Genomic DNA, 136,959 nt, shown 5'->3' with positions numbered 1-136,959 from the left:
GTTTTCAACTTTATTTTTTAAATATTTCTTAATAACTAAATGTAATTTATTAACTTATTATTCGTTTTGAGAATAATAAATTCAAAAAAACATGTAATGTCACAATTTGTGAACCACTTATGCATATGAATGTATAAACTATTAACTTTTTTCAGAAATAATAGATTTTTCAAAATTAAGATATGCAAAGAATAATTTTAAAAAGAAAAATTGCTTTTCTCAGTTAATACAAGTGTTTAAAAGTTACATGCATTCATTTTAACGTTTCTGCATTTGAAAGATGTCAATGAAGTATTTTAATTTAATTTTTATAAACATCTAGCGCGTTCGCACAAAATCTCGCAACACCATTTTACAAGATTTAAGAAGAAAAAAAAAAACAATTTAGACCGAGAAATGTTTTTGAAACGTGACCTTGTTCAATTTTTTGTTTGCAATGCAGTATTGTTGGGATGTTTTTCTTACGTTTGAAAAATTTCGAGGATCTTGGACATCGATGAAGGTATGTATTGGTTTAAGCATTTTTATTCAACCCCATTTCATTCTATTTTTTAATTATAAGTAAACCATTACATTAACGCTATGGTGCAATTAATGCTTTTAAAATCTCATAATGTTTTGAATGCTTCACAATTATGATACACTTCTCAGAAAATTTAAAAAAAAATTTGACATGCTCGTGAAGGTTTGTATGTTTCAAATATGTAATAAAATTTGTATACCTTTCTTCCAATGATAAGTAAGTCGTAAGAAAACAATCCATACAGCTGAGGCAAAAAGTTTGGACCAACAAGTGCACGTGAAAACAAAATTTTTATCTAATCTTTTCAATATTAGTCAAAGCATTAGAGAAAAGTTATTAGACAATTAAAGAAGATTATTAGATTTATTATTAGAGAAATTGAGACTCTCTGGAACATTTTTTATTCGATTTTAAATATTCAATTTAATGACTATTTTTTGTATTACTGATTTAAAATTATATACATGTATATCAACTACTATAACGTATAGTTAAGTTATAGTTAATAAAAGTATCTCAGACTCATAGTGGTATTCAGATCTCATAGTGAGTTATAATTAATAAAAGTATCTCAGACTCATAGTGGTATTCAGATCTCATAGTGAGTTATAGTTAATAAAAGTATCTCAGACTCATAGTGGTACTCAGACCTCATAGTGAGTTATAGTTAATAAAAGTATCTCAGACACATTATTCTTAAGTATCTCAGACACAGTCTATTAAGTAAGGTTAAATAATCTAAATTCTTCGACCCATTATCATATTTTTTTTCGATTTCAAACATATCTGGTTTAATGATTACTTTTTGTATAGTTGATTTAAAATAATCTATGTATCAGCCACTATAACGTACAGTTAACCTTCAGCAAAAGTATCTCAGACACGTTAGAACTTCATTCACTGATCCAGGAAAAGAATAAAGAATCTTGGATCTTTTCCAAAAGAAAACGATCGTGGCTTTCAAATCGTGCGATTTATTTGATGAACGAGGGTAGGGCACCACCGCAGATGGCCCACCAAGTCCCGGGAAACACTCTTCGCATTCTAGCCACCACCCGGACCAGTTTATAACGAGAAAAAAAAAATCTTAAAATTAACCTTATGAAAGAGAGTACATCGTGATAACATCTTGACAAGATTGTATTGCCGTGCGGGGCTGTTTGCACATCGTGCGGGATGGTAACGTTGGTGATTTCCATGCGAGAAACATGTAAATGTTATGCTTTTGTTCCATTCCGCAATAATGGATATAGAATCTATTGCGGCTATTGGTATTAACAATGATTAAACACATAGATACTGATACCATAATAAGAAACTGTGTTTAATCTTTTAACCTTGGTTGTTGTAGGCAATCTTCTTATTTTTTTATTTGAAGATTGCGTCTTGAATTTGCATGATCAACAATAAATCATATTAAAATAGATTGCACTCAATTTATCATGTGTTGCTTTTTTGTTATTTTTTTTGTAGTTTGAAGATATAATTCAATTTTGACTAATTGGTGTGGTTGACTAAATGATCGCAACATGATAATGCAGAAGTAGCACCTTTTAGAAATATTAACTCTTTGGAATCTATTATTCAAGGACACATAATTTCTAATTAAATGTTCATTGAGTTTTTTTTTTCTTAGACGACATTAGGTACAATAAAATATTGTTTTATTCCATATTTAAAAGTAATAACTATATCGTTTTTAAATTCTATGAAGTTTTTTTTTCTGTGTCCTTTAATTTATGATATGAATAGTGTCTTAAATTCTATCAACCACATGCATTTTTGGCACATCTTTTAATTGCTAGTTGATAATCACATAAATTTAAAATGTAATATAAATTTAAAAAAATTAAAAACTATTAAATTTTCATCGTTTAAATATTTTTTTTTCAATTTTTCTTTACGCCAATAATAAGTAAGCATTGATAGTTAACCATCAAGAAATATTGGTAATTTATGTTTATGGAATACATGATAAATCATTGCTTCGTATACATGAAGAAAAAACTATTGAATTGGCAGCGAAAAAAATTTTTCAGTCTTCATCGCCATAAATTATGTTAATTCTTTTATACAAAGTACAAAGGCATATTAGTGATTATTAAGATGACAGTGGTGCATTAAGTGAAAAAGGTTTTCGTAAATTGTTTGATACTATAGGGGATTTAAGATTACCAAAGGAAGTGATAATAAAGACAACCTAAAACATATATAATATTATCTTCAAAAGTTAACATTAAGCACAAGGAAAGATTGATATTTTATGCTTATAGAATCCATAATAAACCCACGCTTCTTGCAGATAAATAAAGAGCTCTTACATTGGCAGCAAAAACGTTCTTTTATATCTCTCCACCACCATAAATTGTGAAAACTGCTTGATACAACGTTTAATGTTTCCCCGTGCATATGTTTGTAGATTTCAATACAGTGGGAGCGATTTTTTTTCTTTTTATTTATTTTCTTATTTTTAGTATTGAAGCAGTGAATTAATTGCATTTATTCTTGAATTTTCTTTCTATTCGTTTTTTTGTTGTTGCTGTTTTTAATATTGAAACATTGAATTGCATTTATACTTGAAATAGAAAAACTTTGGCAAAAACTGTAAGCAGGAAAATATGATTTAACACTAGATTGCCTAAGGAAGTCATTTTGACTGCTTTTAATTTTAATTAGAAGAACAATGATGTATATAATGATACAATTTCCTAGAATTTTGTACAACACATAATTTTTTTATTGTTGATCTTTACTAATAATTTGCTATATAACAGTAAATAATATAAAAAATATTTAAAATTAATTTTAAACAAATTTCTTTGCGCATTATTTATTCTTTTACAATCCAGTCATTTTGATTGCTTTTGGGCAATATAAGAATATACTAAGTTTCAGTCTTTCTAGTGTTAAGCAAAATTGGTGTTGATAAATCAAAGATAAACAGCATGTTAAAAATAGGCTTTGATGAGTTGTTTGATACTATAAAGGTCTTGGGCTTTCAAAAATAAAGAGAATATAAAAGCAATCAAATCTGCTTAAGATATAAATTTCCACGGTTTACTACAGAGAAATACTAGTAGTTTCTAGAACCCATGATAAACCCACGCTTTTTGCAGACTTAAGAAAAAGCTCTTAAATCGACAGCATAAAAAAAAAAGTTTTTTCTCTCTCTCTACATAGTCATAAATTGTGCAAACTGCTTGATACAACGTTTAATGTTTCCCAGTGTAGAGAATTGTGCAACGAATTCAGTAGGAGTGCTCATTATTGGCAAGCAAAATACACACTGTTATTGCGACCTCATTGCCCTATTATGGATATCACATCCATAAGACGTCCTTGTCATCCTACTAAACCGGGCGGTCGTCTCTCTCTCTTTCTTGACTTTCCCTTTTAAGAAAGAAATGTGAACTGTTGAAGAATTAAGGTAATAAAATGATTAATTACTTTTTTCTTGAGAACATGCTGGGAGGAACACTTTCTCTTCAAAGGAAATACGTAATATAGGTTAAGAAAGGGATTATAGAGTGTTAATTAAGAAAGGAAAAAAAAGGAAATTGTTATATCCAAAAACTTTTGTCTTTCAAAACACACATTTTAATTAAATATTTTTTTAAAATAATCATTAACCTTAAATCACTGCAATTGTATGTTTTACGTGCAAATTTGTCAGCAAACATCCTAAATACTGCTGTTATGTAACAAGTGTAACTTCAAAATGTAAAAATCGGAGAAGCAGCTTATGTTAGGCGTTTGGTACGAAATCATATATTTTTTAAAAAAAAGCATTCTGCAGAATCTCGGCATCTTTAATGAAAGCATTTCGATTTGGATAAACTTTGTGATTTTTTTAAAGAACTGAAATTAATCTTTCTTTCTTAAATGCTTTCACCATCAAAACAGATTTAATTTTTACATAACAGAAAAATATTTTTAATTTAGCTGTTTTTAACGCGCAAGTGATTAAATTTTGTTAAATTTTGCGGAAAACTGACTTAAGTTCGGATTTGTGGGCTTAAGCTGCATTTCTACAATATAATAAATGCTAAAATACATTTCTTTTCAAGGTTTACTATAGAAAAAATTTACTAAAAGCATTTGTAAAAGTTTTTTTAGTATTTCTATTTATTTAGTTTTTTGAAATATTTTTTAAAGATAAGAAACTATTAATCAGAGACGTTGTGGCTCAGGGGATCGAATCATAGGTTAGAGTCCCTTTGCCATGAGGCTAACTGTAGGAAGTTTTCGTGTTTTTTCTCTTCATGCTACGCAAGTGCGGGTTAGTTCCCTCAAAAAGTCTTCCACGAAGGCAAAATTTCTCCCCGAAACTTGATTCAGTAGTTCCCTTGTCTTCCAGATTAGATTTTGATTCAAAACTACAAGGCTACAGACATGAACATTAGTAGTCGTAAACCCAAAATTGGGTCGACTGTTCAACAACGCTGATATATTTTTTAAAAAAACTATTATTTAAAAAAATAAGAGGAGATGATCAGAATCTTTCAAATAAGCATGAAGAGTCAAAATCACTTTTTAAATATCTGGTAGAAAGATATTTAAAAAAGAAAGGAATAAGATTTTAAGAAGAAGGTCCAAGGTTAGGCGTAATAAGACTCATTAAAAACGAATGTAGAGAATTAAATTTTAAGTTCAATTGTTTGTAATAAATTTAATTAAACTGACTTTGCCAGTTTTACACAGATATTATTGTTTGCAAAATGCAAAACATATAAATGCATATTATCTGTACAAATTATTATGATTTATTTGAGTGAAGGACTGTAAGTTTTATTCAAATTTACTGAATATTGAAAAAGGAATAAATTCATCTTGAGATGTGTTTGAGAGATACTAATTGGAAGACCGAACACTCATAAATTAATGACCTATAAATTTTTTTTTTACAGATTTGTAAATTTTTTAACAAATTTGTCAAAACTTCTTCATTATGATGGGATATGTTTCAGAGGATATATATGTTTTGACATATACAATCAAACTCTGATCCTGAAATCTATTGATAGAGATTCATTAGTGGGGCTTTAAATAAGTGCCATGATTTCTCTATATTTTAATTCTAATTCTATCTATCTCTATCTATCTATCTCGATATGTATTCTATCTCTATATTTTATGATTCCTCCATATTTTAAATAATAGTAGCTTAGATGCAGGTTGACTATTAAATAACTCCAGTTGTTAAACTAGAAATCTCATCAATTATTGTCAAAGAAAAAAAAATAATATTGACATATCACAACAGATATCTCAGGTGTTAATGACAGACCATGTGAAACAAATACTTTTTAAAAAAATATTTTTAAAAATAAAAATAACTAATAAATGCTATTTTATAATTTTTGAATGGAGATTTTAAGCATTTTTAATTTTACTGCGAAACAAAAAAAAACTTTTTTATGTTTATTATCGAAATCAAAACTTCTTTTGAATCGGAACAAACTTTAAAAGAAAACTTCAGAGTGTACCTTTTTTTTCTTTTTACGAAAGTTATAACTATTACAATCAAGCTTTCTGAGTTACATCAAGCTTCTGAATTATGTGACATGTTACGTTATTGATTTTAAACAAATTTGATCAACAAATTTTCACCAGTAATAAGCCAAGAGTTCCCCCTCCCAAAAAAAAAAAGGATTAGAGAGATTTTATTTGGACGGAGGGCATAAGGCAATGTAATGATAAGCCACATTTTAAAACTGTCCAGAGGTACTTTTATCATATAAAAAATTATAGAGTTGTAGATAATTAGACATTTCTTTGTATTGTAATGTTATAGAGTGAAGAAGCTGGGAAAATGCACATCTGAAAAGTTCTCAAGAACATATTGACTTAAAAAAATCACTTTAGTATAAACGTGGCTTTCCTCTATATAACCCCAAGCCCTTCACGTTTTATAGATTTTTTTAAGAGGACTGAACTATAATTCGAAGAACAAGAATTTGTTTTTCCCTATAAGAAGACACACGTCTCCTTCCTCTATAGTTTCCATTATTTCTAAAAAGACTTCAAAAACTTGAGTTTATTTTGCAATCAAAACTATGATTATACGCTTTGTATTCAAAAATAATCTGTGATAAAAACATTTTAATAAACGATGTCTTTTTGAATACGTTTTCTTACTTGAAACTTCTGATTTTGAAAAACAAAAGACGCATTAAGATATTGTTTTGAATAATTCTACAACAATGGATGAAACACATTTGATATATTTAGCGTAGTAAATATGAAAGAAGAATTTTTCCACGTTTTTAATATTTAAAAAAATAAATAAATTTAAGTGTGTTAAATCATGAACCCGAGATATTATATGACTCAGATTTGAATTTTAAAAAAAAAAATTTACTTTGAAAACAATTAATGTATCCCAATCCATACAGACTTTTCCGTAATGAGCATTTTTTTGGTGAAAAATGAAGACACGCGTCTAACACGGGAAGGGAACACGGGAGCGACCACGATCGTGAACTTAATACAGCTCTCACGATCAGCACTCAAAAAGTACGGTGATCTTAATACAGCTCACTCGGCTTCTCACAAAACAGTGATGAATCAACTAGTGTTATCCCTTCATCGAATTCTGTCACAATTATAATTCTGGAGGGGGAGTACTGTAGTGTATCTACCACTGCAAACATATAATTCCAATTCACTTACATATAAGACATGTTTACTCGATTCTATGGTGGAGTGCCTTTTCATAGATGAAGGTTGACTTTGTCGATAACAACTCTTTTCCCTACAGATGTTCTTACACTGTTGAACTCTCTTGTAATTCGACAAATTTCCATGGTGTTTTTATTTTTCTTCGATCAAATACATATACTTTTTGTCCTGTATATTAAAAACACGTTTCGCTTATAATAAATATAAGAGCCGTGGTGGCTCAGGAAAGAGAGCGTTCGCATTCCAATGAGGTGAACCGGGTTCGAATCCCAGCGATATCTCGTCGATACGAATCTGCATCCGGCTTGCACCGATCAAAGTGCTGACGTGAAATATACTCAGTGGTAGACGGATCATGTGTTAGAGTTCCTTTGTTATCAGGTTAAACGTGAGAGATTTTCGTGGATTTCCTCTCCATGTAACGCAAATGAGGGTTAGTTCCATCAAGAACTCCATCACGAAGGGAAATTACTCTTAATACTTGATTCAGGAGTACCCTTGTCTTCTGGATTGAATTCAAAATTACAAGGTTGCGGAGTTGAACATTAGAAGTCGTAAACCCAAAAAATTGGGTCAGCTGTTCAAAGATGGTTATAAAATGCAAAATAATAAATAAAAGACCGGTGAGGGCAGGGGCGTTCACCTCCCAATAAGGTGCCCCAGGTTCGATTCAAAGCGGTGACTGGTTAATAGAAATTCAACTCCGGGCTCGCACCAAACACAGTGCTGACGTAAAATATCATTAGTGGTAGACGGATAATGGGTTAAAATTGGCTAACCGGGCTAACTTGTGGTGCTAACCGGGGAAGATTTTCGTGGTTTTTCTCTCCATTTAACACAAATGCGCGTTAGTTCCATCACAAAGTTCACCATGAAGCCTATATTGTCCCACTACTTGATCCAAGAGTTCCTTTGTCTTCTGTGTTGGGTTCAAAATTACAAAGCAAAAATTAAAATTTCTTTCAGAATCATTCATTTATTTGCTCAGATTATTATTTATCTTTGTTTTTATTTATGTAAATGGGAAAATGAGGTATTCATACGATTCCATTTTCTGTGGTTCCGAAATTAAAACTATAGTTAAATGTAGCTCAGAATACCCGTTTTTGAATTCGCAAGCATGCCTCAAAACTCATCGACAAGAATACATCCTTTCGAATATTTACTCTTACTCAACTTGGCGAACAAGTTGCACTACTTTTTTATAATCTGTTGCATGACACTTTGATAATGAGATTAATGAGTTCATTTTTATAATTAGGTTCTAAACAAGATTCCTTAACCGTCAACTCGTCTGAATCTTATACAGCGGGTGTGCATATTTTATAGGATGCACTTCGAAACCTTCTACAAATTAAAGATTTATGCATCGAGCTCTATTAGATTTTTAAAAGTTTTAAGTTTTTAAGGCAGAAAATAGAAACACTTTTACTATTTAAAATCATGAAAATACACTGAGAAAAAAAAGTGCGATCAAAACTACCAGAAAATGGTAACATTTGTCGAGTTTCTGCTGGGTCTATGGGAACATCAAAAAACTGAGCAATTTTTATCAAAATGCTTTGGTAATGATTTTTGGAAAAATTAATGATAAAATATGGACTTATAATATGTTTTAAAATTTATTAAAAGTGATTAAATTGTTGGTTATTAGAGCATGGCATTAAAACCCTTTGTTCAGTTAAATTTACTCTTCAGCTCTCCATGTTTCAGTCAATGCGTGGTTATAAGTACTATCATTTTGAAAATCAGAATTTCAGGTAAACCGTTGCCATATGTGCTGAAAAACTACCAAAGGACTGGTCAAAATGCCGGATACTTTGATTTTATTAAACAGAATTGTTTTTTTTTCAATTACCGGAAGTGTTATTACCATACTGTCTGGTAATTTTACCAGAATTTTTTTCTACGTGTAATAATTTGAAAAAGTTTTCTTTTTTTAATATGATAGCAAATTAGGAATAACATTATTATTTAAGTATTTGCTTGGTTTCTTTTTACGACAGAATTTTTTTGTTTTTTTTATCTTCAGAAATTACCTTCATATATAATTAGGCGAATGGAAATAATAAGAAGAAAAAAGTAAGTCAAATACAGTTTTTTTTCTCCATTATATCTAATTACTTCATAAATACTAAGCATAAACTGATTGATCAAAAATAATGATCTCGAGTAAAGAAAATAACAATAATTAGTTTATTTATGAAAAGTAAATATAGGTGAGCAAAAGTTTTGACAGATTAATAAAAACTGACTTCTGTTCCTACATTATCCAGTCAGATATCATTTTAACAAATTTAATTACACTAAATGGATCATTTATGCGCTTTCATTTTATTTAAAAGTAAAAATATTGCATTAAGAAATTTGCCAAAAAAGATAATAGCACTAATAAAATAATAGAATTAGTGAAACAACTAGTAAAAGAAAAGTAATTGTAAAATAATTGGTAATAGTAGAGGAGAAGGTGTAAAAATGGGCACAGGTGTAAATATGGGCACCCCTCCCTAGTAGCTATGGGAGGTACTGAAGACTGGCGGCAAGGACTGTACATGGCGCCAGTTGCTAATATAAGATTGTACAGAGCAGTTGAAACCATTTTTTCAAGTAGTGTGGATGCAGCGTGAGTTATTGTGCAAATTGGTGTTTATTCTGGACTGCAAACTTTTGAGAGGTATGTGAAATCGTTTTCTTTTCATGTACTTATGTTCGGTTAAAAATAATTTGACAGTGATATCCGGAAAGCGGAGATCTTAAGCTATTTTTTGAAGAACACCTTTAGTCACCCACGCTTTTAGGTTACTTATGATAGTGGCCATCCTTCTTAGGTGGGGTTGGTGCAAATATGGGCCCCCATTTAAAGGGTGCCCATAATTACACCAACTTTTTTTAGTGCAGTTTAGCACATCAGGCTCTAGTTATGCCAATTGATAAGGCAGCTGAAATACCTCAATGTTCCCCGGGAACTTCAAGTGCAATTTCTCCGTTCGACATATCTCCTGTTCCCAACATTAAGAAGATAACCACTACTCGTGGACGCAAAGCAGCAAGGTCCAGCCTCATCACCGGATTACCATACAAGGATCAGTTGACCAAGACGCTTGACAAGTGCTCTCAAGAAGACGTCCTTGAGTTTTCCCGGGGTAAGAGACCGGCCAGAGGGCAGGGTGGGAAGATGAAAGGCCTTCAAAAAAAGAAAATTCGGCCCACGCAACGATACGATTCATCATCGGACTCATCAGACTCGATGACCCTCCTCTTATCTACAGCGATGATGATACGAATCTAATAAATGTCAACGGTGGGGATAAACGAGACTCAAGCGATGCAACTTGCAGTTTTTGTGATGGAAAGTTCTCTGAAGACACTCGAGGAGAGGTGCGGGTAAGATGCGCTATGTGCCAAATGTGGACACTGTGCCGGGGGTGAAAGAGCCAGTTATGTTTGCGATTTCTGTAAATAATTTTTTTTCCTGCAATAAATAAATTCTCTACCATTTTGTATTGTTTTATCCTGTTTTTAAACTATTTTTGGTGGCTTTTTTGAAGAGGGCCCATATTTACACCCCATTTTTTCTGGTGCTTTTTTAAAAGATTTTTGAAAATCGTCGTTTATGAAATGAAATAATTGATGTTAATCATTGTTTTGCCTTCTCGCATTTAGGAAACTTGTTATAGTTGTTAATGAAAGATAAAAATCTAGAAATTTTCAAACTGAAAGTAACTTTATCCAAAAAACAAAAGAGGGTGCCCATATTTACACCTTTTCCTCTAATAAAAGCCTACTACTTTAATTTTGAAAAGTAGGTCCGGTCATAACTACTTTGGAAAATGGATGTCTTTCTGAAAAAAAATTTTTTTTTCTTTCCAAGACAAAAGTTAAATAAAAAATAATAATAATGAAAAAATAAAATAACATTAAAGTAAATAAATAAATAAAAATTGCTTATTTCTTCTGCAAACTAAAGTAAAACTTTTATCTGGACAATTTAAAAAGAATAAAAATAACCAGTAATATTTTCTGGAATTCGTAAATCGTAAACAATTCATTCAAATTATGTTTTTATTTTTTGCAGATATAAGGAATAAAATGAGAATCGATTTTTTTATAGACTTAAAAGTAAACTTTTACAATAAATAAATAAAAAAAATATGAGCAACCTTTACGGAAATGAAAAAGAGACTGCTATAGCGCTATAATACAAAAATAAAGTTTATGCGGTTCTTTTTATATTTTATTTACTTCATTTCCTGTTATTTTCAGAGCATTTAGTCTTTCTTATTCTTAGCATCATAATAGCTTTTTCTTATTTTTAATTCTAAAAATTAATTAGTAGAAAAATATTATAGTAAATTGAAAATCTTAAAGAGTGTGAACCACGTTACTTTTAACAAGACTAAAAGCCACCAGCATTTGTATACAATTCACTATTTGCAATTTTGATAACATATTTTCTGTTCTGTATCTCGTTTCCCGCAATCCACAATCACGTCCGATTCTCAACTAAACGATTCAGAAATCAAAACACTGAGTATGAAAAAATAACTGAAACAAGCGAAAATTCATTTGGCAATATTACCTTGATTTGATTCTGACACATAGCGCCCTCTTTTGAACACAGAGAAAATCTGCTTTTTCGCTTTAGAAAAATTTTTTTAGAAGTTAAGAGCTTTCGAAGCTCAACAAACGGTTTTTGAGGAGAAAAAGAAAAGAAGCTGGTAGGAAATCATTAAAAACATACTTTGATACGTTTAAACTTTAAAATGTTTTAACATTTCAAAGAAATATATCTAGATTTAATCGTGAATATTTTAACTGAAATGAGAAAGTTGTGTGAGATAAGCTTCACAACTTCGTAGAAGTTCCCTTCCCACTGCTTTTTAGATTTTTAAAAAATGATGAGAACACTATTTTTTAGTATAAAACGAGCATATCACGTGAACCTGTAAATTTTGCAATTAAAATAAAATTGTTTTGAAAAATTAAATAAAACTACAGCGTAAAACAACTATTTTATATTGTTTCTTTTTTAAAAAAGTATTATGCGGAAGAGAGTAATAATCGTATCACAATTCAAGAGTTGTAAATTAATCTTTAAATAATACATAACAATACATACAATACATATATTAAATAATACATAACAATACATTAATAATACATTGATAAATTATTTAATACAACATTATTTATTACAATTATTTTTATATAAATGCTGCACCTGATTAGGAAAAGCTGAGACCCTACTCAAAATACTGTTTAAGAGGAGCCAACATTTTCCCTGAGTAAAAAATTCATTAATTTTAATAAAAATTTCCAAATTCTCCACCAGTGAGTCACGGTAGTGTAGGGGATAGAGCGTTCGCCTCCTAATAAGGTTACCAAGGTTTGAATCCCAGCGGTAGCTAATTGAAACAAATTCTGCTCCCGGTTCACACCGACCACAGTATTGACGTAAAATGCCCTCAGTGGTAGACGGATCATGGGTTAGAATCCAATTGTCGTCGGACTAACCGCTGGAGGTTTTCGTGGTTTAGTTCCATCAAATAAAGTCTTCTACGTTTCTTTGTCCCAATGCTTGATCCAAGAGTTCCCTTGCCTTCAGAATTGGGTCAAAATTACAAGGCTACGTAATTTTATCGTACGGAGTAAATATTGATAATCGTAAGCATCGGGTCGGCTGTTCAACGCCAGTTATATAATTAAAAAGAAATCATCGCCAGGACGCACATGATGATGCACCCATCAAGTTTTAAATTTGTCAGATAAACCTCTCAACGATTGAGAATCTGGTGCATCGCATCTACACATATGATGCAAAACGCACTTGACACACTAGTGGGAATGCAGCCTAAATTTGTTTGTTTTTTGATGAACAAAATACGTTTTAGCTAGATACTTTTTCATAATAATGAAAATAGGCATTGGCACATATGAAAACAAATTTAAATAGTATTTTTGGTGAAATATTAGACAATTGTTTGAGTATAATTGACATTGCACAGTCTAATATAGAGTAAAATTAAAATAGTAATTTGAAATATTTGAAGCGTTAATATTTAGGGCACATATTAAGTACTGAGGCATAGGAAAGTGCTGCATCTGCCCATGTCATAATTAGACCCTGCATAAAGTAGACTACATGCTGTTTTCTGATCTGGACGCAATTCTTTTGCGATTATTGCGTGTTTAGTCGCTAAAGCCATGCATTTCATAGATGAAATTCTTGGTCAGACCATTTCAGCATCCAGTATTTAAATTGAACACGTCGCGAAGTTCTGTTCGTCTCGAAGACGATGAGCACTGTTGACTGCATAGAATTACTTACATTAAAACTCTTTTCTTCTTTATCAAAAGCTTTAATTATTGAGAAATCTAAAACTAAATAATTAAATTTAAAATTTTGCATTTAAATTCTATTCTTCTGAATAACAAATTTCAAAGTGAAAGCGTTATATTTTCTATATTAGAATTATTACAAGAAATCATTTTAAATTAAATTTTTTTTAATATTTTATTAAATTCATTTTTTCAACCACATTCGTTATTGCTCAGTTGGTGTCATTTTTATCCAAAATAACATTTTTACTAATTTATTTTACCACAACCAACTAGAATATGCAAACAATATTAAAATATATTTTGTATTTAAGTTGTTACACGATCATGATTTAAAGATTAAATTCTTATCAAACTATTTTACCTGTGCACTTTTAATTAAATTTAAAAATAATTATTTTAAAATTATTACATTATGTTCAATCGTTTTAAAGTTATACTACCCACATCTCGATTAAAGTCTGGAAGTGGTCGTTATTTGCATCAAAAACCTGGTCAGTGAACTTTCGACCAGATGGGGGAAAATCAGACACCTTGAACGAATAATGAAATGAAAGAAAGATGTTCCACAGCAACTTTTCCACCTCCACAAAAATACATCGTCCAACGCAGGTGCAATTTACTTTTTAGATGTTCGAAATCCTAGCCATGATTCTTTTTTTTCCCTAGTTATTTTCCCCCCTATCTCTTTTTATGAAATCGTCTGCTTCAAAGAACATTCAACTCAACTCGACTCTGAGGGACCGCTGTTTTATCATTTAGTTTAAGTGTTCCTCACACAATTATGTTTCAAGATAGAGAACAGAAATATAATCTTTTGTGGTCTTCGTAATTTGCCTAATGGGAGTGGAACACCAGGATCCGGAAGTATAAGTAAAGCACTACATGTTGTTTTCTGATCTGAGTACAAACGGTTAATAACACTAAAAGCATAAGTATTAGTCAACCATGAACTATTTAGTTATTTTTATATTCATTCCTCGTTTCTTGAAGCGGAAGTGCTATCATCATTTATTTCTGAAATCGAAGCATTCAGCAGTTTCGATAATGTGCATTCAAAATGAAGTAAAAACTAATGTAATAATTTTCCACTGTAAAGGCGACAATATGCTTACAAATTACAGTTTCGCGAAAATTGTTTTATAATTTTTTTTGTAATTATTTTATAAGAAAAAAAAGAGTAATTCCAATATATGAGAGATGCTTTTAGTTTTTTGTTTATTTCCCAATTTTAAGAAAAAGACCAATAAAAATATTTTCAGTTTGTCAATTTAAGAAATTTTTATTTTTTTATTTTATTTATTTTTTTGAAATGTTAAAAACTAGTTTTAGATATTTCTTTATTTTAAATATTTGAAAGATAATACTTAAGGATAATACTCAATAAAATTCATGCAATAATTTTCCGCTGTAAGGGTTACAATTTGCACACAAATACGAGTTTTTAGAAATTGTTTTATAATTTTTTTTTACAATTAACTAAAAAAAAGAGTAATTCCACTGGATGAGAGATGCTTATAAGTATTTAGTTTTTCCCCAGTTTTAAGACAATAACAAATAGAGATATTTTCAGTTTGTACGATTTTTTTATTTGTTTTTTTAAATGTTAAAAACCAGTTTTAGATATTTGTTACTGTGAACGAAAATACTTAACACATAGTTAAAACGGCATCTATCACATGACGTGCAACTTGAGCAGAAAATAACAATGTCTTTTACTGCTTATACAGAGTGTTTGTTTATTTACGCGAGATTTGATCAACTACAAAATTCTGGCATTTCCGGAATTCCTTTAGAAAATTGTTAAAGCTTTCATTACACTTATTTCCGGTCATTCTGTAAAAGTGGGATATCATTTATTTAATATTTCATTAAATAGGTGACTTTGTTAGAAAAAACTATCTATTTTTGTTTCCAAAAGCTACAGCATTGTAAAATTGTAACCTATTTAAAGTTTACATGGCACTACCTTTCTAAAAAAAATTCAGTATTCATGTAAAATTACGTATCATTTCTAAAATGGTATCGCCAAGCAAAGTGTTTAATATTTTGCCAAAAGGCGAACTCATATACGTTTGGCCGCGTTTTGGTTGAGTGGTTATATTTTCATCTATACTTTGTTTAGCACAAAACTTATGGTAATTATCTTAAACACGAGATTAAATTAATTTAAGCAAACTCACTAAAAAGAGAACATTGTATCATTTTTTCTAGATTAAATTTTAGTGCGTGTTCTTATAATTTTTAAATATAGATCTACCAAATAAATTGTATCTTGCTGTACTTAGAATGTAGTTCAGCTTCCTTTGTAGATAACTGTAACTGTATGTTAGTAAATAAACAGTTTTTATTATGTAACAGATGAATGACTAAACGCTATAATTTAAATCAAGATTAAATTCTTTTTAAATATTTTTATGCAAGAGATTCGCTGGGAAATCTATTTCAAAAGATTTAGAACTTCTTGGCTCTGAGGCGCTTTTTGAAGGTGGAGATATTTCATTTTCTTTAGATGAGCGACCTGATTTGCCTAATACAAAAGCAGGTGTACAACAACTCAACTTGTCTTTTGAGCTTGCCAGAGAATGAAGGGCGTTTTTTTAATTCATGGAAAACTTAATCAGGCAATAAAAGCTGGCTGACATTGAAGATGAATATCGTCAATATCAGCAAGTTAATTACAGAGTGTATTTTTAGCCATTGAATGAGAATGATCAATTTGAGAGGGAAAATTTGATTTTATCGATTCAAATTGATGTATAGTGGTGATGATGACATACTTTTATGATATGAATAGACCCTGTAATACATACAATTAGAATATAAATTAGAGTTTTATATTAGAAATGACAGCTTAATATTGTCTGCAGCAGATTATAGTTGTATCAAGCGATTAAATTATTTTTGGTTCATAAAAATGTGTATTTATACTTTTAAAAAAATAACAATAACATGTTTCCTTACCTTTATTACTAGGCATTTGTAGAGTCTATTAAATAACAGGTTATTATGTAAATCGCATCAAAAATATATACTATTAAATACTTTAATTAAACAAGCATGTAGATAAGAACTTCGCTTTCCAATGTAAAATATGGGTTATTAAATTAATATAAACTATTTCAGACAACGTTATTTTACTATTCAAATAATTTATGAAAGCTATGAATGATTATTCATAATCCTCAAAATATGCTTAAATTTATCAACTTGCTGAGTTTCAGGTCTGGTTCTTTCAAAATGAAGAAACCATTGGTTTTGATAGTAAATTTCGTATGTTTCGGAACTCTAATCATGCAAACTTTTCAGTTCATAATCAATTAATATGAACTTAAAGATTTTTCGAACACTATGAGTTTAAACCAGAGCTGGGCAGATTATAGCCCACGAGGCAACTTCGGCTCACCTGAAGGTTTCAATAAAGTGTTTTTAAATAATTTAAATTGTAAGTCTTACAAACCTTTAATGAAATCAAGATTCTTTAATTAAATATCTAACTCCAAATTCTATGTTTGCTTCATCTGACATAAGCTGTGAGCTAATAAGAAAATCCGTCTCTTTTCAATAATTTGTTAGGTTTATCTTTATTTTATAACCATCGTTGAATATCCGACGCAATGTTTTGGGTTTACGACTACCAATGTTCATCTCCGTAGCCTTGTAATTTTGAACCCAATCCAGAAGACAAGGGAACTCGTGAATCCAGTATTGGGAGAAATTTGCTTTCGCTGAGAACTTTTTAATGGAACTAGCCCGCATTTACGTTACATGAAGAGGAAAACAACGAAAATCTCCCACGATTAGCTTGACGGCTGGGAGACTCTAACCCATGATCCTTCTACCACTGAATACATTTCGCGTAAGCACTATAACTAATAATAATAATTTTAAATTTAATTTCCTTTTTCTCTTTCTTTTTCTTTAATTTTCTTTTTATATTTTTTATTTTTTTATTTTCTTTTGACACTTCCTTCTTTTTGAAAAGAAAAAAAAACTTATTTGCTCTTACTCCTTCATTAAAAAGAAAAATAAATAAATGATAATTATTATAATTTCTCTATCTTAGTAAAATATTTCTCTCCATCTTTTTTTAAACTAATGGACTTTCTTGTTTTGTATTCAATTTTAGGCTTTTGATGAACTTCATATTCGAAAAATTATATTTAAAAAAAAAAAAAGAAGAAAAAAAAGAGGAAAAAAAAAGAAGAAAAAAAAAAGAAAAAAAAACTTTTTTTTTTTTTTATTTTATTTTTTTTTATTATTATTTTTTTAAAAAAAAAGGAAAAAAAGAAAAGAAAAAAAAAGAGAATAATAATTCTCCATTATAGTCTAGAATTTTTCTTTTCTTTTCCAAATTTCCCTTTTGATTTTCTTAAGTGTTTGAATGCTTTCTACTTTCATAATTTTTTATTCTTACCTTAAAAATTTCGACGTTGTTTTCAGCTTCATTTTCTATTCTCTGTATAAGCCATTTATTCATGTTGTAATTTTATGTGTTTTACTTATGTTTTATGTATGTTTTGTCTGTAGAATGTTTGTTCTACTCTCGTGTGCCCTGAATAGGGCGGGACGAGGTATAAATAAACAATTTCGCGTAAGCACTGTAGTCAGGGCAAGCCGGATGCAAATTCGCATCGACCAGCTATCGCTGGGATTCGAACCCAGTTCATCTCATTGGAAGGCGACCTCTCTATCCCCTGAGTCATCACTTATTGAAGTGAGCCTTGCTATTTAGACTATTTATATTGCTTAAACATTGCTATTTAGACAAATGAAGTACTGTTTCCAATAAATGCTCTGCCAAATGTTGACCCTAATAAAACTATTCCCAAGCTGATTGGGTTAATAATTTAGTAGTTCTTAAGGTTTTAGTGTTAAAAGTAATAATTTTGTACTTATAACTATTTACGTAAAATGTATAATTTAAAATTATAATTTTTGGCTTATACTTTTTCACGTATAAAACCTTTGTAGCTATGAAAGTATTAGTTTCATCGACTTACTTGCTATTTTAATAAATTTGACGTAAAAAATAAAGAAAGAATGCTTTACTAGTCTAAATAGCAATTTCATGTGTGTTGATAGGAATAAATGCCTAGATAGCAATGATAAATACGTAAATAGGTATTTTTAGAAAACTATTTTTTTCTGAACATAAATCATAATAATTTATAAACTATGAGTTTGGACTGGTTCAACGTGATAAGTTATTGAAGACTATAGTTGTTTGGATAGAAGAAATTGGTCCCAATTACTCAAAAGTTCGTTTTTTTTTAATTTTGAAATTATAATAGTGAAATCTACTACAACTGTAATACAAATAATTAGTAACATTTCTCAGATTCAATCGCAGTTCGATCTTAAAGAGCTCTGGGAATTGCAGCTTGATTCACTATATGTATTTGTACCTAGTTTGATTAATTGTCGAACTATCGTCATTAATTAGAAAATTTAATTAGTCTTATTTTCATGCTCATACAAGTCATTTCTATCTTATTTTAAAATTAATACACCTGCAACATTATCACGGAAAGGTTTGTAACCAATAGAGTATTTATAAAGTATCGTATGGATTTTAAATTAAAAACTAAATGTTTAATATTGAAAATTAGGAAACGATTCCATTAATTTTATTTGAATTATCGTTTGCTTAAAGAGTTGTGTTCTTTTTCTTATCATAAGAATAATTTTTTTGATTACAATAGCACAAAATATGATATTTTTTTCGGCAACAAAAAATTCTTCAGCAGAAGTTCATAACACTATTCAATATTGCTTACTAACCATAAATGCTGCTTTTTAAAAATTATAATTATTTTAATATCAACAAATCTGCTGAGTTAATTTAGGGGATAAGTTGAATGTAACAGAATGGAAAAATATTTATAACTGAACAGAAAAATATTTATAATGGAACGGAAAATTATTTATGATGTAACGGAAAAATATTTAAATTTAATAATGAATTATTTTAAAAATATAATTATCAATTTAAACATTGCATTGAGAATTACGTAAATTTAGAATAATACATTTTAATATATAATAAATAAAATTAGATTCAAACCGCATCTTTATTTTAATATTAATTAACTAAAACTGTGCAAATATGAATTGTTCCATGAATAATAAATATATAAATTCAAATTAAACTTTTCTAGTTGAACTTTTTACATTTTGTCCTTTATCATTCCTTAAAATGCTTAGCTATGCCAAATGCATTATATTTTTTAAATGTCTCAATCCGCTAGCGGAAATGCTGACATTTATAATCTTTCTTAATGGATACATTAAAAAGGATTAAGTGATCCAACATGAACTAGCAGTTTCAGCGTTCCTACTTTTATTAACATGTTTATGGACTGACAAAAATTGAAAGGATTATCGATGAAATATTGCTATTTAAGTACTATATGCTTCAATTAGGGGATTTGAAACACACAGTGTTCTCTATTTTACGAAAACACTATATTAAAAATAAAATATGTTATAAAATAGAATAATTTTTTTTTAAAAAAAGAATATTCAAAACGTTATTTATTCAAATTGTTATTCAAAAATCACTGATATTTCTTCGGGTTTTTTTTTCATCTCTCATTCTCTCTTTTTCTAAAACAAAATAATAAGAGAATCTTGCAACACATTTTAAGAAAAATAACTGAAATAATGTCAGGCAAATAACTAAAATAATGTCAGGCAAATTATACGAGACTATATAAATTCGATTTTTATAAGTCACACGCTATATTTTATTTATTACTTTTTCATTCAGATCTATAGAAAAGTTGCTTTTTTTTAAAAAATTTTTACATTATTTTATTTCAAGCCTTTTTGTCTTATTTTATTTTATACCTTTTGATTAATAACGTCTTTAAAAATATTACACCTTATTTTATCCTAGAAACACGTTTTAATAGCACAACTATAGACAAAATAAATATAAATACGTGGTTTTAGATAGCTTTAGAAATGCTAATTCGGTGACGTAGTACCGATCCATATGCCATTTACGTTGATGACTGAAATTGTAAAAATAATTAAACTTTAAGGAACGTGTCATAAAATCTTAAGCAGGTTAAATTTATAGCAAAAACTAATGTTAAACTAAGCAAAAAAAAATTTTAAGCATTTTTCAGAATGGAATAATTAAAATTATTAAGGGATTTTCCGGATCGAGGATTAAAATTGCCTCTCGTACTCGACTGTGAAATTTCAAAACCCTAGCTCTAACGGTTCCGGAGTTATAATAATTTGAAAATAGCGTGAAAGGATCAACAAAATGCCAAGTGAACACTAAAGAAAAGTTGAAAAAAATCAGTGACTTATTATTAACAAAAAGACTGGTCGAAATTATATAGCTGAGCTACATATTTCACAGTTAATATTTACAGATAACGTTTTTTTGATGCTTGCAACTCAAGGCTTCTTTTTCTCTATCATATTGTTCTAAAAAGAGTGTTTTATAAAATCAGATTCAAAATTAGATAAATTCTATCAGTTCAAAATCAGAAATCATTGCGTACGTTAAAAGTATTTAATTTTTCAATTTAACTTTTTTCATTGATTTTCTTGTTGTTGTTTCTAAAGACACTTGGACAAGCCAAACAGTACGGAACAGAAATTACAGTACGGTAATTTGCCAGATTTTTTCTTCCCTCCGTCTTAGGCGGAGAAAACGTTCTTGAAGACGTTGTATTCCGACAGTATCACGTAGCTTTATGAAAACGAGATTTCGTTTAAGTGAAATTTTGTATTAGTGAAATTTTGATTATTGTGATAAATTTGAAACAACTAAACAAAATTGCTATTTAGATTTTCAGAGATTATATATGAAGATAAATGTAAAAAATCTTTGTAAGTTAGCATGAAGTTTTATTAATATTTTATTATATTATTAATTTGTAGAATGAATTTTTCATTAAATTAACCCATTTAGTGTCTAAATAAGCAGCTTATCCCATGTTTTGGGCGTTCTTTGGCTTAAAATAATAGTTTATTTGGCATAAATAATATTTATAAAATGACAAAACTTTCTTTTTAAATGTTTTTCTTTTTAAAAAATTTATCAATTATTAATGAAGAACACAATGTAACGAAATTGTGGTGGAATTTTTAAAAGAATAAATTTTTTCTAAATTAAAAGCTGATTAATATATCATTATACTTTCACTCAAAAATTTTAATATTTAATTAATATGAGCCTTTTAAAAACCAGAAAACAGAATTTTTAAAGCCAGAGCATTTCAGAAACCAGTTAGCCCAGTTTATGAAATTTCAGTTTTATAGATATTAGCCAGACAAAAGTTTTGCTCAGCATTGTTTTCCCTGAAAATATGAACAATTTTTAAAATGTTAACAGGTGTAGTATAATCTTTTTGGTGTCCAAAACCGTAAAAGAATATAAAAATTCAAATATCAAAAGACACTTTTGGCAAAATAATAATGATATTAGCTTAAAATGAGATTCCTGTAAGGTTTTAATATCATCTACCTCTCGTTAAAAGTTATTAAAATCAAAAAAATATCAAAAAATTAAAAAAAAATCAGAAAAATAATTTCTCAATTGCAGCTTTATTATCAAACTCTGTAACCGCAGATTCTGTTATTTTCGAATTAAGCTCTGTTATGCTTGAAACACTCTGTTACGCTTTGTCACTTACTCGCTATCCCTAAATATTCTGGAAATTTAGCACTCTGAATTAGCTATTTAGTTTAAGAAAGCAACTAGCTATTAGCTATATGTTATCGTATAAGAAAAAAAGATCTAAAATACGTATTTTTTTTACATTCTAAACTATTATTATCTGTTTCATAATTATTAAAAGTTTCCATAACCAACTCAAAGAATAGAATATTAATAAAATAATTGTAGAATAAATATAATACTAGTTATTAGCTATATGTCATATAAGAATAAACGATCTAAAATACGCAATTTTTTTAACATTCTAAACTATTATTATCTGTTTCATAATTATTAAAAGTTTCCATAACCTACGCAAAGAATAGAAAATAAGTAAAATAATTGTAGAATAAATAGAATTTATCACTTTGAAGAAAAAAAGTTACAATTAGAGAATTTATTCACGTCCAATTCATTTCATTTCCTTATCATCATTTTCTTTAATTTATTCATATTATTATAAAACGATTCTTTTTCAAAAGACTCTCAAATATTTCTTGAACAAAAAAAAAGACACATCATTAAGAAAAGAGGCTTTCTTATTATTTAAATACTACACGTAGTAAAAAAAATAATAAATGTAAGAAATGATCAATTAATTTAAACCTTTCAATAATCTTTATCAATTTTAATTTATAATTTAAACCATAATAATTTTATCTTTTCTAAGTTTAAAATAATTAAAATATTAACAGGGTAGATAGTTTTATTTTAGATATTTGGAGAGAATAAAATTTTTGCGAAATAAATAACAAAAAAAAACATTTATTATTTTCTGTAATTAAGTAACAAAATTTGTAAAAACAATAAAAACTAAAAAAATTTTTTATTAACTTTCTGTAATTTAGTAACAAAATTTGTAAACAAAATGAACTAAAAATAATTCTAATTAACCGTTATATACAGCTTCACTTGTAAAATCTTACACTTAAATAATAGTTTACAAACAATATTATTGTTAAGCGTTTAACCGATATATCAACCTAATCGTCATGACGTCATGCCATTACCATGGCAACGCAACAAATGACAACAGACTCAATATTGCTCCTTTCGCGTTCTCGAGCAAGAATGCAAATGATCTGATAGGATTGAGTTAATTGTTTGTCCACAGGTTACTATGGTAACTTAATTTTTCGGAGAGAAGCCGTGAAGCATTTTGGAGGAACTTTTTTCTGAATCGTATCACTAAAAGAACGGAAACTTAAATTTTGCTAAAAAATGTTTTTATTTCCCCCTATTGAAAAAAGTACAGGGAATAATTAGTTGCATATTAAGAAATATAATAATAAAATCTTATTATGAAGCACTTAAAAAAATTGGAATGATATGTTTATGATAGATATTATAAATATTTATGTTACACACGGAGGAAAAAAAAATGCTGGTAAAATTACCGTACTGTATTGTGTTGTCATATCTGGAAAACAAAACAAAAAATATATAATTTTGGGTAATAAAACCAAAATATACGGTATTTAAACCAATCATTTGGTAATTTTTCCGTTCATATGGTAACGTTTTGCTGGATATTCTGGTTTTAATAATTATAGTTTTTATTACCACATATTTTGCAAAAAATACAAAACTGAAAAATAAATTTAGCATAATAAATTATTTTAATGCTGAATCATGATAAAATAACCAAATTTTATCATGTACCATACTGTATTATTAATTTATCCATAAAATAAAACCAATTATAATAAAACCATACTGTATTATTAATTTTAGGAAAATCCTTACCAAAGTGCTTCGGAAAAATTTACGGAGCTTTTAGGTGTTCCTTTAGAGACTTAAACACGAGAGAGAAATTTTACTATAAACCGGCAGTTTTGAACAAATTTTTTCCCTCAGTGGGCGTTTTATCAGACTTCAAGTCTTTTCAGACCAGTAAAAAAAAGTATTCTGCTTTTTCAATGTTGACCTACAGAGAATTATATGAACGTAATAATCTTATTCTTGATGGAACTAATATTTTTGTATATTTTTTTTGTTTCATTTTTTTATTGGAATATTGTCCATTAAATTTAATCTCGAAGCTTAAAATTTTAATGTTGAAAGTATTTTTAAAATTTGAACTTAGAAAAGGATTATAAAGATTTGATTTCAAAATTTTAATTCTAGATTCAACAAAGCACACTTCAATGAACAAAATGATACAAAAAGTATATAAAAATATTAATGAATTAGCGAATGAATCAAGGTTAACATGCAAAAAGTTGAATCTCTTATCTGTTTGGAAGGAATTCCTAAAATATAAAATTGGATTTCGATTAGATTTAATTCAATAAGAATAGATTATTCTTTTAAAACATTGATAATAATTTATGAACAGGTTGAGATTATGTAATAAATTAATCCAACTCGTTCTAATTTCTTTTTATCTAAGACTGTAAAACATCGACATTTTTGATCCTCTTTCTCATTCATTGCTGATTTACTACACCCCAACTGTAAAATGACTCGTGATTTGAATTTATATAATATGTAGCCAAAATAGCCTGGTTGGAGGTTGTGGATTCGATTCCCGCTGACCAAAGACTTCCCCCTCCCCGAGTAGTAAACTGTGTGACTGGTGTATGTTAAATCTTTCGGGTCATAAAGTCCTCCAAGTTAACAAAACATCTCAATACCTCTGGGGGTACTGAATTGGAGATTGATCGTTCTCTGGTTCAGGTCAAAATTACAATCTTTGAGTGAATAAATGGATGTATGAATGGGTTCCCCCTCTAAACCGAGCTGTAACATGTGTGTGACTGAAATCGTAGTCTTGGCCATAGATGGCGCCATTGAAAAACAAGAAATGCACCCTCTGCCTTAAAATCGCTTGATTTCATTAAGCAGACTTGCTGGCATTATCACGTGACATTAGTATACAGTGTCATGACATGATATAGTGTTAGACTTATGAGGACTTTTTGAGACTTTTATAAGTCTATATTCTGTAAAACTAAATTCATTAGTTAAATTTTACATTAAATAGGATTTAACAGCTTCAAATTAATGTAACTCGACAACGTAAAAACATAATTTTAAAAATAATAAATCAGCATGCAAAGCAAATTACAATAATAATACACATCCTATTCAATTTTCAGGTAAGTGGGATGAAATTTTGAATTAGTTATTGGATCCGTAATTAGCAATGGAAATTGAGGAGGGGTATTTAAAAGATAAGAAATTTTATTCTGAATTTTATTTTTAATTATATTTTGAAAATTTGGGGGGGGGGACAAATAATAAGTATCTTGATTAATATCGTCTGGTTCGAGGCATCAAATACAAAAGATTGTGAAAACTGTCAGAAACGATTATTTAATTTTATGCTGTTGCAATAAAGCAATTAAATTATCATTTTCCCAACGCATTTTTTTTTGCAGAAATAATTGTTTTAGACACATAATATTGTAAGAAATATCTTTTTTCTTTTAAGGTATATAAATGTATTTCTCAATTAATTTTTTTTACTGTATTTAAAAATTAAGAAACACTTCTTTCATTTTTTTTTCAATTTTCCCCACATTATATATTAAAAAAATAGAAAAAAGTTTAGCAACAGCTGTAATTTTTTTTTTAAATTTCAATATTTTTGAAATTATTGGATTTAAGGAAATATTGCTTGAATATGAGTTGTGTTTACATTGCTGTTAATATAAGCTTCATAGTAAAAATTAAAATTAGTGATTTCTCAACTAACTTTAACAAGATAGAAAATTTAAAAACACATTGATCCAGCTATTCTAAAAGAAAATAGAGGACAATTTAAACTTAAAGAATCTATTTCATAGAAAAAAATATCATTTATAGTATTAAGATAAAGTGATTTCAGTATTTATAATTGTTAACATTAACTTAAATTTGTATTCCACCTGAAGAATTTATGTCTGATATCAAAAAAGTTTACTTCTGACATCAAAGTAAAAACACATCATACTTTTTATTATTCATATCGTATTTCTCACATTTAGAATTGCCTAGAATTCTTTATACAAATGTCAGCTTTCAAATTCAGTCAATTTTACATTTAAAGTACAAACAACTTCAGAGTTTAGACAGTTTGTAAATGAGTAACCATTTTTTCGCTTTTGTGTTACCTACGTCCGAGCCCAACAATTAAACCCATTTAATTTGAACTTATTATTATTAGTTTTAATAAAAACTAATTGTTTTTTGATAGACAAAGTATTTGGTTTAGAATTTGATCATTTTAAACTTAACTTATATATTATGAGATAACTTTTCTAAGAAATTTATGTTAATTTTTTTACGTCCGACACCACAAGTTTTATCTCAATCATTAGGCGGCATATGCAAATAAAATAACTAATACAAAATAACAATTTGAAACTGTAAAGCAATATTATAATTAATTGCTTGCTAAATAATCTCTTCGGCTAAAAATACTTAACGAATTTACATAGTTACCAAAAACTATAAATACGAATTTGAAAATCAAGTTCGTGAACTATGCAGCAATCACAGAGCAAATGAATTAGATTTAAACTTTATCTCAATAGAACCAGTAAACTTAAAGACTTAATGAACGAAGGGTGTTCGTTTAGTATAATATAAAGTTATCCCATGATGTTATGTAATCAATCAGTATTAATACAATAAAAAATGAGATTTTTCGGTTAGATAAATTTTATATAACGGTCTACTTATTGTCAGGGCTCGAAAAAACGTCCATCCGCCCGTCCTCGGCGGTCAAAAATTTCCCGCGGACAACGAATTTCTGGAATCAGACGTCCGAGCTGGCGGTCATTTTCCCGTTAATGTTCGTGATACACTTTCAATTTTTGTTATCTTACAAGAGTCTAGCGCCTCACTTCTAAAATGACCCTCTAATCTAGAAATCCCGTACAGCAACATACTGCTCATGGTGTATTGATGTTTTTTCTGTCTGGGAGTACTGCAGCAGTTGAAAGGGGCTTTTCAGCAATGAACTTACAAAAAAAAAAAAAACACATTACGTAAGCGTTAAACACTATTATGAACATCCACCTAATTGGAAAACCCCTTTCAGATTTCTGTGCAGAAACCTCTGTAAATCATAGGCTTGATTGTGGAACTGGCAAACGTCATATTTGATTCATTTAAAAAACGCAGTACCCTCGGATAAATTGACATTCCAGATAACTTGACCTTTGTCAATTAAATTATTTCATAAAAGAAATAAATTATTTCATAAGAGAAATACTAGGTTTTACTATTAGTAACCTAGTATTTCTTTTATTACTGTATAATGTAATCCTAGTAGCTACTAATTCATCGTGTAATTTATATAAATGCTTGTAATAAATAAGAAAAAATAATATTTTTATTTATTTAGATGCGACGGGTTAGTTTCAAAGGAGGACGGGCACATTGTTGGACAAGCCGTTCTCGGGGACGGGTAAAATTTCTGAGTTTTTTCGAGCCCTGCTTATTGTCAATGTTGTCGAGTATTGATACGTGCAACCTAGAAGGGGTGAAGCCTCCTTACCTTTTTTTTACCAGTTTTTACAAGTTAGAAAATTAAACTTATTTCTACAAGTAAAGCAATGCATAAAATTACTTTAAAACGTGTAATACATTTTAAAAGCGATCGTGTTGAAATCAATAAAATTCGTTATAATTTAAAATTTTATAAAGATTCATTTTATCATCAAAATTACTTATAGCTTAACTTCAAGATAAGATAAAAGGTATTCTCTTAAGCGTGATAAATTTTAAATATGTGCTATCTTGACTTCTAAAAGCAGAGTATCATACTGTTGCTTTATCGAAAAATGTTATCAGGCTACTTATCGTAAAAACGTATTTACCAGTTGTATTAAAATGGATAACTGCATTTAAAAACACTTCAAATTTTCAATTTCAACTCATATTTATTTTTCTTTGTTTCCATCAGCTTCAAGCACCTTTTTTTCCACCCAGCATTAAGTCCAAGTTTAAAATATTTTTGTGCACCAGTTAAGCAAAATTTGTTTCGAAAAGTGGTAAATGAAATTATAAAATTTTTATTTATTAAAATTTTGATTTAATGGTAAATTTTTATTTTATAACTGTTATAAACGGTCGATATTTATAAAAGCATGTATCGTTGGATTAATGTTTAAAAAATTGATCAACAATTCAAATCAAGAAGATAAAAATAATGATATTTCAATAAAACAAAACAAAAAATTACATTTAGCCATAAATTTACATTAAAGTTAATTTTCCTACTTTCTTAGTTTCATAACAACGCTATTTGCATTGTTCGATGATTTTTTTAATTTTTTTTTCTCTCATTATGTGAGAAAACAAAATTTCAAAATAAAATAATATAAAATTTGCATCCCACCTCTGAGTTTAGTTCCTAACTATGTTAGTTATGATTTAAATGGAAATTCGAAATAATTTTTATAATTACCATAAATTATTTGGACACAAGGTTTCTCATAAACTACTGAATTAAAAACAATGACGAATGCAATTTAAGAATTCAATTTGTTTTTGTACAGTGTATGAATTATTAGCGTAGAGTGTAGAAATTCTAAATATCATTATGACGTGAGAATTATATATAGTTTTAACTTATTACTCACTAAATAAAATAAATAAAATAATGGTTTCTTCAATTTATAGCCAGTCTGTGTTCCTTAATGATTTTTTAATTTATGATTTCCTTATGATTACGAATAGTTTGCTTATAATTTGATAATTTATTTTTCTAATATGACAATAGTAATTTTGATAGTTTTATAGGTAAGCATTTGGTTTAAATATAACAACTATGCAATTTATAACTTTATAGCTTATATTACGTTTTATTAAAGGGTAACAATCCCGCAAGTCCATTGAAAAAGTTGGTTTTATTTCGTTAAGAAAAAAGTGTTGTAATTTTGGGGCAGTGACAAATTTTTAAAACCTGATGGCAACATAAGTATTATTTTCATCGGAGTGTCTATTACAACACCAAATAAAACTTTCATTTTGCCTCTGTGTCGAAACAAATTTAGACCAATTACAAAGAGCGTTCTGTTCACGTGACTTTTTTCTATTAAATGCCACTGCCCGGTATGCCCTACGTGATGTTTTACTAAGGTTTCATGATCAGATTCGTTCCTACTAAGAGGTGCTGTTATCAAAAGTCAGCACAATAACGGTGCGGATATTTTACCGAAGATCAGTGCAGTACCCATTGCCTATTTTCATACATATCTGTAATCTTAATCAATTGATGACATTACGTTAAAAAGCATTCGACGCATTGATTTAATGGAGAGATTTTACAAATAGTTACGGTTCCCCTTAAGTTTAACGTTAATGCTATGTTTATAGAGCATGCACGAAAATTTCCCTACTAATAGCTATGAAGCTAGGCTGAAAATAAACGCAAGACAAAACGTAAAACTATGCAAAATCTCTCTAATACCTCTCTAATGAAACATCAAAAATATGCAAGCTAGGTATTTCGAAGAAATCTGAAAACATTTCAAGTTCATTGTTTTCAGATGTCATTATCAGTTTGAAAAGAGTTTAGTTTCACATATTTATTTATTATTATTATTACTGTTGGATAATGTAAAAATGCACATAACTTTTCATTTGATATATAATTCAAAAATTCCCTCGGAAAAGCATAAATTTTTTCTTAAAAAAATAAACTAATTTCTCTTTTTAAGAAACAGGAAAATTTTGGCACCAAATTATTTAAAGTCAGAAAAAAGCACACATAAGTTAGTATACTGAGAAAAAATATTGTCATAACTACCAGAATGTGGTAAAATTTGCCATATTTCTGGCTCTGAGGGAAAACAGAATATTTTGGTACTTTCTAAAGAAGCACTTTAGTAATGATTTTGGTAAAATTAACCATAAAATATTGTTTTGAAATATTAGAGCCTGGTATGAAAACAATTTATTCGGTTAAATTTACTTTTCAGTTTCGTATTTTTTATTAAATGTATGGTAATAAGAGCTATAATTTTGAAAATCAGAATATACGGCAAATTGTTACCATATGATCAGAAAAATTTCAAAATAAATAATTTAAATATTGGTTTTTATTAATCAGAATTATGGCATCTTAACAAGAAATGTCCTTACCATACAGAGTTGTAATTTTATCAGAATTTTTTTCTTCGTCTAGAAAGTGAACACAAACTAAAATTTAATTAAAATCGTATTTATGTTAAAGTTTTTAAGTGTTTGAAACCCTTTCTTAGTTCAAAAACTAATTTAAAACCTTATCTGACTATATACTTGAAAAAATTGATATTAATTAAGCATACAAAATAGTTTATGTCTATAAAAAATTTATATATATTTTGAGAAAATTATATGAAATTTTTACCAATTGCATTTAAAATTTCATTTATAAGTTTTACAAGAATAAAAAATAATGATAAATGTAATAATAAAAAATTATTAATTAAAAAGTAAGGAGATAAAATAGGCAAATCACTAAATAAAATAAGCAAATCAATAAATAAATAAGTAAAAGAAAAGTTGGTGTTGATCAAATGTAAAAAAATGTCCAAATCTTAGATATACAAAGTCTTAGAAAATTATGAATGACCAAAATGAAAACAAAAAAGGTTTTTATAGAAATGAACTTTAAGTTATCATTAGCCTGGAATGTAATACAAAAACAACATAGATTACTATTAATTAACTTAATATTTCGAGTAAACTTTCAAGATTTTTGCTAATGTGGAAAAAATAAAATTACTTAATTGTTAAGAAATTATTTCTCAATATATTTTCAAATATTAACATAGCCCTTAAAATTTGTTTGAAATCTAACACAAGCAATTCTAAAACACGACTAATGACAGTTGTGTCCTCTTGGTCAACGACCCTCAAATATTTTAAAGTCAATATTAGATATTATTCACTTTAAAACATCACATCACTAGCCAGAACTTTAAATGGCGTGTTGTTTCAAACCAAGTGTATTTCTTTAATGCGTACTAAGTGAAACAAATCTAAAGAAATTAATACTACACGAAAATCACCTAGAAGAAGATTGTTTTTTCAAGTTAAGTGTTAAGTCCTAGTAAAATTACAAGTGTGGAGAAACTGGAACTAGTAACGCCCCCTAGTGAGAAACTAGATAAAAAACTCAGAGACAGAGAGTGAGAGAGTGGTAGTGAACGAACGGTAGAAAGCCTGCCATGCAGTGCTCCTTATATTTTTCTTCTTCATATATGATTTATATGTTATGTTATGTTTGTGATTGTGTTGAGTGCTAACTATAGTAATGTTTAAAATAAAATAAAAGTTAGCTAGCCGTTGTTTTTATTCCCCCCCTAAGCACCTCACGTCACACAAGGAAATAAAAGTAGTAATACAACTTCCGGCAGAACGAAAAATGTACCATGAAAGCTATAGCAAATATTGAATGGATAAAGTGTTTGTATCAGTTACCATGGAGACATCAATGGAAACCCGGAACTTTTGATATATATATTGAAAAAACTATTTATTGATTATCACCATTATTGAAATAAAAACACTTAGTGCACTCTCTTACAGAAACTATTTTAATTCTATTATTCTTTTGTAATTAATGCGCCAGTTTATTTACTAGTTGAGCTTCAGTATAATTTACATTCAATATTAGCTGATATTGAAATTAGTTTTTAAAATTCTCTTCTTAGATGTGATCGAATTATTCATTACAGAAACCTGCTCTCTGTTTGTTTTTTTCCCGCCATTTCTCTTAATGTTTAATACTGTATCTAATCTATATTTGTTTTGAGAAAATGTAAAATATGTTTAAATTAGTTTCTTTCAAATTTTATGCAGCTTTTAAATTATTTCTACACCAGTTATTTAAAATCCAGAATGTGCTCGAAATATAATAGCTTATTTAAAGATAAAACTTTAAAAATGAAAATTTAGAAACGAATTCTTTTAAGTAAACGTTTGCAAAAAAATGAATATTTTTTTTAATTTTAAACTATTTACGAGTGTTGCTATTTATATTTCTGACCTAATAATGAAAAAACGAATATGTAGGATCGAAATTGGTTTTATTGTTTTTCAAAATATTCTCCATGATGATCAATACACTTTTGCATACGTTTGAACCAATTTTCAAAGCGCTTTTTCCAGTCCGATTGAGGTAACTCCAAAACATGCGTTTTGAATGCATCAACCGCTTCTTCGGGGGTCGAAAATCGTTGTCCACGTAATTTATTTTTGATGTGTGGGAATAAGAAGAAGTCATTGAGTGCTAAATCAGGGCTGTATGGCGGATGACCCATCAGTTCGATCTTTCGCTTCGTCAGAAATGCCTTTGTTTGAGTCGATGTGTGAGAGCTCGCATTGTCATGATGAAGAATGATTCGCCAGTTCTTCTGCTTTTTTCGAATTTCTCCGATGACTTCTGGCAAACAAATGGTCGTGTACCATTCAGAATTGACCGTCCTGCGTTGCTCTAACGCCACTGTTGCCACATGACCGTTAAATCCGAAGAAACAGGCAATCATTTGTTTCGATGTGCTTCTTCCTTGAACAACTTTTGTTGGTTTTGCCTCGTCTTGGAAGACCCATACAGTTGATTGCTGTTTTGTTTCCGACTCATATGCATAGATCAATGATTCGTCACCTGTGTAGATGTTATACACAGCCTTTGATGTACCTTGAACGTATTTTTCCAACATTTCCTTGCACCAATCGACACGAGCCTTTTTTGAGCATTTGTCAGATTATGCGGGATCCAACGCGAGCAAATTTTTTTTACGCTCAAGTGTTCATGCAATATTTTATTGATGCTAGTCATACTAATGTCAAAGACGTCTCTATCTCACGGTATGTCACATGACGATCTTGCTTTATCAGTTCACGCACAGCATCGATCTTTTCTGGCACAACAACGGATTTTGGACGACCTGCACGGGATTCGTCCTGGATCGAACATCGACCACGATTAAATTCGTTATACCAATTTTCTACAGTGCTGTAGGATGGTGCTTTATCGCTGAATAAAGAATTAAGTTTATCGAAGCACTCTTGTCTTGACAATCCACGTCGAAAGTTATGAAAAATAATGGCACGAAAATGTTCACGATTCAATTCCATTTTTTGAAAGAGAAGAACTTTTCAATTTACTGTCAACAACAAAAATGAAGCTATAGTGGTAAATCGTCTGCTGAATTTATGTTTAAAAATATCAAACTTTCGATTAAAATCGTCTGCGGTCGCCTAGCAACACTTACTGTTGCCAAAGCCAGAAATATAAATAGCAACCCTCGTATTTGAAACAAAATCGCAGTGTTTAAACAGTTAATTATTTTGTAGTTTTTAGGGGATTGAGCCCCCTTTTCATTGCCCCTCACCTACCCCCATGATTGCCTCGCAAAAATTTTTGTTTCTTATTACAAAACAACTTTTATTTCTTCTTCGAAATTTTAAATTATTCACTTAAAAATATATGCACTAAGCAGAATTCAGCTTTTTTTCACTATCATGTTTCCCACGTTCGTACATTTTTCTTGTGATTCTGTTAAGATCGATTTGTGAACATAAAACATATTGCTTAGCAATTACTCTTATAAAACATTTGAAATAGATTTTTTGCCATTAACCTTCCTCGATTTCTATTAAATTTCCCCTTCAACTCTGTTTTTAAAATTTTGATTTAATTTTTGGTAGCAATGAAAACTCCTCAACTGTCTTGTTATGTAAAAGATTGCTTAGTAATTCAGGGAAAAGTTATTTTCTACAAATGTCTTTATGTTGCATTCATAATTTTAAGTGCATATGTTTATTTTGCACAATTTTACTCAGAGCTTATAATAAAAGTAAATATGACTCGCTTTCTCTCTTTTAACAATTCTAAAACGATTATACGGTTTAGTCTTAAATTTAGAATAAGAATAAAAATCAAAAGGAAATAAAAGTGAATACCTTTAAATTGGGTATACTATAGCCTACGTCACAGATCGTGTTATTCCTACTAAATTTAACTAGTAAACAGCATTTTCTGCGAACCTGATTTCTTGCAACAAGTAAGCATCAAACGAAGTGTCTTGTTATAAGTCGTTACTCGCCAGGTTGGAATTGTATTAGTCTAGTTCCTTTGAAAATAATTTATTTTGTTGTTTTACATAAGTTTATGAATTTAGTAAACATATTTAAAACTCAGTTCATTAATTAAACTAAAAAGTAAATGTTATTCCTAGTAAGTGGAAGTAGTTTTTTTTCTTCTTCATATTATACCCAATTAGGGATAAAAAAAACAAGCGCCCAATACTGGCATAACTTTTATTAGTTTTTAGCTGATGACAACCAATGAAACTTGACTTGGTCTTCCAATGAAAAACTCCCACATTATTTCTGTCACATTTTCACTTTGATCATATAATCACGTGTTTTCTTGTTGACTATGTATGATGATAGCATTGAATTTTACAGTACAGTAAGATAATCTATAAGTTGTGCTAAAATGTGAAAACTAATTTCAGCATATTTTTTTATATAAATGCATGCAAATGGCGAGTATAACTGTACTTTAATTTTATAAAAAAGTAGCCTGATAAAAACAATTCCTAAATTTGAAAGGAATCTTTAAAGCCTGAAATAAAAGAAAGACTCACTTGAAAAAAAAATACGTGTGACATTTTGTATCGCCGATACATTATTGTTTGGGAAGAATTCGCATTGGCTAGTTTATTTTTATTATATAAAAAATTTAAATTTAGAATAAAATATTTTTGTAGATTTTTTCAAAAAAAAGCCCTTAAAAGCATTTAAAAGAAATAATAAATTAAGGTTATTTATTTTTAAGCTGAAATAAAAAGATTGGGGTATGCTGGAAAACAAAAATGAGCTATTTCTTATGCGTGAACTTATTCTTCAAAAAGGAAAGTTAATACATGAAATTTCATGATTTCGAAATTTCATTTCAATTATTTGGTCAAACGATTCAAAGTATTTATTTTAATGCTAAAAATTTATCGTAAATACTCATTAGGCAAAGCAATTCATAAAACTCTCATTAGATTGGTCATAATATGTCGCGAATTAATATTTAGAAGGAAAAACAGCTTTGTCGAAATTTGTACCATCATTAGTGAATACAAAGAATGATTAAGATTTTTATTAATTGTTATTAGTGAGAAAATATATTAAAACACTTCTTTATCCTAATTTAAAATATGTATTCTGATGAAATTATAGAAATTTGCAATTCGTTGAATTAGCCTTCCAATCCTTCGTTGCAGTTATCTTGTAATTTTCAACCTGACTCAAAACACAAGTGAATTTTAGAGCAATTATCAAATCAAACTATTATTTTCGTGAGCTAACTCGATAGTTCCACATTGTGAAAGGACGAAAGCTTTACGCGGCTATAACGACGGCAGTGGAATTGTAATACATTTTGTAAACTTAATGTGATTATTGGTAATCCCATCCCTGAGAATCAGAGAAGTTCATAAATTATATTAGTTTAATATTTAATAAATTGTTTATGAAAATAATTAAAGAAAAAACAGCTGCTTTTCAAAAATTGAAAACAATCCATCTTCAATATTAGTTCAATGGGTATGCAAGGACTGTTAGTAAATGATCTTTTAAGTACCTTAGTAGCTGACCTTGATCTTGTATTTGCTTTTACTTAATATTGCCTACCAAAGGTTTCACACTACGGTTACAGTCAATGACCACAAAAGAAAAAAAATGTGAAATTTAAGCCTTTATAGGGTGAATGACTTGAATAAAACTAGTCTGAGGGCGAGGTTGGTTTCATCGAAGAATCTTTTTCTCAGAAGAAATATCATACAGTGGGCGAACAAGATATCGTCCCATTATTATTTTATTATTCCAATGGAAAGTAAACTTTGTGAGGTTTTTGAATATGTAAATCTGTTTCGCCTCACTGGAAAACTGTTTGGACAGTTCTAGATTAATTATAGCGTCTTTGACCTCAGCAGCTTCATCTTAAAAATGGCAATTGGTTTCGATTAATTATCGTTGAGATTAATGATTGGTGCAGCTAGTTCTTTATTTATTATGGAAAAAGTCACACATCTTTGTATAAAATTCGTGATTTATTTTTTTATACTATGTCAGTGGCGTACGTAGACATAGATGCACCCCTGTACAAGATCTATAAATGCGCCCTATTTTAAACTTAGCACATATTAATTAAAATTATAATATTATAATATGTTTTAATTTATATATATATATATATATATATATATATATATATATATATATATATATATATATATATATATATATATATATATATATATATATATATATATATATTCTTTTAATAATTATCAATAAGGAATTAATATTTGCAATGTAAATGAGGGATTTAGAAAAATTACTAAATTGAAACATTGTACACACATTGTCGGAAAAGCAGTAATAACTGTTAGAAAACAATTTTAAGAAATCTTAGACTTGCTATGATAATAAAAAGCACGTTTAAATGCACGGTTCAAGTATTATATTAAATATAAAAAATATCGGGATACTCAAAACCATGTGGAAATGCGTATTGCCATAAAAATGATAGAAAAATACCTTGGATTTACGATAAAATTGACACTAATAAAGTACACCAAAGCTATTACTATTTGCACGATTCGAAAGTCCGAGTGGTTATAATGTATTAAAAAGATCGGGATTTTAAGAAACACTTAAAAATCTGACAATAACCTCCGAATACACTATCGAAAAGTCATTTGGATTAACTATGAAATGAACTTAAATAAAGAACTTCAAAAGTGGAATTTTTGAACGAAATTTTGGATCAGGAGGTAAAATTGCCTCCTTCTTCCAAATTTCAAGACACTGGGATAAACGGTTCAGGAGATATAAGAGGTACAGACCAGACACACAGACAAACTCTTCATTTTCTTTTTATAAAAGATGAATTCCCTTAGCCATTCTCCTTTGGATCATCCCTAATACTCTTTCTTTATACAATTGCGCATTAACTTTTAACATGGTTGATAGGACTTTTTAAAGATAATTATGAAAATCTTTTAGCATAATTGTGATGGTCTTTTAACATTAACATTGTCACGGGTGATTTTTCTTCATATTCTTGTATTTTCTACTAATGTTATAAAAGATATTGTTCGAAATAAGCTTACATATTTTGCACAACTTACAATCTAATGATGTATAAATATTAATTACCCAAAAGTGATTTTAGTATTCTTTATTACATTACACAAAATCTGAAATTGAAAATTTAAAATGATTCTCATAATCAACTTTTAAAGTTTTTTTTTCTTCAAAAGTTGTTTTTTTCTTTCTTTTTCGTCTTTAGTCTATTTAGTTTTTATACTTCTAATCTATTTAGCAAAATGCAGCATATCCAAACATATTTTGCATTGTACATTATGCTAAAAATATTTTTCAGTTAAAAAAAATAGAAGTTTGTCTTAGACAAAATCCGAAAGCTCATTTCATCAAAAAAAGTAAAGTGAGGACCTTAGTAATTTAACAAAATTACTAAGGTCCAAAATTACTAACAAAATTACTCAGTAATTTAACAAAATTACTGAGTAATTTAACAAAAGCAGAATTTAAGGAATCATTTTTTTTAAAAAAAATTCTAATTTTGTTAAATAAAATTACGAATACATCGAGTAAAAGTATTCTACGGCTATATTTTGAAAGCTTTGCAAAAATTAAAAAATGTTTTAACCTATTTGTTTATAGAAAATAAAAATATAGAGTTTCAGTATATATACTTTAAACATCACAGTCTTATAACTCAAAGATCATGCTGCAATCAAATGATATTGTATTATTTTTCTTGCTTGAGTTTTAGGTACCCATTTCGGAATTTATCTCTATTTTGGGTCCTTTTAAATTCATTTCTAAAAATAGCTTATAGTCCATAGTTTTTTTTAACAATATTTTTCCCGCTAAAAATTAAGAATGCGAAAAAAAATTTTATAGGATTTTTCTTAAATTGCTCTAAATATATATATATATATATATATATATATATATATTTATATATATACATATATATATATATATATATATATATATATATATATATATATATATATATATATATATATATATATATATATATATATATATATATATATATATATATATATATATATATATATATATATATATATATATATATATATATATATATATTTAGAGCAATTTAAGAAAAATCCTTCTAAGCATTTTCTCTGTGTGTTACAGTAATGATAAATTTTTTATTGCGTTTTCTATAAATATATCATAAAATTAGCTTTCAAAATTTATCCCACATAAGACCAATTAATAAATAAATTTTTATACTTTATCTACGTTACAAAAAGCAATATTCAGAAAAGAATATTCAAAAAAATAATTTAAAAAATTTATTAATGAAAGAATTCGAAGTAATATATTAATTTTCTCCTTTTCAGCGTTATTTATTTATTTTTTTGATAACAAAACTAGATAATTAATTACTTATTTTGTAGAATAAATTATTTTAAAATGCAAAAATTTTTAATCTGTTTATAGAAAATATCAACTATAAGTCCTGATATTTTGATAGAACAATCGTTAAAATCGCTTGTCATTAAAAAAAATAATATTATTATTCTACTTTAAATAAGATGGCATTTAATTCCTTTCCTTTCCCATTTTCAAAACAATCCTTCCACCTACACGAAGAGCAGCAACCCGTCCAGAATCGTTCACCTCACCGCGAGAAATGCAGTGAAGCAACCTTCACTGACCGATGTAAGAGTGGCTACTCACCAAAACATACTTATCATCCGGACTTTCAGGTGTGCATCGGCAGAGGTCGCCACTCGTGCTCTCCGATGGGGGCACAGGTGCGCGTTTTTTACTCCTGTTTTGAGTAGATAAATGTAGTTTTATTGTGAATGCGAAACTCATGGCGACATGGGGGACGTTGACCCATATGTGGCGGAAAGGTACGAAGTTTCAAAACGTCTTGGAAAGGGGGTAAGCTCAATTTTTTTTACACACATCAGTTACTAATGGAGGGCAGCTTGAAAAAATAGCAAACTTTGCGATATTATTTTTCAAAAGTGAAATTTTTATTTGACAGTGCTCCTTGAGAAAGATACAGTTACTCAGCCAGGTTGCGAAAACCGGTTGTTTTGTTTGCTCTTGTTTACATTATCTAGTTCACTCTCCATATCAACAAGAAGCTTTTGGATTAAGTTTGTTTATAAGATTTAAGCAGAAAAATGCAAAATCTTTTTGATTTATTCACTAAGATTGTTTTTATTATTATCATTGCTTAATTTTTTACTTAATTAATCGAAGATGAGACAAAAACTATTTTCCGCAGAACTCGTAATATTATTAAACATTGAAATCTTTTGTTTAGTAAAATAAAAGAAGATTAATATCTTATAAAGAGTAATTTGTAATACATATTTAACTTAAAATAATATTACTAAATGAAATTTTTTATTAAAAAAGGAAAGGAAAGGAAATTGTAATAAATAGTTTGATTTAAATAATGTAATTAAATTCAAAAAACATAGATAATTTTATATTCTGTTAAACAAAATAATTACTAATAATCTACATAAAATATACAGCGTTTAAAATAAACCATCACGTACAAATCAATGCGAAAAATTTCAGCAATACAAACATGATTTACTTATTTGCAAAAATAAAAAATGCAAATTTCGTAAAAATAATTATAGCAATACAAACTTACTTATTTGTAAAAATAATTACAGCAATTATAAAATAATTTCAGCAATGCAAACATGCTTTACTTATTTGTAAAAATAAAAAATGCACAATTTGTGAAAATAAAAAATGCACAATTTGTTAAAATAAAAAATGCACAAATTGTAAAAATAAAAAACGCACAATTTGTAAAAATAAAAAATGCACAATTTGTAAAAATAAAAAATGCACAATTTGTAAAAATAAAAATAAAAAATGCCTTAATTAAATTAGCATCTCACTTGAAAAAAAAATGTCTCAAGTTTCATATTCTTTGTTTTAACAAAATTATTGATATAAAACTGTTAAAATATTGCAAAAAAATTAATCTGATTTAATAAGTAATTAGTGCTTAATAAACGCATTGAACGATTTAATTTTGAAGACAAATGCTATACAGATCGTTTCAACGTGATTCAAACCATTTATAGTAATATAAATGTAATGCAGGCACGGAGAAAAAAATTCTGGTAAGATTATCCAACTGTATGGTAACGACATTTCTGGTAAAAATAATAATAAAACATAATTCTGGTAATAAAAACAGAAATATACGATATATAAATCATTCATTTGGTAATTTTCCCCTTTATTTGGTAACCATATTACACAAATTCGGATTTTCAAAATGATAGTTCTTATTACCATACATTTAGTAAAAAATACAAGACTGAAAAGTAAATTCAACCCAATAAATGGTTTTTGTGCCATGCTCTAAGGTATCATGATAAAATTATCAAATTTTGCCACATTTACCAAATTTGATTACGTATTATAAGTCCATATTTTATTGTCAATTATTCCAAAATCATTACCAGAGAGCATCGTTAAAATTGCCAAGCTCTTTAGTGTTCCCATAGAGCTAGAAAAACGGTAAATTTTACCGTATTCTGGAAATTTTTATCATACTTTTTTCTCAGTGTGCAAGCAAAAAGAAAATAACAGAGCAATTAATTTTTTATAATATATTAGAATATCGAACCTAAATAATTAGTACTCTAATACTAATTCTTTAAACGAAATTAAACTGAAAATATATTTTTGATATTTATTTTCAAATCGGAAACTATAAATAACCTCAATTATGAAATTTTAGGCATTGTGTCATTTCATTATTTATATAATCACATAAGATACCAAACTACGCAGCTTTAGTTTTTGTCTTTTCTAAATCAACACTTCATATCTTTAAATTGACAGAATTTTGATAATTTCTTTGTGTTAAATTACAGCAGTTTATAATCAAACTATTATGAAAAAAAGTTATCACCCGCAATATTGAACAGAAATTATTTTATGTCTAGTCTAGTATGTACCAGTCTAGTTTAAATTCAAGAAACTATATGGTCCCTTTAGAGCTTCGTTTCTAATCAAATAAAAAAAAAACATACAATCTCATACAATCTTAAACTATTTTGTTAAAAAAAAAAAGAATTACTGTAACTATTATTATAGAAATAAGAATTAGTCCCTAAATATATACTTGTAATAACTTTATTTGTTACTTAATTTAAATTGTTTGCTACTTAATTTAAAACAGCTTTAAAGAAAGTTAATACTTTGTAAAAATATTTAATTTAGGACTTCTAAATTTAAATACTTGCATCTTTACTGTAGTTACGTAACCTGCTCTTTTCCATAAGTTTGAAATTAATTGTTATAAAACAAATAATAATAAAAAAATTGATAAAAAAAAGATTTAGAAAGTTAACATTTAGTAATTTGCAGTTTTTAGAATTGTTATTTTGCTGGAATTATCGTTTAAAAACCAGTCCCTTATTAAATATTTTACAATTATTCGAATTATTATTTGTAGAAGTAATCTGTAGTATTTACAAGTATTCGAACTATTATTTGTAGGAATAATCTATAGCATTTACAAGCATTCGAATCATTTTGTGCTGGATTAATCAGTTAAAAACAAGTCCATAATTAAATATTTTACAAGTATTCGAATTATTATTTGTTGGAATAATCTGTAGTATTTACAAGTATTCGAATTATTTTTTGCTGGAATTATCGTGTAAAATCCAGTCCGTAATTAAATATTTTACAATTATTAGGATTTTTACTTGCTGGACTTACTGTTTTAAAACTGATAATTCTGCAAACTACATGATATCAGAATAAATTAATCAAGTTAAGGAAAATAAGGAATAAACAGCATTCTATCCATGCGAACTATCCATACAAAGCAGCTGCGTATTTCGAGAAAAAGTGAATATTCGTTTTCGACGCATTTTCAGACATAATACAACTCAAATAGAGATATGACTTTCATGTGACATATTTATTTTGATTAAAGACAGTCATAAATCATGATTTTATCTCCTTTATTGAGAGAACAAACGCTTTTTATCTACTAAAATGTTTTATAATTCGCGTTATCGACTTATGATTTTCAATACTCTGGCGAAACGAAGAGTCAAGACATGATTTGCAATCGTTTTGTAACAATGTTCACACAACATATTTTAAAAATTAAAGTTGAATAGTGTTATATGGTTTCAAATTCGAATATTTATATAAAAGGTTTATTTTTCAAGATTTTCAATACTTGAAATATCAAATATTGAAATATGTAGAATTTTTATAACATTTGCTCCAGTATCTTTCGAATAATTTATTAAAAATATTAATTATATATTCTAGTAGTGCGATGTTTTTTTTAATAAAAATTTATAATTTTTTATTTTAATACTAGCAAGCACTTTACATGGTTTTACGAGAATTTTTATTTATTTTAGTTTTTTTAAAAGGGACAGCTATTTAAAATGTTTATTATGATTTTCAGATAAAAATTATTTGTAATCAGGAATTTAAATATGCATTAACCCTCCAAAATGTTTGACCTTAATATATATTAAATATATATTAACCCTTAAAAATGTTTGACCTTAATGTATATTAAATATATATTAACCCTTAAAAATGTTTGACCTTATTTTGTACAGAGTACGAAGTTGTTTCAAAATATGTATTAACCCTCCAAAATGCTTGACCTTAAGATATATTAAATATATATTAACCCTTAAAAATGTTTGACCTTATTTTGTACAGAATACAAAGTTGCTTCAAAATGAATTGTTTCAAAATATATATTAACCCTCCAAAATGTTTGACCTTAAGATATATTAAATATATATTAACCCTTAAAAATGCTTGACCTTATTTTGTACAGAGTACAAAGTTGTTTCAAAATGAATTCGGATGCTTAAGAAACAGATATCTAAGGATTGTTTTGAGCAAAACATTTTAAGAAAAACAAATTTTTGAATAAAATCTGAGAAATTATTCGACAACATACAGTGAAGCATATTTTTGCACAATGTAATTTATAAAATACTTAATTATTTTTATACATAATTTTTTACAAACAATTTAAAAAATAATAATAATTAATAAATAAAGTGAAACTGGAATAGAACATCCTACCATTATAGATATTTGACTCCTCAATAACCCTTTACTGATAAATGAAAGCATAAGCCTAAAAATGAGGCATAAAAAGAATACAAAATGTTGTATTAAAAATAATAGAGTATTAAGTAATTAATCAACTTTTGTTCTTCAGTTGGCAAACAGCTCAAAATTGAAATATTTCTCAATACGCTTATTAACTGTAACACTGACGGTTTTGATACTAGCATTTCTTTTTCATTTTTAAACGACTTAGTTGACGTTACACAAATGTCATAAAATGAGTCAGTTTATATTAGCCTTCCAATAAAATGCCACTGTAATATCTTCAGCACTTGAATAAATGAAATTGCAGCTGGCTGAATTTTTACCTTCGCTAGATTTTTTAGAATGACAAAGAACAAAATTATTTTTTGTTCTTGCAAGCATATTTTTAAGGGATTTTTTTGTGCATTTTTCCCTTATGTTTCGTTTATAATTCACTGTCAGTTTATAATTTCTCAAAAGTTCTGTTGTAAAGCAGGTAAAAAATTATAAGGTTTTTCTGGGTAAATTTTCTCCTTAATATCAAACAATCCCTTGCATAAACTATACGAATTACAGAATTTCCCCCCAGAAATAACTGCATGTAAACTAATATCGCTTGCGAGTATTGCTGGCCGATCTCCGCTGATTCTGTTTAAGAGTTTCAATAAAACGACTCTCTCTCCAACATAAATTATAAAAAATCATTAAAATTGAAAAATAAATCTTTGTTTAGTTGCTTTTAACTTCTCATTTCTGCCAATTAATAGTTCACTATGTCTCAGCTCTTAGTTGCCAACGCGTGAATAAAAATTTAATTGGTTTTGCGATAGTCAGTATTAGTATTTTATATTATTTCGATAGATTTTTAGAAAGAAATGTGAAACAGTCGAAAAATTCACTGCTTTATTTTTAAATAGCTTAAAAACTAACGTTTGATTTACAGTTGATAATCTTTGTGATAATATTTTGTATTTAACATTTGAACGTTCAAAATTAAAAATCGTAGTTTAAAATATAAAAAAATTATTTAAATAGATTTAAATTAACTGAATAAAATTCATTTAATGGTATGTTTATGGAAGCATTTATAATAAAGAAAAAAGATTGATTGTGAATATTTTTAAATATGAAAAAACTATCTGAATTACTAACTTGTTTTGAATTTATTAGAAAATAACTTACTATTATGAACTGCTTTCTTTCTTTCAGGCATACGGCATTGTATGGAAAGCTTCTGATAGAGTTAATAAAAAGGTAGTGGCAGTTAAAAAAATCTATGATGCCTTCAGAAATCGTACAGATGCTCAAGTAAGATTCTAACATTCATTTTAAATTTGGTTATTACTATAAATTTGGACATGTCAAAAAATTCTACATTAATATCTAGAATGAAATGTTTAATCAAATTTAACGGGAAATATTTCTTTAACGAAATAAGATAGTTGTTTTTTTTCACATATAACAGGAACTTAAAGCTTTAATTGAAACGGTTTTTTCATGTGATGTTTCATTATTTTTGCATGTTTTTTTTATGTGCTTTGCATTATATTTTTACTTTTACGTGTTTTTATGCATTTCAAATTATATTTTCCTTATTTATAACATTATTTCTATGTGTAGCATATATATATATATATATATATATATATATATATATATATATATATATATTATATATATATATATATATATATATATATATATATATATATATATATATATATATATATATATATATATATATATATATATATATATATATATATATATATATATATATATATATATATATATATATATATATATATATATAAAATTTTCCGACGTGTTTAGTGTTAAAAAAAATTTCCTGAAGTTCTGTTACGAGTAACTCATATGCTACTTGCATTGTTTTGATTGGGCAAAAATATGTTTCAAATGTCAATTTTCTAACTTCATTTTGAAACCTTAAAAGTTTTACCGCATTGAAGTTTACAAGGGCACCTACGGTGGTTCAAGAAATGGTTATCAATGGTTAAGTACTCTTACTGCTTACGAAAAGAAAAATATTAATTGTAATGAATTTGTAACGAAGAAAACTTTCCTAATTGAAAGATACCAAAAACTGACTCAGATAAGAATTGAATTTATATTGTTTTTTATGCAAGCGAATGGCGTGCCGCATTTTCCCTTCATTTTTTAAAATCCTTCGAAAATAAGAAAAATTATGACAGTGTTTTCTGAAAGGATTAGAGACACAAAACACCATCATTACCAGCACTAAACATTTATAATTGAAAATGCATAATTTAAGTTTAAAATTCTCCCGGTACGTATATGTTTTTAAGTTGAAGTCTCTAAAACGAGAAACTAACCACAACATGTATTACGTCGTATATTTATCACTACCTTTTAATATTCAAATTTGTTTCACTAACTTTTAGATTATCGTCAACTTTTAATATTGAATTGTCCATTAATAATATCGTGTAATTTCCGAAATGATTAGGAAAAAAAATCTTTGTTATATGATTGGTATAGGCTAACAATTGAAAATCTACGTTTTACTTTAAATTTCCCTTACTTTTGATAAACAATTATACTCTACTTTCATTCTGCTCATGTGCTAGTACGGGCAGTGGTGAACTGAGCTCAGTAATTGCTTCAATTATAACCCCCACTCTTATGAGCATGTAAATAGCGTTTCTAATAGGTTCAAAACCTCCAGAAAAAAGAAAACCTCAGCACGGATCGATTTAATAGTCCGACAGAACGAGCATAAACTGCGCAGTGGGTGAAAAATAAGATGTCATTACGTTCGGGATACTAAGCTGCGCAGTGGTGGTAAATACGAAAGATGTCATTACGTTTAGACTACTAAAGGATAAAAGTTCTTGTTTATGGTAACCCTGGCTGAGGTCTTCTCTTTTGTAGGAAGCATTAATAGGTTGCTCTTCTAATTCTTCTCATCCACCTGCAAGGATGCAATTTATAATAATCTAGAACTATTCTGGCGACTATCTACAAGGGTTAAACCTACAAGCCAAGGGTTGAAACTGGCCAAGAATAATATATCGAAATATATTATTGTCTTTTTATGCCATTATTAAATTTGAGATATTATTGCTTTGAGCGCAGTTTACCACTATTTAAGAAGGGATAAGATGTTAGAAGAGCAGTTCACTAGGTTTTAGAAAACCATTAAAGCAATCCAGTATCACCGGTTAGTAAATGTCTCTGACGAGAGGCGGCAACACGTTTATTAATTCACCCCCATAAGAAACCACACGTATCTCCGAATTCTCAACGACTTACAAAAAAAAAAAAAAAAAAAAGACAAAAAAAATGTAGATTATTAGTTTTTAATCCTGAAATCAATTTATATTGCTGAAAAGCTTACAAAGCTCTTTTCAAATTCAAAAAGAAAGAAAAAAAAGAGATTAGATCTGCTAATTGCATTTTCCGGCTTAATATATCAATCAATAATATTTTTATTTATTAATTTATAAAAGTTTTTTACTTAGATGCTTTTTTATTGAAATGACCAATATTTATGTTGTGAAGCACCCATTGTATTGAATGTAAAAAATAGCACCTGAAAAATACTTTTTTTCTTTCAGCGCACATTTCGTGAGATTTGGTACCTTCAAGAATTTCACAATCATCCCAACATCATCACATTACTGGAAGTGGTTAAAGCGAGAAATGACAAAGACATTTATTTGATATTCCACTACATGGGTAAATATGTATAGAAAAAAGGAACTATTATCTCTGCTAAAGTATACTTCCTTCTCGAGAGAATAACTATTGTGTTTCGTTTCTGTTCTATATTCTCTTTTGTTCTGTGAGCGTAATTATCATCATGAATTACGCACACGTCTGGATTTTATGTTATCAGATGAATTTTATGTCTATATAGTTGTTTCATGAACAAACTGAATAGGTGATAGACTACTACAGCGTTTCTTTTTTTTCCAGTTAAAGGATTGTTTTGATTATTCAAAAATTAATTTCTTGTTATGTTTATATTAAATAAAGCTTCGCGATATTTTTATTTATATAATCGAAAATAGTTTTGTCAAACTATCTAATGCTCTTTACCCTTTGAAGCAGAATTTTTTTACATCGTTTTGTATTAATTTAGATCAAAATAAGTGAAAAAAGTTATATTCAGAAATTTAATAACTTATGGTTATGAAATAAAGGCCGGGATAGTCAGGTTGGTAGGGTGCTGGACTCACGTTCGTGAGAACAGGAGTTCGAATCCAGCCGGCCAAAGACTCCCCGTGTAGTAAATGGAAACTGCTGCATGTTAAATCAGTCGGATCACAAAGTCCTCCACGTTCCCATAACAAATTATACCTCTGGGGTAAAGGGTTGGAGATTGATCGTTCTCTGGTTCAGATCAAAATTACGATCTGCGGATGGAGGAATTGATTTATGAATCAATCAATTCCACCCTGTAAAAGCGTGAGTGTGGCACAAGTCGAAACCTTCATCTTTTTTTACATCATCGTCGAGACACGGCTCACTTCTAAACAATATTTTCTCAAATTTGCACTTATTTAGATCTAAGAGAAACAGTAATTGATCATTGAAATTAATTTATTTAATTTATAAAACCAATTATTGATAAATATTTGAATATGAATGAAAAAGAAAAAAAAAATTTCGAACTACTTTCATTGGACTTTATTTTTTAGTACAAATATAATTCCGATAATCTAACTGATTTTTAGTAACTATTTTTTAATGTTTTTTGATAATTAAAAAATAACCAAAATATATTTTGCTTGATATTAGAGCACCTCAAAAAATATATATAGAAGGGCACCTGTGTCCCGTCTGCGTCAAAGGGTTAATAAGGAAAAATAAAGACATGCTTCAGTTGCTATTATTCTAATGGGTCATTTACTGAAAAAGCATTTTTGTCATCTGATATCAATAAAGAAAATTAAAAATGTCTAAATTAATATAAATTCGTAATAGACTTTAATAAAACTTAAACATTAAGATTGTATAGTAGGTAAAAAAAATTATTAAATTTACTATTCAAAACTTATACACAAATAGAGGACAGCTACTCCTCATTGTTTCCCAAATATTCAGGGTTACAGTTAGGGAAAAAATAAATAAATAATCTCAATAAATACTATTTTCGAATAATAATCTATTCGAACGAAAAAAAAATTTTAAAAATTTTTTAATTTGAAACAACAAAAGAAAAAAATAGATACTTAATACTTATCGGTTTTATCGACCATGTTCGACTTTTTCAATTCAAAAAAGTTAAGATAAATTCTTAACAAATTTATTTCGTAAAAAATTTATTCCAGAATAGATAACTCGAAATTAAATTTTCAACATTTAAAAAATGAGGCGCGTACATGAAAAAACATCGTCAGTTGTATTAAAAATTTTCCATTGCAACAACCTTTCATTGCATTTGCCACTCTAATACTCTTTACCCTTTGCCTTTCTAATATTCTCTTATTTTTTAAGATGCTTAATTAATCATGTTCTGTTACACTTTTAAGTATTTAATTTAATCTTGAGATCATCATGTGCAGTTTATTATTTAAATATTAAACAAAAATTCAAAATAAATATTATACTGAAATTCAAATACATTCAGCGAAATTAAATATTGCCCTGCAACTCTAACATTTAAATTAATCTACTTCCGTTAAGTTTGTTTTATAACGCATTTTGTTATTTATTATCAGATCCCTCGTATTCTGAGAACAGCTTACGTAAGGAATTTTTATTGATACACCCGATGATTTTAACAGTAGTAAAAGTCATACCGGTAACTGTTTATCTTTGAACAGATGTCCGGGTGTCGAAACTTTTAGTTTCGATTGTATTGGTTTTGCTCTTCTTTACGAGGGAAATAAAAAAAAAGGATGAACATTTTTTTTAAACGATATGACAAAGCACGCGTATAATACAGAATTAGGAATAATACTGATAAGTTCTAATTTCTAGAGTTATTATTAAACTATCAAGTATTCAGATATCGCTTGTCCATATATATATATATATATATATATATATATATATATATATATATATATATATATATATTGTATATATATAATAAATAAATAAATACAAGAAAACACGAAGAAAGTTAAGAAAAACAATAAGTTTCATTTATTGCGCTTAAGCGGCAAGTAAACAGAACTCATTAGATAAGTTCAAAATGCAAAATGAAACAAAGAAAAATTATAGACATATGACGAAAAAAAAAGGGTAAAGGGACCTGATAAGTAAAAAATTAACAAACAGTTTTAAAAAAAAAAGGATGAAATTTTATTTATTAAACCGGAAAAAAAAAGATATAATCTTTTCATCAGCCCACACTATTATATCCGCAAAATAGAGTGCTTTCTGATATTGTATCAATAAAGCCAAAGCAAAATATATTAATACAATAGTGTGAGGAGCACTCAATAAATTTTTTTTATAAAAATTACAACAAATAAAATAGAACACAAGAAGCAAAAATAAGTAAAAATAGCATGTATAAACAGAAAATAAAATAAAAGAAAAAGAAAAAACAGTATAAAAATGGACTAAAGCGAGTAACGAAATCAGATCAACTTACAAGGACGGGAATCTTTCAAGAATGATTTAAAACTGTTTTCGCAGAAAGATTGCCATATATATATATATATATATATATATATATATATATATATATATATATATATATATATATATATATATATATATATATATATATATATATATATATATATATATATATATATATATATGTATGTATATATATATGTATGTATATATATATGTATGTATATATATATGTATGTATATATATATATATGTATATATATATATATATATATATATATATATATATATATATATATATATATATATATATATATATATATATATATATATATATATATATATATATATATATATATATATATATATATATATATATATATAACCTGTATAACTTTACAACTATTAATCCTATCAGCTCGAATTTTATCACATTCAAACCAGTGTAAAAATTTTCCTCGAAAAATGTACCTTACATGTTCAGATGGCCTCTAATAAAAAAGGTACATAAGTTGCGTCAAAAGTAGAACTTTTTATACTGATATACGCTTGCAACTTTTGCAATTCATTTGACTCAGCGTAAAAAAATACACGGTAACAATGTTTCACTAGATTAGATAACAATATCAGATGCGTAAATAAGTATAAGTACAAATTTGTACTTGAAGCCTTTATAACTTCTAAACTATTATTCCGATCGTCTCGGGATTAGTTTCATTCAAATCAGCTTGAAACAATATATCGGAAGCAATACCTCACTTGCTTGTCTAGAAGAAATTCAATTCTCCCCTTTAATCACTCTCATTTCTCTAAAAAAAAAAGGGAAAACGTACAGAGGGGAGTTTTCAGGTATCATTTATAATAACATAACAAAGTTTTTTTTGTCAAAAAATACCTCGGGAGTTAATTCTCGAAAAGTCCCACTTTTTTCTGTAATAATTATTGGACTAACAAGTCTTAACTGTCGAGCAATTTTTTAAACGTAAGACTTTTTATTTTTTTGCTGCACACTTGCTTGTAAATGCTTAGGTTCTTTATATGGGGGATAAATCTATGCCTTTACTGACGTAATTCGGGGTAGATAAAACTCACAGTTTACCTTACAAGCAGTTCCTCAAATATGTTTCTGCTATGCTGGGTGTAAATTGACTATCGTATGGATATCTTAGCACGAATGATTTGAGGGATGTTTTTCAAGTTCGACTGTGATATTTATCTCACCGAACTGCGACAAGACAAAGACTGACTGAAGAATTTTATGACAAACAATTGCGAGAAAAAAAAATCTTTGCGTAGAAAACAACATTTGTTTAGATTTAGAACATGTACAAATAACAGAACTTTCTATTTTATATATATGTTACATCAAAGTTAGAAACATAATTTTGAGTCACTCTTATGCTATGCCTATTGTTACTTAATGTCATGCAGATCACCCTCTTTTTCCTCACTAAACTATATTGCTGTTATAAAATATTTTATTGGTTAACCATAATTTTATGGGTTTTATTCTAATCTTATCTGAACATCCACAGAGACGGACCTACATCAGCTGATTAAGAAGGGTACATTAAGGGAAGAATGGAAGCATGGATTCATTATATTCCAGCTATTATCTGCTCTAGCATATATTCATTCAGCCAATGTCATCCACAGAGACATCAAGGTAAATGTGAACAAGGTGATAAACATAATTGTAACAGGGAGGGAGCTGTACCATGTATCGGTGTTAGATTTGAGTGGTTCTTTGGTACCAATATTGAAAAATAAATAAAATATCTCATAAATTCAACTCATATGTTGTAAGACGACAATTGGGATAAAGTTTTTGGATTATTAAATATTTCAATAAAATAAACATCGGAGAAATAAATACATTTTACTAAACTATTATTTTATTAGTTTAAAGATGATAAAAATGGGATCGCAGATTTAGAAGGAAGACATAAGAATTGGTCTGTTGATTCTATTTCTTACGGCGAATTTTTTCAACAAATCGAAAAGGGGACACCACTCTGCACTATGAATATTAGAAAGCATTTTCACAAAGGATAAAAAATCATGGAATATTCTATTCATCCACGGGGAAGAATGCCGCACCTATTCCTCGTAATATAATGTAATAATAATAATAATAATACAAAATCAGTACCAAATTTAAAATAAATTAAATCAGTACCAAAATTCCTCATAATTTGGGATCTTTGATAAAAAAGAATTACTTGGGTTATTTTCCTTATAAATATTAGATTTAATCCAGTAAACTAGAAGGTTAGATAGATTTTAATTGGAATTTTTGTATTATTCTTAATACTTGATTCCAAAACTACATTGCAATAAAAAAATTTAATATTTTAATTGGTTATTTAATATTTAATTATGAACATTAATTATTTAATATTTAATTATAAATATTAACATTTAATATTTTAACAAGGCTTGGTATTTTGATGTTAAACATTACTAAATTTCATGCCATTTTGTCATTAATAATTTTTATTCTTTTAATAAATTGATTAAAAATGCGATTTTAAAAAGTGACTTTCTCAAACATTTACAGCCTTCAAATATATTGATGAATCATAGATGTGAACTGAAACTTGCTGATTTCGGTCTTGCTCGGTCATTGGAACTAATTGGAGATAGTCCTTCTGATCCTACTCTAACAGAGTATGTTGCCACCAGATGGTACAGGGCACCAGAGATTCTACTAGGTTCAAAGAGGTAAGTGCAAAGGTAGCTATTCTAAAAATATCCATCTAAAGTAGTGACTCTAAAAATATTCATCTAAAGCAATGAATCTAAAAGTACCTATCTAAAGTAGTGATTCTAAAAATATTCATCTAAAATAGTGATTCTTAAACCCCTAAATTAACAAGCATATTCAGGGCTTTAGTGACTCTAAGACTATCCATCTAAAGTATTGATTCTAAAAATATCCACCAAAGTAGTAATTCTAAAAGTAGCCATTTATAATCTAAAATTATAATTCTCAAAGAATAGCCAGGTTAGTAAGAAGTTGGGTCCATGTCCAAGGGGTTCGATCCTCGCCGGCCGAGTAGTAACTGATGCACGTTAAATCTGTCGGGTTACAAAGACATCCATGTTCCCATAACAAATCAATACCTCTCGGGGAGGTATTCATTTGTTCATTCTCTGGTTCAGGTCAAAATTACGATCTGTGGATGTATGAATGAGTCCGCCCTATAAATGGGCTGTGACGTGTGTGTGAAGTCGTATTCTTGGCCATAGATGGCGCCACTTAAAAACAAAAAACGCACCCTCTGCCTTAAATTAGCTTGGTTTCACCAAGCAGGCTTGCTAATCTTGGCAATTAGCATTAGAAACAACAACAACATAATTCTCAAATAATTAATAGTTTATGAGAGTTTCTATATTATGTTACATGTTAAGAATAGGATTGATTTGGATTTAACGCATCGCATGTAAAATAAATTATAAAAAATATTGCTATAATTCATAACTGAACAAATATTGAAAAACGATAAATTAGCTTAACTGTTCTTGTAAAGGTGTTGAGATCATTAAAAATTCTTTCCCGTAGTACCTTTCAATTCGAAATTAAACTCTGATGTTAATGGTTTTTCTTGGAAAAAAGTTAATGAATCTATCCGATTTTGAGCTATTTAATGAGAACTACAATAAAAAAAGTATTAACAAAATTAATTTAATCCGACTAATAAATGTGATAGGCGTCCCACTAAGCATATTTAGGTTGAAAGGAAACCGTAATTTAAAGCTGTTATTCTGAATCACGCGACACAAGTCACGTGATGCCCTACATCAGCAAGACTACACGCAATCTGAGGCATTGTGCTATTGTCTTAGTTTTAAACTCACAAGAGAATAAAAAATATTTAACGCCAAAGAAAAGTCGATTTCATTTTATTTTTTCAGCAAGAGTAAATTTAAAAACTAAAAATTAGTTTTCCCGGAAGAAGTATAACAGTTTATCTAAAACTTTCATGACCTTTAAGTCCTTGGAATTAAAGAAAAATATATGTAGCATTTTTTTTAGAGAATAAAAAAGCTTCAGCAGAAAATAGATTTAACGTGTTATCGAGCTAATTTTGTTAACCTAATTAATGAGAGTCGCTGTGGCTCAGGGGGTAGAGCGTTCGCCTTTCAATGATGTAAACCTGTTTCGAATCCCAGCGATGGCTGGTCGATACGAATTCCGCACCCGGCTTGCACCGACCTCAGTGCTGACGTAAAAACATGTTCAGTGGTAGACGGATCATGGGTTAGAGTCCCCTTGCCGTCAAACTAACTGTGTGAGGTTTTCGGGGTCTTCCTCAACATGTAACGCAAATGTGAGTTAGTTCTTTCAAAAAATCCTCCACGAAGGCAATATTTCTCCCAATACTTGATCCATGAGTTCCCTTGTCTTCTGGATTGGGTTCAAAATTACAAGGCTACGGAGTTGAACATTGGTAGTCGTGAACCCAAAATTGGGTCGGTGGTTCAACGACGGTTATAAACCTAATTAATAAATAAAATTTCCTTTTGATTTTTTATACTAATATTAGATAATTAAACCACCTGGAAAATTTCTTAAGAAAACTGTGTTTGAAAGTGTTTTGTTTTAGTTGAAAATTTGTACTTAAAAAAAACAATCAATGCAAAAATGCTTTGAAGGGGGGTCTCAAAATTCGTGAAATTAAAAAGGATCAATACTTAAAATTGTGTGAGATACTAAGAAAAAAAAAGTATTCTTACAATTATATTAACTAAAATAATTGATGAATGTAAATAAATTAATAATTTTCTTCTTGACACTGCTGAAAACTAGTACTTCAGAGTCGGAACTCGGAAACAAAATTGCTGCATTATCAACCTGTTCTTGTTCGTAGAATTAAAAGAAATTAATACATGAAAATTACTTAGGTCAAATTTATCCTATTATGTATTTTTAGAGTAGTCTTTGAAAAGGGACGCTGGACATTATTGAGTAAACATAAGATTCACCATCAATGCTGGTGATCAAGCGGAGGTCAGAAGTATCAGCACACTGTTAAAAATGTTAGTGTATTTTAACACCAAAAATGGTGGTAACTATTTTACTCCGAAAGTGGTGTTGTGAAACACCAGAAATAATTTTCGGTACACTGTAGAAAAAAGTAGTATCCACCATATTTGGTGCTAAGATAAACGAAACAAAAATTAGCAGAGCATGTAGTAGTATTTTTTATTTATTTTTTCTCTGATACAGTTTATTTATTTATTTATTCATTTTTTGTGTGTTGACTTATTGATAACACATATTTTCATGCACATGAAATCCATTTAGAAATTTTATTGGAAGAGGATTTTGTTTAAAAAAAAGCAAGAGCATTTTTAGTAACATATTTGCACTAGTTCTTTCAAGCAATAGTTATTTTTTCAATTGTAATTTTTTTACCTGATGACTATAGTTCGGTATTCAAATTTGTAACTAAAATACAAAACTGTTACAAATTATTACAGTACATTTACTATTACATTTTTAAGTACAAAACTATAGGTATCGCTCAAAAAATTTCATAAAATTGACAAATTAACAATTGTTGGTCAAATTTAGAGCGAATATATTTCTAAAAATGTTCTTGGTTTTTAAACGGATTGGTTTTTAAACAGATTTTTTTTTGCTTTTTTTTTTGCAATGAAGCTATTAAATTGATTCTAACGCTTATGAAAATATGTGTTGCCCATAACCAAGCACAAACAAAATGAATCAATAAATTAAATAAACTATAATAGTGAAACGTAAACAAAAAATGTGGCTACATGCACTGTAAAACAATTTCTGTTTGTCAGAACACTTACAATTGTTGCAGCTGCAATTTTACTATGTATAATCAAATATCAAAAACAATTCTTGGTATCATAAAACACCAGGATTGTTTCTTTACACCACTGCTGGTGTAATAACAATAGAATGCGATACACATAAGAGTCAGTAATGTTAGTTTAGGATGCATGCACACACTAATTCTTAAAGTAAAATTGGTTAAAAAATCAAACATTGCTGGCAAGATAACAACAAACTGACATCATCTCGTACTCGATTGTAATCAATCTACTGACGGTATACAAAGTATGCCTAAAACAGTATTTTCAAAAGCGAAAATAATTCACGAATGGTGCATGATGTGAAAATGCACGAGCTAATCATTCTCAATTATTCACTTTTAAATTAAATATAATTTGGGTACTAATTATTTTTTAAGTGACTTTTAAAATATTTTCGTTTTAATCAGCAAACAGTATAATTAAAATAAAAGATATAGATCTAAACCTTATTTTTTAAAAATGAAAATTACTCTAAACTAGCAAGTGATGCAAAAAAGAATAAAAAAAAGAAAGGGGAAAAAAAGGAAATTAAGGAGAAATCCAATACAATTCATAGAAATAAATGTTACTTTTGAGGTACGGAAGTTATTAAAAACAGTAACATTGCAGAATTCTCCGATGCGATAATTTAAAATAATAATAATGAAACTTAAAGTAATAATAATTAAACTAATATTGACGTATGGTAAAATACGCAATTAAATGCTTTAAAATAAGAATGTATTCTTTTTCGTACAACAGTAAAATAATGAAATTACGAACAACTAAGAGGCTCCAATTCCATTTATTTTTTGAAGACTGAAGTTAAAAACATATAATTCTTGAAACGTTTCTCTCTACAAAATTCTAAATATATATTAAAAATAATAAATAAATATTAAAAATTATGTTTTACGAGATATTATCTTTCTATAAACAAATCTAATAGTTTAGGGTAAAAATTGTTCAATTCTCTTAAAACGTTCTCGAAATGTGGCGAAATTCTTTAGAAATAAAATGAACATTAAGAGGTCCAAACTTTGAACTGCACTCCTGACCAAACTATTGTGACCATATTTCCCAGATTGCAACCACTCTCTATATTTTGAGAAGAAATCCAAATCCATCGCAAAAAGGTATGTTTATTCAAAGAAAGTACGTTTTTGTATCTGATTTCGTAACGAAAAATAACGTCTGCTCTTACTAATTAGTATATGTGAGGTCACCCCCTTAAACCATTAAGATTGAGTCTCAGTATTTAAAAATCCGATCATTTGATCAAAAGTTATTCAAGGTGTTTCGGTTATTTATGTATTTATTATATATATATATATATTTTTTTTGCGCACTGTACATACACAAGAATAAATTTTAAATCAGTTTGAAGATACAATAGGATTCAAATAAACTGAATTAAATAATACGATGATGTTTTCTTTAGTAGATATCGTTTTCATTAGATGTTTTATGTTTCATTCTCATGTCTGCCCACTCACTTGATATTTCAGTTCTTTGTACCAGTATGAAAAAGAAATTATACCACTTTTTTAGCCAGATATGCGTTTATATAACATAGATAGTAAGTATGGCATTCATTGTCCATTTTTTCCCAGGTATACGAAGGGGGTGGATATTTGGAGTGTGGGCTGCATCATGGGGGAGGTGATCAGCGGAAAACCCCTCTTTCCAGGTACTTCCACTCTGAATCAAGTAGAAAGGATCATGGCTGCACTACCTCATCCTATGCAATCAGGTTAGTTATTGTATCCTATATTATATTAGAATCCTAAGTTCATTTTTTTCAAAAATCAACTAGGGCATTTGTTTTCTTTTGAGGCAATATGAAACGGAAGAAAGGAAAATATTACGAAGTGCACAGTTGAAAAATTGGTTCTAGCCTAAAAACAATTTAGTCTCCCGATCTTAAAAATCTCTATTTCTTAAATATTTTAAAATACAAATTTTTTTTTTCTTTCTTGTAGATAATTTAATTGAGAGCTCGCTCATTTAGGTTATTTTCCTTGCTTACTTTTCTATACATTTTTTTCCTTGATTTATTTATAATGCCTTGTTTTATAAGAACTGAAAAACTATATTAACTTTCGACAGTTTTGTAACACTTGTGAAAAATAAATAAAACTTATCTCCTTTTCTATAAAATGGTTAATCAGTTTTAAGACATTACAGATTTAACGCATATGGGTCACCGGTGTCTCTTTCCTATTTTTTCCCTACGATCTAATTACAAGTAAAAATATATTTTTGTATTTTTTTTAATTATGAAAAAGTCTAATACTTATTAAAAAAAAATTTAGATTATCGAATTATACTTGTACTAAATTATATTTATGCTATTATTTTTGTACTAAAATATAAAATTAAAAAAGTTTGATAGTAAGTTTTTTCTTCATGTTCAAAAATTTCGTAATAATTGACTCGTAAATTAAAGAAATATTAATGATGAATAACTGTTTCTCTTAGATCTAAATAACTGCAAAAAAGTGCAAATTTGAAAAATTATTTTTTGGAAGTGAGCAGCATTTGGAAGATTTTACCTTTAACGCAGAAAAAGTTTTCTGTGTTTCATTCTGTATTTCATAAGCATAAATTATAAAAAAGTTAAACACAATATTTTTCATTTATTTTAACCTAAATTCAAAATTCATCATTTTAACCTAAATTTATTTTAACCAAAATAAGGAAAAAAGTTGGAAAAATATGTTTCATAAAAATTCTGCGTTAAAGAGTTAACGATGACGAAGCGAATACGGAGGAGTAGCTTTAGTTGAAAGCATCAGTGTGGTGACAATACAAATTTTTTTTTTTCTGAAAAAAATCTCATTTTGGGGATACATTAGAATACGAAAAAAAGAAGCGGCAATTCTTCAAACGCATTTAATGCTTGAAATTGGTTAATAAGAAATAACTTAGACAATATACCTAATTTCAATGCTTATCAAAATATCACAGTCAAACTTTCAAGCAAACATGAAAAGATTACTACTTGTAACCTATTAAAAAAATTTTCAATTAACAATTCAGGCAAGACAATTATTAACAAGAAATAAGTTAATAAGTATTTTTCATACGTAACATTTTTCTTTTCTCTTTTTTTAAATAAAAAAAGCTAATAGTTTGAAAGAATATTGGTAAGAGCATGCTAGGAATGGACATTCAATGCTTTCAAGCAATTTCACAAAACTAAAATTTTCAAACTAGCTGATACAGCATTTAACGAACCAGTGAATCAAGTCGAGTTTACAACTTTGCTTTAAGATATTTTTTTAGAATTCAGCAAAAATGCTTTTTTTTTTCTCCCCGAACAGTTGCCATCGCCAGTTGATATTTTGTTGTTCATAAACCAGTAAATTGTAATTTTTTAGTTTATAAATTATCCAATCAGCAGGGGTGAAAAGCAGCTTTGATGCAGTATGTATGCATTTTTTACAAACCTTTTTTTCCACACGACACAAAGAGATCTAATTCTTTTAATTATATTATTCATTGATATCATTACTTAATTATCTTTAATTCAATATAATTAACTTGCGTTTTGTTTCAGACATAGACAGTCTTTGTACAGGTTACGCAGCCTTTGTTTTAGGACGAGCTGCCAACAAGTAATAATAAAACCTCTTATTGCCATTTTCATTTGAACTATTTAATAAAATAAAATGAATGCTTCATTTTATTTTTTTCTTTATAGACCAAAAAGACTTCTAAGAAATATACTTCTGGGTTGTACAAACGACGCTCAAGACTTGCTCTCAAAGCTTTTAACATTAAATCCAAATCGGCGCCTAACAGCTAAAGATGGGTTAGAGCACCCTTATATTTCAAGGTAAATCAATACTAAAATATCTATTCAACTATATGAATTATGTTTCATAAATTAATTATTAATTCATGTATAAATTTCATGAGTGTTAATTAAAATAATGTAAGCAAAAATCGATTTTAAAAAGTACTTCGATTGAGATTTTGTTGATTTCGAAATAACTATTTGTGAAAGTAAGCCTTGTTGATTTTAATAGGTATCATTCTCAGACAACGCCAAGAGAACTCAGCAATGCGATACCTCCTTTGTGTGACGATACAAAATTGTCTGTTGAGCAATACAGGGACAAGCTATACGAGGTAAGTTTTTATTTCCCGAAATAAGAACAATATCGGAAAACTGACTAAATGAATTACATATCGATACATCTCACCCTTTTATGCGTTCTCAATAAGTAGAAAAATTACATGATATGATGATTAACACTAGAACGACTAAAATACCTATATTGCCCAAAAGCAGTCAAAATGACTGCATTGTGAAAGAATAACTAATGCATAATGAAATTTGTTTAAAATTAATTTTTAATATTATTTTCACTTATATAACAAGTTATTAGTAAATATTAACAATAAAAAATTATATGTTGTACAAAAAGTCACAAAATTGTGTTTCTAATTGAAATTAAAAAGCAGTCAAAATGACTTCCTCGGACAATCTAGTGTTAAGGTTAATTAGGTTCCCGACATCCCCAAATATGGATATGCGGAAAAAATTTTCAACTTGTCGCCGTGGCAGTCTACCGCACGCGTATTGACAAAACATACCGTAGATTGTAAACGTGGCGATTGCAGGTGGAGTTGGCGATGGATTACGCGTAAATGTGGTGGGAGAACGAAATTACATTAACCTAAGCAGTGTAATTCGATATTTTCTTCTTCTCCTCGACTAGCCATTATGAATAAAAATAACTCATTAATTCCTTTTAGCAGAGAAAATAAAAAAGAAAATAACACCTTTTTATTGTCAGGATCACTTTACAAATACACTGTATTCATATTTTATTAAGCGCTATAATTTATATTTTATAAAACGATCTAGTTTTTTGATAAAACAGATTCAATTTTTTAATTTTTTTTACAAGAATTGTGTTTGCGAAGAAATAAAAATAATTTATTAATGAACCAATCACAAAAAATAACGTAACATTTTAATACTATGTTTTATTGAAACGCTATTTTGAAGAATTAATTCTATTTAACTTTTATTGTAAGAAAACATAACCTGTTTTATTTTAGTGATATTTTCAATGAAATCAATATTCTCTATAAAAGAATAATGTAAGCTTTTTTATAAAGATTATTTTTTTAGAAATTAACAAAGACATATTATTTACTAGAAAAAAAATAGAGTATTCAAAAATTTTATCACGCTTTAAAGTAATAGTTTCTTGTAAACGAATAATCAATATTTTTAAAATAAAGTTTGAAAGCGTTTGTTTCATTACTAGAAGCATTCATTATAAAAAAAATATATATTAAATTACTTTTTTGCATAATTTTATGAAATAAATTTTTTTTGGAATGAGATGAGATTTTAAACTTTGTGAAAAATTGATTCAATTCCTTAATATATATAAAAGTCGGTAAATACTTCATTCATTATGGAGGTCATAGATAACTTGATACCTTTTCAATATAAGAATAATAAAGGTTATACACAGGTTATAATGCAACTATCATACGTAACATAAATTTATAGATTCCTAAATACTGTTATATGAGTTTGGTAATTAAAAATATAATTAAAAAATAACATAATTAAAAAAAATTTCAACCTTCAATTAAAAACTTCCTGTTGTCATATATTAATAATAATTATAATTTTTAGCAACTTTTTTGGGCACAAATTTTTAATTCTCGAACTTAATACTATCCTTTATATGAAAATATCAGAAAATTTTTAAAAGAAAAACTATATTTTAAAATTGAGACATTGGCGACAACAGAGGTTAGATGTATCTGCTGAGTTTAAATAAATTACATGTTATAAAACTCACATTTAAGATTTAGATCAATTTATTATCAGGTCATAGGAGTGTTTCTTAATAAATAAATGTAGTGATTGTTTGATTTACAATTGTAAGGTCCTGGGTGTTTAATGTTAAGTTATACATTTCTTTAGAAATAATATTTGAAATATGCAAAGCAGGGCGGCATTCATTTCAACTTAAAAATCATCAACTTAACTTTCAATAACTATAGATAAATAAAAAACAAAAGTTTGATAAAAACTTTAAAAGAAATACTTTTAGAAAAATTCTTTCTAAATAATATTAAAAAAAACACAATCACTTCGTCTAATGCCCTTACTTCAACCTCCTTCGAGTTATGCTTACTTAATAAATTTAATCTCAACTTTATTTTTCTTTTCACTTTTAAACTGTAAAAGACTTTTTCTCCATTTGTAAATTATGAAAAAAGTTATTAATCTGATTGCGTAAACAGTTAATTTATTAAAATTGAACATTCTCAATTAATTCCTTTTAATAGTCATTTATATTATTAATAATAATTATTTGCACAAAATTATAATAGAGGAAAGTTTGATTAGAAATTTAAAAGTTCTTGCTACAATAATTAGGGAATTTCTATTGACAAAGTCAAGTAATTTTTTTTCCGGAACAAAATGCATTTTTATTTAAAATGGAACGGTACTGACTTAACATTTATACGATAAAACACTCTCTAATCGCTAACACTGATGACAGGAAAAAAATTTCGTTTTTTTTTTCTTTTCCACAAAAAGTTTAGAACTTAAAATGTTGTTCTTTCATTATAAAGCAATAGCATAATATTCTCGTATCATGTAAAACTTGATAACGAAGTTACTTATCTACCGTTTTACAGTTATAAAATGAAATGATTATTGAATTCTACTTGCATTTTAAAATGTCAATGTATCCATCGTTCAATGAATTTTACGATTATTTTTATAAAACTGTGTATAATGAACATTTCAACTAAAAAAATTAGTACAAAATAGCTGCTAATAATTCTCTTAAACATTTATAAATATTATACATTTATAAATTTCAGCTTTTCGCATTATTGCTAAATAACCTCTACGTCGAAAAATATTTAAGGAATTCCATAATCTGAAAATTAAATAAAATTTTAAAAAAATTGTAAATGGTTATCGAGCAGAACCATTAAGTTTAATTAATGAATATAGAATTAGTAACAAAGTCACTGCTGAACAATAATTTTTTTTTAATCTTTTAAGTAAACAAACTTTATTGTAATAATCATTTCATTATTAAGGATTAGAGGTTATTGTTAAATTATTAATTTTAATAAGTGGATGAGTAGGTAAAGAAGTTCACTACTCGAAATACGCGTATACATTTAATGAAAGTTATGAAAATACAGAAGGTAATAATATATAATTTTTTTTATCTTAGTTTTATTACGATCTTCTAAAAAACGCTAATAAACACAATTATGTTAACAAATACAAACGATTATGTCGGAGCTATAACAAAAAAATACGCTTTATATTTCATTTAATGCAGAAGAATCTAATGAAGATCAGCTTATTTGAATCTCTGAAATGTGACACCCATATATAACTTGGTGAATGATAGATACGTGATACCGAAAACAAAACAAAAACATAAGCACACAGCTGTTTGGCGATTTGCGAGACGCTCCTTCAACGCCGATAGATATTTTCGCCAACCCTTTTACAATCTACGGTATGTTTTGTCAATACGCCTACCGCACAGCCGGAGGTGGACAGAGAGTATCTGGCACTAAGGTGTTAAAAAAGATTCGGAAATCTTTAGCTGTCAGCAGCATAAAATTAATAGAATACCTGTGCACTATCTGTTTATCCTTTATACAAATGCCGAGAATGTTTATTTATTATCCCTTCTTCATATTATTCTTTTCTATTATTAAATTTTTTATTTTGATTTTTATTCAAAATTAAAAGCTCTATAGGTCATTTATTCATTTTAAAAATCTATATCTCTATATCCATTTTAAAAATTAGATTTTTTGGCGACCTAAATCCATGACTTTCCATGATTTAAAAAAAAAAAAATAGTTAAAATCATGACATTTCATGAAACATTTTGTTTAATGCCGAAATTCATATAATATTCCAATATAGAATAAGAGATTTATAATACCATCAATTTGCATTAATGATCCAAGTCTGCCCCGAAAAGACACTTCAAACTACAACATCCAATTCAGTACCAATAGTGATTTGTTACGACAGATTTTATTTTATTTATAACCGTTGTTGAACAGACGATCCAATTTAGGGTTTACGACTACCAACTTTCAACTCAATAGCTTTGAAATTTTGAACCCAATCCAGAAGACAAGGAAACTCCTGGATCAAGAATTGGGAGAAATTTGTCTTCGTGGAGGACTTTTTAATGGAACTAACTCTCACTTGCAAGTGAGAGTTAGTTCCATCAAAAGGAGTTAGTTCCAATACATGGAGAGGAAAACCACGAAGAGAGTAAAATCAAACTGAGTCATAAATACAGATTAAAAGAAAGAAAAGTGCTATAAGAATCTTCTAGAGAACTGTAGAACCATAAATTAATTTTTAAATTGAACTGCCAAAAATAATACTAAAGAGAATAAGCTCTGAGTAGGAGTTTAAAAAACAGTCTAAGTAGTAAAATGAATTCACATTACCCAAAAAATTTTTTTTTTTAAACCTAATGCATCCCTCTTTTTAAATAGCTGTATATGTAAAAATTATCATAGATTATGTAGATAAAAAAATATTCCCTAATTATAATTATTTTTTTTTCAAAGATGATTGGAGAAAATGAGGAACGAAAACAAGACTCCGTCATGCCTCCAATACACATGCCTTCATTTTCAGGTAATGCAAAAAATACAATTTTAGCGTAGGAATATAACTATTTGTTAAATACAATTTAATTTGCTTGTCACAGCATATACTTTTTGGACCTTGTGCCACTAAATCCTCATTTGATTCAATTCAACAATTTAATTTGTATTTTTCTCCCAACAGAAAAAAAGAATGAGAAGAGGGTTTTTGTTAAACAAAGAGTTATTGATGAAATCCCAACGATAGATGTAAGTTTCATACAATAATTGAAAACTGTACCTATAACAAACAAAACCTCTTTTTAATTAAAGTCAGTATTATCTTTTAAAATGTAACCTGACGTTTTCAACAAATTAAATTTCATTTGAAAATAACATAATTAATTTTTCTATAGACATACTTCACTTTTATAAACTTCCCAAAATTGCATTGTAAAAAAATTATATATAACTCTTTCGTAAATAATTTTAGGAGCGCAAAGAAGCCCTTTTGAGGAGTCAAATTGCAAAGAAGCAAACGATGGCTCCGATGGGAAGGAAAACTTTGACACCACCTTTTCTTTCTGAACGGGGCAAGTTCAGTCTAGGATTTCGCCATCCAGTAGTATTGAGGGGACAAAGTCCTGAGGTTTGTTATTAATTTTTTAAATAAATAAATTCGAAAATCTAAATTTTAAGTATAATTTCAATTTTACAAGAAAAGCAAAGTTACCAGAAAAAATTCTTTTTTTAAAAGAAGAATACGAACTCTAAAATTTGTACATATTGCTACTTAAAAATTTGCAACAATGTCTAGCGCACATAATTTTTAATTAATTAACCCATTGTAGCCCATGAATATTTCATTTAAGTTACAAAAAATACTTAAATATGCTACAAACTTATTTAATTTTTCAGTATTGTGATGTAATAATTTATTTTCGGAAATGTTTATCCTATATAGTAAGAAATTGGTGTCTTTGTGGTTTATTTTATCAACATAATTTTAATCATCGAAAAAGTGAATATTCATATTTTGTTTTTTATGTAAAAGATATGTATTATACCCTCTAAAATAAATAAACAAAATATCAGATTTTTACTTCTTTCTTGAATTTTCCATTGACTTCCAGAGATCATATACTTTTAAATATCCTGGATGGCTTTCATCTGGCGTGGTTTTTGAGAACTATTTAGGGTTTCCAAATGAGGATTACATGTAAATTACAGCCCAGATGCGAATCAGTATAACATTATGATGCAAAAACAAATATGTCCTCATATCAAGCTCATGAGAGAGACAGTAATTATATTATTTTAACCATCTATTTAAAAAAAAAAAATAAGGAATGATCCAAAAACATAACTTGTTTTCTTTTTCATGAGAAGCAACAAAAGAATTTGAATCTATTTTTTTTAAGGTCAGGATTAAAAAAAAAAAGAAAAAGAAAAAAGAGTTATCTGAGCTTATCAATGGATTTGTTACTGCATAAAAATGTATTGCGTACCTAAAAATATTGATATTTAAAAATGCAATGATTTTATTTTTAAAAAATAACACTATTTTTTTAAACAAAAAAAATTTTAATGTGAATAAGCAGGGACACATGGACAAAAGGAAAAAAATCATTTTGCCCAAATTATAAATTAGTAACTTGTAATATGCTCATTTATAATAATATAATGCAAATAAACTTTGTAAATGTATTAATTAGAAATTTTTTTTACATTATATAGGTTTTATTTTTTTGCAAAATTGTGGAAGAAACTTTTAATGTAAAATTTCGTTTCTTAATAAAAAAGGTTTAAAAGAAAATAATGTATAGAATATAATAAATATAGAATGTAAATACTAATAATAAAGTAAAGTATAGAATGGAATAAAAAAAATAAAAAACTTAAATTTTATTTTATTTTCCCCTAAATCACTTTTATTACTAACACAAAAATTTTGCATGATATAATATAAAATAACTCTCGTGTAAAATATAGTAATTTATTCTTTGCAGGATATCGACGGAAAAGAAATTATAACAGAGAAACGTTCATTTGAAAGGAAGTATGGTAAAAAACAGTTTGGAAATCCCGTGAATCATTCTTTGAACAGTTCTGCTAAAGCAGAATTACAAAGTTATCATCAAGATTTGACATACGGGACTATAACTGTGACTGGACTGCAAGCATTGCGAGAAAAAAGATGGTAAACTATTGGAACTGTGTAATAACTTACAACACATTCTATTAGAATGAAAAAGTAAATAATATAGTGCATGCAATTTGTATAGTAAATAGTTTGAAGAACATCTATTATTGAGCTCTTTTGAGACATGTAATACGTTTTTATTACATATAACTATAAACTATTTCTTATTGTGCTCAACTGGAACTATGTAGTAAATAATTTATGGTACATTGTATAAGAATGATAATATAGATTATACAATTTGTACAGCAAGTGATTTAAAAGGCATCCATAGTCAAGTCATTTTGAGGAATGTAATGTAATGTTATATGCAAGGTGTTTTTACAACAAACGTTGAATTCTTCGAAATAAAGTAATTCAGATTATAAAAACTGAATAGTATGGGTGAAAATTATACATAATTTTCTTTATAAATAAAAAAAGAGGAAGGAAATTTAGGAAATGTGAAAATTTTAGCAATTTTCTTTTTCTTTAAATTTTTATGAGGACAATCAAGTAAAAATTTTAATTTAGTGATTACTAAGGTTATCAATGACAATTGATAAGACTTTAAATGCCTTATTCGGATAGTTTATTTTGGAGGATGTTATGGCTTTATAAGCACAATAACACACATATGAAACTCTCACAAAATATATAAACACACTAAAGGAGTTAAAATTACAGTTGTAACAATGATAGTAACAAAAAGCTGTAAAAAAGGTAAATGTGAAAAAAAATACCTAAGCATTAAGCATTTTTGAGCCAATCAATTATCAATATATAAAATAATGAATTCATTTTTTATTTAAATCCTATACTATTTAGGAAATGACATTCTCCAATTCTGCTTAGCTTCTAGCTAAATAACTAAATGGATTTAGTTTTAAAAAAAGTTATTTTTACAATTTCACTTATGAAATAAAAACAGAACGATTAAAATTATTCATAAAATCTTTTCATTTAACTAGTAAAAATTTATATTAAATAAAAAATAATTGACTAAGAATATTTAATGTACGAAATTTTTATTAAAATTCATTTGGAAATTAATAAAAGTGTGTCAGCCGTTATCATTATGATTTAGATATACAAGGAAATAAAGCATATATCCTTTAATAAATTATTGATCACTACTTGTTTATGTATTGTATAATTTCATGGTTGTAACTATAATTGAAGCGGTCAATGTTAAATAGGGGTGGTATGTTGCAAATCTGCACTTTAGAGAAAAACCAAAAAAAACTGTGTCAATTGTGGAAAGATTATTTTAATTGCTTACAAATTATTGGATTCCTTTTAGGCAGTCTAGAAAATTACTCTGTATTTGATAATCGACGATTGATATTCCAAAACTTAAAATCAGAGAAATACTAAAGTTTGATTTCTTAAATACAGTACTAGATGTGAGTAAGGAAAAAAGAAAAAGAGCAACTTAAAGCACAGCATGAAAAAGCTGAAAACAAAAATGGCAATGGTCAAACACCACTGCAAGCATTGTTACCAACAAAAAACTTATTTTAATAAAAATGTTACATATCCCCTTTTAACATTGACCGCTTCATTTATATGATGAAATGCTCAAATCTTTCATATGATAAAATAGTGCATTTTCTTAAGAGTTGTAATGATGTGCGCAGGAAATCATTACATTATAAATACAGCTTAAAAATTATTTCCTTAAACTAAAAGTTAAATAACTTTTATGAACAAATGATACTAGTCAGGTTTGAACAAATTAGTTCGAATCATAATTTTTTACAACTATTTTTGTAATGTAGGTCTCTTGAAGACCAGAGTCTTTCAATATTTTATTTATTATGCAGGAATTTGCAGATAGGTGTTGTGTAGCTTTGGTATTGAGTAAAAATTGCATTTACTAATTGATCTGGGATCTCATATAAGTGCCTAAATAACATTCCTAAACAAATCTAGTCATCTTAGAGACACAAAAAAAAATTACAACTTGTAAAATTTTGTGTAAAGGAATGCCAATTAAAAAATAAGAATATTTTAAAGCATATAAATCTAAATTCTATCAAACAATAAATAAATAAAATAAAAACTACAATTTCAATTATCTCATAATGCAAACTCTTCTGTTTTTTATGTTGAAGTTCAATCCTTGATAGTGTTTTTGCTCCACAATTTTTAATTTATGTAAACTATCAAGATAATCAACCTATAAAAATAATTGATCAATATGCAATTGGCTACCACAACGAATCAGTGCTTTTGGTTATTATTGATTTTATACGAGTATAAACAGAAAAGTTAATTAAAAAAAACTGTCAAATAAGAATAAAGTTGGCATTTCTATCTCTTTTTTTCCCCGAAAACTTTTGAAAGAAAAAACGATCAATTTGTAAATAATATGGTTTATAATTTAAGCTACTTTCTTTTTTAAACTTTCATTAATCAGCAAGCTTTCATCTTTTTGTACAGAATATGTGGTTTAGATTAGTTTATGAATTATATGTGATAACACATTATCATATGTGCTATAGTGTGCGTAATACTCATATGTGCTATAGTGATGAATAAAAGTAGCTCTAATCAAAACATTCCGTCCATTGTATAATATTATACAGATTTTATATAAGTAAAGAAATTTTTGAATAAATAATGTACAAATACTTATTAGGTAGCATGAAATTAATCCGGCTGTTGTACTGCCTTTATATTAATTGCAAGGTTATATATTCTATATATTTAACAGAACTAAAATATTTTGAATTTTTGTGTAAATGTAATGAAATAGTAATTTGATTCATTTTTGAGTTTATTATTTATCTAGGAATATTAAATCAAGACTATTTTCAAAACTTATGATAATTCGCTAAGCATATAAAACTGTTTTTACATGCAAGATTTTAAGCAGCAATTCAATATTTGTTTTGAATATATAATGAGATGTTCATGTATGCAAATTCAATCAAACATGTATTATTGTAAAAGCCATATTTTTTTATTATGAAATATTGTATTAAAAAGTAATTTTGTTTAGTTATGAATAAAAATTATTCTGGCCAAATATTTTTGTATAGACAATTATTGATTTTTTATTTTTGCTTTAAATTTGACAACAAACATAAAAAATTAAAAATGTAAGTTTAAAAAAATATTGAAGTCAGTTATTGGAGTTGAATGTTACGAAATTTTATAGAAAAACTACACTTCATAATAAAATATCTAAAATTCTTTCAATTAGAGTCATTAAAAAAAGTTGTTTTAAACTGACATTTTTTTAAAATATCATTTCAATAAATTTTATCAATTATAATGAAGATATGATACAAAAATAGTAAGATTTTTACATTCTTGCTTTATTAGCATCAATCAAACTTGACTGATGTTAAAAGGTCTTACATCCATACAAAATAGTTATAAATTAAACAAATATTCTATTATTATGGAAACACAGTTTCAAATTTAAATAAACTTTCTAATAAAAACTAAATTTTTCATTATTGCGCCTTAATATTAGTTCAAAATAGTTAAAATACTTTAAAAAAATTAAATCACTTGCATCATACTTATCTAAATAATGAACATAGCAAAAAGATAAATATCAAAATAAACACTTGTTTACTTTTCTTTTATTTTTTCAATAAAACAAAAATCTTAACAAAATTGAAACATCCAGTTTTAAATACATATTGCCTTTTAAATAAAATTAACATAAAAATTCAAATGACTAGAAAAAAGTAATGATATCAATCACCAAAAATTATAATTTTAAAATAGCACACAAACAGGTTATGTATATAATATAGTAGAAATTAACTATATATTTAAAATGAAAAAAAGATTTAACAAATATAAACAAAAGCAAAGAGTTAAAAAAAAAGAAGAGAGCTGATATCTTTGATAAATATGGTAAAGCAGACATATTTACAATTAAAATATGGCAGGAAAATGCTAACTGTTTTAAAATGAGCCGCAAATTCAAACTCATTTAAATTCCTTGTAAAAATTTCTTGAACATTGCTCCAGCTCTACCAACAATTCTCTCTTCCTGAATGAAAAATGGACATTTTTATTATAACCAATATTTAGAAATAGTTTCTAATGACTTAAAAGTATTTCTAAGTTTTAACTAAACCAATTAAAATAAACTCACAATGCTTTTCACAGCTACTTCAACAGCAGCACGCAGATGACAGCAATACTTCACAGTAATCTTTCTCTATTAAAAAATATAATATCAGATATGAATCAAAAATAAATAAACAAGTTAGTCTTTAAAAAGGAATTCTTACATGAACGTTTTTCAGCTTTTTTTCCTTCATTTGTTCAGCCTCAAAATAGATTCTCCCAATTTCCGTTATTTGTTCAAAGCTTAAGAAAAAAGTACATTCAATTTTTAATTAAAAACTAGGTTTTAAATATTATCCTTAAAAAGTATTTTATAATGGTAGATTAAAAGTATTTTATAATGTCAGAGTTATTAATCTCAGACTTTATAAAATATAATAAACTATTCTCTAGTTATTATTAACCAATCTTAATTGTTACAAGACTAACTCACAGTCTTTGCATGAACATCACTTGGTTAGGCCAAACTAAATATAGAATTTGCCGACCAATTTTTCAACAACTTCCGAGCTGATATGAATTTTTAAAACTAAAATTAAGCTAACATAAATTTTTAGAACACATTTCAGTATAGATGGTAGCCTAAATATTTAAATAATATGGAAGATTAAAAATTAGAAATAAAATGAATAGAAAAGTCTTTTTAAAATACACCTTTTTATTGTAAGCATATTTAAAAGTAGATAATAATTTCAAATAAAAAATCTTGCGGTAAAAAGAGCAATATTAAAAAAGTGAGATATTCCTTGTGTCAAAACATTTTAATATTTCATGTTTTAGAGATTTTTTTCTCTTGAGATTTTTAATTATAATTTTTTTGTGCACTTACAGTAAAAATATGTATTTTGATAACATGTTTTCATTAACTTTATTTAAAGTATCAAAATATTAAGAAATTTGATTAGTAATTAATATTATAAAAATATTTTAGGCAGAATAATTTTACAGCTGCTTATCTCAGTGTCCTACTAATATATACAGTTTATAGTTTCTTTCACTGAATGTTTATCTCCCTAAAAACCAACAATAAATAATATTTACTACCTTAATTTTAACTTTAATGGATTAATACATTAAACAATAATTCTTAAACAATAATTGTAAACAATAACTAAGAGTTATTGGTGAATTTAATGAAGAACTAAAACTAATGTATGAAAGAAACTTATTAATCAAAATTATTTCAAAAGATCAATCAAAATGAAGTACCTTGTTTGTATTTGAAGTCTACTTTCTTTACAATTCAAAGCCAGTTTTTTCAAATCTTTTTCACTGAGATTTGTATTATGAGAAATCATATCTTCAATTTTGATCAAGAAGTTAGATCGAAGAATGTTCAGTTCATTACTAAAAAAGAAATAATTAGAATGAAATAGAATAAGAATGTAATTAACCAATTTAATCTAATTAATCAGCACAAATCAAGTTTACATTGATTAAGGTATTTTAATAATGTTAGCAATAAATGGAATATACAAAGCATTTAACAAAATAGAGCAAATTACATAAAAGTAAATTTGTAATATGTCATTTATCCTAAGAGTTCAAGCACTCTATTAAATGCTTTATAAAGCAATATATATGCTAATATATATTTAAATATGCTAATATATTTATATAAAAAAAAATTAAAGAATATTAAAGTTCTGCTTGTTTATTACTTTACAACTCTTTATGCAAATAAAGACTATCTTCTATTTTAGTAATCCATGTAAAGGAGTGATTTTCTACCATGTTTGTCTGTAACATAAAAATTCAGCATAATTTACATAAATATCATTGTATAAAATTCGTAACATTAGTGTTTATTAAATTTTATGAAGGTAACATTTCTTGGGATTTTATATCTATATTGATTCATCATCCAATGCTAGGAAAAAAATAGTTTACATTATGAGTCTTACAAGTCAAGATAGAAATCTTGTTTATGTAGTTATATTGAATAATATTTAGGTCTTAAATATAACCACTTCCTTTTGCCCCATCTGTCATAGTTTTAATTTTTGTAAAAATTTCAGAAGTGCAGAATTTGCATTTTGCAGTATTTTTATGGAATATTTACAGTTAATTAGACTTAGAGAAGACTTACATGCCCTGTAGGGCAAGAAAAATTAAAAAATCATGCCCAATCAGAATTTTCACATCCTCCAAGCATGTCCGGCAATACAATTTTTGCACCCAGTTAATGAATAAAATATTATTATAAAAATTTTGCAGGTAAGTTTGGTTTTTCATTTCATGTGGAGAATTTTAAAATTATAATATAATTTGCATAACACAATAACTATGATTTAAAACTTATAACTTTATTACAGCTGCAATAATAAGATAAAATAATTGATTTAACTTGATTATTGCATAGTAGGGAAGTAGGTTTTGATCGGCATAATTTTTTTATTTTGCAATATTTTATTTTTTTACATAAAATAATTGCTTTTCCTTTCAAAGAATTAAAATAAAATAGGTACATCATGTGACATTCTATTAATCAGGGATTTCGAAATCAACGACCAATATTTGTTACGCATCTGAAGTTGGGTCTTTTTGCTTAAATTAAAAGTTGCATATATCTTCTCCTGTAATTTCTCTAAGATCATTGGAGGGCGGTGTGGTCACGATATGAGTCAGTAATAGGGAATTAGCATATATCTTTCTACAATAACAATAGTGAGAAGGATATTTGAATATACACTCGAACCTCGATTTCACGAACCTCGATTTCACGAATTCGATTCACGAATCTCGAAGAAAAAAAATTTCACTTCAAATTTTCTATACACTCAATGTTAAAAAAAACTTGATCTCATGAATTTCTTTTGCTAATCCCTCGATAACATCAATTTTTTTCCATAAATAGTGTAATTTTTTTCTAAAATTAAAAAAATATTCCAAAAAAAATAAAAAAAATTTAAGAATAGATGACAAGGCATGGAATCATGTGTCTTCCTCTACGATAATGAATGACTACAAGAAGTCTGGATTCATTAAAGAACACAAAAAAAAGTCAAACAATCAATATCATTAATTCTGCTGAAAACTACACCGAAATTGATTGGAACAGATTTACTGACTCATGAAGCTTGATGACATGGAATTTCATGAGTTTGTAAACGTAGATGATGCAGTAACAGGCGGTCAGTAGGATGACAATGATATCATCGCTCAAACGAAAGCTTCTTGTGAACTATCAAAAGAAGAGGATGAGGAAATCGAAGATTTACCGCCCAATGTTACTAACAAACAAGCACTTTCAGCAGTGGACACTGTATGGAGATTTATTGAGAGGCAGCCGAATATGTCAGAGGAGACATTTAAAGCTATAGTCCACTTAGAAAGTGTTACAGACCAACTTTCTTACACATCTCTAAAGCAAACAAGAATTGAGTCTTTTTTTAAATGAAAGTGTAAAAACTGTTTTTAGATTAAATATGGAATAGTAAATAAGGTATGTGAAGAGCATTTTTCTTTATTCTACCATCGATAACATGCGATTTTTGATAATTCGAATTTTCGATATCTCGAATTTTTTCTGCTCTCCCTTCAAGTTCGAGATATCGAGGTTTGACTGTAGTAGGTTTTTTTTAGTATTTTATTAGTTAATGTTAAGCAATTAACTGTTGGCATCAAATTTATGTCAAAAGGTTCCTTGAATAAATATGGACGAAAGGTCGATACCCATTCACTACTTACTTAGTCACACACTAGTACACTTGTTGGCTTATTGAAGTCACCTGCTGCCACATCACCTCTATGTAAGCCGTGACCTTACTTCTATGCTACTTTACGTGATGATCTGTCACTAAGCTGAATGTGTGCGTCTATATATCAGCTGTGATATGTATTGTCTAGTTCATTGAGTACTGTCCACAAAACTGTTAGAGCGTGGAACAAATTTGGATACTAAAAACGTTTGTTATAATATCGTGCTAACCAAACTTGTTACAACTGTTCCGTCCTTGCTAGTTGTTGAGGCATAGTAACCGATCATAGTATATGTGTTTATCAGTTTATTGCTTCTATTGTCTAAATCAGTGGTTCCAGAACTTTGTCTCGTAGACTCCTTATCATGTTTTTTGGTAGACCCCCTGCTTACCTGATATTAATTTTTTGTAAATTCATCAACTTCAAATGTATTTTTGACAGCTGGTATAGTGCTACTCACTCTGAAAGATTTAAATTTCTAACTGCAGTGTAGTGTAGTGTGAAAAACTTAAGGAAAAAAACACATGTTAATTTTATACATTTATTAATTAAATTCAAACTAATTTAATTTAATTAATATGTAGATGAAATAAAATAGTGCACTATAAAATCCGTACTCTGCTACTAATATTACAATTGCGGAAATAAGTTTGTATACAAAACCGTAGTAGTGTATTGTCGGTTTGTTTATTAAGTTTTCACGCAAAAACTAGGCAACAAATCTCCGTGATCTTGTGCGCAGATAAAATTGGAGGTCTAGCTAACTAAAGAGTTGACACAGGCTAGGCTACAATTTACAGCGTAAAAATACTTTTTTGTTACAAAATAAAACCTTACACGCAGAGAAAACGCACGCAGGCGGAGCTGCAGGCAACTGCTAGTTTATAATAATTCAGTTTCATATATCAAAAAATAATCCTAATAACTTAAATTTGAAAATTTTTTTTCACTTCATAGCTACTTTTATAAATTATGTAGAATGTAGAAAGATATATGTCTTTATATTATAAGGTAGCATAATGTAAGTAAATAGGTACTATCAGTGTATGTTGATTATTTTAATCATGAAATGCCGCAATTAAAAGTCCCGATCTGCTTACATGAGATCCACTATCGTTGACCCCCATTTTAATTTCATGGACCCCCAATTTTTTTCACTTGACATGGGCCCCTTGCAGGTTGTCATCGACCCCTGGGGGCTGATACAGACCATTTTGGGAATCCATGGTCTAAATGAATACTTATGTGGCTGAGTTATTTGTTTTCCTGTGATCTCCTAAGCCTACAATTATTAATTGATAGATAATACAGAGAAACGAGTGCATTAAAAAAAAAGAGTATGATGTATGGAAACTGAAAAAAATACAATATAACTTGTTTAACTTAAATATGTAGCTAATGTTACATTTGGATGACTCAATCATGTAAGAGCAAATTTTTTTTGAAATGCACAATAAAATACTTAATATTCAATATCTTATAAGATATGTAGTCAAGAAGAACAATAATTTTATGAAAAATTTGCACATTATAGAACTTAAATGATAATTTAAAAAATGTTCCAATATTTAGAAATCCTAATAGAAAAATACATTTACACGACTCCATTTGAAAATGTTTATGCAAAAAAACAAGAAAATAAAAGAAAAACTTGGAGCAAAAAAACTTCTTCTTTAAGGTATAAAAAAGAAATTTCTAACGTTTTACTCATCTTAGGGCTGAAAATTAAGATTTTTTTACATAAATTTACAATGAATACGATAAAAGTTACTCAACTTCTATAGAAATAAAAAAAAGATCAAAAAACAAATCAAATGGTTATCTAATTATGATATAATACATTTTTCTCACAATTTTGATCCCTTTCTGCGAGAGTTAAAACTTAGAGAGAATATTTTTTCAGAAAAACTAACAGATAGAGAATTATTTAATAAATAAGAAAAAGCTTAATATCTTACCAAAAATTAGAAGTACATTTCTGTAATGTTCCAAAAAGTCTTTTTGTTAGAAGATTTACTTCGGAGGCGAGTTTAGTTAACACTGAATATGACTTTAAAAAGAAATATAAATATTAGAGACATACCAGATCTTAAAATTTTGCAGAGTCTGAGAACCCAACATAAATTTTATTATTACTTAGCTACTTCTTGTTTTGTTACCCAAATGGGTATTAAACCTATTATTACATGAAAACATAAAAAAATTATATAATTTCCTGCCTTACAAATATTTTAAAGTCAGTCAGTCAAAAGTGAATTTTTTTAGGGAAACTGAAACAAAATGCTTTTATTTTTTCATTTTTCTACATGTTTCAAACTATATTTAAAATATATATTTATATATATATAAAAGAAATGTGGGATGAATGTTTAACATGAGACATTGCTAAGAAGACATCTGTTAGGAATTAATTCATTTCGGCAGAGTCAATCCGTCGCCAATCTAAATATTTTTTGTTTAGTTGTTTTCGATACACTCACGCCGGAGGGAGCACCTCCTGAAAGCTCCTGTTGTTTTTTATTTCTCATATTTTGTTGTTTTTGTTTTCAGTCTAATTGTTAATTTTTCATTGTTGCGTTTTGTTAATAAATATAGAAGCACATATTGATTGTTTATTCTTACTGGCATACAATGGTACTATTCTTAGGGCATACAATGGTAGAGCTATATTGCGTAATACGCATATCCGAAACTCGAAAAAAATTTCTATCACCATCTGCTTAAAACTGAGCTATATAGTTTATTTCTTTGCCATTATAGAAATTTTTAATAAAATTTATTAATGCAGCCTCGGTTTGGTTTTTATAAAATGACAATACATTGAATGAGAAATGTTTTATCTATCGGGGGTTTATTTTAAATAATCCAATTATAAATGTAATTTACACGCAATGTGATCTGCATAACAACAAGCTCTTAAATTTTTCCTATTCAGATGGAAATTTTATTTTATTACAAGCCTAGCTTATCATTCTCCATGTTGTGATTTGATCTCTATATAACCAGCAATTCTGAACCCAACTGGAAGAAAAAGAAAATGTTGCATCCAGTATTGGACATAAATTGCCTTCATGAAAACTTTTACTTTAAAACTATACAGTATTTGCATCACTTGAAGAAAAATACCAAAATTTTTTCATGGTTTGCCTCCAGTTGAAAAGTGAACTTGTTGAGTCAATGAGTGAAAACATCTGCGTTCAGCCATCATTAAATTTACTAATGGCTGAATTCATTCCAATTGTTAAAAATAGACATATATAAGCTTATAGTGTAAATATTATAAAATGTTTCCCAATGAACTTATTGTTGAGTTAGGTAAAAATAAAAAAATCTCTGTAATAGAAAAAAAAATTCATATATAATTAGCAGGAAGTTTTTATTTTTTTAAATATAAATTACTTTTCATTTGTAAAACACATTGATTAATTTTAATTGAAACCCTTGTCTCAATTTTAACTTACTAAAAATTAAATTTCAATCATGCTGAAATTAATAATAATATCAGAACAATTAATGTGCCGACTGTCATAAAATATTGATGTTTTGTTTCTTATTTTTCTTTCTCATACATTCTTCAATGAATGAAATACAGAGTCTACAAACCTAAATAATCAAAATAGTTTACAGCATTTATTTATTTACTGAAAATGAATTTAAATTTAGTTATATTACTTTATCTTATGTTCAAAACCTGTCTAAACTGTTGTTAAACTAAGTTTCTTTTCATCATGTATTTGGATGGAATTTTAAATTATTTTATTTTTAAAATTTCTCGAACTCGCACATAAATTCACAAAGAAAAAAAAATTTGAAGCTTTTGAAAATTATGCACAGTTAAACATTTTAATATCACTTAAGCCCTTCAATTTTTAAAAAATATTTTTAAGTAGCTTTTAAATTATATTTTCAGTTTTAACCTAGAATATGAATAAACATTAAGGATTTACCAAATTTTTTTCCATATTCAATTTTTCTTTTGATGACATTTGCTTCATTTTTGAAACATTTTTAATGATATTTTGATGAATCCTAAAAGGAAAAACATAAATTTTACAAATTAAGAAAAAAAGCCATGAGCTTATTTGTTAATTTTATCAAAGATTTTGTCTTTTTAATTCAAAACTCAAAAGAGAGCACAAGAATCTTCCATAATCTAAATTGACAAAAATATGTATTGTGTAAAAAAAGCAATAACCGATAAAGTAGCGCTATAATAAATTAAAGTATAGAACAAGAAAATTTAGTTTCTATTATTTATGAAATTCATTTCTGAATACACCCTGAATAAAACTTTAACAAAACTAGAAAAAGACTTAATTGTTTTTTACTCTTGTTATTGAGATTGATTATTCTATTATAAAATACTTTAAGAATTTCATTTTTAATTTAAATTATCTGAAATCTTAAAATACATGGAAACACAAATAACTTAAGCACCTAGAAAAAAGGATTACCTTAAATCAGCTTTGTTTTGTTTTTTATCCTTAAATTGCTTGTTTGGAGAGCTTGGGGATTTCTTTTCAGAATGTATAAAAATTTTCTCAGATTTCCGGTTCTGAAATCAAATGGTAATTTTTTAAAATGATAGTCCCGCAACATATTGGAAAGATTTCAGTAAACAAATTCAGTAAACACGCATAGGAAAGATTTCAGTAAACAAATAGTTAAAAAATTATCTTTGTTCAACTTGTGATGATTTTTCAAAGATGCTTTGATTAGTTTATGAGAATTGACCTTAAGTGGAATAAGCTAAATAGTTAATACGAGCTACTAACTGTCATCCTGAATAAAATATTTCAACAGACAACATGTGAAACCATAACATTTTAAGTCATCATGAGATCAGTAAGAATAAATTTCAAAAGTAATGTAAATATTCAACATGTAAATCGATACAACTTCATTATATTAAACAAATTATCAAACCAGTTATATTAAACAGAGGGATTTTTGCAACACTGGTTTAATTAAATATTGCTCACAAATAAATATAAATTGTAAAAGTTTAAGAATGCAGTACTATCGAACCAGCTTATAACAAGCTCAGATTTAATGAGAGCCTAATTTAACAATAAAATTGTTGTACTTGGATATTGTACTCGGTTGGTACAGTGTTAAGTCTATTGCAGCATAGTTCGCTTTTAATGCACAAACCTCAGTTTTTATAAGTAATATTTTTGTGCTTCATACAATTTCTTGGTTCACTTTTAAAGTGAGACAGAATTAGACATTCAATCTGGATTCAAACCTAAGAAAAAGCATGCTACTTTTAAGACAACCATGCTACTTTTAGGAAAAGCAAAAAATAAACTAAAATCTTGAAAAAGTATCATTTGCTCTACTTAAATATAATAAAAGCATGCTGTGTGTAAAAAAAATCCCCAGTACCAATTAGCTAATATTAACAACAACTAATTAAAATTTGTAATAGAGTTAAAGAATTCCGTAATTAATTAATTTTAAATTGGGGTTTCAATAATATTGAAGCAAAAACAGCAAATATGCTGTTTTTCCTGCAAAAGTAACTTGGTGGATTATACTTCAATTCATTATTTAAAAATTCTCTCGTATATTCATTGCATTTTTTATTGGAATTCATCATTTCAAATATCTGATAAAAAACATAATTTATGTGAAATTAAAAAATTCAAATCTACAAAATTTGTGATAATATTTGCTGAAAATAATAAATAAGCGTATGACCTCTTAATTCAACACCATGAAAACTTGATAATTTAAAATTGTTGAATGAGTTTTTTTTCTTTTTCAATAATGATTGAATTTCCGAAAAAGTGTGAAACAAAGATTCCATGCATCTTGAAAAATTTGAAACAACAAACATGCATCTTGAAATAAAAGGAAAAATATTTAAGAAAAATACAATAAAATCACTTTGTGCCAGTAGTATCAACTCATCTCTTCTTTAATGTCAATCAAAAATGTTGGATAAACTTGACAAAAATGGATATCACAGTGAATAAACAAAAACAATAGTTAATGATGATTTTGTACAGCTAAAGGACAGAATTCCAAAACAAATTTAACACTTATGTTAAAACCGAACTCTGCATTTATCTTCAATTAACAATTTGATAATTAGAAGGGGCTTTTGCATGCTTATTAGAGATAAGTTCCAGCTCACTTCCGGGAGGGCTGAGCCTGAGACACATCTTATTAGTTAGAGCCTAAGATACATAGGATTACTTAGAGTCGGAGATATATGTCCGACAAAGGGCAAATTTTGCGATCTCTCTACTCAGCCATTGATATCTAAACAAGAAAATTAGTCATTAAAACTTTTTATCATTAACATATTAATCAAAAAGTCAATAGAAAAATCTATGATTGGAAGTAAAAGAATTGTCTAAGAGTAATTACCAACAACAGAAAATACTAAAATTTTTTATTGTCTAAAAGATTCTCAATAAAATACCTTTTAGTAAATCGTTAGGTTTAAGAATTTATTTTTATTTTGCTCAGCTTTACCAACTGGATTATGTATTATGTCTTAGTAAAGTAGTAAAAACGTTTCCGAAAATGTAATTAAGAGTGTATCCTAGCCAACTTGAGCCAGAAACCGTTTCTTCAGTAAGAGAGCCCACGTTGGACTAAGCCTGATTCATCTCCATTGACTATCGTTTCTGTCAGTTTCAAAAGTTGATTGTGACTGATGCGTTTTTAGAAACAGAGTCGATACTGAATTTACGAGATAATCAACTTTATATTTCAAATTGGAAAGTTTCCAATGTTTATTTTAATGCATTTGTGTACATAAACTATGTCTACACTGAAAAGTAAAGTTTTTATTTTTACCTTAACAATAGAACCAATGTGTACATTCAATTTTCGTTTAACCTTCTTTTCCATTTTCTTAGGGCTAAACTGTAGGTCACTTTGATCTAGAATAAATAGCAATTAGATCAGTTACCATATAACAATATGTGCTAAATTAATGGGGGAAAAACATATATAGTTTAGAAAAAGAATTCATTTGGTTACTTAATATAGCTTTAAAAAAAGTGGTGCAAAAGATAAATATATATAAAACTATTTTACTTTTTAGTGATTCTATATTTCAAACTTCCCTGACTTTTTCCTGTCAAAGCTTGCCCAACATATTTATGTGTACACATAAAATTTACTATTATAAAAAAAAAATATTACATTAAAAACTAAAAAACTACTAATAGTCCATAAGACTAATTCCAAGAAAAATAGACCAAAATAAAAAAAAATGCTGCTGTGTCACAGATTTTCAAGAAAATTTCTTGTAGATCAGAAGAAACGGGAAACAGAATAGGATAAGAAACCGCTAATGGGTAACAGAAACGAGTAAGAAACAGCTAGGATAATTTTTTCAAAACTTTTGTACCAAAATTTAGGGAGCAATTTGACTCTATTTAAGAAAATGGCTCAACCACAAATGAATGTGATTCACATATGTGAAATTATGATATGTAAATCACAAAAACATCAATTGTAAATCTCAATATCCATATCGTGAATCGCTACAGTATGAATCTTGATATGCCATTCGTATTTCAAAGTGAATAATAATGAATCGAATAATTAAATTTTATGAAATACTGATAAAAATTACTGGTTTAAAATTAAAACGAAAACAATAAAAAAAGATTAATTACCTATTTCAATAAAATAATGAATAGAAAAGCATTCAGGATAATAAAGTTGACACAAAGAATGAATTTAAAATTCTACAAATCATTCATGCTGTGCAAAAACAAAATCTAAATACAAAATTGAAACTAACCAGCAAAAATGAAATTAACCAGCAAAGATCATGAGCACAATGAACGAAAATCTTTAACATAATCATAAAGATAAAAATTAGCTTTTTCTACCCTTTTTTTTTAAACCTTGGTTTTCTTTAGAAACGTTGTTGTAGATAAGAAAGACAGATCCTTCAAGAAGCTGAATTTTTAATTTTTCCATAAACGTAAAAATCTCCTCAGTGCAGAAATTATCAGATTCTTGGTATTGAAAAAGAGAAAAATACTGCCTATGCTAGTATAGATGATTGAAAGAGGAGTTTTCTCCGTTCCCCCAATACCAAAGTCAGTCAGTGGATTGGAAGTAACAGTAGGTGGACAATCTACAAGAGGAACAGAGCATTTAAAAAAATTTCCTGATCAGTGAATGAATTCCCTGACTTTTCCAGAACCAAAAAATTCTCCAACTTTTCCCAGTTATTCGCCACCGTGTTATAATAAAATATAATATCCTATTAAAATTAATGCAATTTTTTTCCCTAAATATTTACTATAAATATGAAATTTTTAATACAATCTTCAATAAAAAAATAATCAATGAATAAAAAAATAATAAATGCAATCAAAAAATAAGATGAATCAACAATTTCAAACCCTTTCAGCAATTTCTATTTATTAAATACACTGAGTTTTATCAAATTCGATATATTTACTGATTTTAGAAGAACTTGAATTTTGAATTGGTTGAAATAAATTTTTAATAATTTACCATTTTGATTTTTATCAGTTTTTATTTTTTTACAAGGAATTTCATTTACAGAAAAAGAGCACTGTGATGAAGATCTTTTAGAGACCACTCTTGCACCTGCAATCAAAAATATTAACAAATAATTATGTAATACAAAATATTATATCACAAATAAACTGGTTATGGTAAAAAGATATGAAAGTTAATAATGAATCAATTATTATAATCTTAATGAGTTACATACAAAAATCTCCCATATCACTTGGAGGCGGAGGTGACTCGCTGGACAAACTCTGAAAGAAAAAAAATTCATAAAAGAAAGTAATAAATAGTGCACTCAAATTTCTAAGTACAAACAAATGTGTTCATACCTCTAAAAACAGTTTCATGTGTAACTTCTTGCCACTTTCTTCATTTCGTAATTCTTCTAAGGAGTTCACTACAAATTAAACGAAATAATTAAATATGAAGAGTTATTTTAAACTGTCAGAAATAAACAGATTTGGCAAGTTTGCAATATTTTTAACCGTGGATTATATTGTCTTACCAAAAAAAAAAAAAAAAAAAACAAATATGCTATAAACTTCAAATATTACTTAAAACATTATCACATATATATTATCCCCTAATAATTCATGCTAATTGACAAAGCATTTACTGCGTCAATTAAAAACAACATTGTGTCAATTAAATAAACTAAAATTTGTTTGTAATTGCAAAATAAAAAAAAACATAATTAAAGAAAAACATATAATTACATCAATCATTTATAATCTCTTTATTTCCAAAAGAAAGAAGACAGCAGAAGGAGAAAAAAAAGCATGATGGTTCTACTTAATTTTATTTTATAGCCAGTATTGGACAGAACACCCAATTCAAAGTTTTTATGACAATCAATGTTCAACTCAGTAGCCTTGTAATTTTGAGTGTAACCCAGAAGACAAGCGAAGTCTTGGATCAAGCGTTGGGCTTGGAGCACTTTTTGATGGAACTGATCCCCGTTAGTGTAAAATGGAGAGGAAAACCACAAAAATCTCCCATGGTGGAACGACGGCAAAGGGATTTTAACCCAGGATCTACCATTGAGGATATTTTACATCAACATTTTACTCATTGGGAGCTGGAAGCAGAATTCCTATGAACCAAACGCTGGGTTACATCATTGGGAAGAGAATGGTGTGATTTGCTGACAGTTGTGATTTTCATTAAAATAAATGCAATACAAATTTTTTTAGTCAGGGAAAATATTGGGGCCTCTTAAACAGCATTTTGTGCTAGAGCGTTAGCTCTTTTTAATGAAGCTCTGCATTCATATTAATTGCTTATGCAATGATGAAAAGTTAATTTTATTATGTATGCTGTTGGCAAAAAGCTCTTAACTAATGTATTAACGTATATAAGTAAATTTTTTAAAGAAAGCTTTCTAAAGAATGTGAAACAAATGAAGAAAAAATAGTGAATTTTTTTTTCGAAAAAAAAAAATATTTGGCCAATTTTTAAAAAGGTTGTTTTGGCCTAGATTTTGGCAAAAATAGTCGCCACACCTTTTCTTAAAATTAATAATTTTAATCAACTTTTTAGACACAAGCGACAGCCTGCTTCACTTTTAAAAAATTGGATGAATCAGCCATTTCTCTGACTGACGATTTTAAAATAACAACTTCAAAAGAAAAAGACAAAGCAAAGTTCTTTTTGAAGAATATTTTTCAAGATCATGCCAAACAACATAAGGAACATTAAGTATCAACATATATGTTCAATTTCTATAATTATTTTGCTAATAGTTAACTACTAAAATTTTACAATGGGAATCTAAAACCTTGACAATTGCCTAGAATAAACAAACGTTGCTTATAAAAAATTATATATAATTAATTTTTTTCAGTTGTTTCCCAGTATATTTTTGCTAATTTTATCTTCTACAAAGGTAACATTTTTAAGATCTTAACATTAAAGACAGTTTTCAAATTAGCAAGAACAATTAGCAATTAGCAAGAACAACATTATATTAGTTGCTATAATTAGAATGGATAATTGCCACAATTCTGCATGTGTTCATTTTATACAGGTTCAACAACAATTAAAAAAAGGTAAATATTTAAATTTACTTACAACTCTCTATTGACAAAGTTCTACAAACATTCTCGTCAGTCTCATGAATATCAGGTAGAGAACTAGGTTTAGATAAATCACACTTCTCCTCCTGAATATTCAAAGTAGCAGTAAATTCATTTCTTGATTCACTACCGTCAAACAAAGTTTCTGGATGCTCAATATTAATGTCCATTTGATCTCCTTCAGATTTACTGTAATTATTCTGATTTATGAGCCCAAATTTGGAATTTTGGATTGTAGAACACAAATCATCATGAGTTTTGTCGAAAGCTTTAAGAGAGGTACACAAGCCATCTTTAACATATGTATCGAATTTTCTCACAGTTTTAAGCTTTGATTTTTCATCACTTATTTTTAAATAGTTACAATGCAGAAACTTTTCCTTTTGTTTAACGGGTTTTATTTTGAAACTCTGATTATCTTTGCTAATATTTTTTTTTGCTTGTTTAGGCAAACTAAGTTTGTCCAAAACCCTCGGATTGGAATGTCCACCAATAATGTCATTATCAGTAAAATTATGATTTAAATTTTCATCAGATGTTGCATCAAGTATTTTTTCATTAACTGAATTCAGTAATTCAAAATGAAAATTTGTGGATTTCCTAACATGAGCCATTTTTTTAGGACTTTCTTTTTCTACAACTAAACTAAATTTGTCTATATCAGAAAGTCCCATACTCTTTGATTTTGTACCAGATTCTGAACTTTTGTCATCAAAAAATTTAGTTTTCTTCTGAAATTCCCTTTTCTTTTGAATTGCTCCTTGTTGTTTCCACTTTTTCTGTAAAACAAGAATGGGCGAACATAACACTAAATTTGAAATACTACAAAACACAAAAGATAATACTTATATTTGGAAAAAAAAGGTATTTTTTTCAATAATTATAATGACTAAATCTTTAAGTTAAAATATCTTATATTAATTTTAAACTTTAAAATCTCTCATAGAAACTGTATGGCCTTTATTATCAATTTGACTTTTAAATAAATCTAAAAAGGAATGATTTAAATTTAATGATTTTTATTTATTTTGAAAATTGCAACAAAATATAAGTTCAATTTAAATTTTATTAGTCTATTTTTGTCATGCTTATTTGTTTTTGATACTACTTGCTTGTACTCTTTCAAACTTTTGTACAATTGGTTTAAAATTGCTTATGTATACATATTATTTTAAGTTTAAAATTTTGAATTAAATTTATCTCAACATGTTTAAATTAAACTGATAATTTGACTTCATAATTTGTCCTTATTTTCAATTTAAAATTAAAGGAGACAAATTCGATTTCAAGAGAAGGAAAAAAAAATTTCAAAGATCTTTTATTTAAATTGATCCTAAAAAGCTCTATTCTTCATATTTATTAAAAATTCAATTTCTGATATACTAATAAGTAAAAAATTAACTTACATTGAATTTAGACCAAGTAAAACACTGCAGTACTCAAAATAACATAGAAAGAAAATATAAATAAAGCATTTAATTAAATAAATGAATGACTTACCAGAGAAGTCCTGCTTTTATAATTCCTGTAATATAGTTTACAAATTATTATTAATGTGACTATATTAAAATTTTAGGTATAATTTTGATATGTATTTTTTTAAAAGTAAATTTTAAATCATGTTAGACATACGGTAAATAGAAATTAGGGATGTAATGAATATTCGGCCACTATTCTTTATTTGAACGTTTTGCGAAATATTCGGTTGGCAGAATTTTGAAACAAATATTAGGCAAGGAATTTTTTAAAAAATATTTTTCATTATTTTTTTTTCTTTTAATTTGAAAAGATTTAATAAAGATTACTCTAAAATCTTTACATTTACTTTACATTATTAGAAATCGTTTTTACACATATTTGTTAAATTCTGAAACCTGCAAATATATGTTCTGGAGGACAAATGGAAATACAAAGTGAAATGTGGAAAAGCAAGATCACAAATTTTACAGAGGATTTTTTTTTAAATATATTTAGCCAAGTCAATTTCATCCTTTATTGAACACTTCTTGTTTTAAGAATGGAGAATGTTTTATTTTCTTTGTTCTTACAACAGTGCAGCATTTAAACAGAGCTTTTTATTAGACTTTATTCCTTTACTGTAACTTTTTGCCTGTACGGTCAGACAGACATCTGGTAAGATAGAATACTAGAATTTTCAACATTAAAGTAATGTTTTAAAAACTAGAAGTTTCAACATTAAAGTAATATTTTAAAAACTAAGACCAATTTTTTTCTGTTTCTCTTTTGCTGTTTAATTAACTTTTCTTTTAAATAGTGTTTTTATTATGACACAGCATTTTTTTAAATGCATTTCTGATAGACTATATCTTTTTTAACATTTTATGTATGTATTTTTTCCAGAAAATATAATTTTTAACATTAAAGTTTGATTTCAAGAATTAAGAGGATTTTTTCTATTCTCTTTCGTTACCTTTACAACTTTAGTTTTTTATTTATAGCTTTTAGCCAGTTTTTTATTTATCTGAAATACTTCTAATGGATAACTATTAGTTTTTTTCCCTTTACCCCATATCAACAATATAGCTAAGTTTTCACTATTTTTCAACAATGACTAAACTTATTTGCATACATTTTATTTTATGAAAGTTATTGAATGCTGACCAAATTTTTTAAGTTTATGACTACCTATGTTCAACACCACAGCCTTTATGTAATTTTGAACCCAATCTGTAAGACAAGGGAGCTCCTGGATCAAGTATAAAGAGAAATTTGCCTTCATGAAGGTTTTTTTAATAGAACTAATTTGTTTTGCTTTACATGAAGAGGAAAACCGCAAAAACAGGTCAGTACTGTGGTTGATGTAAGCGGCTTGCAGAATTTGTATGGGCCAGCGATCGCTGGGATTTGAACCTGGGTCACTTAATTAGGAGGTCAGTGTTCTATCCCCAGAACCAATTATTTATCATTTGAAATTAATTATTTGAAAATAATATTTATGAATGATTTTCACTAAAAAAAATTGCTACTTGGTGGTCGAATATTGGGTATTTGGCCAAATCACTATTCGATACATGGCTTATAGAAACATGTAATTTTGATTATGTAAAAATAAATAAACTACATAGAAATTGTTCTAATTAGTTATTATTTGGATCTGGACAAAATTTCTCATTAAACCTGTATATTTTCAGAATATTTTTGAGGGATAATTGGTCTGAAACACACTCTTACTTAAATACCTTCCATTATACAAAGAAAGGCAATTAAATATTTAAAATTTGTGGCTTTTAAGATAACCATCTTTACATTTAGTTTTAGGCCTGACAAAAAATCAATAATTAGAATGGTTTCCTGACCCAAGGATAAGTTTTTCTTTAAGTCACAATAAAAAGTTAGATCTTTGAAAGAAGAAACAACTGTGGATAAAATGGTTATGTAATCTTACCGATAAGATCGCTATTTACTATGAATTTTCATGAAAGAAATGGTTAAGGTTTAAAATAACTATTTTATTATTATTTTCCAAAAAAAAAAATTTTTTTTCTAAGAAGCTTTAGTCAAATTTCCAAAGATCTTTATTTAAAAATAATTATCATTAGATCACTATTTTCTGTTAAGCTTTATTTTAGATATTAAAATAAATCTAAATATTATATTTTATACTTTCCTTTTCAAGTCCTATAATAATTAGAAATGCTTAGTGCAAGTTTACAATTTTTTACCCCTTGCAATGATAAACAGAATCATTCTTTCTAATTCAGCCCATAAGTCAAATATATTTTTTTCAAGAGGAATTATTTAAATGCAATACATTTAAACTAAAGATCATTAACTAAATTAAATAATAATTTAGCAAATATCCTTTCACATTATGCCATTTAATTAAATATTTTCTTATTCAGCATCTTTATTGGAAAAATATATTGAAAACTAAGATGTATTTTATTTATCAGATTACCTTAAATAGAAAAAGAATATTTATTTTATTCCGAAAATTCCTATTATTGTTTCTCATGTGAAATAGCAATCTTATTCTTTTCATTTCTTTCTTTCATTTTAAATCAGTTAATCATAATTTTCTAGAAAACTCTTAAAACATAAAACACATTTAAATTATAAACCAATTAAAGTTAACCCTTTGATGCAGATGAGACACTGATGCTCCTTTTCTATATTTTTTCTGGCATTCTTTAATAATAATATATTAATTATAAAAAAAGCCTAATAGTTACCAAAAAATCTGTTAGATTGTCAGAATTATATTTATACTAAAATATAAAAAAAAGTATAAATTTTTTTTAAAATTAATATTCAAAAATTTATCAATAATCGATTTTGCAAATTAAAAAATTTCAATGATGTTTCTATTATTTTTTATTGGATCTAAATAACTGCAAATAAACGCAAATTTGAAAAATTACTGTTTAGAAGATTTAACCTTTAACACAGAAAAAGACACTAGTGTTTCATGCTGTATTTCATAACCATAAATTATTAAAATGCTACATAAAATATTTTTCCCTTACTTTGACATAAATTAATACAAAATAAAGAAGAAGAAAAAGCATGGAAATACATTTAATAAAAATTCAGCGTCAAAGGATTGATACCAACAATTTTACATAACATACACATACTTTCTTGTGTAATTCTTTAATGGAGGAGTTTGAAATAACCCACGTTTTCCTCTTTTAAACCAGCTGATTTCGCTACTCTGAGTTTCCGTATCAGTCTGGAAAATTGAACAAGCATTGTTTTTCTTCTTTTTTGGTGAATAACAACTAACATCATCCTCACTTTCATACCTAAAGAAGGAAAACAAAAATTTTAATTATGTTCATAAATATAATAACAAAAACTATATTATGCCTAGTAATAGTCAATGTGACAACCAACAGAATGTAATAATCACAGATTTCTCAAAACACAATGAAATGAAAAAATGAGTAAAAACTTTCATTCACCACAAGTTTCCAAAAAAAACTGAAAATATCATGAAATGTTTGTGAAAATGTTTGCAACAGAAGCAAAAACAAAAAAGATGTGTTGTGTAAAAAAAGTTATTTACAAGTGTGTAACATAGTTTTGAATGATATCTAGTATTCTGTTCTGAAAAACCTCATCACAAACAGTCCTCAACAATCAACATATGCAACCAAATAGAAAACACATAATTATTACATATTATTTTTTTTTAAGTGATGACTTTTTTTCTAAATTCATTCATTAACAGCCTGAGGATCTTTCTAAAGCTTTTTTCAAAACTGTAAAAAAATTTATGAATAGTTGAATTACACTAAGAAATTATATTAAATTAAGTTTCAAAAATCAATTGAAAACTACTACTTTGAATTTATTAGAAAATATTGACAGTACTTTTTTATATCTAAAACTAACAGTGTAATTTTAATTTTGTAAAATCTGCACATGATATTCATATTAATTTTATCACATTATATACATTAGAGAAATAGGTTTTCAATACAGACACAACCACACGAACTATTAAACAATAAATTTATTAACTTAATTATTCAAATAAAATATTCAGTTTGCATAATTTAAAACACTGAACTTAGTAGAATTTTAATTAAAGAGAAATACAATTTATATTATATATATACTTGAAATTACTAAAGAAACTATTTCATTACTACAGTTAAACCTGGTATCGTAAAACATTTTGATTATGAATAAAAAATTTCCAGCAAATTTGAAGAAATAGAACTTTTATTATTTAATTTGAGGACGCTTTTTTTTCTATTGGGGTGAGCATTTTTTTTACTGATAATTTTCATTATTTTGTTAATTGAAGACCAGCTTTTGTGTTTTTAAGTAAAATATATGTCTCAGAATTATTTTGATCAAGATGGTTTGGACAGTAATTTCTTACATGAAAATTTTGATCTGTGATAATATTCTGACAAAGAAAGTAAACAAAAGAGAAATTTAACTTTTAAATCATAATATTTCATAAACTAATACTCAAAGAAATGTTATTTTATAATCTTACTTTCTTTTGATTGTTGAAGAATGTATAGAATTTTCATCCAACTCTTTTTGCTTTAGTAAACTTTTATTTTTTCTCTTTGCGTTCAAAGCAGCAGCTCTTGGTTTCTAAACAGCCAGTTAAAAAAAATTAAAGCTAGATATAAAATATAACTTCTTTCAAATGCAAATTTACAGAAAATGAGAATATTTGCTGAATATTAGCAAATGCTCAATATACTTAATATATACTCATCCTTAAAAACCAAAACAAACAACTAGTTCTTGTATTTATATTCAGCCTAATTTTGGTATCAAAATCTCGAAGATAGAAACTAAAACTTTTATAATGTTGCAAGTAGTAATATTTTTAGACAAAATAGTAATTATGACAGTATTGTAAAAGTCAAATAGCATTTATTTAATTCCTAAACAGAAATGTAATCACTTGAAACTATTATTTGGAACGACATACATTATTGATACTTATAGATTTTACTATTTGCTGATCACAATAAAGTTCACATTTGCTGCAACAAAATTATGTTGCGTAGTTAAACCATATGGCATATTACTTCTTAAACTTGATTCCAACATGGCATATTACTTCTTAAACTTGGTTCCAACATGGTTTTATTTATTACCTCTTATTAAGGTTACAGAAAATTGCTACGTATTATGGTTCAACAATGAACTGAATTTTGTGAGAATGAAGAAACATACCACAATGCAAAGGATTTTTATCAGAGTAAACATTTTAAATGCAATATATTTTCTACCAATATTTCTTGGAAAAAAAAATTATTTTTCATCAAAAAAAATTTGTAATAAGCGAGAGTTGGTAAAAATTGAATTTTATATCATTGCAATAACAAATGTACAAGAAGTTCAGATTTTTTCATGATATCAAAATATTGTGATTTCAAAGTTTCTTCAAACTGGAATAGACTAAACTCATATAAAATATCCACCATAGTGTTAAAAAGACCCCAAAATATTTTAATCTTTTTATTTAATATTGTTTTGAAGTCATGCAAAAACATTTCAGATTAAATTCAACTAAATTACAATGATGTTAATTATAAGTAAGTATAGAAAAATAACGGCCAAACGTAAAGCATTTTAAATGCCTATTTACATTGATTTAGCAATAGATAGCTGAGATAAGCAAGAACATCTGCTATTACCTTATTCACTAAAGTTCTTGTGTCAAAATCTTCATCTAAGATCTTTTGTCTAGGAAGAAAAATATTTTATTAATTTCAAACAGAATTGTTTATTTAAATAGTGAAGGATATTTCTTTTACCTTTGAATTTTCTTTTTTTCTATCTTTTTTTTAGAATTCTAGGCAAAAAATAAATAGTATCATAATCAAAATATTCAAACAAGCTAATAAAATATTTATAGTAAAACAATATTAATTGGTCTTTAGTTTTTTTATATTTAAATTTATCTTTTAAATATCTATTAACACAATCAAAAGGAAATTTTGCATACAACACCAATAAAACTTTCGGTTTTGAAGACAAACAATATTGAACTTATTTTTCTATTTCAACAACTAAATGTTAAGCAATCATAAGATTGAAAAAAAAAATATCGAATTAATTTAAATTAAGATACATTTAGGTGACAAATATTTACTATAACAATATATTACCTTATCTGATATAATTTGGGAGTCAGAATCAACATCTGAACTAAAATTTTGCCTAAATAGAATAAACAAATGTTTAAACTTTTGAAAAAATATATGTATACTTATAAATAAATATTTTGGTATAGTGAAGACACCTTATACCTTTGAGTTTGTTTCCTTCTTGTTCTCTTTTTAGCAGTATTCTAGACAAAATAATAAAAAAATAATAAATAATAGCAGCATTGTAGAAAAATAATACAAAAATTTTATATATATACAGGGGTCTGTCCAGACATTTTGTGAAGGGTCCGTTTTCGTAAAATTGTGAAAAATTACTCGTAATTTGTGAATATAAAATAAACGTTAAGTCACATTCTTTCAACCAGGGTCCGCTTTTGTGAATTTGTGCAGATAGGGTCCATTATTGCAAAAAAAACTTTTTCAAGGAGTTTTTAAATTGTAAAGACATACAAGATTATGCTCAACACTGTAAAATTATAATTAATAAAATTAAATTTTAAAAAATAAACAGCAATTGCAGCTACTAAATTAGCGATGCAACATATAAATATTTGGTATTTAGCCTATACTGCTGAACACAAAATATTCATTTCGGACGAATAAAGGAAGAAGAGTCTGCCGAAGACAAAATTTAGTTCGTTTACATCTGTCTTTCTTCCCCCCCCCCTTCATTTCTGGGAAGGGTTTATTCCAGTGGTTCCCAACCTGGGGGCGATTGCCCCAAAGGGGGCGATAGAGTCCCACAAGGGGGCGATCAGGGGGCGACGAGTAATCAAAAGATAAAAACTGTTAATAATATTAATAACAAAAGCTATTTAAGGATTGGATTGAATGTAGGGTTTAGTGGCACAAAGTCCAAATAAGGACATGCTGCGCCAAACAATACGGTAAAAACAGTTCATAAGACATGATGCGTGCAACACTTAGTTATTCGTATAATTATAACTGATAAAATTGTATAAGTTGATGAATAAAATCAGATAAAAGTGTGAATAGGATATAAAATACATGAAGTAAGTAAAGTGAATAAAATTGCAAATGTATTAAAACATTTATATACAGTTAAAAATACCAAGAGCACGTAAATACGCAAAAATGTTTGGATGATGAATATTATCTAACAAATCTTGCATGCATAAAATAGAACTTCCAAAATACGTTAACCGATACTGGTTAAGACATGGACATGTTACATGATGAATTGTGAGAGGAACGTTACAACCATGGCATTGAGGAGGGGGTTCTCCTAGCAACAAATGGAGGTGTGTCAACCGGGTATGACCAATTCGAAGACGGGTTAGTTTTACATCTGCTCTACGCAATCGCAGTACTGGGAAATGGTCCAAATCAGATTTGATGCTGTGGAGTTTATTGAAAACTTTGAGGTCCCATTGTTGTTGCCATAATGATTTTACAATTTTTCGAACATGCAGTTTCATGTCAGAGAAGGGTACGGACAATGTTAAAACAGATATGGCAGATTGTGCAGCTGAGTCAGCTAGTTCATTACCTGGAATACCAACATGACTTGGTACCCAGCAAAATAAAATTTCAAATCCCTTCTTCTGAAGAGTAGTTAACAAATGAATAATGAAACATAAAATTGGATGAGTATCACAGTGAAACTTTTCTAATTGGCTCAAAACGCTCATACTATCGGAATATATACAATACTTCCGAGTAGAGCGTGTAGAAATTAGTCGTAATGCTAATAAAATAGCAACAGCTTCAGCAGTGAAAACGGAGCATATATCAGGAATTCGGTAGCTGTATGTGAAAAAGCTATTTAAGATCGAAATTGAAAGCATATATGAAACTTATGGTTCTGGTGTAGACAAAGAATTATGATAGTTAAAAATTAAAAAATTTCAAGTTCATTATCGCTTTCGTCATACGCTTTGGTATCGCAGGCGGAAATCTGACCTTCAAGAATTCCCTTCTGTTGAACGTCTTTTATAAATTTTGTTATTAGTTAGTGACTGTTAATTGTTAGGTTGTTTTATATCGTCATTAACTGCTACTTGTTTCTCACCGTTAATAATTGTTAGCTTGTTTTCCACAGCCATAAATTGCTAGCTTATTTTTTACAGTTATAGCTACAATGCTTGTATATTGAAATGTCAATGGATTCGAAAAGGAAGTGCCTTCAGTATTCATCCGAATATTTAAAATACAGTTTTGTCGTGTCAATGCAAAATGTGCAGTTTCCATATTGTCTTTTGTGTGCTAAAACATTTACTAGTAATGAGGCGTCGAAACCCTCACGAATGAGAGACCATTTATCGAGATAACATAGTGTGGTGACCATAGCCAGATTATACTTTTCGTAGGCCCTAGGCATATCCGTTTTTGGGCCCTCCCCTCCCTCGCCCACTCCTCCCCTCTTTTCAAAATATATGCTAAAATTTTCTTGCATATTTTTTTTTACATTTTTATTAATATGGATTTTAATTTACGAATTTGTTTATCGAACTTTATCTGCAATACCGACATACTGCCGATATTGCAGTTGATATCGATAATACCATTATGATTAGTTCGATCGATAACTATGTAAACACTTCACGTCAACAATACAACAACAAACCAGCAAAGAAAACAGTGAAATTGATAGTGAGATTAATTACAAGAAATATTTATACAGTAGAGAACCAATTATCTGGGATGCTCGGGACCATCGCTATCCCGGATGTCTGAATTTCCCAGTTTTCTGAATCAACCAAAAAGTGTCATTAATCGATGTTTTATCGAACCCGAATTACAAGGAAATTACAAAAAAATTTGTCAGAATCTGAGATTAAACTAAAAGCGCAAAATTTGGTAAAAATTCACTCATCCGATTTAGAGAAAAACTTTGTAGATGAATTTTTACTATTTTCAAATTTATATGAACATAAATCTGCACAAGAAATGTTGAAGGCTCAAATTAAAGATAAACTTGTGAATACTTTTCCTAACGTTCACATTACATTAAGAATATATTTGTCGATTCTTGGATCGAATGCAGAAGAAGAAAGATCTTTCTCCAGATTAAAATTGATAAAAAATTATTTGCGTTCAACAATGAATCAAGATCGTTTGGCATCGCTCGCACTTATGTCTATTGAATACGACATTTTGCGTAGTTTGGAATTCGACAGCATAATACAAGATTTCGTTGAATCCAAAAATCCGCAAAAAAGTAATATATTAGATCATAAGATTCTGCAAAATAATTTATTACCAAAAAATATTATATTTTTATTTGTATCTTCATAATTTTGTGCAAAATACACTTGTTTTTGAAGCTAAATTATTTTTGTCAACAAATTTTTTTCTCCCAATTTTTTCGTAGACCCTAGGCACGTGCCTAGTGTGCCTATAGGTTAATCCGGCCCTGGTGATAGATAACAAAGCTATTGTATTAGCTTACGTGAGTTCATAAATGAGAGTAAAGAGACTAACGAAGAAATATTGTTTACAAGAACTTTGATCACTGATATAAAAGGATCGTGGATTTTTAAATTAGTCGAAGACTATTTTAAGGAAAAAGAAATTCTCTTTACAAATGTAAGTGCTTAGGCTACAGAGGGTGCTCCTGCCATGTCTGGTCGTCACACTGGGGTTTCTGGCACACTTTAATAAAAAAGAAGTATCGGAGGTCATCACCATTCATTGTGCCATTCATAGTCAACATTTGGCTGCAAAAAAGTTGAGTGGTGCCTTGCATGACACTTTACAATTTGTTATTTCTGGCATCAATAAAATCAAAGCTAATTCTCTGAATGACTTTTTGTTCCGAGAACTTTGCCTTGAAAATGCTGAAGATTTCGAACGCTTGCTCCGTACATACAGTTGTGAGATGGCTTTCAAAAGGAAACTGTTTGTGCCGTTTCTTCGAATTATTAGACTCGGTTATTGAGTTTCTTGACACCACTGATCCTGTTTTAAGTGCGAGATTGAAGCAACGCAAGTTGGAAACTGTGTACCTGACGGATATTTTTGAAAAAATGAACGAAATTAACATAAAACTTCAAGTAAATAAATTCAACACTATCAAGGCTAAGGGAATCATATCTTCATTCATCGCCAAATTTGATATCTACAAGTCAAACATTGGTCGCAAAGAGCTAATGCAATTTCCAACTCTTAAAAAGTGTCCAATGGCAGATATCGAGATTCTCGAAAATAAAATCTTAATTTTTACTGATCACCTTGATCAGTTAAAAACTGATATGGATTCAAGATTTAAAGATTTGATGAAATTATAAATTCCGGATTGGATTTTCGATCCTTTCTCTTTTGAAGTTGGGGATAAGCTCACTTTATCTTTGCAGACTGAGTTTTTAGATTTGAAGTATGACTGTGAGGCTAAAGTCGTCTATTAAAAATAGAGTTACGAGTTAGCTTGGGTAAAGATTACAGACACTCATCTACAATTGTGGAAACAAACTGGCCCGCTTCTTATCTCGTTCCCGTCAACATATTGAGTGGAGAGAGTTCTGCCGCCCGGCTGCTCACAAAGCAAAGAAATAGGTTGGACATTTGCTTCAAAGGTGACCTGCGTTTAAATCTGAAGAACATAAAACCTGACATTCAAGCTTTAACTGAAATACGCCAAGCACAGGGCAGTATTTGAAGTGATAAAAATATACTTTCTCACCCCTCATTTTTTCCCCTCAAATTTTAGTTTTTAACTTTTTCTTGATTACATTAATATACGAATTTTAAAAAATATACTTTAGTTTTCGTTATTCCATTTTAAGTGTCATTTCTTTTGGAAAAAAAAGATACACAATTTTTTTAATTAATAAAAATGGCAGAATTGAAATTGCCTCCTTATTTGCATTTCAATTTAAATTAAAATCAAATATAACTTAGCATATCTTCAGTGTTTGGTCACTCACAAGCAGCAATGAATGGTTTTTGAGCAAAAACAGAAAGGGGCGATATGTGTCAGCCAACCCCAAGAGGGGGGCGATGATCCACAAAAGGTTGGGAACCACTGGTTTATTCGATTAACAAAACAATAATGAAGATAAACAAATTTGTGAAGGGTCCAATTAAAAGAAAAATCATTTTGTGAAGGGTCCGTTTTTAAGTTAAAATATTTTGTGAAGGGATTTATGAAAAGATATTTTGTGAAGGGTCCGTTAACGGACCTAAATTTCTCCTAAACAGACCTCTGATATAGATATATTGTATATATATAACTTAACATTACTTAAGACTTTGATTTTAACACTCTTCTTCCAATGACAATGGATTTTCAGATACACACAATTTTTTTATTGATAAACATAAGTCGAATCGCTTTTTATTGTTGGAGGAAAGTCAGTAGCTTAAAATAATATTAAATGCAATATAATACGAACGTTAAATATAAAAAAGTCAAATGTTTTGTGAATACAATATAAATTTATTATAAAAAAATATTATTGTGCCTAATTTTAAGTAAAAGTGTTAAAAAGGGTCAAGTGTTTATTATAACCTATAAATATATTTCTCTTGTTTGGCACGATAAACTCGGGTATCTATTGTTGACACTATAGATATTATTCATTCTGTTAGATTGTCTTAAGTAATAATTCAAGTAGTGTTGAAAAGTTAATCAAAAGCTAAGCATTTATTTAGAATTATTTTTAATTTTTATAGAAATAAAAACTTAATTATGAAAGAATTTCAAATATTGACAGAACGATACTTTGGTGCCGCATACTGTCACACGAATTATAGGTGAAGGAACTTGTCTTTTCTTTAGTGCTGCATGTATATATATATTAAACAGTACTCAAGTTAAAGATCAAGAAGAGAGTAAGGAAGTAGTTTAGCAAGTAATGGAGCATTGAGATGAGTTTTTCAATCTTATCTCACTACAGAGATGGAAACAATTTTAAAACATTTGCTGTCTACTATGCTACAATGTTCCAAACCCATAATTCTGGTGTTTTGTGTAATTTAGTGGCAGTCGGACAGATTTTAAATTAGTAAAAAATTAAATACACAAAGAACTTTGACAATATCGCGGGCAATTCTTGGAAATAGTTAAACTTAAAATCAAAGTGCCTCAGCGAAGGCAAAACCACAAGAAATAGCAAGGTGAAAAAGTTTGGTAAATATATTGTTTAATACTAATTAAGGTATTAGGATAGAACTAAGTGTTAAAAATTCAAATATAGTTGTGTTTTGCATTCAATTTGGTTACCATTAAAGTTTGCATGCTGTGCAAGATAACTCTGAAAAGTACCAAGCTGGTTGCCAAAGGTGGCAATTAAAATATTATTTTTGGTAAAGTTAATCAGTTTTGTGATAAATTTATATTTAACAAAAAAGAGCAAATTAAAAGACCATTCCAAAATCCTTCGCATCATTAAGTTATGCTGCTTTATGCTGGAAAAAAATATTCAGCAAATAACAGATTTAAACATAAGTAACATATTCATAATTTTATATTTTAAAACAATAAAGATTACACTAATTCCATGAAACGGCATTTATGAAAAGATAACTTTCTCACTGTAAACAAAGAATTTATCGATACAGATATTTTGTATCATAACTTTAAGAAAAGTGGTGTTTGATACAAACATTAAGATATATTTCTAAAAATGCACAGTGCAGAAATAAAAACACTTTGAACAACTTTTGATCAGATTTTTAAGTACTAGGACTTTAATTTAATGGCTTGGGGAGTGACCTCAAATATGCTAATTAATTAGCGCAGACGATATCGTAAGTTACGAAATAAGACACAAACACTTACTCTCTGAATAAACATACTTTTTTACAAATTGATTTCTATTTCCTACTCTCAAAATATAGTGAGTAGTTGCAATCTGGGAAATATGATCCCAATAGTTTGGTTAGGATAGTGGTTTTGAAAGTTTAGATTTCTCAATGTTAATTTTACTTTTTACATATTTTGCTATAGCTTGAAAACTTTTTAAGCAGCTTGAAAAATGTTTGCACACAATTATAAAATTCATTTATCCAAAGAAAATTCCTTGCAAAAAATAATTTTTAATAATAATTTAGTACTTTAATTAAAAGCAGTTGAAAAAAAATTTCATTGTAATATATACAATTTTTTACATAATATTAAAGAATGTAATTCTATTTTGCGAAATACAAAATATGAGCAAAATCGATAGAATAGTTCCAAAGAAAATAAATTTAAAATACATGACTTTTTAAAAATTTCAGTTTTCAGGAACTATTTAACCGATTTCGTTAAAATTTTAAGTTTTGCCACATAAAATTGGAAAAATTAAAAAATTGAATAATAAAAATATTAAAAATTATGTTTTGAAAGGAATTATGCTTGGATAAATTAATTTCATAGTTGCTAGCAAAAATACTTTAACCTGCTTAAAAAATTCTCGATATAAAGCAAAATATGTAAAAAGTCAGATTGCAGTTACCCCCTATATTTTGAGGGTAAGGAATCCAAATCTATTAAAAGGAAAGGTATGTATATTCAGAGAAAGTATGTTTTTGTGTCTGATTTCGTAACTTAAAATATCATTTGAAGAAATTAATTTGCAAATTTGAGGTTACTCTCGTGAAACATAAAATTTAAGTCTTATGTGAAATCTGACCATTAGATCAAAGTTATTCAAGGAGTTTTTTTTTAACGCACTGTAAATTAATGCTATTTAATGTTTAATTTCAAAAATTTATATCATATCAAAATAAATTTTATATCATATCAAAATAAAATTAATAAGTCAATTTAACAGCATGAAGGCTAAAAAACTAATAACCATTAAAAAATTATTCCATTCATTGTAGCATTATGGATTTCGACCAAATATAATAAAACAAAAAATTCCTTAATCAGGAGGTATAAAATAGCAAGTATACATTAGAAAATACACACCTCTTTTTTTGAACTAGGAGAATCTTTCTTCCTGTAAAATAAGAAGAAAAAAAATGCTGAATATTTACAAAATAGTTTTCCAAACAAAACAAAAAAAAACAGTATAACACTACAAATAATGACTAACTTTTTAGCTTCTGTATCTTTCTGTAAATTTTCTTCCTTAGGAGGTTCCTTATCTAAGAGAAACTTGTATTTTTAAGACATTGGTTCACAAAATAGAAAAAAAATTAAAAGGCAAATATACTTTATACAAAAAAATTTTCCCAAAATTCCATTTCTCATGTTAATTCTTTCCATTGTTCAAATTTAACTACATTTATAATATATAGAGCATTTAAAATAAAACTTACATTGTAATGATATTAAAATCAAGCACATAAAAAGAGACTAGTTATTTCGGATATGATAAAACAAAGTTCAATTTAAAGAATTCAGCAATGCTTGAAATGTGGATGCAAATTAAATTGAGGCTACATTCAAGGGGTATGACTAGTATTTACCTGAAATCACTTTTTTTCAATTTCTTTTTTTTTTTTTGGAGAAAAAAATTCTTAATATTTATGTTATTATTTCATGGCATTTATATTATCATCATTTAAATATTGCATAAACATTTACAGAACGATTTTTGCACACATTTTTTAAGTGCAATGCCTTCCAATTTTTTCTTATACTTTTTGTTAATAAAATAAGGCACAGTAATGAACTTTTGGAGGGATGCTTTTAAAAAATGTTACTTGCTATTTAATTTGTGAGTTGTGGAAATAAAAATAAGCAATAAAATGCATAATTACATGCTCACAAACCAATTTATTTTCTAAAATTCAAGCAATAAAAATTAGTAATAACAAGGAAAGAAATGAACTAATCAATTGATTAGTTAATCTATTAATATATATTTAAATTAACTTTTTAATGTGACTATATCAAAGAAATTTTGAATAATAAAGGTGTTTTTGTAAGCAATCAAAGTAATCAATTCCAAAATTAGAAGAGCAAACTTTAATACATCATAGAAAATTAAAAAGAAAGTAGTCTGGTAGAAAAAATGAAGTATTGCATAACCACAATTTAAATTTCATTTCTTTAAATTTGAAACCCAAATTTTTAATTATTTATTTACATGAGGACATTTCCATGTTTCATATTATTTTTCAAATAAGTTTCGCCTCACAAAATATAAATGTGTTTAAAAATGATACACACAAAAATTTAATTCTCTAATAAAAAGTTACATTTTAGTGGAAAAAATCATTTTATAATATAAATCTTTCACAAAAATTGCAAACAAAAACCTGTACATAGTTATTTTTATGATGATAAGAAATAACATAGTTAGTAAAATAAAACCAGCTCCAAACCTTCATTCATGAAATATCTAATGACAATTTTTTTATATATTATTTATTAACTTACTGGAAAATACATCCAAACAAGGCAAGTTCAAGTCATCAAATTCAACAGCAACTGTGTCATTTAATTTCTAAAACAATGAAAGAAACCAAGAAAATTTTTAAAAAAATTGCCATTAAATTTACAACAAAAAGTATATTTATCAATATTTTATTTATCTCAGTAATAATAATGATAAAGAATAATGTTTAAAATACAAAAAAAAATATGTATTAAATATCTTTTTTTTAAAAATTACAATAAGTTTAAAAGATAAAGAGAATTATAAAGAGTGACTAATTTTGTTAAAATGAAATTAAAAGGACACTTGTTATAAAGACATTATAGAGACATTATTATGACAACTTTTACTTTCAATTTTAATAAGATAAAGTTAAAAATAAAATAACGTGAAAATATAATAAAGTTAAAGAATCAAGAAAGAAAGAGAAAGTACACTTACAGAAGCAGGCGAGGCTCGCACTTGAGTTAATGCTAAATCATTTTTACTTTTACTAACTAAATTTTTTTCATCTGAGATTTTAGTCTTTTTTGTTTCCAAAATACTCTCATTACTAAAGTTTTCTTCATCATTAGCAATCAGCTGGGACACATTACTATCATTATTTACAAAAATGTTTTTATTTTGGACAACTTGGCTAGATCTCAAAGTAGGTGGTTTATTGTACATGGGAGTGGAATCCACATTAAACAATTTTACACGTTTCGGTTGTACCTGTGGGGTCAAGTTTACAATTTTGTCACTTAAATCACATCTGTCTGTGCAACTGTTACTCATTGAACAGAAACTTTTAACATTATTAACTTTGGCATCAGTGAAATTATGCCTGGTAGTATCAGGTTTTCTTTGTGACTTAAGAGACAGAGATGATTTCAATTTTCTTTCTTTCAACTTATTAGCGGATGCTCTTTGGTTAACAGGAGTGGCTGAAATTACATATTGAGAATCATCTTCGATAGGCAGTTTGAATGTATCTGTTTCGTTTGTTTTTTCTTTCTATTAAGAACAAATCAATATTGAATTTAAACTTCGAAGTAAATATACAGTGTATATAAATAAAATTGAAAAAATAAAAAGTGCATGAAATAAAAAAGCAAAAGTAAAAAAAAAAAAAGTTTAAAAGAAGAAACAAATAATAAGTTTAAGAAATTAATTGGTAAAAATAGCAATTTGTAAACGAATTTAACTAAAAACTAATTAATCACAAAAAGATTTAACGCATATCTTAACTCGCATGGCTATATTTGCTAAAAGCGCTTTCTAACACTGTGACAATATCGCCAAAGCAAAATATATTAATACAAAAGTCTCATTCCTCTTAAGTAAAAAAACTAAAAGAAAAATTTTAAAAAGTAAAACTTCATAGTTAATGTATTATAATGCATGCAAAATATTATTTTGAAAAGTAATGACAATAAAAAAAATTCACTAAGCTATTCTTATATATTCGAACTTAGTTAAATTATAAAATTTTAATTGCATCGTAAGTAAGAGTAGCTTTTAAAGGAAAGAAATAAAAAGCAAGATGAAAAGTTGTAACTTTTTGTCGATGGATGTTGCTTGCACCAATCAACTAACGTTACTTGCCAAATTCCTTCATTTTGTTGACATTTGAGACTTTTATCTACACCTGTTTCAGTGAGCCTGTGGTTTGCAACTAGAGAGCAAGGTTATCGAATGCTGTGTCATATTGTGTCTTTTTATGTCATGATCTAGAATTTACAAGTATTTTTGAGACAGGTGTAGTAATAAAAGTAACCTTTGTTAAAGTATGTTGGCATCGACATTGCGAAATTTATGAGAGAGTTAAATAGAGCTGTCACTTGTACTTCAGAGCATATGGCTTATTGCTATGTAGCTAATGGTTGTTTTTATATACAATAATCATTGCTGTCATTCATCATATTATTTATTTTATAAATTATCAATTTGACTTTTGTCTTATTCTGATGCATTGTGTGGAATTGACCATTAAACTAATCTTTGAATCGTCATGTCTTTAGTCTTGATTTACATACAGCTATGCTGGTCTCCAGCGTGAATCATGTACTCCTGCAGTCAGCAGTGCGTTCTCCTAGTCAAACTTTATTTTCATGCTTTTGAAAAAGCATGTGGCAAACCACTGAACCATTTTAAAGTAGATGTATTGTAAAATGTAAAGATATATTTCTCTGTGTCAATTTATACACCTATGAATTAATTTATCAAGTGAACAAACATTCTTACAAATGTTAAATTTTGATTTTTGTATAATTATTTGCAGAGTTCTCGCAAGGAATAAAAAAGAGCAGGTAGTTACTTCTCTGAAAAGGACACTTTGAGTTTTGATAGAGCACTCACTTATCGTAAATATTTATCAAAATGTGTAATATTATGTAATAACGAATTTTATGCTCAACAATTTTTAAATTATCCTCTCCTACTATTTAATGAGTATATTACAAATGGTGATTCTCTCTCATTATTAAAAGAAAAGAAAAATTTGAAATTGAAAATTATTTTCAAGTTAGTTAATTGTTAAATATAGTATGAAGTTAGGTATTCAACATTGCATATTGCAGAAAAGTAAAATTATTAAAAAAAGAAAGAAAATTAAAAAAAAAAAGAATAAAAAAGACCAATTTTATTAAAATTCACAAAAGACATTCAGGAGTTTATTTTTAAAGAAAATTACTGATTAGATAACTTTACTTTCAATTTTTTTGGTAAATAGAACTGATTTTATCTTCAGTGTTATACGAAAAAAGTAGTTGAGAACTTAATAATTAAATATAAAAAAATTAACATTCAACAATATTTAACAAATTGAAAATCAAAAATTAATAATTAACAAATTTGAAAATATAATCACTAAGGCAGTCCATAATAGAAATTTGAGTTAATTAAAATCAAAATTGTAAACTATAAATATAGAGATTGATGAAAAACTTATTTTCTCTCATTTACTTGTTTTTAGTGTTGTTAGGTTCTTGTCTTCAATTTATAGTGCAGCTTTGAGGAGAGCTCCTCCAGACTAAAAGTTTGGGGCTGTCTGCTGCTATGGTAACAAACGAGAACACATTATTCTATCGGGAGCAATGGAGGAATGAAGGTGTTGATTGGTTTACTCATGCTGACTTATGCCAAGATCAAGACAAAGCTATTCACCCCACACCCCTATTCAGAGTGACTCTTCCTCGTAACCATGGTACTCGCCACAACGCGAGACTAATGTCTAGAGGAGTTCTCCTGAAAGCCGCACTATATTTGTTTTTAGGAAATGAGAGCAAAGTTAAAGGTAAATACCGCCAAAGTAAAATCTCTATGACGGTTACCTAATAATCTGACCCTGATTCTGATCACATTTAATTTTGGAGAAAGTAAATGGAAGGGAATTAAATAGAAACATAGAAGTTGTAAGGTGGAAATTAAATACACATAAATTGTAAGTATACATATTTTTTCCTATTAGAAAAAAAAAATTTAAACAAAATGAAGTCCAAAAAAGCATGCATTATTTTGCCTAGCAAAATTTTGCAATTCTTTTATAGCAAAATAATTCAATGAATATTTACCTCAACAATATTCGTTTTTAATATTTCATCAATAGCAGTTTTGACCTGTTCCATAGATATTGCATTTGTCTAAAATGAAAATTATGTAAAAAACAGTAAGTCAGAATTCATTTTCTTTTCCTTTGCAAATTAATGATTGTCAACTACCATAAATAATCTAAAATTATATCAATAAAAAAATCCTTACATAAGAAAACTGTCAATTATAAAGAATTCAATTTTTCTAGTTAATGTTCCGAATTCTCAGGAAACCATTACATTTCAATTTTCCAAGTTACGAGCGAAAAAATTGAGTATTAGTAAATTTTAAATTATGAGCCAATGATAGAAAAGAGTTAAATTCTTTGGTTGAAAATATAAATTAATATATAATTTCTTTTATATTTTTCCCTCCAAAATTTAATTAAAATTGGATTTCTTATTTTTATTATCTCACTTAAGTTATAATTCATTTTTAAAAAATGCAAGAATTTTTTTTCTTTCTTTCTAAACAGCAAAAATTTTTTCAACTAATAAAAAACTACTGTCTGATATAAATATATGCTATTATACTGCAATTAAGTATTTTAAAATGACTTATATTTACTTTATAGTGCTTAATTTGTCAAAATAAAGGAGCAGAGCCCTAATTATAAGAGGACCTAGAGGCATCCTTACAGTATGTAAAATATGCAAGTGTCTCACTAAAATTGTTTTAATTGCTTCACAGGTAGGAAGGACATTTTAATTTAATAAGGCCGTGCCTATAAGCATCCAAAAATGATAATGTAAATTGATAATTTTACTCTTTCAAACAAACAACCAGACATTATTTTAGGAACGATAGTTATCTAAATAAAATTACTGTTAAACTGTAGACTGTTAATTGTTGTGGATAAATAAATAACTCATTATAAAATAAAAACTTTTTTACTACAAGATTTGATAATTGCTAAACATCAGTTCAGCAGTTAAATTTAATTTCCTGTTTATTTTTTGCAACTGGTTATAGAAAGTTACATAGAAAGGAAAGGTTCGCAATAAATAATATTAATTTAACGATAGTAAAAAACATGTATTTTAAACTTATTTTAAAGTAAATTGATTAATTATTTACATTTGAAACTAATTTTAATAAAAAAGTAAATGTTCTACAAGAATTACATTACATTTTGAATAGTGTCTGGTAAAGCATAATATAATTACATTTACAAGATGAATATCATACTGAATTGACAAAGATTTAAAGAGAATTAATCAAATTAAGAAAACCTTAATAAAGTCATATGACAAATGTTTATTAGTGAATGGCCCCTATTAATTTTTTTACTAAATTTTTAATCTCATTCAGTATTTCTTTAGAGAAACAATTACATTTTTTTAAATAATTTGGAATTGTAAAAACAATAAGTATTGAAGCCAAACATTTTTGCTCCAAATAAATTATTACATGGTCCCTATATTTATCACGTCCAGCGAATCCGAGATTATTAAGCTTTAATTTCAACTGTTTTTAAGTCAAAAGATAAAGAGATAAATTTAGGTTTGGTGAAATGAAAAAGCTGAATAATATAAGAGTTTTTTTTATTTAATGTGCTAAATGTTAAAGTAGTAAAAAATCCCTCACTTCATACTTTTTTTAACATCTTGCCACTAAACATTATTGAGTTTTTTAATGATAAAATATCTCAAAAGCATTGAAAATTTTAATAACAAATTCATTAAAATACTGCTACAATAAAAAAGTTCAAAATATTTTATACAATTACAGGATGGTCCCTAAGACAAAATATTAAAAAGTAGTTCTTGACAAATTTTAAAAATAATTTAATAAAAATTTTTCAGTGATTTTTTAAAATCAATTTTAGCAAAATTTATAGCTTTGCATAACCACAGTGGATTATAAAATTTTTTTACAAACCATTATGATACTGTAGTCGTTATTTTTATATTTGTCCTAAATTGATTTATTATCAACTGTTTCAATGCCTAATTAAGAATGGATAAACAAAATTACAGTTTAATAAATATCAAACAATAAATCTACAAAATATTATCTATCATTCTATAAGCTTTTAATTATTTTATGTACAAAATTTGTTTTGAAAAAAATAATAATAATAATTTTACACATACTGATAGCACAAGACAAAAGCAAAATGTAGTGAAAATTCTTCCCAAACATACCTCATTTTCTTCTGATGTAATAATTTCCTTAGATTGAGAAAGTTTTCTAATTTTCTTAGGCAAGATATTAGTTTCCTAAAAAAATTAACTGTTTTAAAGCACCAGTTAGTGGACATGCATGACAGCATAAAAAATGCAATAGCAACACTACAGCTACACTGTAAAAGTAGTGCACTGCTTTTAGCTCTTATCTGATTAACAAGTTTATATGAGAGCACTTAGCACTTAATGTGAATGTAAAGTCATTCAAAGTATTGATGTATCTAAAACCGAAAAACATGAAGTATTAGGAATGCTCATGGAAGAAGGTCAACAGCCTAATGTAGATATTTATCATGAAATGTTGTTTATAACACTGTCTATAGCAAACGGATGTGAACCAATAGTGTAAAAGTTTTTGTGAAGAAAGTATGTCAATATCTGATTTTCTGAAACCCAGGACAAGACTAATCCCAGGAGGAGGGAGAGTTCAGTCTATAGTATCATCATTTACAGATATTCTAAAAGCTCATAATATTTTTAGAACATAATTTTATAAATACAGACAAACTTTACTACAGTGTTCATTTGAGTTTACGTAAACTTTACAAGAGACACAAGCCATTATGAGAAAAAAAATTAAATTATAAAAAATAAATAATGATAGTTCACTTTTAGAATACATAAACAAATATAAAACATATTAGGAAAACAAATAATATATTAAAAAATAGCAACAGTCAATAGCACCTCAATTTGATGTGTCTCCATTAATTCATCAATCTCAGAGAGTTTTCTTCCAACACTTGGCAAGACAGGGTCATTCTGTAAAAATTGGTTAACAGAGATTAAGCTAAATTATTGTATACATATCTTACATGAGAGTACAGTGGAACCTCTACCTTTATATACAGTGAAACCTCTTAGAAGCTCTCTGAGTCACAGTATATTGGTCGCTAATGGAGGTTGGTTGTTTCTAAGGGTTACCTCCATTGACTTCAAAATTTTATCGAAGGTACATGATTTTTCACAGGCAAGTTTAATTTTACTCAGTGTCACTTCCTTTGTGCGGAAGTGCCAATTGTGTTGGCTTCATAAAAACTGGATAGATGAATACAACTTATTGTCAATAAAAATGAACTCAAATTATCTTTAAAAGCAAATTTACTAATTATGAATGATAGAAATATTTTAAACAAATAAACAATTACATTTTTTGTTTAAGTTCGCATTTAATTTTATATTATAAAAATTATCTACAAAAAATGAGAAAAGGCTTCTTTGCTTGAAAAACTTAGTTTTTCTCTAAAATATCTCTTTTTTTCAAATTTATCTTTCAACTCTAAAAATAAATCACTGATAACATTGCATTTAGTGCACTGTGACTGCAAAATAAGGTTGTCGATCTCTTTTAGAGATCGTCAAAAAAAAAAAAAATTTCGTGTTTCCATATTTGACCTTTACTGCATTTAGTGCTGAGGTTTGCACGGCTGTTGGGAGAAATTTTGATGATCTCTCCTAAAGGTTTTCTTCAACAAAAAGACTATGGGAAAAATTCCTTTCTTCCCAAAAGTGATCATAAATAGAGGAGGTTGCTACACAGAGGTAGTCTTTTATGGAGGTTTCACTGTATATTTATTTCAATTAAGTTCTTAGATTGTAAGTTATTTGAATTATGAAAAAAATTTATACTGATTTTTAAATAATTACCTTTGCAGTTTCTAACACTTTTTCTAGGAACAAATGCTAATGTTTTTCAGAAAATACATATAATTAATCAATACATGCATGATTTAAAAAAAAACATTCAAATACTCAAACTGTGTGAAATTAGATGAATTTGGACTAGCTTCGACAACTTTTCAACTTGTAATTGTCTGTAGTTGAACTTTTGATCGTTCGCTTTCTAAACCTCTTTAAATTAAGAAGAAGGGATATGATTTCTAATTATTTTATTCATATAAAACGAATTATTTTCGTATTTTTCTGCAATCACATACTTTAAAAAGGATTTTAGAAAAACGAAAATTTTTAAAAAATATTTTAAGCTAACACAGATTAGAAAAAAAAGTTTATAATCACATTTTTTTTAAACTTCGTATATAGATTACTATTGCAAAGCTTTGCATAGATGTATAATATTAGGTAAGTTTCGAACTAAAAATTAAGGTCTAAGTGTGAATTTTATTTTAGTTTTAACACGCTTTAAGTAAGAATGTTTAGAATTTTTCTTAAAAAATCAATACCTTTACCTTTGTTTCAAAAGCATTCATTAAATTTTCACTTTCAGATATTTTTCGATGCCCTTGTTGTATGGCTTCAGTTTCCTAAAAGGCAGTGAACAATATTTTCATGCTCCAAAAGGGAAACAAAACTTGTACATTTAAAATAATACAACAAAACATATTCAATACAAGTAGGACTTAGTCTGACTATACAACTTGCATAAGATTAATTAGCTAAAACATTTTTCAACTATTTTTTTTTAAAAAGCAATGTTAAGCTATAATTTTTAAAAAAAAGTTTTAAATGAGCATTAGGAAAAACAAAATATTATGAATGCTTCATTTCTAAAATTAATATCTTTTTGACACATAATACTACCAATAACTCAAAGCCATTTTATATTTGCCACATAGAAAATCCATAAATTAATAAATGTTAATGCATCAATTAAACAAAATAGTAAATGATAAGATTTAATAATATAAAAAATCCTCCAAAAATAAATGTTTAAATAGAATTCAACTTATTTTGGGAGGAATATATGCCTCATATGAAGCTTTCCTTCCGAATGCTAGTTTCTACAGCTTAACATAGTAGAACATTGACTTTTTAGAATGGCTTTAAAAAACTATTTTATAGCAGATTAAAATGGAGTGACAGCAAATGAAAATATTTTTACTTCAAAAAATTTAAGCATAGTAAATGAGAATAAAGTATGGCATAAATGTCATTAAATAATGAAGGATATTCACCACTTATGCATGTTGAAACTGATCACAATCTAAATACCTTCTAAGTACACTACTTGCATATGAAAACATTTCTTATCAAATAATTAAGCACTTAAAACTTTCTTTATAACGATCTATTTACAGTGCACATGAAATCATTTCTACATAGAAAATTCAAGACAAAGATAATTTGATTAATAACAAACTATGGTTTGCCAAAAATTTAAAATTAAATATTCAACGATGAAGATTTTATCTTAGCAACATTGAAATAAAATGATTCAAGTCAATGGTGTTAGACTTTTAATGGTGAGTGTATAATTATATAGTATAGTGGTAATTGTATGAAGATCAGCAGTTAATAAAATTAATACTTCAAACAAACAATCTTTGCCTTCTAAAGTAGTGTAATGTTATTTTAGTATGATTAGAAGAATTTATACCCTCTTTTTATATAAAAATAGTAGAAAAGTTAAAATCAAAAACGATAATTTTGACGAGATATTTATCAAACCTGCAATTCATTAACATTCAGTAAATCACTGTTCTCTGATAGCTTTCTTCTCTTAATTACTGACGCTTCAGTTTCCTAAAAATGTTAAAAATAAATAAATGTTTGCTACAATTTTACAAAATATTCGAATAAGCTTTGTTGAAAAGTACTTTTAAAAATTCACAAGTGAAATTTATTTCATTGTTCTTAAACATTATGAATACTTTTAAAATTTTTTAAAAAAAATTTCAAGTTAATTGACTGAAACATTGAATTAAAATAAATACAAGGTCCGGTTATTAATTTCCAGGACTGATAGAATAACTCAGAAGAAAATAAAATTGAACACATAGCCATTTAATATTATTCGAAGTAATCCCCATCAGCCGTAATGCACGTCTGTGCTCGGCTGTACAAATTTCGGAAAGAAGTTTTAAAGTCCTCTTTCGGAATGCTCTTTAATAGTGACGTTACAGTCTTCTTGATGGCTTCGACATCTTGAAATCTTGTCCCCTTCAGCGAATTTTTCAGCTTAGGAAACAGTCTGCGGGTGCTAGGTCTGGAGAGTATGGTGGATGCTGCATCTTAACGACACCATGCTGGGTTAAGAATAGCCTCACAGGCAACGCAATGTGTGGAAGCAAACTTTTTCAATTGCTTCCGGCGTGCGTAACGACTGCAGCCAACCTGTGTGTGGATCATCTTCCACGCTTTCGCGCTGTCCCAAAAGCTTTTAAACCATTCAAAAGTTCTTGAGCGACATAATGCTTCCTCGCCGTAAACTTGTTTTAACAATTTGTTGGTTTCCGCAGCTGTCTTGCCCAATTTGAAGCAACATTTAATGTTTATTCTTGCTCCATTTTCACTTCGACAACAAGAATTTAAGAGCAATGTTTTAATGCGCCTTTCTACGAGAACCACTTACTTCAGTATGGTGCCGATTGCACTGCACATGCGCAAGAAAACACTCTTCAATATGCAATCATTAGCGCCATCTTCCGGCTTTTCGTTCTCCTACAGTTACGTCAGTCCTGGAAATTAATAGCCGGACCTTGTACATAAAATATAAATAATAAATATTGTGTTTTGTGTCTTTGAAGCACAATTTATAAAGAATAGAATGTATTTAAACTTTTAGAATGTATTTAAATATTATTGGAATGTATTTAAATATTTATTATTTAATATTTTTATGTCTGATTACATGAAACACTAATTACAATGATAGCTTTTCGTATTTTCCTACCAATTTAACTCAAATTGTCTAAATTATTGTATATTAAACCTGCAATTTTAATTGGAAATTTTTAATCCATTTGATCACTCTGAAACGTTCAGGTTTCTTAAATGTAAGATTTTTTTAATGTATTATATACCAGTAATTTTCCTCTGTTCTTGAATAGCTTCTGCCCTCTAGGGAAATTGGATGTGTGGCCTACACTTAATTGTAATTGCTTGGAGAATACGGGTAAAATAACTTAATTGTTGCGCTAGTATACAATGACATAACATGTCAATAACATATGATTGTAACATAATTAATATAGAATTTATATTAAGTCAGCAAACAACATTTCTAAATTTAGCACTTACCTCAAACTGCTCACAAGACGTAATTTCTGTAGATACTGATATCTTTCTTTTTCCAATTTGTAAATTTTCACTCAATTCAATCTAAAAAACACAAGTAGGTTAAGAAAAATAAAGGAAAGGAGAGAAAAATAAAAACCAAGAATATTGAATAAAAACCACTCAGTTGATAAATTATGTAGTTGATAATATCCACCTGTAGGCAATGGCAGGAATGCACCACCCAATTTTACCTATTTGAAGTTTTACACTTTTATTAAAGAATTACTTTTAATCAGTACTTTATATTTATAAATACCAAGTTGCATACATTACAACCATCCTTTGATCAGATGACGTAATTCACTCTTAATTAAAATATCAAGAAGGATGCTGATTATTTTGAAAATACAACAAAATTAAAATAAATTCAAGTACACAGTGTTTTATAGATATTATAAATAATTTCCATTTTATGCACTCTTTGTTATAACAAAAACTCTACAATCTCAAATATGTCATGTTTTTCAATGTTGAATTGTGTCAAAAAAAGGAAGGAAAGAAAGAAGAAACGGAAAGAAAGAAAAGCTTAAATTGAATTTCAATGATTTTTACACTTCCTCCAATTTTAAATTTTACTAAACTAAGCACAATATATTGGGAAAATAAAGTTAAGAATAGCTGTAAAATTAAACATCTTTTACATCATTACATTTAATTAAATACGACAAATTTATAATTTAGCAATACTATAATAATGAACAAATAAAATAAAGCAAAATATTTTATTTTTCAGCAATAGAAATGCATGCTCCAACTGTGATAAATAAAAAATATGATAAAAAATATGATATGAAAATATGATTCCATTTAAATAAATGGAATAAAATGGTTTTATCATAATAAGGCAATTTTAACAATAAAATAAAAACCTATGCTGAATTTAAATTGTAAATATAAAAATAATTCTGAGAAAAAAGTATTATTTCTAGTATTATATAGTATAAAAGTATTATATTCTAGTATAAAAGTATTATTCTTCATACTAAATCTTTCTATACAATGATATAAAATTCCAATGGAAATTAGAAACATATTGTTTGTGTGCAAATATTATCAATTGTAAGATAAAAATCATAATAAAACTTCTAGTGTTTTAGATAAATATGGAGTAAGCAAATTTATTTTTGGAAAAATTGCTTATTAATTTAAAAGCTAAAATTTTACAGTAAAATTTTAATTTCGAAGCTAAAATACACAATTATTTCAGTTTTAGAGAATGCAATTAGTTATACAAGTTAAAACTTTGATTAATATAGTGTAATATTTTGTAAGAAAAAAATATTAAAACTGATCTTGGAGTGAAATTAAGATAATTATCCATTTTATATGCTTCAAAATTCTATCAGCATTTTTGTCCGATCTAGTGAATGTGAATAAATTTTAAATTTTTGTTTTTCAAAAAACCCATTGGTTGTGAAACTAATAAAACATTGTATTGTCACTATGAACATATATGCATGAAAAACGCATGCTCTAGGATACAAAAAAAATCCATTCGCAGTTTTCGTTTTAACACACCAATGCGAAGATAACAAAAATAAATATTAACACCAAACAATCTTCAGTGTAAATTAGTTTCATAAGCAATAGCAGAAAAATTTTTATGAACATGAACGGAAACTCAAAATATAAGGAGCTGTACTCCTTATATAATTATGTGATCATTCAAAGTTTATTTACATAAATTTAAACATATTCTAGTATAATTAGAATCTTAGATAGATACTAGTTAAAAAAAAATCAATTCCAAGAGAATACTTGTCCAAAATTAATTGTATAAATGAAAAATCCTTGAATAGAAAATATTTAATTAATATACTTTGTCACTTGCGAATAATACAAAAAGCTAACCTTTTCTTCTTCATAATCTTCTTCTAGTAACCTGGCAACAAGTTTTTTTATATTATGATCAGGACACCAAAAAGTTATTTTAACTTCATCCCTGCCAAACTGTACATTTTCAGAGTTGGTTGACATGAGTTGATTGCAACTACATTTTAATTGAAGAATGAGAGTTGTCATCTCCTCTGCATTATCTATAGAAATGAAATGATTTAATGAAGAATTACATTAAAAGTTGTTATATACTTTACAGTTTTACACAATAATGAAATGTTGAATGGTTATACTTTACTTACCTTAAACTTTAAAAGTCAAGAAAAGGCATATAGCTGCTTTTTCATTATTATTACAAGGTGAATCTAAATTGAGTTTGCAAAACAACAGAGGCAGTAACCATCCATAGAAATTGGTTTACATAATATAATGAGGCAGAATAACAGCAACAAAAAAGTAAAATCAGAATTTCAACATAAACCTACAGCACCATTAGAAAAACAATTGAATGATGCCGAAAAATTTAAAATTTGATTTACTGATCAGAGAAAACTCACAGCCAGAGCTTAAAGTAAAGGGTATTCTCATTCCACAGATTACACAAGAACACCCTTTCAAATATTCTTGGGTGCTAATTTTGTCTGTGGCAATAACAATCCTCGCGAAAGTTGAGTTCAGACGCCTCTGGTATGCTAAAGATTTAATGAGCACCAAAAACAAAAAGAATAGTGGGTTGAAGAATGGCGAGCAAGAAAAACATGCCAATAAGTTCGCCTAACTCTCAGAGTGAAATGCAACCCTACATTCCATGGTAACAATTGCTTGTATAGATGTCTTATCTGCATGGGTAACTTTATATTGTAAAAATAATTTTTATTCACCAAAGATAATTGAAAATTAAGCATGTGATATCCGTATTCATCAAATTTGAATTTTGTTTCTAAAACGAAAAATAAAAAAGCAGAGGGTTTATAACCGGTAATAATATCCCACTGTGAAAAGCTTCTGACTAACACAGTGTAAAACGAAATAGGAATATAGGTAGGTATATTACGATTCACTTAATTAGGGTGCTGCTATGCTGGCTTTTATTCAGAACATTCTAAATTAATCAATATGTTCACTCAAGTCCACCTTCTTGTATACCCGTTTTATAATTCTTCCGCTTTTTCATCCTCTCTATATGCTCAAGTCATCTTAACACACCTTTTTCAATTCTCAACACTACATCTTTTTTTCATGCCACAACACTCCTTCAAATTAACTTAATACTTCAATCTTTACGACTTAATCGAATAATACCTGATATTACACCTAATAACGATACTATTCATTGATAAAATAAAATTGTAAAATATTTTAAAATTTCAATCATGATAATGGCTAACAAACATTAATGTGAATAAGAGTATTGCATCTACTTGGAAAGTTTGTGTAACTCAGGTTTGCAGTTTGTTGTTTTTTATTTAAGTATGATTCCAATAAAACTTCTGATTTTGCTCTTCTTAAGGTTCATGCATGAAAATGATTATTTACATGAATTTGTAAGTTCTATAAGGGAAAGAACAGCTATCTCTAGCTTTTTCAGTGGGATTATACGAGTCAGGAATCCTATTCCATGTGTAAAGTCAGCGCATCTTCCTTCTTCAGGTCTTTCAAGCAGAGCACTTGAGCTATGAATTAAGCTTATATTTGTTTTTTACAATTTTTCTATATCAGCGCTATGACAAGACAATCGAATTTCAAGCTCTATAATTCTGTTTTTTAAATTCTGAAATTATATTTCAAAGTTGCAAATGTCAGTATTAAAAGGAGAACATTTTAATTCTCAGATCATTAAACTGATCATTCCTTAGTTCCGGATAAAAGACACCCTTTTCAAAGATAATTGCTTTCAACTTCTGTTATTAAGGACACAAAATGTTTCAAAACGTTTATTCTCAATAACCAACATGCTTAGTTTAGCAGCAGAGGATCTGTGTACTCACTTATGCAGTTAACCTTGTTCATAACAAAGTCTGATTTAACAAAAACCTGGATTCAATGAAGAAATAGGAAATACTTGGTTGATACAATGCAGAGTTCTCCCTGGGAATAAAAAGGGCAAAGTGCTTCCTGGTAGAAAAGGGTTTGGAAAGTGCACTCACTTAACACCGTAAAACATTTATCAAAATGTGTAATATCATGTCAATGTGTATAACAACTGAATTCGATGCACAACAATTTTTAAATTACCCTCTTATTTTATTTTATGTGTATATTTCACCACGTAATTCTCACTCGTCATCAAAATTTGTAGTTTATAAAAAAAATAATTAAAGGCATGAATGGTGGCTTATTTTTACAAAAAGGGCACATTTATGGGGATCAAAGGGTGGACAGACTTTCTGAAAATGCTTAGGGAGTACACTGTAGAATGTTAAATCTATTGGAGCATAACCTACTTTTAATGAACAAACCCCAGTTTTAGCAAGCAATATTTTTGTGATTCATTTTATAAAATTTCTCCTCAGTTCAACCATTCCAACTCAGTTAATCTCTTCTTAGAGATAAATTTTTGGGGTTGACGAATTCGTATTATGGTTTTCAGGCAGTAAGACAGTTAAAAACAAATGAACTTAGTCCTTTTATACTGTACAGAAAAAATAATAAAAAAATTAATAAGTACTACATTTATAATTTAGTAAGTATGTATTAACTTTTATGATTTTTTAAGGTACCGGTTTTTATAAGAAATCGGTTGCAACGAGAAAACAGTTACACTCTATGCATTTGTTCTAAGTGAAATTAACAATATTTTATGTTAAACTGTATACCGCCAACATTTGCAATTAAAATAATTATTTCGAAAATTAAAACTACCAAGAAATAGTAAGAATTAACGTTTTGCACTTTTGCTAATAATCTGCTAAGCAAGAAACATTTAGTAAGTTTTAAAATTAAGAAATAATTAAACAAAAATTTGAATAACAAGTTCACACATGAAGTTTAAGGATAATTGAACGAAATGATTAGATTTAAATTTTATTAAAATAGAATTGGGAACTAGATCCAAACCTGTGTTAAATTAAAACAAATATAAAAAATATGCTCTTTAGTTTAGATTAAACTTATTTGGCATATTACACACAGCGAAATTGCATTTTAACTAACTTCGATTATGCTACTAGGTAAGAATGATATAACTCTTATTTTAGAATACAAGAATAAAAAATCAAAAGATAACTGGTTATGAAGTATCAAAATAATTTGAAATTCTTACCACAAATAGTATAATTATCTATCATTCCTGCAGATATAGATACTGTTTCCCATGGTGGATCCTCCTCTTCACTCTGTATTTATTAGGGGAGAAAAACTAAAGCTTCTTGTTTTACTCAAACAAATAAGTTGAATAATGATATTTAGTTATTACATCCTAAATTGAGGAATATCTCAAATGTGAAAATCAATATAATGTTTATTACAATGTCTTTTATATAATTGTACAGTTTCATTTTGATTGTAATGAAACTTGATACAGATAAATCAAAAAATGAGAAAAAACACTGTTGACATATGTACTTCAAACCATGAAAGTGGGATGTTTAAGAAATCCTTTTTTTATAAGGTTATTATTCTGCAAACAAATTGTAAAAAACAAGTGCCATGGATTGAATATAGCTCTCATTGAAACAGCTCACTTAGAGTAAAAAAAATTATTTAGAGTTATTAAAGTATATTTTAATTTAACAAACATAAGTAAAAATTATTTTTAAAAGTTATTTCTTTATTCTGACATCACACAATGCAATCTCACAAATAAAACCCCTCAAACTAATTCACTTAAAAGCGAAAAACCACATGCAAATTGAAAAAAGATATAGGCAAGAATGTTTTGAATCAAATAGCATTCAGGCAAAGGGGATAAACTTAATATTCATATATCTGTAGAGATGATCCAAAATGAACATTGATAAGTGTTTTGTTGCCCCCATTGAAAGCAACATAGGCTGGCTTCAACCATATATACAAGGAGGACGAGGACCATTCTCCTAGAGGAGATTTCGTGAGGCAGAAAAGGTTGCATTTTTAAAGTTCATAAACCAACAAGTCATAATGAAGAGTATAAAATGTAGCTTTAGTAGATCCAGGATTGTGAAGGACCAAAAAGTTACAGTCTGCCTTTGCCTCTATCTAGACAGATTTAGTTGGGCATAATAGATTGGTCATTATATCTTGGGTAGGCCTATCAGGAGAACATACCAATCACAATGGGCTAGAAGAGCAGAATTTTTGGAGAATGAATTCAGTTTAAACCTTATTATTAGTGGTTTTACACAATATAAAGTTTAAAACAAAGAGTAATTGATAAAGAAACTTGTTCTTTTCTTCCCCACAGACATGTAGTAGCATATCAGTTTAATTGACTATTGATTATTCTGCAATAGTATCAATTAATGTACAGGGAGCAAAAAAGAAAAGAAAGAAAACGAACCACTCTGAATAACTTTTGATCTAATAATCAGATCTTCATGTTATAGGACTCAATCTTAATGTGCTTAATAATGCTTAATGTGCTTAACAATCTTAATAATGCTCAAGTGGGTAACCTCAATGGTAATTAATAATGCAGACGATATTTTAAGTTACAAAAACATTCTTTCTCTGAATAAACATCTTTTGTAATACGATTCGGATTACTGACCCCAAAATATAGGGTGTAGCCGCAATCTAGGAAATACACATTTTGCCTATTTCACTATATCTCAAGGACTTTTTAAGCGAATTAAAAAATTTTGCACACAGTTGCATCTATAATTTTATTTAATAATGGTCGAAAAAAATGCTGAATCACTAAGTATAGAAATTTTTAAATCATTTTAAAGAATATAATTTTACAAGGCAAAATACAAAATTTGTGCAAAATCGGCCAAATAGTTCCAGAGAAATCGAAATTTAAATATCTGACTTTTTTTAAATTCAATTTCTACAGTAACTATTCAAAGAATTTTGCTCAAATTTTATATTTTGCCACTCTAAATTATATGTTTTAAAATTATGCAATAAATTGTACACCTTACAATTCAAAATTGTTTCAACCATTATTAATAAAATAATAAATAATTACTAAAAGAAGTTATTTTTTGCATGGAATTATCTTTGGATGAATGAAATTTATAATTGTGTACAAATTTTTTAAACTTAATTTAAAAAGTTTTCGAGATATAGTGAAATATGCAAAACCCATTTTCAATTTTAAGCCTTGGCAAAGAAAGACTTAAAAGCTGGCTTCTGATAAATGACAAATTTCGTGTCATAGAAAATTTTTAAAAAATAAAATTAATTCACTTAATAAAATTTCACTTACATTTATTCAACTTTACTAATATTTGGTATAATCGCAGAAGATAAAAAGTAATAACCACTTTCAATGATACGTAACTGTGTAAATACATAAAGACATTTTCACCACAAGTAAATTATTTATTTGATTCAGATTTCAACTGTGATTTTATGCATATTTTTAAAACAGTAAATAATTAAGAATGACAAATTTACAAAACCAAAATTTACCTTATATATTAATCAAATAATTGGATTGGTTTAAAGAGTTAATTTTTTTTTTTTTTTTTTGAAAAAAAAAAATAGCTACCTTTAATAAATTTTGTCTCACAACCTCATTAGCATAAGTAGTATGGCCCCATTTATAAGTAATGCTAAGCAGCTACTTTTAAATATATGTTAATTGGCCACAATAAAAAAAAAGATTGTTTTTACATTGTTTTAAAAGCAATTACTTCAAAAATGCCATTTTTATGACAGTTTAATGATTTTGATTAGAAATTTCAGAAAATTTACCACCACATTCTTTTTAAGTTTTGCATTACTGTAAATTGATAAATTAGCAATATAACTCCATCCCAAAAAGCATTTTCATACCTACATTATAACTCCATCCCTTTATTTCTGAAAAAATTAAAGAATATATGGATATAAAAAAATTACACTAAAGTAACTCACTGCTGCAAAAAGTTTATCAAAATAAAAGAAAGACAAATAAATTTACTTTTGGCTTAATTTTAACCATTTTGCCACAGTTTCTAGCAATTTTTGAATATAAACACCAGAATATAAAATATTTGTTTAAATAAGCAGAATTTAGTAAAGTAACTGTATTTAAAAGAAAAATAACATAAAAATTAAACAACTTACAAAAATCTCGGAACAAAAGAAAGATATTATCTGAGAACCAAAGCTTAGATCGATCCAGAAATCACTGTCTTGTGGCTTTTGAAGCTAATAATGATAACATTAAATATAAATAATAAAATTAAATAAAAAAAAACTATGAAAGTTTTAATGATATTTATTTTTTACCTGGAATTCTCCTAGCCAAACTGATTTTGCCATAAATGAGAATACTCTACCATAAATAAATAAGTTATTTAGAAACTGAATAAAAAATTAGAAATTGAGTAAAAAATTTCAATTCTGTTATTAATTAGAAAATATATTTTAATAGCATTATTTTTATAATCAACCCTAATAGAAATTGCTTCAAATGCAGATCTAATAATGTTTTTAAGTAGCACTTCTGATAATGGCTCAATTCTTAATTAAAATTCTTAAACAATAATAAATTATAGTAATTATATGTGTCAAGTAATATGATAATGAAACATTTTATTTTCATGATTGTACAATTTCGTTAATATATCTAAGGATTCTTAAAATATAGTTTACCTCGGTATGGGCTCCATCATGTTAATGTAATTTAAAATTTTTCGACTGTCCTAAAAACAAATTAAGAGAAGGTGTTTTTCAAAAGCTTACACAGTCTCAAAAATATATTCTTAAAATTCTAATAAAGCACTTCTATTTAAATTGAATACAAAGAATATTTTTACCTGCTCAAACTGATCTTGTCTGAGATTTAAAAATTTAGCTTTGAGTTGTTTAGAAGAAAACCAAAGGCGTGCCCAATAAATCTTATCATGTACACATGATGCCAATCTACACATAACTTCAAACATGGCAATTTGGCACTCAAAATCTGTTGTAAACAGTAAAAGAGCACAATGATTTTCATACATATAAATCTATTTAAATAAACAATCATTGTGCAAAATAATTTAATTAAAGCTATTTAATGTTAATTACAAAAATTCCTTAAAATATTTTAAAGGATAGTACAGTAAAAGACCTAGGTGATGCAATTCAATAAATCACAATTCTCCAGAAATCACAGCAGCTTTAACAGGTGTAAATAATGAAAATTGCAGCTAAGAAATTTCTATAACTGAGTAAAGAACAATGAAATATTTACATTATTTGCTTAACTATTTGGCAAGAGGTTTCTATTTCAAAAGCTAATCAAACCCAAATTGAAAAACTTGTTTTTTGCTAGTTTGAATGTTCTAGAAAAATTATTTATTATCATTATTATGATTGATCTGTTTCAGTCAAATATATCTAGAATATGCCATGATTAGTAGGTTAGTCTAAAGAGACGTGAAATAATCAAATATATTACAAAATTCAATATAATGCCAAGGCTTGCGTTTTAAGGTTTGGGTTTCAAAAAAGTTATTCTATTCAATTCACCATAAAAAAGAAACAAACTGTAAAATTTGAAGTGATTCATAAAAACAATCACGATTGAAATTAGGGAGTATAACAAAAAATAATTTTACCATTTTTACCAAAACATGTTAACAAACTCTAAAAAACATTAAGTACTTTTATAAATATATAAATATTTGTAAAATACAATAAAGTTTAAATAAATGATCGCTTTTCTTTTCCTCAGACTTTGTACTTACACTAGCTCGTACTTGCTTGCACTTGTATTACACTTTGGTCTTCGATTTATTTTCCTCAAACTTACACCCAAATTCTCATTTTAAAACTTATTAAATTTGAAATACTTGTTGGCTTATTTTATTTAATACACATATTTTTTAAAATAAATGTAAAAAAGCAATGATAATCTACTACTTTTGATTTTTATTAGATGATTAGTGGCTCTGCATTAAGTTAAGGTTAAACCAAAATCTAATAAATATTTAAGCCTGGTCAGTTAAGAATTGGTATTTTTAAAAGAAATTTAAAAAAGTAATGCTTTTAAGAAGGAAAAATGCATAAAATCATACATTTTGCTCTTTCAAATCAATTCAATAAGTAGTTGACACTCTTTAGTATAATCCCTATAACAGTCACACTTCCAACATGAAATCTAATTTGACTTTCAATAGATAAAAATATTATTTAACTTTGCAATTCAGTGTGCCCAAAGTTTTTTACACTAAAATGAAATATAATTTACATAGCATAAGATAGTTTATAAATAAATAAAACAACTCATACCATATATGTCTTAAACTTTCATTATAAAATATTTTTTATTTTAACCAAAATTTTAAAAATCTCATTTTTAAGTTAAAAAAATTCAGATTTTGAAAAATACTTGAGGCTTCCTGAACAAAGACGAAATTATATTCAATGTCATTTCTAAAATTAATTCAAATTTCTTGATTTATAACACACTTTCATCCTCATATGAAACAAGAATTATAGATTTTTTAATGCCAAATATTTTTCTAAATAAGTAAAATAAATGTATATATGCAATAAAAATTTAAGATAAATTAAAATGAACAATTAATCATTAACTTTAATGAAACTATATAAAAACTTTAATAACTTTGCAGTAATGAATTCTTTTTGAACAATAAAATATACCAGGCTAAAATATATAAACAATTACAAAACAAATTAATCTTACCTCCAATAACAAATAGTCTCTTCCCCAGAGCCACGCTGAAAAAAAGGTATTTATTAAAGAAATTGAAGAAGCAAATTATTTTGTAATTAAAAGTTAAACTACTATTTATATGAAATTTGAGGCTTGTGAAGAATGCTGACCACATTGTTGTCGGTCTCAAAATTGAGGAGCTTTAACCTCCATAATCCTTCAAGGCCTCCAATGGGCTGTTGCGGGACTGCTTTACTTTAATTTCAGATTGATATTTTCTACCACCTTATATTAAATCAAGTTATAAATGGAATAAAATTTAATTTTGTTTAACCATGATTTTTTTTTCTACTTTAAAAACAAAATTCTTTTTTAAAAAAAGTTATCATTATATTATTTGATTATAATGTAAGTCAAATAAATGGTTTTACATAGTCAATATAAAATCTGCATGAATCAATATAAAATTTGTAGTAATACTGATGACTTTGTATTTTTACTTTAAATGCACTAGTTAAATTGTTTTTTAATAATGTTTTTATTTTATCTTATTAAACTTTGATAGTGAAATAATTGTTAAAAAGTAATTATTATTTATGATAGTTTAAATAATAGTTTTAATTATGCAATGAAAAATCACTAATTTTAATTATGCTTTGCATGTATATTAACAAGGTTAATACTAGTCATATTTAAATAATATTTCTTTACAACTAATAATTTTAGAAATTCAGATATAAAAAAAAATTAAGGACAATTGCGTAATATGAAAAAAGTAGTTTGTAGAGAAAAAAATGCAGGAAGTTTCACAATTTCAACATACAAGAAAAAAACCATTGAAAAATATATTACTGCACAATGAAAGAAAAAAAACTATTTTATTGATAATTTTAATTAATTGTTAATTTTAATATTTAATTGTTAGAAATTTTATGTCCTTCAATGGGTTTAATATGTCAAAAAAAATGATATTTTAGGTGTTTTATTTATTGTTTGCCTTAAATAATATAATTATTTTTATTGTATTTGATGTAAAGCAAATGATAAACCTTTTACTTGAATTTAAAAGGTCACTTACTTACATCTGAAAAAATATGGTAATGCTTTAAAGTATCTGTGCTAACCTACATATAAGCATGTGTTTAAACTTAAGAACAATTTGAATAGGGGCCATTACTTAAAATTAATGCTATGTTTTGGAGTCGGAAGAAAGAGAATGGTTTCAAAACTTTTCTACATTTTTACAAATTGCTTTCGGCTTTTTAAAAGCTGATAAAATTAATTTACTACAAGGATAAAATAAAATAAATATGCTCAAGTGCAGATTTACTAAGATTCCTTAATTTATTGTTTAAAAAATGTAAGAAAATAGAAAACTGAGATAAACTAAACAATGCCTCTAAAGTACCAGTAATATTTTTTCCCCAAAATAATAACTTACACAACAATTTCTAAGGACTTGTCATTTATAAGCCATGATGCAACTTGTTGATCATCAAAAGATTTGTTGAGCATATTAAGAACCTAAAAGAAAAGCAAATTAAAAATCTAAATATTCAAACAAAACTCTTTGATAAAAATGAAAGAATAATACACAGCATTATAGTCTGCTTGTGATTTAGGAAGTTGCTTAATAATTTATAGTGAGTTATGAAGAGATGCTAAATAAGTTCTTAGAAAATCGGAAATATAACATTTGCAGTATCGAAAAAGATTTGCATTCTTCACTAAATTGTTCTTAATGTTACAACTTTATCTGAGACAAGATTGCATGTCACAGTCGGCTGGAGAAAACAAACATTCATTAAGAGAAATGGGGAGAAATTAATTTCCTGAGGTTAATAAACAGTTTTGTTTTAAAAAGAGCTGAGTTCTTTCTGTTTAACACTGAAAGAGATCAGAGCTAAGTTAAATGATAAACGTGGCATATTTGCACCTAGTTAAAATTGTGTAAATGAGTTTATATAACTACTTTCACAAATAATGAACATCTTTCCGGCCACAGGTGAATTTCTCCAAAATGTTGGTCACAAATTCACCAATGAATTGATTTTAAGTGACAAATGAATCAAAGTGCAGAAAATAGTTGATGGTAAATTTTGCAAGAAAAATTGAGTATGAAGAAATCTCGACAAGATGGGAACCATGTTTGTTCTCCTTAGAGATTCACTATTCAATTATAGAATTATTATAACTTCCACTTAATTCTCCAAATTTGGTTTTCAGTGATTTTTTTAAACCTCAAATAAAAAGGCTATCAGAGGCCTATTTCAAGAACCTTACAAAGTTCTATCTTCAGAAGGCCTAAAAAAATTGGAAAAACGTTAAGGAAAATATGTTGAACTAAAAGAAGTATATATTGAAAAATAAAAAAGAATTTTTCCAAAATCATTTGTTTTTCTACTTTTTTCTAATGAATTATTTAATAACCCTGGTACAAAAAAAAAATTATCAGGAAGATTTGTATATATTTATTGATATAAAGTCTATCTATACTTACAGCTCCTTAAATAACTAATCATTACTTTAAAATTTATTCAAAAATTATAGAACTTGCAAACAAAACTCTACAAATCAATAAATTATACTTTTTTTGTAATCAAAACAACAATAAAAAAAAACTTTTGTCAACTTCTTCAAATATCCTATATTCTTTTCTTTACTAACTATAAATGAATACTGAATATGAATTTACTAACTATAAATGAACACTGAAATATATATTTCATTATAAATTAGTTGGTATTCTTGACGCAAAATAGTGCAAAAAATTTGTTGATTACAAATCATAATTAAAACTTATTTAATATTGAGCAATTTCATTGTGACAGATTAATAGTTGAAAGATAAATTTTTTGCTAAAATTGCACTAAAAAAATTAATTTAAGCATGAAAATATACAAATGTATTATAACTAATGACCATTAGAAATCATACAAATGTATTTATAATTAATAAAAGACATTCTTTAAATAATTATGGTTAAAAACATGTAATAGTAACAAACAAACAGAAATTTTCTCCATTTTAGTTACCTTTATGTTTAAGTGTATTATTTAAAAATAATGCATATTTTATTTTAAAAACAATGTACTTTATTTGATGCGAATTCAAAAATATTAAATAATCATAAAATTTAACTGCTGCCACAGTATAAATAAAAGAAAATCGAATTACTTCCTATTACTGTTACAGAAAAACAAATTAATTTCTTCCACTTTTTCCCTAATAAATATTACAACTGATAGTGTTATTTACTATATTGGCTACTTATCCAGTAAAATGTGCAGTTTGAGATGAATTTTCATGAAGAAATCACCCAGTATTAGATACATATCTTTGTAAAATTTTAAAAACTAAAAAAGAAGCTAACATCAGTGAGAAATGGCCTTAATATTAAAATGTCTTTAAAGGATTGAAAAGCACATTTTTTTTAAGTAAACTTTTTCAATATGCCAGTTTTCTCCAACAATGACATATTTCTTAAAAAACACATTGTATTTTCATGAAAGTTAGAATGTTTGTAATATTTCTCCAATCATAGCTAAGATTAATTAATGAGCTACATTCTTTTAAAAATGACAATATATTCTATGATATTATAATTAGATGGCTAATACCCTGATTACAAGTGTTTGAAACTATTTTCCAACCTTTTAAAACAAATATTTTAATTTCACTGAAAAGTAGATATTTTTTATTTCTCAAGATATGTAATCAAAGTTGTCTATGAGAGTCATTATAACCACACAATTTAATGTACTTAATAGTCTCACATAAATATTTCAAATAATAAATTTCAAATCCAATAACAAAAACTAATTAGTTTTTATTAAAGAAAAATCAAAAGCTTTATGAAATAATTATAGAATATTTTGGAAATTAAAACTTACAAAATTAATTGGTGAACATTCCGTTGTTTTAACTAATATTGCTCTTATACAATAAAAATAAAATAATTTGTTGAAAAATTAATAAAATTTTAACTTTCAAAAGGCAGAAGGTAACATGTATTTTACCTGTTTAGTGTTTGAAATACTACAATTTACATTAGAAGAAATTAAGAGAAGACTTCTTGATAAGATTACAGTTTGCTCCAAACCTGTTAAAAAAGAAATTAAAGTAACACAAGAATAATTTTAAAAACTTTTTTTTCTCTTTCTTCAAAGAATTTGCATCAGATTTCATGCTTCGCTCATAATTACGCAAGACTATGATTTTAAATTTTTTCCTCAGAAACTTATTATGAGGTTTTTTAGCGTGTTAATTAGAAGAACAAAAAAAAATTTAAAGTGTTTTTGAAACTTTTTCAACAAAAAAAAAAGAAAGCCACAGATTAAATGCTTTTAATTGGAAGCAAAACTGCAAATACTATATTGCTGAAATGAATTGCCAACACTTTAAAATGGACAAATATTCTAAATAATAAAAAAAGAAAAAATAATGAGGGTTTTTTTTAAACAAAAGTTCATTAATTTGCAGACATTTTTTTTTAACTTACATGAAAAACATTGAAATCAATTTACATTCCTTCACTTTTGACTATGTTTATAATCCCCAAAACAATGAAGTGTTTGAGTAACTTTCCAAGCCACAATTAAAAAAATAATTAATCATAATCGCTTTTCATTAAGAAAAATCTTCCTTTAGCATTTTGTGTGGCTTTCAAAATTAGCACAGAATAAGTTGAGATAGACAAAACTTAACCTTACAGTTGCGAACATCTTTTACAAACTCATAACAGTTATAAAGATAGCATATTATTGGCTAAAAAGTGCTATTTCATACAGCAAAATATGCTTCAAGCAAATTAAACAGAAAAATCTGACTGATACCTAAAGTCTAATATTCATTTCATACATTGGTGTCCTAAAGTCAAGCATCACTCTTAAATAAGGAAATGTGTGTGGTGTATAATTTTATTTAAAAATTACAATACATTTTTATAGCATTTTGCATTAATTTTTAATTTGAAAAGATGATAAAATAATATAACCAAAATGCAAGAGAAACTTTCAGGACCATATTAAATACCTGAATAGGAAATTATGACAAAATGTTTCCACAAAATAGACAAGTGAAACACAGCATGCGAAATTTAAAAAAAAAAAAAAACATAAAAATCTATCATACTTCAATATTTATTAGAACCAAAGGTATCATAATGACTTTAAGGGTGCACAACCTGCAGTCCACTGAATTGCGGCCAGCGGAAGCTTCTAAACACAAAGAAAATGAAAACATTTTTTCAAAAGTAAAAAAAAAAATGTCAAAAAGTTTAAATCGGACTTTTGAGTCATCACTTTTGGACATGCTCAATTTTCTCAAATTATATTGTAAATCTATGTTGTTTCACAACCGCTAAAAAAGCGACTGTGAAACATGTGCGGTTGTGTGATTTCCCAGAACTAAAAGTCTGGGGGGGGAATGACAAAATTTAATGCAATTAATAAAACTATATTATGAAATTTGAAGAATTGCTATCTAATTATTCACAATTCTTCAAATTTCGTTTCTTCATTTGTCTCCCAGAACTTCAGAATTTGAAAACCAGGTGCAAGCACATGAATTATAAATATAAGTAAAAACTATATTTCTAATAATAAACTACACTATATAAAACATAATCTAATCAAAAATTGATTTTAGATTATTATTTGTTGTATCTATACCAATTGCGAAAAAAAATGCTTTCTGAAAATGCTGCCGAATATTTGGCCGACTGAATTTTTGACAAAAGGACCAAATACGTGCTACATCCTAAATTTTAATACAATGTTATTGCATCAAGTAAAATTCACAAGTGGATTAAAATGTGAATTTTTAAACTGCTAACAGTTAGTAATTTTGATTTAAAATTTTTGAGCTTAAGTGATTTTTTTAGGAAAAAAAAGAAAATGCTTATTAGATAAAAAATCTAATATTTCAATAAAAAGAAATAATATCTAAGATAAATATCCAAATAAGTACTGAATCTCATTTTGAACTATAACGGTTTTGTTTTTACTTTAGGTTTCTGTTTAAACCTTATAAATTTTCTTCAATTAAAATATTTAATTTGAATTTATATTACTTAATATGTATGTATTTTTTTAAAAATATATATATACTTTCATTCTCTGAGTATAGCAGTTTTTTTGATGTTAGAATTTATTTTAAAATAAACTTTTTTATTGCATAAAATGATTTTTTAAAAAAAACATTTCTTTTCTCCAATGTTTATTTATTTTTTACTTTATTTAGTTAGGTACTTATTTATTTTTGATATGATAAAAATGGGAATTTTGTTTAAAAAAAGAATTAGTTTTTTATTTTATTTTTTAACGAATTCTATTAATTAAAAGCTATTTTATAATTAAATTAATTTCCTTCAAATATATTACCAAGTTTACTGATAAAAAAAATTTAGTGCTTAGAAAACTTATGTGTAAATTAATATTACTATCATCGATGGTATCAATATTGCTGTCAACTTGTCTAAATACACTTGCAGCCCTTCATTAGTTGAGCAAGAAGCCCTTCACTACAAAAGGTTGTGCACCCCTAGATAATATCAAAGGTAAGTAGTCATTATGATAAGCATTTTAAACTTATCATTTTTATTATCATATAGTCATTAATATTTTATATTTATTTAGTGTTTATACAAAAAAAATTGTACGAGGAAATTTTATCAAAAAGCACTGATTCTTTATTTAAAATGCATTACACATGACTTTTTTTCTATTAAAGTTTCTAGTTTATAATTTTTTTTATTACAAAAAGAAAGAAAATCTTATGGCAACAAAACAAAACTACTGCAGAAAAAGAAAAATATTATTTAAATGTAAATTAATTTGTAGAAATAAGCCTATTACATTTACTGAAACAGGTTGAATTTTCATTGAAAAAAACTGCTATGCCATTTTAAATTAAGTAATACACCGTTTGTGTTATATTGAAGACCTATTATAGCATTGCATGTATTCGAGCATAAAATAAATTTAGCCTTATTAAACATACTAGAATCCCACATACCTGAACAAATTTTAAAAACCTAAAATATTATGTATAGTTATCATAGGCATCTAGAATAGAGCAGAGTCAACAAAATTTGTAGTAGAAAGTTCATGAGGAAATACCCCCAAAAAAATGTTTGTAAAAAGAAAACCTTTTAATAATATCTTTTAATATGAAAAAACATTACTTACTTAAATTAGCAATAGATAGAATCTCCTGAAAATGCATAAGAAAAATAAGATTCTAATTAAAATGCAATCTAATTACAATACAGTAGAACATTGATTATCTGACACCTTTAGAATAAGGAGTAAGTCGGAAAATTGAAATTGATGAATAGCTGTGGGGCATTTTCAAGACTATTTTTAGATGTATAACCATCAAACTCTGAGAAAAATTACACAAAATAAGTACTGCCTAAAATAAAAATATATTTGCATTTTAGTAATTCTATCATAAAAAATAATACAATCTCATAAGAAAAACCTCATAAAATGTTTTTTTTTCTTTAATTTTCATTTTCTAACAATCAGAATTTGGATTCATCACCACAATATTAATTGAGTAATATTACGAGCAATAATGATACAGACAAACATGAGAACTTTATTGACACCTGTTGGAAAAAGTGTTCGATAATCAAAGTGTCATACAATCAAGTGTCAAATAATTGAGGTTCTACTGTACTATCATATTACTAAAAAATTATTCACAAATTTCTCGAAGTGCAATCAAATATGCTTAATTTTTTTAACAAAAAGAAATTAATAAATAAATAATTTAAAAGGAAAAAGTGCTTTAAAATTTCTCAAAATAATTAATACATACTCTTAAAATCCCTCTCCTATTAAAACCAATAAATTGCTATAATTGTTAGTGAAAATTTATTGAGTAATCAAGTAATATTATGTGTAATAATGATAAAAACAAACGTCAGAGCTTTATTGATACCTATTGGAAAAAATATTCAATAACAAAAGTGTCATACAATTGGAGTTCTGCTGTACTATCATACTACTACAAAATTAATCACACATTTATTGAAGAGCAATCAAATACGATTAAAATTTATAACAAAAATATGTAAATAAATAATTAAAAAGGTATGAATAATTAATATTAGAATTATTGTGGGCGTATTTTTTGAAGCTGCAGCAGAATAACATAACACAACATTTTTCCTAAAATTGAAATCGGCACATATCATTTTCAAATAATCAATGAGGTTTTTTTTCTTTCTTTTTTTGTAAACAAGTCATACTAAATCATGCTTCACACAAAAATACTTAACAGATTTGGATTAAATGAAAAAATTTCTGCAAACACAAAATCTCATTGAAAAATTTTTTTTCCAATAATTAACTCTTTTAACCAGTTTCAACCCTCTTGTCTCCACCTAATATTGGTGGAATTCGTTTAAGAATCTAAGATTTTTTAAAAACATATTTTTATTTTTTAAAACTCTATGCTGAATATTATAGATACCATGCCTGAAAGTCAAATGTAATTGCAAGAAAAGTGTAGCTGCATCAAATAGAGAAAGACATTCTTGTTTCAATGTCTGCCAGATTTATCTGCGGGTTAAAATATGAGAATTTTGACCATTTTTTTATTTAGAGTAATACCAATTTTTTTTTACGATGATGGAAAATATTGACAGTCAGGTGAAATGGAAGAGTTTTTATTGTTTCTGTTTATAATGAGCATATTAAAAAATTGTATGTGTGAGTAACAAATTTTCTACAAACAGGGTTTGCTAAAAAATTTTTACTTAACAATAATAATAAATTTGTTGCATAACATAACATTAATTATCATAACAAAGATAATTATTAATGCTATCTTTTTGATATAAAATAATATATTATGAATAATATTAATATGAAAGTAATAAACAATCTATCCATCAATCTGTGTGAGTCAGTTGATTAAGTAAAATTTTTTCTTTATTTTTTCCACTTACTGTGGAAACAAAGAAAATAAGAAAAAAAACTTTAAAAAAATGCCAGAGCTTCAGATTGAGACAGAGTTTTTCCCTCGGCTAGCTAGCAAACATTTCCCACCATTATTGTCATCGAATAATTTTACGTAAGTAGATTAAAAAATCTTTTAACTAGATACATTTTTAATGATAAAAAAAACTCTTAGAAACAAAAATTGTTATAGAATGTTTGAAATGTCAGTGGAATAAATGAAAATATATAAATACCAAAACCAACTAAATAAGGTGCATAGTTTACATCTTAAAACTATTTTTAACACAGCAAAGAGTACATGAAGTTTTGAAAATTAGAAATTTATATACATAAAAGCCTTTGAATTTCTCAGTTAAAACATTAAAAAAAATCCCCAGAAATTTTAAATTTGTTAAAAAAAACTATTAAATTGCATCAAAATAGAACTACTCACTCCAATCAATAATAAGATATTATCGAGAACAACAGGAAAGTCAAAACAATCATCAAGATTTTCTCCTATGAATAAATAAAAACAATTTACACTAGTAATATATATATAGACGCACACATAAATGTATGTTAAAAATTGTCACAATGTCCAGTAGATGTTCTGCAACAAGCCTTTAAATAATTACAATCACTAGTTAAATTATATTTATTTAATGAAAAATAATTTATTTTACAAAACCTTTAATTTCAAAAACAAAAAAAGATCTTTCATTGGTTGAATATCAAATAATATATTAATACCCACAACACAATTATTAAGAACATCTGAAATTTTCATTTTCAAAAATAAAATTTCTAAAAAAAATAAAACATTTGACTTTACTTGTGCTTGACCGAAAATCCCTTACTTTCTGTTCTTTCAAATCAGCTTTTAGGAGTTTCAACAATTTCCCTGCATCTGTTTGTTTGCTTTTTAAAAATAAAAACACTTAATCGAAAATAATCTGCAAATGCTGTAACAATCTGCTGCTGTGCTGTAAGGTTCCTGCTACCTTCATGGTCTAGAATAAAAATCTGAAGTCTACAGAGATTTGCTCAATTTTGAAAACACTTTTAAAGCCTGTAGAGGTAAGCAAAATAAGCACTTCAAGCCAACTTTACTAAACCAAGAATCATACATTAAAACATAAATTTAACTTCCAGTAGAAAAAATTTGCTTACAAAGCAGAGCTAACTGGCATCTCCAAGATACATGAATAATTTTCATTCATATTGAAGGCAAATTCAAAGCACCAGATAGAAAAAAATTCTTATTCATTAATATTTTATCCCTGAGATTTTATTTATCTATTTTAAAACTTTTCAGTTAAGAAACTATCTACAACAAAATGATTGCCTAGCAAACATGAATTGATGAACAAAGCGAGCAAAAGGCCTCTATTTTAAAATAACTTCAGATGTAGTGAGGCCAATATGATTTCTTGAGAATATTTATAGATTTTTATTACAATAATCTTATATTAAAAACAACAATAAATAAGTATCAGTTAGCTAAGTGCGAGTACTTTAAATTTTTTGCAAAAAGCTTTACTAAAATTGATTTTCTTTTTAAAACTCATTTATTAAAAAAATAAACCCTTCAGTGGATTCATTGAATTGTTTTTTATTATATTGACAGTTTTTATATCTTAGGTAATATATATTTTTTATAAAACAACTATTCTGACAAAATGCTTTTAATTATTATGGGAAACTATAGAACAGGTTGTTTGGAAACTCACCAATGATGTGATCATAGGTGTAACAAAAATTTTAAACAGCAATGAGATTCTTAAATCCTATATTTAGTAAACATAATGGGAAATTGAAACTATCGTACATTACAAAAGTATTTCTTCAATATTGACACATAAACCTCTTTACAAGTCACTAACGTTAGCTAAAAAATAACGGTAATTTTCGGAAGTAGTAAGTAACATTTAAATTAGAAATAAGTAAGTAATAAGCAACACTTGATTTAATGAAAAGAAAACGTTGCAGAGACGAAATAAATCTTCGATTATAGAACTGATATATTTATTTACTTATTTTGTTTGAGATATAAATGAAATTTGAGTTTTTGGGATTTTCTAATCTTTTTCTTAGGTCTCTTCAACTTTAAATTATTTGAATTTGACCATATTTAAATCCTATCAAATAGTGATATAAAGAAATAATTACTTAAATTAAATTAATAATAATTTACTAAGAACTTTAAATGAATATTTTTAACAATAAAAGAAATAAAATTGTCTCAAAATAAATTAAATCACATTTTATTAAAACAATTGAAAGATTAATAAAAAAATTAACATATGACAAATATAAAAAATAACAAAAATAAATGTGCAATTAAACAGTCTAGGTAAAAAAAGAAAAGAAAAATATATCAACTTCAAAATTAAAATTTACCTAGCTTGTTAATTATGCAATCAAAATCATCTGAAGTAGCATTTTCACTTGCAAGAAAATTGAGAAGCTCATCATTTTGCCCATACATTATGGCACTCTCAAGTAGGATGCACAAGCCTTCTGGAAATTCTTGAACCATGCTTATCTAAAAAATTTAATGGAAATTAAAAAAATACATTAATTAAAAAATTTAAAAGAAATTAAATAAATTGTTTTGTTTTTTTAATTCAGACTTGTGTAACTTGAATTTTTAAATTTATCATATAAACTTAAATAAACTTACTGTTAAAAATTATCTTATCATATAAACTTAAATACCTGCAAGTTGTTAATTATTAATACAAAAATCTAATCTCATAAAATAATTGCATTATACTATTATATTCTTATAGAAACAAATTTTAAAAGGTAAAGTAATAGAGTTCAAAAATTACTTAACAAGCTAAAATGCAATTTGTTGGAATAAAAATTGCACATTTTAACTGGGTGGCATGATTCTTTCACAGGATTTGTACCACAAGTGGCTTAAAATGTTAATAAAAAAAAAAATTAATAACATTAAAATAGTTGAGACTGGCCCAACATGCCCCTAGGTTTGCCGACCCAGTTTTCTCAGATATTAAAAAATAATAAATTAATTTCCCCACAGTAACACTTCAAAACCTGTTATAACTAAATTTGTAAATTTTTAAATATTTCTTATTCAAAAATATTATATATTTACTGTGTCCCTTATTTTTATCAAAATCGGTATTTTTATTATTACACACTAAGGATTAATTCTTATTAGTTGAACTAAAATTGAATTTATAGCAGCTCCTACTTTAATGGAATGAGTCTCATCCTAATTTGTGCATAATCCTACAAATAATCTTTGTCCAACCAGTGACAATGTTAAAAATAATTGGTATATTATTACACATACTCTTTACTATTGTTACATTCTTATATGCAAAGAGTATATTGGTACATATTTCTTACATATCACCATAATAACCTTCCATTTAAGAACAATTTACAAATTAATTGAAAACAACAAAAAAAAAGAACTTTTTAAATTACTTCTTTGATATTCAAATTAAGATTAGCAAATTGTAAGAGATAGATGGAATCGAAATCTATTAGCTACTACTTAATCTAGTTATTTGAGTAATTAGGTGAAAAGTTATATACAATATCTTTCTTCTAAAAATGAAAAACAAAACTTCAGAAAGAATTAATAACACCATTGCCACCTTAGAAAAATATATCTTTGAATTACGCGCTAAAAATTGAAAGCTCTAAGTCAATGCAAATAGAGGCGCTAGTGTTCCTCAAAAGTGAGAAGTGTTTTTAGCTTGGCGAACAAAGAACACAGGGCGCGCTCAAATGATCAGAAAGTTGGGTCCACAACCGTGGTTGCCGGGAGAAAAGTGTTGCACCAAACAGACTCCTCAATTCTGCTTTTAACATGCAAAGTCTATAGCGGGCTTGTCATACTTTGAATCGATTTTTCTTGTTCAACAATCGGAGTGATCAATTAAAAAAAATACTAATAATTTTTTCAATCTTTCCTATCCACGAAAATGTAGGTTAATTTTTTTTTATCTTTATTACTTTTTGTAATATTGCCTTTGAAACACAAGTTACTTTCTACCTTTGAGTAAGGGAGGAAGGCAACTTCCACCCTTATTAGGCAACTTATTAGTCGAAAATGTTATAATTTATTTTTACGACAGAAATGATGGTATTTTTTATGAATCCTCAAAACTGAAATGAAAGAGTTACATCAATTTTCTTATAATATTACTTCTACGTTTAGAAAATTATAAAGCTTATCAAAGATAGTTTTTAAGGAATTTCTTAGAAATAAGTTATACTTTTGTAAGTTATTTATTTGTCCTTTTATTTACGACATTTACAAATAAAATGTGTTCATTACCCACTTTTACCATTATTCTTTGTTATTAGGGTTATAATAATTTTAAGTTAAAGGCTTAAAATTAAAAATGAAGTTCCTTTATTATGTAAAGTAATCACAAGATATTACTTGATAAAAATTATTTGATAAAATATAAATACCTTTTAACAAGCAAAAGCTGATAAATAATATATTTTCGCTCTTTAATAAGTTCTATTTTCCTTTATTCCTTTAAAATAAACTTCATATAAAACTGCGCTTTCAAAATATGCAGTTTAATAAATTTATACTAGATAACTGCTTTAGATCAATAAGGAATTTCTTTTGTAAATAAAGTTAAAGACAGTTAAATAATATCTTTGGCGATAAGTTTTTAAAGTAACTATAACTGAGTAGAAATAATGTAAGTAAAAATGATGAATATGAGTTTGTGGGTGAAGTTTTAAATGTATCCGAGCTAAATTATTTGAATAAGTT

The 136,959-nt window shown here is 27.2% G+C and overlaps 2 protein-coding genes across 12 annotated transcripts; one reads left to right on the top strand and one right to left on the bottom strand.

The window, feature by feature from the left end:
• Positions 1–39,006: 39,006 nt before the first annotated feature.
• Positions 39,007–68,060, top strand: Erk7 (Extracellularly regulated kinase 7). Its single transcript, XM_043057425.3, has 13 exons — positions 39,007–39,167; positions 44,571–44,669; positions 46,961–47,081; positions 51,476–51,606; positions 52,501–52,664; positions 57,386–57,525; positions 59,335–59,392; positions 59,479–59,613; positions 59,807–59,909; positions 64,392–64,461; positions 64,615–64,679; positions 64,903–65,058; positions 66,419–68,060. Exons 1-13 carry the CDS (start codon positions 39,105–39,107, stop codon positions 66,611–66,613), a joined length of 1,500 nt encoding a protein of 499 aa, XP_042913359.2. The 5' UTR covers positions 39,007–39,104; the 3' UTR covers positions 66,614–68,060.
• Positions 68,061–70,174: 2,114 nt separating this feature from the next.
• On the bottom strand, positions 70,175–135,931 carry LOC107441332 (uncharacterized). 11 transcript variants are annotated; one of them, XM_087162646.1, is made up of 42 exons: positions 135,818–135,931; positions 134,583–134,727; positions 132,634–132,698; positions 130,416–130,440; positions 127,245–127,327; positions 124,667–124,749; positions 123,256–123,290; positions 121,379–121,524; positions 121,215–121,264; positions 120,849–120,894; positions 120,684–120,767; positions 117,751–117,823; positions 114,504–114,688; positions 112,614–112,694; positions 111,042–111,116; positions 109,823–109,897; positions 108,321–108,395; positions 107,592–107,666; positions 105,426–105,494; positions 102,313–102,867; positions 101,874–101,940; positions 100,582–100,633; positions 100,455–100,485; positions 92,738–92,778; positions 92,597–92,648; positions 92,243–92,280; positions 92,123–92,171; positions 90,961–91,064; positions 89,585–89,752; positions 86,487–86,511; positions 84,982–85,765; positions 83,241–83,308; positions 83,114–83,162; positions 82,891–82,986; positions 81,205–81,290; positions 78,846–78,946; positions 78,339–78,420; positions 76,350–76,441; positions 71,899–72,036; positions 70,854–70,932; positions 70,715–70,780; positions 70,175–70,609 (listed from the first exon to the last, which is right to left on the bottom strand). In XM_087162646.1, exons 2-42 carry the CDS (start codon positions 134,719–134,721, stop codon positions 70,550–70,552), a joined length of 4,347 nt encoding a protein of 1,448 aa, XP_087018772.1. In that variant the 5' UTR covers positions 134,722–134,727; positions 135,818–135,931; the 3' UTR covers positions 70,175–70,549. The 11 variants fall into 11 exon arrangements, with proteins under 11 accessions (XP_087018772.1, XP_015910037.3, XP_015910035.3 ...); XM_016054551.4 differs by having other exon boundaries at positions 135,756–135,840; XM_016054549.4 differs by having other exon boundaries at positions 135,645–135,821.
• Between the last annotated feature and the right edge of the window lie 1,028 nt (positions 135,932–136,959).

The sequence above is a fragment of the Parasteatoda tepidariorum genome, chromosome 1 (genome assembly GCF_982258835.1).
Source record: "Parasteatoda tepidariorum strain Cologne lab strain chromosome 1, Ptep-v5.0, whole genome shotgun sequence".
Taxonomy (NCBI): domain Eukaryota; kingdom Metazoa; phylum Arthropoda; class Arachnida; order Araneae; family Theridiidae; genus Parasteatoda; species Parasteatoda tepidariorum.
Note: the sequence above shows the minus strand (reverse complement) of the source record. Positions and strands in the feature narration are given on the sequence as shown.

Bases quoted from the DNA above. Each gene is read 5' to 3' on its own strand.
- Erk7 (XM_043057425.3), top strand. From the start codon at position 39,105: ATGGGGGACGTTGACCCATATGTGGCGGAAAGGTACGAAGTTTCAAAA. The intron at 51,607-52,500 runs GTAAATGTGAAC...AAACATTTACAG, and splicing joins TCATCCACAGAGACATCAAG to CCTTCAAATATATTGATGAA. The intron at 65,059-66,418 runs GTTTGTTATTAA...TATTCTTTGCAG, and splicing joins TGAGGGGACAAAGTCCTGAG to GATATCGACGGAAAAGAAAT.
- LOC107441332 (XM_087162646.1), bottom strand. From the start codon at position 134,721: ATGGTTCAAGAATTTCCAGAAGGCTTGTGCATCCTACTTGAGAGTGCC. The intron at 91,065-92,122 runs GTAATAGCAGAT...CTGGCTGTTTAG, and splicing joins CAAGAACTTTAGTGAATAAG to AAACCAAGAGCTGCTGCTTT. The intron at 72,037-76,349 runs GTAAGATATTAA...TTTCTTTTTTAG, and splicing joins AAATGTACTTCTAATTTTTG to TAATGAACTGAACATTCTTC.